At 40.2% G+C, this 144,179-nt stretch overlaps 4 protein-coding genes and 1 long non-coding RNA gene across 7 annotated transcripts in view; 3 read left to right on the plus strand and 2 right to left on the minus strand.

Annotated features, from left to right (window-relative positions):
• LOC104587906 (putative voltage-gated potassium channel subunit beta) overlaps positions 1-6,773 on the minus strand; it is an 8,027-nt gene extending 1,254 nt beyond the window's left edge. Inside the window, exons 1-3 of the mRNA XM_010245683.3 lie at positions 5,981-6,773; positions 4,775-4,918; positions 3,183-3,347 (exon numbers count right to left, since the gene is read on the minus strand). Of these exons, the coding sequence (XP_010243985.1) occupies positions 3,183-3,347; positions 4,775-4,918; positions 5,981-6,544 (873 nt within the window). The 5' untranslated portion in view covers positions 6,545-6,773. The remainder of the gene's footprint in view (positions 1-3,182; positions 3,348-4,774; positions 4,919-5,980) is intronic.
• Positions 6,774-29,097: 22,324 nt separating this feature from the next.
• LOC148804003 (uncharacterized) lies at positions 29,098-30,097 on the minus strand. The gene is made up of 2 exons (XR_016080419.1): positions 29,970-30,097; positions 29,098-29,899 (listed from the first exon to the last, which is right to left on the minus strand). It is a non-coding gene; the product is annotated as an uncharacterized LOC148804003 (long non-coding RNA).
• An 815-nt stretch (positions 30,098-30,912) lies between these two features.
• LOC104587908 (sterol 3-beta-glucosyltransferase UGT80A2-like) lies at positions 30,913-118,114 on the plus strand. 3 transcript variants are annotated; one of them, XM_088894747.1, is made up of 15 exons: positions 31,062-31,482; positions 33,984-34,150; positions 35,310-35,440; positions 54,180-54,419; positions 59,373-59,484; positions 77,677-77,847; positions 78,987-79,050; positions 79,231-79,288; positions 79,411-79,588; positions 98,978-99,108; positions 104,182-104,284; positions 104,386-104,495; positions 116,817-116,864; positions 116,951-117,100; positions 117,693-118,114. In XM_088894747.1, the coding sequence occupies exons 3-15, from the start codon at positions 35,402-35,404 to the stop codon at positions 117,873-117,875; spliced, it is 1,587 nt and encodes a 528-aa protein (XP_088750873.1). In that variant the 5' UTR covers positions 31,062-31,482; positions 33,984-34,150; positions 35,310-35,401; the 3' UTR covers positions 117,876-118,114. The 3 variants fall into 3 exon arrangements, with proteins under 3 accessions (XP_010243988.1, XP_010243987.1, XP_088750873.1); XM_010245686.3 differs by lacking the exon at positions 35,310-35,440 and having other exon boundaries at positions 30,913-31,482; positions 104,419-104,495; XM_010245685.3 differs by lacking the exon at positions 35,310-35,440 and having other exon boundaries at positions 30,920-31,482.
• Positions 49,007-49,948, plus strand: LOC148804004 (uncharacterized). Its single transcript, XM_088894748.1, has 2 exons — positions 49,007-49,471; positions 49,763-49,948. The coding sequence occupies exons 1-2, from the start codon at positions 49,144-49,146 to the stop codon at positions 49,798-49,800; spliced, it is 366 nt and encodes a 121-aa protein (XP_088750874.1). The 5' UTR covers positions 49,007-49,143; the 3' UTR covers positions 49,801-49,948.
• Positions 118,115-139,362: 21,248 nt separating the features above from the next.
• LOC148804005 (uncharacterized) lies at positions 139,363-140,642 on the plus strand. The gene is made up of 2 exons (XM_088894146.1): positions 139,363-139,531; positions 139,619-140,642. Exon 2 carries the CDS (start codon positions 139,621-139,623, stop codon positions 140,257-140,259), a length of 639 nt encoding a protein of 212 aa, XP_088750272.1. The 5' UTR covers positions 139,363-139,531; positions 139,619-139,620; the 3' UTR covers positions 140,260-140,642.
• Positions 140,643-144,179: the final 3,537 nt, after the last annotated feature.

Raw genomic sequence — 144,179 nt, forward strand, 5'->3', positions numbered from 1 at the left:
GAATTATAAATTTCTAATGGGTGAGACACAGGTGCTAGAAATTCAACTTTAAGAAGTCCTTTGAGACCAACTTACCAACTGGTCTAGGACTTCATCCAGTGGTGCAGGCTAGACTGCCAGAGTAATGTAAGTACTAATTAGTTAAAAGATGGTTTAAAACGTCCCTAATTTCCCTAATATTTCCATATCCATGGGTAGCGACACGAAATTTTACCAGAATCAGACATTCCCCAATGAACACTACCAACACCATGTGGAGTACAAGAGATAGCTTCAACAACATATTTCTATCTCCACTTCCATGGGTAGCAACATGAAATTTTACTGGAATCGCAATATACACCAGTGAACACTACTAACACTATGTTGCTGAGAATATTGTAGATATGTGGAGCAACAATGACATTGCCCGCCTAACTTACATGGTTACTACTTTGAGCTAGCTCAATATTCATTTCAAACATGAAACATAAAGTTAAATAATAGTTTTTGTTTGTGTAATAGATTATTTGATTGATCTATTACAACCATTTACATTTTCTGAGTTCAAATATTGCTTTAACTCATCCTATCGTGAAGCTTTGAATCTTGAGGTTTACAGGACAACTTTAGAATGTATTCTTTTGTCTATAACCTCAGTTTCTTAGCTTTGTTTAATGATTTGAAACAAGATAATAATTTAAAAAGGTGTGTCTTTGCTTCTTTTATCATTTTATAAAATATCATTCTATATTTTTGCATGTTTTACAATGTTTCCATGTCTATAATTTTTACAATATTTCCAACATTTTCAACGTGTTTCCTATATTTGGATGACAGACATTTCCACCAACACTGACATTTTAAACCTTGATTTCATGTGTGTAAAAGGGGGGGGGGGGGGGGGGGGGGGGTTAAGCAAGAGGATTAACAAATCAAATTCAATCTTCATAGCAAATTGAAAATTTATTACAATTAAAAAGAAAAAAGATACAAAAAAAGGTAGAAATCACCCGCAAGGAAGTGTATGTAAAACAATCAAAACCAAAAAACCTCATTAATATCTCCAACCAACCTGCCCATAGCCAATAATTATCCCAAGGAAAAAAACACATCCAATGAAACCCCCAAGATCCAAACTAAAAGCCCAAATCATACCCCCACATCCTAGGTGTGAAACTCTAGGGTTGGGCTTTTGTTAAAATTTGAATGGGCCCATCCCAAAGGCTTGAGTCCAAATCAGTGTAAAATGTTAACTCGGGCCAACCCAAGTTGCACCCCTACCACAATCTGAACCCCATCAACCAACCAACTTAAAGTCGTTCCTTTTCCAAAGCCACCCCAACCTTTAAACCAATTTTGTCATCAACAATACCTTTTCTCTTCTCCTTCTACAATAAATACTTTTCTTGAAAACTCCTCCCCACCGAAGAAAAAGACCCTTAGAGTTTCCCCTACTTGAATTTCCTTACCATTAATCTTTTCCAAGTCAAACTTTTTTCTCCACCTTTCTCACTTGGTCAAGAGTCTCATTATCACCTTCCTCTTGCAACACATAGCCCTCTCTTTCAACCTAACAATATCTCCCCAATGATTCTATACCTATCATTTTGGACTAAACCTCTTGGATATCGGAATTCAGACCCATCACCACCTTACCCGACGGTTTTTGCACCTGATCATATGAGTCACTCCTTCCAGTATACTTTTGTTTTCTAGTTTTGACTTTCACCCCCTTCCTATTATACATTCTCTTATACTTAATTATTTATTACAAGGACCTGCTCCAATAAGACCATCTTTCAAATGAGAAAAATATTTTAGTTGCATGAACTAAACAGTTATTTGTTCCCTTGGTCTTTTAGAAATCACCAAAATTGTCTCATTTTCTAGACTCTTCAGCAACTTCATCTTTGTTAGTTACAGACTGTTCCGTGCTTCCTACCCAAATCCTTGCCCAACTTTCCAACTAATACTTCAGAGTAAGTCTCTAGGTAAATCTCCAAACCAAAATTCGAATCATCGCTTCCACTAATATTTATAGAAACACTTCTACCGCTTTCCAGATCACTACAAGTATCTTTTGTCTCTCATGAACCGCCCTCACTTTCACTTTCCTGGACAGAGTCCTTGTAAAGATGATCCATACCCATATGAAACAGATTGTTGTCTGAATTTGTCGCTTCTGCAAGTTTCCCTTCTCATTTGATTGCTCCCTTTTAAATAACATGGATAAGGTTGTAATTTTCCCTTCTGATGAAACAATCCTTTCCACTGTCTCGACAGTAGTGGAACTCTATCTCTCCTCATCTCTTCCTTTGTCCTTTGATTATTCATTTTGTTCCGCATTTGTGCATGTGTGGAATAAGGTAAATAATTTAGTCATCTAGACTCCTTTTTCTAAGTGTCCCACCCTATTTCTGTCATGTGGTGGAAAGACAATCCAGTCCATGCAACAGATGGAGGAACCTCTGGATAGTCCATATGTTTGGTCCCCTAGTTGACTGCAGCCTTATATCTCACCTTCAATTGGAGCTTCCCCAAGCGATATTAGTTGTGCAAAGTTCCAACTTTTTTATCTAAAATAACTCACAAAAGAGGACTTATTTTAGAGAGGTGGGTTTTTGAACTGAAACTTGCCTCCATGTACAGAGAGTGGAGAGAACTAGGTTTAACTAACCTTTGGGCCCCCAACAATATAAACCAGTAGAAAATTCCTGCCTCCGTAGAGACTAACTTGACTACAAAAACCCCTTTCTCTAATTTGTGCTTGCTTAAAGCATTGTTACCATTACCAATACAAAAATAAGGAAAAAGAAGAAAAAACGGTCTTAGTACTTACTAGGTATGGTGAGCAGTCACCTACCAAGGATTACTCCTAACATTGGAACTCTCTTTAAGATCCTCCAAGCTTACTGGACCTGAACAGACTGAGACAACCTCAACTTCCCAACAACACTGATCCATCAACCCCACCCCGGTGAAACAAAAAGAGGAAAAATAAGGAACATAAAAGTCAATCTTACCACATTAACCCGATATAGTCTAGGTGGCAGACAAGCACATCAACTAGGCTACAAATTAAATACAAAAAGTACTTGAGTTGTTTCTCTTTTCTTAGTTAAAGGGGGGAAGACAGGCTCTCATCAGAATTGCACTGTTAGTGGAAGCATCAGAAACATGATATCATATATCAAACTTACTTGAGACTCCTTTGTAGCACCAGTAATAACTGAGGAGACATTTGGATTGGATGCACACCAAGCAATTGCAAGTTGAGCTAAAGGCACATGGAGCTCATCTGCAATGGGTTTTAATCCATTAACCTTTCTCAGCACATCATCAACCAGTGACCTGTTAGCAAGGTTCTACAAACAAAGAAAATCATAGTTTAAACACTGATCATAAGATTCAAAGATCATAAGCATCCTGTTCACTGTATACACTAGTCTGCTACACATTAATATTCACTAAAGAGTCCAAGAATTCCAGCTAGGATTAATTTGCAAAAGCAGATCATATAGAACTTCAAAAAAAAAAACAAAAACAAAATGTTACACATCCAGCAAAATAAATACAAAGTTTCATAAATAGAACCAGTTATTAAATTCATCAAGTAAACAAGCATGTCCAAGGGAGAGATTGAGGAAGATGTGGTCCATGGAATTAGAGCAGGATGGGCAAAATGGAGGGGTGCATCCAGTGTCTTATATGATAGAAGATTCTTAAGATGAGTGTTGGGCAAAGTGTTCGGCAGTCAAGAAACATGTCCAAAGAGATAAATGAGTGGGAAAACTAGAACGGATAGGATTAGTAATGAACTTATTCAAAAGAACCTAGGATAAGTTCCGATAGGTGATAAAATGACGGAAAGTAGACCATGATGGTTTGGTCACATGCAGGGAAAACCATTTACAGCACCAGTAAGAAGTGATCTGTTACAACTTACAAGTTGAAGGAGCTAAAAGAGCTAGAGAGAGACCAAAAAAGTCATGGGTTGAAGTAGTGAGAAATTATTTTTAAGGACCACAGTTTAATAATGGATATGGCACTGAAAAGAACAGAATGGTGGAACTTGATTCATGTAGCCAATCCCATATAGTTGTGACAAGGATCAGATGAAGATGATGATGATGAGGTAAACTACCGTATACTTTTCAGTTTCTGCATAAGCTCTATAAGGCAATTTTCCCCATGAGCCAAATCATCTAGGCTAATTGGTGGAGGTGCTAAGAGAATAGGTAACCTAAGAAAATAAGCAATTAGGAAACAAGAAAGAAAGCATATTTTGACAAGTTGAGAAACCAACTTCCTATTATCCAAGTACATGCATAAAAATATTCATTGATTTGGCACAAGGCACACCTACTCAAATAACAAAAATAGAAATTTCAGCAACAAGCAAGACACATAAAAGATCAATCAGGATTCAGGAGCACCCAAAAAAAAAAAAACAAATAGCTGAATTCAATACAACCACCGAGGATAGTGACTCAAAACAGTGAAAGAAAATAAGATTGATTGCAAGGTTGAGAAACAGGCCACGAGCAAAGTTGAAATTCAACACTGATGATTAACTATATTGTTCAGAAGAAATAGAATATATTATAGGAAGTACATCTGTATACGATATGTACACACGTATATAAAATGTACTATAGCATCCCCAGCCTTCAAAATAGAAAAGGAAACGAGTATAGAGTTGTCACTACAAAAAAGCCCTTACAACACTTGTTTGTAGGAAACCTAGAAATCAAGAATCAACATTTTGTAGATCTAGAATTGAACATTTTACCTTATAGTTCTCTAAGGCAAACCGACTATCAGGTGGTATAACTCCTTTGTTGTATTTTCCAGTGAGCACTCCTGAAGCAAGTGGGCTCCATGTGGTAAGACCTAGACCGTAGTTGCTGTAAAGAGGTAGATACTCAGATTCAACCTGAATCAATATACCAACCCTGAAGTCAAATCTAATGTGTAACAAAAGATGTTTATCAAGCAAAGTTTTTTTTGGTTTTCCCATGAAATGAAAAAGAAATTCAGGACTTTAAGAATCCAACAAGTCATGTTTATCAGTAAAATGTAAGAATAAGAACAAGCCAACCAAGAAAAAGTAGAACAAATTTAAGTCCAGTTTAGCTGTAGCAACATGACTAACTAATTCGCCAACATAGTCTGATCCGAATTAACACAGAACGAAAATCAGACCCAATTTTTCAGATCCGATAGAGGATATAACTTCATCCATTAGTTCTAGTCTAGCTTTTAGAACACCAACTAGTTCATTTCAGTTATCCAAACAATTTATCTATTATTTTCCCAACTTTTATTACCCATTACCTATTATTCCTTGAATGTATTTCTTCACAGTAAGCACAAACGAATTAATTAGGTACACTTAGAAAGAGGTTATATGGTGTATGTTGTTTGTTGATGGCTGATAGAATTCTACTGAACAACAAAAATTTGCGTGGCATGTGCATAAGACCATCCAAACGGCACCAAATGAGAAAAGTGATCTATTGCAAGTTGAAGGGTCTTAGAAGAGTTGGGGGCAGGCCGGCCAAAAAGGGCATAGACTTAAATGGTGAGAGACGATTTGAAGACCTTACACTGATGGTATAGTTTAATAAGGGACATGGTACTGAATGGAACATAATTAATGGTGGAGCAAGATTTATGTAGACGACCCCATATAGTTGGTATAATGTTGAGTTATGAATCACTTTTTTGCGGTAAAAGTGCAAGTCATAGTTCGTGCCAATTAGAGAAGCTAGATCTTAGGGTCGAGGCTGACAAACTCGTCCGAAGTCTTATCCCAAATCGGTTACAGAAACCCTATTTCACTATTCCCACCCTCAAAGTACAAAGGGTCATATTCATTACTAAACAATGAGCCTTCAAATCACTTCTCCCTCATATTGGGTAATCAGAACAGAGAATCAAGAACTTGAAAAAGAAATGAAGAAAAAAGAAGAAAGTCGTGGGCCAGTATCATCACCTTGTGCCGAGACAACAAATTGTACTCCGGCTGCTCGACGATAGGGCCAACGAGATCCAACCTTTCGGCCACAGCCCAAGCCTCGGTGATCTGCTGAGCCGACCATTCACTGGTCCCCCAGTAGAACGCCCACCCATGATCGATCACAAAATTCATAGCCCTCACAGTCTCCTCAATGGGAGTAGAAGCATCCGGGCGGTGACAATAGATGACATCAACGTAATCCATGTCAAGACGCTTGAGAGAGGCCTTAGTTCCCTCCACGATGTGCTTACGAGACAAGCCCTTATCGTTAGGACCAGGGCCGCCCCAGAAGATCTTGGTAGACACCACGATATCCGACCGCTTCCACCCCAACTCTCGGATGGCCTGGCCCATGATCTCCTCGGCACGGCCATTGGCGTAGACCTCGGCGTTGTCGAAGAAGTTGACGCCATGGTCTCGACAGCATTGAAGGAGCGACTTGGCCTCCTTGACATCAAGTTGGTTACCAAAGCTCACCCATGCTCCGTAGGAGAGCTGGCTCACCTTCAGACCAGATCGACCCAAGTTCTTGTAATGCATCTTTGTCTCTCTCGCGAATCAATTACAGAGAAAGACAGAGAGAGAGAGTGTGTGTTTTAATGGCCGGCAGCAAGTGGGATGATTGACCAGAGAACTTGAACTTGAGCCTTGAGTCTGAAGGCCGCTCAACCTCGGAGGACGAAAATGGCAGCAGCCGAAGGATGGATGGATGCACGAGACAGAAACACGTTCACGGTTAACCTTTTCATGTGGACGACGGTGCAAAAGTGGTAGCAGACGTGCTGTGGAGTTGGGAACTTTAAAGGTGGGCCCCATATGTTTTTTATTAGATTTCGTGAAGATCGAACGGGTGGGATGGAAGCCAGTTGGAGTAGCTTTCTTAGGAAAGGGTTATGCTTTTTACTCTTTTTTTCTATTAATGGGAAGCACTTTTTCAGTTTTTCAATTCCTTCTCTAATAAATTAGTCTAAGTACAAGTGGAGAACAACTGTTGTGCATGTGCAAACAGTTCAAACCATTCATGTGATTGATCCCATTTGACTCTTAGCATGTGGCTGCAAATGAAGAACTTTGGGTAAGCTCGCTCTGCCCGGTTAAGTTCCGCGATTTGAGATCTGATGCTAAGCAATCCGGGCACTCTTAACTGGTTGTTTACTGGTTCCTAGTTGGTAAGGGATGGCATCTGAGAAGAAGACGGTGAAGAATTCCCGGGGGATTTGTCCGATGGGAATACTCCGATGCTTAAGTTATAACGCTAGGGAAAATAGTAAAGAGTGTGAAGAGGCTAAGAGTGTAGGTCGTGCTAGATCACCAAGTGCTCCAGATTAGCTCGAAAGCAAGCTTGAGTAAGGTAAGATGATTCAAGATCCAAAATCAGATCCGGTCCCCTTTGACTAAGGGGCTCTTATATAGGCGTTCTTGTCAAATCGAGCGTAACCGCCACTAGGCTTCTACCGCAGCCGTTATCTGCTAGGGCTGAGCAGGTAACCGTTGCAAGGTACTACCCAATCGGGTGAGTGACACGTCCCGGGAGGACAGGCACGCCACCATCTGTCGAGAGATGTGGGTGCAGTCTGTTGAATTGGCAAGGACTGCACCGTCAGCCAAGAGACATGGCGCAGTCTGACGGGTACAATCTTGTCAGATAGAAGCTTCCTGAAAGCATCGCGTCCCTTAGTCGCGAGCTACCTTGTAGCGAGCTATCTTGTCGCAAGCTACTTTGTAGCGAGATCCTAGGGGTACTTCGAGGTGACCCTTCTCAAGATTGTCTTTGGGGCAGTTTTTCTGCCTAAGTGTTGGAGCGAGCTGGTTACCCTAGCTCGCGAGTTGGGATAGTCTTGGAGTATTCCCTTTTAGTAGCTCGGGGGACCTTGAGCTCGCGTTGTAGCGAGCTCCCCCTATAGCGAGCTATGACGTAGCGAGCTATCCTGCGGGCTCGTTACTCAGCCGCGGTCAGGCTGTGGTGCTGAGCTGTTGTTCGTGCTGAGTCATGTCCACGTGTCATCGTCTCAAGGGATCGGGTCAAATCACCCTCCATCAAGATCTTCTGCCAACAAAACGAGTTAGGATATCCTCCCAATAAAAACACATTCAAACAACCTGGCACTGCACATCTCACCTTCATATTGGAGTCCACCGTAAGAGTGGTGATGGTGCTCGTCGAGTGAGAGTAGTGAGTAGCCTGAACCCTGCAAAAGAGAAGATGTCAAAGAGCCTGTATTGTTAGCCTAGGTAAGAAGGCTCTGGCGGTAAAGTTAGTGCCAATCTGGACGAGTTGAAGAATAGTTTTGAGCAGAGAGAGCAAGAAGAGCTAGAATACCTTATTAGAGAGCGTACCCCATGAAAGTGAAGGCACCCCCTTTTATAGAGTTGGCCAGTTGGGGGATGATTAAGGTGCTCTTGAGATTCTCAGAAGTAATGGATCTTGGTGTACGGGATTCTTAGGGGTTCATGGGAGCGTTCTCCGGTTGAGTCACTTGCCGTTTCCGTCGGTTGCTTGACATGTTCCCAAAGATCTCGAAGATGTTAACTACATGGGAACACGTCCCCCATGCTGACGTGGCAGGTCGGGGTCATTCTACCAAAATGTCAATTTGTGCCTGGGTTGCCTAGTGGAACTGATGTCTTGGGCGGCTTTGATTGGACCATTATGGACGATCTACTGAGGTCACTTGAGGATACACGAACTCATCCTAATGGCAGATGCTTTCTGAGGTCGCTCATGCAAGTTATGTGGTATTTGAGGTGACATGGCGCCAGGTGGCCGTTGTGTCGGTTTCGCCCATCATCAATTGCCCCCCACTCCTGAGCCCGAGGTGGAAGAGATCGGGCGAAGGGAGTAGGTCAATGACAAGGGCTTCTGGTCACTTGCTTTCTTCAGGTCGGAGCCGTGGTCAAGCGAACCGTGGTTCAAAAAGTGTCTCTTGAGTGGAAGCTTCCGGAGGGTCACGTGCGTATACGTGTGGATGTGATGCCTCATTTGGCTTCTATGAACGCCAGCAATTTATTAGATTTGGTTTGGGTTCTCAAAAACTGAAATGCTGCGTCGATTTGAATTGTCAAATGAGGTTGATCACAGCCATTGAGGACTCGGGCCCTTCAGCTATAAATAGTTGCCCTTGGGGGGTCCATTCCTTTGTCTTTAAGCAAGAGCTGAGTGACGGAGAGCTCGGTTGTGTCGGTTTGGTATGTGTCATCTTGCGGAGTCAGTCATCGTTAGAAATTTTCGGTAAGTTCTTCCTCCTCTTGTCTTTTTCTTCATGTTTGGTAGTGAGTCCGAGGGGGGAGACCGCAGTGCCTCCTATGTCGAGGAGGGGTCCTCGGCCTAAGAGAGGCGAGGTTCCCATAAGAAGGCCTTCACCTTTCGACGTCCACCCAAAAAATCTGAGTTCAGCCCGACCGAACTCACTTTCGAGTGAAGGAAGGGGAAATCCATCATATGGATGGCCGAAACATGCTAGATGGTTGGGCGAAATTTCAAAAATTTTCTTTCACCCTTTTGGGAATCGTATTCCTAGTTGTAGAAAATTTGTTTTTTCTAGGATCGTTCTTGCACCGAAACCGGACCAAATTTGAAACCAACAGAAATGGTGAAGTATACCTAATACAGATTCTATAAATGTAGCTACCAAAGTGGTAGTTCACACCCAAAGAGAGTACCAAAACCAGCTTCCACTGAAGATGACGCAGCTTGAATTGAAGCTGGTTCAGCAACACAGTTTTCGGAAAATTTGTGATCCAACACCTTGGGACGAACAAGGGAGGTGAGTAGGAAATTATTCTGGTGTTTTCTTGCAAAAATAAAAAATCTAGACTAATCAAGATCAGCCGCAAGGTGGAGAATGAACTAGGGTTTTTGAGACGGTAAGAGCAAAGTTATTTGGAGCAGATTTCGATTTCTTCTTTTCTTAGCCTTAAGGATCACCACTCCTAATCGAATTAGGAGATTCCTAATCCAAATCTTTATTTAGATTTGGACTCTTAAAGTGGACAAGACTTATCCTCTTATCCTAATGGCTGATCCATACCCTTATCCAAACCCATATGCACCCAAGTCACGCGACTGCTTAAACTGTCCTGTGACCACTTGATTTATCCAATTAATCTTGGGCTTTACGCCCATTAAGCAAGTGGCTCACGTCCTTAGGTAGTTGCTGGCCCATTTGGTTCACTTTGTATGGTGTGGGACCCCAACAATGACCCTACGTAAGATCATATGGGTTTGACTCAACCACTCTAAAAAGGCATGGCCAAATTCACTATCAAATATAGTGGGTCCCTGAGTCTATCCGTATAGGCTCTTAATGGGCCCATGATTTACATTAAATGATCATTGAGTCCAGTCATCCTATGAAGGCCCAAGGATAATGGATTTAAGTAGGATATAGCCCATCAGGTAAATAGCCCTAAATGGTCTCATACACTTAACCTCTCAAACCATAATAATCAAACACTGCCCAACAAGGAAGGACCTCTCCCCTGACTGCAAGGTGTGGTGTTGCACTCTCTACTTGGATGGGTCTCGGGAATTAAAACCTTTTGCAAACATCTTCCTTAAAACATAATATATATTATCACATAAATATATTTTACAAAATAAATCTAAAACACGATTGAAATCGATTGCCGGCAGTTTTGGTTTCCATCAGAGAGAGTGCAGTCTCGATCATTCACTTTGTCTGACAAAGGAGTTGATCCTGTCACTTTGATCACCCACTCGAGTGGATTCTTACACTACCCCAACATACCCAGGTTTTGACCCTTAAATGATCTCATTGATTAGCATATCAAAGACAACCCAATCTGACACCCAGTGCAGTACCATAATCGAGTATAGGGGTCAGGTGTAAATTTTCAGTTTTGCCCATCAGTCTCCAAGGTCTAGGGCATAACTGAAAATTGATATGGATTCAGTATTTCAAACAAACACACACTACATGTGTTTCGGGTCCAACCTTGGCAGCTGAGGCAAACTACCCCAATCTTCTTGGCAGCACATCAGTGTCAGCCTTGGCAGGATAAAATTCCTCAAGTCTATCCAACGACTGAGAACGTTCTAAACTAACATGAGTCTCATAAGTGTCCAATTTAAGGGTAATTACATAGAAACACACCAATTATAACATGAAACAATTATGTACTTTTAATCATTTACAATAAATGCATTAGTACATCAATCTGATTGGAGTTAAAGGCATACACTATTTAACAACTCCCATTTGCACTTAGGTCCAATCGGATACAAGCCTAAATCCCATACTGTCCATGTGTTTCTCAAACACTTTCTGTGTCATTAGTTTAGTCAATGGGTCTACCACATTCTCCACTGATAGTACTTTCTGAATCTGGATGTCTCCTCTACCAACAATCTCTCGTAGATCTAAGTAATGAGGAAACGCATTAAATATGAATGCATGTGATAGGAAGATTCATATGATGAATTCTCTAAAGGCCTTCCATCATTAGCATGAAGATGGGTCATTCAAGTAATGAGGAAACGCACCATAAAATTGGGTTATCCATTTGTTGCTGGATCTGTTGGAATGTTTCATAAGATGATAGGGGCGTCATAGACTGATGTGGGAGGGGCCTATTCTAAAATTGAAGACTCTCTCACGGTACCTTGGCGTTCACGAATATGATGGGTGAGTATTCACTATATAGAAATGTTTAACCTAAAATGACAATGAACCTTGTCTGATAGAGGCCAAAGGGAAAGCTCATACAATGAGTGGATATGATTATTCACAAAAAGGTGGTGGGGTTATGCAGCTGAAACAGTTGGCTCCATGCACCATATGTGATTTCCCACATTTTCAGAGATATAATTGTAGTCTCCGTCATTGAGGTAAGAGGGAAATCTCAGAGATGAAAAAATGGGAATGAAACATAGATTAAAAGCCATATCTATATAGATAACATGAATCAGATTAGGTTGTGGACTAATGTTTGCTTTTTATCAGAAATGGAAAATGGATAATTCGCAAAGATGTTGAATGACAACAAACTAAAGGGACCTAACTATGCTCACTGGTACCGTAATCTTATGCTGGTCCTGACCTCTGAAAAACTAGATAAGGTAGCTAAAAACCTTGCCCCGGAGCGTCCGGGTGATAGGGCTTCTGAGGCCTGTAGAAGGGACTACCAAGAATGGGAAGAGAAAAATTCCCTAGCCCGATGCTACATCATTGCCTCCGATACAGAGGCAATTTGATCAGATCAAGCTGGCCAATGACATATTGGACAGTATAAAGACAATGTATGAGGAGCAGAACCGTTCTACTCGCCAAAAGGTCTTGAAACAGTTCATGATCGCACAAATGTCCAAGAACCAGTAGGTTCATGACCATTGTCTTCGGATGATGGGATATATCAATGAACTTGAGGCTCTTGGATCCGGGCTGGACCATATGACAAAGGTAGATGCCATCTTGAATTCTTTGCTTCATTTCAATCAGTTTTTCATGAACTACAACATGAATAAGCTAAATGTTAGCATCCAGAAACTCAACAATATGTTGTAGAGGGCCGATGAACTGATAAAGAATGATGAACCCATAGCCATGCTTGTTGAAGCAGGCAAGTCGGGCAAGAACAAGAGGAAGGCAAAGAGAAAGCCACAGAAGAAGGCTACCAAGTCTAAGAGGCAAAAGAAGGACTGAGCATCAGATGCTTATCACTTCTGCAAGCAGACCGGCCACTAGAAGAGGAATTGTCCTCAATACCTGGAATCCAAGAAACACGGTAATTTTGAATCCTGTGTCATAGAAACCAATTTATTGGTAACTTCTGCTTTCTGGTGTATTGATTCCGGGGCATCAACTCATGCGTGTAACTCACTGCAGGGGTTCATCATTCTATGACCCCCTAGAAGATCTACCCGGGTATCCAAAATAACGAATGCGGACAAATTGGAATCCAAATCCAGTCGTTGCCTATTCGTGGGCTACCCCAAAGGCTTTGTGGGTTACCTATTCTATGACCCGGGAGAACAAAAGGTGTTTTGTAGCCAAGATGCCCATTTCTTGGAGGATGACTACATCCTAAACAATCATCGTCAGGAGGTTGTTCTTGATGAGGAAAGCTCAGGGATAGTGGGAGATGTCTTACAAGTTCCAGGTAGTGACCAACCTAGAAGATCTACCCGGGTATCTAGGCCTCCAGTTCGTTTCGGCTATGACCAAGATAGTTACTTGGTGGAAGCTACGACCAGTGAGGAGAATCCCGTGACTTATACGGAAGCTATGTTGGACATAGATTCCTTGAAGTGGGTAGATGCCATGAGAGCTGAGATGGACTCGATGGAGACCAATGGAGTCTGGACTCTAGTAGATCTACCCCTTGGGGTAAAAGCAATTGGTTGCAAATGAATCTATAAGAGGAAGAAGAGCCCCGGTTGTAAGGTTGAAACCTACAAGGCTCGTCTGGTGGCGAAATGATATATACTCAGAAAGAGGGCATCAATTATGAGGAAACCTTTTCGCCGGTGGCCATGCTTAAATCCATTAGGATCCTGCTAGTTGTAGCAACATACAATGATTATGAGATTTGGCAAATGGATGTCAAAACTGTATTCCTGAATGGAGATCTTACTGAAGATATCTATATGCAGTAACCGCAAGGTTTCATAACTGCGGGTCATGAACACATGGTATGTAAATTAAATAGATCCATATATGGACTTAAGCAAGCTTCTAGGAGTTGGAACATCTGGTTTGACTCTACTGTCAAAAAGTTTGACTTTGAGCAGAACCCGGATGAGCCCTGTGTTTACAGGAAATTCAGTGGTGATAAGATTGCATTCCTGGTTCTGTATGTAGACGACATTTTACTCATTGGGAATGATGTAGGAATGTTGACTACGGTGAAAATGTGGCTTTCGCAGCACTTCTCCATGAAAGATTTTGAAGAAGCCTCCTATATACTGGGTCTTCGACTCTATAGAGATAGATGACTTGACCTAGGGACCACTTAGTGTAAGTGTTGGGCCCATTAAGAGCCCATCACCATGGGCTCAGGGGTTCACTGTTTCCTACAGTGAATTCGGCCATACCTTGTAACAGAGGCTGCGCTGAACCCATGTGGCTGATGTGTAGATCAATGTTTGAGTCCCACGCCATACAAGGAAATCCAATTGGGCAGTAGTTTGGAAGGTTAGTGAACACATGGACTTAATGGACCTAAAGCCCAAATCGAACTGGTTTAATTTGATTAATTAAAGAGGGGCGGTTCTGGGATTTGGATCAACAGATAGAATAGGGAGTTATCTATATCCACTCAGAGAGTCCAGATCCAAATAATGATTTGGATTAGGAAACTCCTAATTAGATTAGGAGGGCTGATCTTAACCTGTAGATTACCCTTATCTCTTAAAGAGAGTCCAGATTCAAATACAGATTTGGATTAGGAAACTCCTAATGAGATTAGGAGCTGCTCTCTTTAAGGCTATAAAAGGAGGAGGAGGGCGAACCTCCATTGACTCAATCTGATCTCAGATACAAGAGAGAAAAAATGCAACAGTAAGATTGTGCCATCTTCTGCTCTTGTCTTCTCCTCCTGCTGCCGCCATTGCCAATTCGTTCTCCACGTGTAGGAGCGATTAAGAAAGGTTCTTGATATCAGTTTTTGGTAAAAAACTGATCTGAAGTCATGCTCACATACCCTAAATCGAATTCTTGTTGAAGGATTCGGTTCTTGTGAAAAACCACCTACTGATTCTGCTCCATCCTGCACTGTGTCATATTTAGTGGGAGCAGTCTTTGGCCTCTCCTTAGGTGTGAACACCTTCATTGGGAGTTATTATTTCTCCGTATCAGGTATCTCCCTCTCCTACCTATTGGTTTCAGATCTGGTTCGTTTCTTGGTTTAAGATTGATCCTTAAAAAATGCAGTTTTTCTAAAACAGTGAATATGATTCCCACATGGAAGACAGAGAAATTTTTGAAATTTCGCCCTACCTTCATGTAGGGTTCGGCTATCTGTACGATGGATCTCTCATCCCTTCACCTTCATCATAGTCAACATTCCTACATTATTCACAATAAGCAGAATGTCGTCTACATACCGAACAAAGAACGTAATCTTATCTCCTACTGATTTCCTATAAACATAGGGTTCATTCGGATTTTGCACAAAGTCGAAGTGTTTGATCGTAGAGTCAAATTGGATGTTCCAACTTCTTGAAACTTGCTTGAATTCATAGATAGATCTGTTCAGTTTATACACCATGTGTTTATGTCTTACCACAATAAGGCCTTACAGATGCTGTATATAGATATCTTCAGTAAGATCTCCATTCAGAAACGTGGTTTTGATATGCATATGCCAAATATCGTAATCATAGTGTGTTGCTACAGCTACCAGGATCCGTATGGATTTAAGCATGGCCACGGGTGAAAATGTTTCCTCATAATTGACTCCCTCTTTCTGAGTGTACCATTTCGCTACAAGATGAGCTTTATAGATCTCAACATTTCTATCAGGGCCATTCTTCCTCTTGTAGATCCATTTGCAATCAATTGCTTTCAGTCCAAGGGATGGGTCTACGCCAAACTCCGTTGGTTTTCATTGAGTCCATCTTGACTTTCATGGTATCTACCCACTTCAAAGAATATATGTTCAATATAACTTCCGTATAAGTCACATGATCTTCCTCATTGATCGCGGCTTCCATTAAGTGACTTCTTTGTTCTTGGATTCCATATATTGAGGACAATTCATCTTCTAGTGTTCGGTCTGTTTGTAGAAGTGACACTCATCTGATGATTTGACTTTTTTTTTTTGCCTTTTTGGCTTGCCTTCTTTCTTCTGAGTCTTTTTGCTCTTCTTCTTTCTTTTGCCCAATTTGCCACCTTCAACAAGCATGGCTACCAGCTTATTCTTCTTGATCAGTTCTTCAACCCTTTGCAACATATTGCTGAGTTCCTGAAGACTAACTTTTAGCTTGTTCATGATAAACTAATTAAAGGAGGGAGGCATAGAGTTTAGGACGACATCGGTCTTTATGTCATCATTGAGCTAGGATCCAAGAGCCTCTAGTTCGTTAATATACCCCACCATCCGCATGACGTGGTCATTAATCAGCTGGCTCTCGGGCATCCTCGTAGTCATCAACAATTTGAGGACATTTTGTCTAACAAAATGATTCTACTCCTCATACATAGTCATTAGACTATTTAGAGTGTCTTTGCAAACATCGATCTTATCGAATTGTCTCTGGATTGTGTTGTCTAAAGATGCTACAACGTAACACCGGGCAAGATAATTCTTCTCCTTCTATTCCTGATATTCCCTCCTACATGCTTTAAAAGCCTTGTCATGCGGACGTTCCGAAGTTAGGTTCTCGGCAGCCTTGTCCAATTTCTCAGACGTGAGGACCAGATTAAGGTTATAGTACCAATCAACATAATTGGGTCCCTTAAGTTTGTTGTCGTCCAACAATTTGGCGAATTGTCCATGTGTCATTTATGATAAAAAGGCAACAGATGTTAGTCCACGACCTAAAATTGTTTCATGTTATCTTACATAAAATGATCTTTTATCTATATTCCATTTCCATTTATTCATCTCTGAGATTTCCCTCCTATCTCAGTGACGAGGACACGATACATGTCATTGGAAATGTGGGAAATCACATAGGTGCATGGAGCCAACTATTTCAACTGCATAACCCCATCACTTTCTGTGAATGATCATATCCACCCATCCAATGAGCTTTCCCTTTGGCCTCTATCAAACAAGGTTCATTGCCATTTTAGGTTAAACTTTAGTGTTTGGTAAGTGCTGACCTGTCATATTGTGGACCCCAAGGTACCGTGAAAGATTATTTCATTTTAGGATAGACCTCTCCCACCTTAGTCTATGATGTCCCTGTCATCTCATGAAACAATCCTACCGACTGGACCAGCAAAATGGATAACCCAATTTTATGGTGCATCTCTACCCACCGATTTAGCCCGTTTTCATGCTAATGACGGAAGGCCTTTAGAGAATTCATCATATGGTATTTCCTATCTCTTGCACTTGTATTAATTCAGAGGGAACAAGCAAAATAGTCCATATGTCTGATTTAGGTCATAACAAAGTGGCTCCCATTGGCTTTCATAAAGTCATATACAAATGGGCCCAAAATGGGCTAGGGTTTCGCAAGGTTCCTCTTGGGGAGGAAGCTAATCAGGGGCCCATCGAAAATGGAAGATCATCTAATGATCTATGGGCATCATGGCAATAATGTGCATTCGACCATGATGTTCGCAAAGAACCACATACGTCTAAACTTGGGTCAAACACTTATGGCCCATGAACGAATCACATTCAGCACATCACAAATACAACCACAATCACAAATTGATCCAATCAATCAAAAGACTTGTAAAACCCTAATTAATTTAAATTAACACACAATCAACCCATCAAAGGCCAAAACTTATCCAATAATTTCATCTTGGTATATGGGGCAGCTTAGCCCATATAGCAGTTATGCTGAAATGGGTTGATGTTGCTTTAACTTAACAAAATTGGGTTTTCAAGAGGAGGGCCGAATTGGTCAATGTGATGGGCCATCAAACCCTTGGCCCATAACCAATTTTGAGCCACCAAAAACGTGACTCATGGGGCTGTGATCAGACCCATCGAACCATTGGTTCAACCCAATTAATTTGGACCAAACTAGGTCAAATCGACCTAGGGTTTGGTGTTCAAAACATGCAACAATTCATTAGAGTCTGATATAAAATTTTAACAGCTGTGTGGCTACCTGACTCGGAGGGGGACGGACTTGGGTATGGAGTTCGGATTTGATGGAGTCGCCACCTAAATTTTTGAAATTGGGAATTTAGGAAAACTTGAGATTTTTCAAGAAAAACATTTTTTTTTCTTGGTGACTCGTTGCCCAATGGGGATGAGATTTTTAGGGTCCGAGGACCAAAGTACAGTGTGGGAAGGTGTTAGGCACCCTACACACGCCTGGTTAAACCGGCCTCTACTTCACCAATGTTCCAAGGAAATTTAATTTTTGTTAGGGCTTAAAAGGGATAAACATCACAATAGGTTAATCAAGAAAGAAAAAACTAACACTTATCTATCAATTAATATGAGAAGAAAATATTAAACCAAATTGGTCAACTAGAAAATGTAAGCTACGACTATCAAAATTGATGAGAAAAAAATTAAAGCATAAGGCTAAAAACTAGCTAAAAGAAGTTGGAAATTTAAGAAGCTCCTAATGATAAATTATATAAATGTGACATAAGATGTAATGCCATAAACGGTTAAAAATATTAAAGTAAAAAAAGACCAATATGATTAATAGAAATGAACATGAGGGTTTCTAACTAAACCTAATGGTAATGTGTGGAATGAAAGAAAAAATAGCTAGTGATTTTGACGGTGCATCCTAAGGTCTAACAAATGCCTATAGAAGACTAACTATGAGAGAGAGAGAGAGTAAATGGAGATTAAGAGAGTGAGCGAATGGAGATTAAAGGGCACTTTTTAAATGGGTAAAAGGATCATTGTCAAGAATGATATAATTCAAAAAACAATGCTTGAACTTATTTAAAAGGAAAACATGTCAAACCCCTAATCTAGTGAGTTATGGAATGATAGCTAACAGAATGCATGGGACTATAATCTAATTCAATAGGAAAAAAAAAGAATGAAAAGAAAACTTTATCTTTGGAACTATCTAGGTGATGACTATTCTAATGCACGAACTGAAAATTAAGGGCAGAAGAATGGGATGGTAAACAAAAAAAAAAAAGAGACACCATGTAACTACTAAACTAACCAAATAAATACTAATAAACTCCTCGAATGGCTTGCTAGCTGGCCAAAAACCTATTCAACTACTAAAAACCTATAGCAGAATTTATCTATAGAGATTAATAGAGACAAAACATAATGTTAGCGTTATTCAAAATAAAACTATAAAATTGCTAACCTATATAAAATACTAACCTAGAACATTCATGTGAAAACGACGGAGATAAGAGTGTGCAAATAATTAGCTAAACGGATTTAAGTGAAGAAAATTACCTGATATATAGCCTAGGAGAAAACGGTGAATGCACTATTTTCATATTCTACAATCATGAGACTCTTCAGTGAATCGAGGGGTTTGGATCTGATTGCTGCACTATTCAACATGCATGACCTCTTCCACTGATCACTCCAACAACATAGAAACATTTTCAGATGTTTTACATGCTGATCATGTCACCCAAAGATGAATAAACGCTGCTGTATGACTATAGTTCTTTTTTGTTACATAGTCGTCACTTCAAGAATGTTTCATACTTCTCTTGAATTGAGGTACGATGTAAGGGTGTTCTTTGGCTTCAAACTGGTATGGAGGGACTCTAGGGATGCTGGAGAGTGAGTGGGGAAGATTTGGGATGTGGGTAATGGCTGTGGGAGTTGAACTCTCTCCCTAAGCTAGCTTGTGTCTAGGATGTGAGAAAGGGGTGATATTTATAGATTTTTGGGGAGGATTCTATAAGAGAATGAAGGGCTAAGATTGGGAGACTAGGAAGATCAATGGTTGAGGTTTAAAGGGTTTCAGGAGGGAGATTGATTGAGAGAATGGGCTGTCAAGACAACTTTGAGAGAGATCCTCTCAATCAACCAAGACAAAGAATATAAGGTTTCATCAATTTACCTAAATTGGACATTCCACATTTAGGTGATTGGCTTGATTAATTGGAGGCTCTGACTGGTCAAATCTTAGATTTTTAAGATGTTTCTAGAGGCTAAGATGAAGTTTTGGTCGTGAAATGCCCTAGGAATTTCGAGCTTGGGTCTCAAGATGGAGGGGTTAACGGTGTCAAAATTGGATGATCTTGGTACCGTTGGACTCGGAATTTCGAGCTCTATCCATTTAAAGAGTTGGATTTCAGATTTAGTGTGGCATAGGATTTAGGATCAGAGATGATCTCGATTAGACGATTGGAAACGGTTCCAACTTCGGATCTTGAGATGAAGGGGTAAGCGGTGTCAGATTTGGGTGATCTTGGTGTTGTCGAACTTGGATTTTTGGGATTTAAGTACCTATGGTGTTGGATTTATGGTTTGATGTGAAATGAGGTTTAGGATCAAAATGACTCCAATTGGACGATCGAAATCGGTTCCAGTTTCAGGTCTTAGAATGATGGAGTAAACTGTGTCGGGCTTGAGTGATCTTGGTGTTGTTGAATTTATGTTTTTGGGATCTACGTACCTATGGTCTCAGATTTTGGATTTGATGTGAAATGAGGTTCATGATCAAAGTGACTTTGATCAGACGATCAGAATCGGTTTTGGCTTAGGGTCTTAGGATGAAGGGGTAAACGATATCAAATTTGGGTGACCTTGGTGTTATTGAGTTTGGGTTCTTAGGCTCTACGTACTTATGGTCTTGGATCCTTGAGGCCCCTACTTTTGTAAAATTCCAAAAATACCCCCAAGTTGGCTAAGAGGTTAGTTGAACCATGCTTGAAGCTCAAATTGCTGCAGAAAGACTAAGGAGCACAAAAACAGGGTGTTTACATCTCTACTTCATGTTAGGTGATAATACACATAAAGCCAAATGTATCATGCACCTCCGAGAGATGGAACAAATTCAAAAGATAAAAAATTGATTAGACAAACACATTTTAAGTATAATTAAGGCAGTTCCTCCAATAAACTCAACTCTCTCAAGCTCTCTTATGTTTCAGTCCTTGAAATTCTGGAAGCTAATGAAATATTTGAAAAGCCTTGCAAAATGTAGATGTATGAAACATCTCTCCATTGCAGAGGTTTGTAACGGGCCCTATAAAAGAGCTTGGATGATATGGCTGGGGAATGGTAGACTAAGCAAAATGGAGAAAACAGAGATGGTTAAAAGAAAAGAGAAGAGACATGGAGGTGGAAGATAATTTTTCCAACTCTGTTCAGAAAATAGCAAAATAGAGAAAACATAGAAGGTTAAGAGAAGTTAGGAGAAGAGACGTGGAAGTGGAATACAACTATTCCAGCCAATTTTATTCGTACACATCTGTGCTGAGTTGCCATTCATAATTCCCATTTTTCAAACAATTTTGAAATAAAAAAAATAAAAGCGGGAACAAAGATAAATATAGGGAGGTGCAATCAAAATTAAGAGATGATTTTAGAATAAGAGAATATATGGAGATATTTTAGGAATGATTTTAGGTGATAGTGGATTGGGGTAATATGATGGGTTCAAAGGAGATATATTATGAGAGAGAAAGATTCTAGGAATATTTTTAGGTAATTGGATTGAGATAGTGAGAAAATTTGTTGCGTTGGCTTAATAAAAGTGGTGGGAAGGGGAGATGAGAGAGAAACAAGGAGAATGAAGGGTGGGGGTAATGGAGCAAGGAGAGGCATGGTGACATGGACTATTTTGCTATATATATAGATAGATTTTTAATATTTATTACTTAGTGATAACATTATAGATTGACCCATTTGACCCGAAATGTTAGATCGTTGACGTACCATCTAAATATGAAAAATGGTTTCGTTGATACTTTGTTATCCATCACTAGTTTCATTGATACATCAGTGTGCCTGGTTCAAAGTAGCTTATTTATTACCTTCATGAATATATCAATGTGTTAGGATCAGGTGTAATGTTTGCCTCCTTTTCTATTATCGAAAGTTTTACCAACATTTGTAGAGATTTCTCCAAAAATTAATTAAGGTATTTTGGAAGTTCATGCATAGAATTCTCTAAGACAAAACTATTCAACTTACCATATCTGGTTCCAACACCCTAACATCTTGTAGAAAAAGCCAAGGTTTCTCTCACTGTCATTTCCCTTATATGAAGATCATTGCCTTTCCCTTTCCATTTGCCCCTACAATGTAGGGCCCCCTGTTAGTTTTATAGCATATAAATAATCATATTGGATTGATCTGGATTTGGTTTGACTAATGTATATTCAAATCCATCGTAAATGGATTGGATTAAAGACTAATCTATTTGTAGCATTTTGCATGCGAGATGTGACATACGTCCTCTATTGTTCATTACTTCATTATATAGAGGCCAGAGCACAGACAAAAAGCACCTATTCGACAACCATCAGGATTATGTTAACAGTTCACTTGTCTTTTATACGATATGTCTTTTAGGCACCTCTTTACTGAACTCTGAGCTTCTAAATCAGTTTCTTGGAACAAGTGATCTCTCTCTCTTCACTTCTGTCATTTCTAGAATTTGAATGACTTCAATTACAAATAGGTAGTATTCAGAAAGCCCTTGCATCTACGTTCAAAATCTCGAGGACGACACTCCATTCGGGGGCATTGTCGATGGGGAAGTTGTTTCCATCTAAGGTAGGGGAAGGAAGATTCTTGGTTCGTGGGCGAATGAGAATTTTGGCATCGATAAATTTTGTGTCGTGGATACAAAGATTATATAGGCCAAACAAAACTATACATGAATACATGGTGATCAAAATATTGAATGCATTTGATTCACCTCAAGCATGTTAATAGAGAAGTTGAAGATTGTTGGCAAAGCTCTGCTTCCCACATAAGCTTATGCGTCAACATTTAAATGCTCAAACCGGACTTCGATTTTGGGAATATCAAGTCCAACTCTGAGCACAACATAGGAGAAAGTAACTTGGTAAGTATATTCAAGGGAAAAAACTAAGTTCAACAAATAAAAGTAAAGGAAATGAAGAAAAAAGAGGAAGAGTCTCTAATACCTATCAATCTGGTTTTTGAGCTTCAACAAAAACTTCTCATTATCCTCCTTGATGGTGCACGATCTGGTAGCTCCCTGTTGGAGGACAACTTGGACGTCGGACTATGTAGGTTGCTTGGTCGAGCCGCAAAGAAAGAGAGAAGATTAGAGTGCCCAGGCTACTTTTACCTAGTGTAGGCACTCCGATGCTTAAGTCAGCAAGTTGGAGTTTTTGTGGGAGAGAGAGAGAGAGAGAAAGAGATTGAGTGCAATCGCACGTACCTCATGAGGTTGGAAGTGAGGCCCTTATATAGAAGAGCTGCCATGAGCCTCACGAAACGTGTCTGAGATCTTCGATACATCCAGTTCAAAGGTGGTTCCATGCCTGGAGGTGGACTCTGTGTAAGCAGGTAATGTCTATCCAATCCCGTCCGTAACGAGTGGGTGATAACCAGCTATTCCAACGTGGCATCGTGATCCTGGGGAATTCGGAGGCAATTGACCGCTTTAGGGGGAGGTCGCTCAGCACGTCAAGCAGGTTGCTAACTAGGACCAAGGCAGTTCGGTGGAAGTAGGCCGCCTCTTACACCGACTTGAGGTCCTGCCTAGTTGTTCACAATTCGGGCTACCATGGTGGTATTGAGGTCGCTGATGCAGTTGTTAAGTGTTCGAAGTGGCCTGCTTACGTGGTGTCGAGGTGTCACCCAGCTGTTGTGTGATGCCACGTGTCATGATGTCGTTGGAGGACCAAATTACCCCTTATCACTCCTCTATAACTCTCAACTACCTCTCTAATAGAATCCTCTTCTCCTATAAATCGGGTCTTTGAATATCGACTTCTTTGGTCTCACCCCCTAATGTAGAGTTGGTTTTAAAGAACCCATCATTCTTCTAACAAACAAAATTGGTTTTATGCAGGCACCCATCAAATCCGTCTCTCATATTTCAAATCCCAAGTGTAATGGTTTTAAGGCCGGAATCCCTGAACACACTCACAGATCGATGATGTATTGTTGTCACAAATACCATAAGGGCCACAATTCTTGTAGTTGTCACATTGGTCCTATTGAGCATACTAGAAAAGGATCCATAAACTTTTAACACCAAGCTCTCATGCATTCCCCGGGTAGACACTCCAGCGCTCAAGTCAGTGGAATGAAAGGTAAGTGGTCGGGCTAAGTAGATAAGAAAAATGCTGGTCTGAACAGGATAGGCAAGATAAAAGTTTGAAGATCCAAAAGTCCCTTACCATGAGCAGAGGTTACCTACTTATAGCTGAAGATCCGTGTCCAATTCGGATGAGGCTTCTGGGGTTGTCAAGATGAGGTTACCCGCCGAGCTCTTCGGGATGAATCTTCTTCCCCAACGGAGTTATCTTTCTTGTTCGTATGGGACTCTCCTTCCTGGTTGCACTTATCCATCCCACGTGGTGCCGATGTGGCTGAAGAGATAAGATGGCTGTGGAGGCTGCCACGTGGCATTAGTGGCCAACTCAACTACAACACAAGCACCACTCCCCCAATTCCAAAGTCGAGGAGTGTAGTTCTTGGCCGAGGTTTGGCATGGAAGAGTTATTGCAGTCCTCGGTTGAGGAACTTCAATTTTGGTTGATTACGTTTTTCCGAGTTGAGTGGCCGGGGTGAAACCGATTTGTTGGGTGAACTGATAGGTTTGACACCCATATCGTTTCTGAGACGGGTTGGCAAGTACATCATTTCGTTTCCCCGAGGTTATGTGCACGAAGAGAGCGGAGGCGTCATTTTGTCTTCCCGAGGTGTCAGAGGGCGGCGTTGAATTGACGTCGTTGATCTGACATGATCTGGGTCGTTGGCTGACATATTAAAGAGGAATGAAGAGCATTTTCACTTTGTCATTTGCGAAGAGTCTACTCCTTGGAGTTCGGCGAGAAATAGTCCTCGGCTGGTGCTTCCGTTTTCCACGGTGTAGTCTTCACTTCGTCTGGTAAGATGTCCTCCTCTTCTTCATCTCCTGGTTCTTCTTGTTGGTCTTCTTCCTTTACTTCATCGAGTAGTGAATCCAAGCATGGGTCTCTTGCCAAGGCCACCGCACTCATGGTCCGCTAGATGGCTAAGGGGCCAAGGTTGACAGATTCGAGGGTAAAGTTGAGGCGGTGGAGGAGGATGCAGTCTGGGGGACTGAGGTCGACGAAGTTGAGGTAGAGATCATGTCCGAGGAGGGGCCCAACACCCCTGTGCGGCTCGGGAGCCGCTTTGCATCTGTTCATACCCTGTCGTTGCGTCGACGAGCTTGTCGATCCTCGGCAGGGGGAAGCTATCTTTAGGATTGGCCCTGTTCAGGTTGGTGAAGTCAATGCAGATCCTCCACTTTCTATTTGACTTATTGACCATTACCACGTTTGCCAGGCAGTGCAGGTAGGTCACTTCTCAGATAAAACGGTACCGAACAGTTTTTGGACTTCCTCATTGATCACCTGTCACCGTTCTGAGGCAAAGCTCATCTTCTTTTGCCTGATAGGTTGGTAGCGCGGGTCGGCATTTAGGTGGTGGGTGATGACCTTGAGGTCAATTCTTGGCATATCTGCTGTCGATCACGCGAATACATTGGCATTGTCCTTCAATAGCTGCACTATGTCATCCCAAAGACAGTCTCCTAAGAGGGATCCAACCTAGACCATCCTCTTGGGGTCTTTATCAGAGAGTCACACTTAGATGAGGTTTTCTACAAGCTGGCCGCGTTGTGTCCATTGCTCGTCTCTTAAGTCCATGTTCTCTGTTCTGAGTGTCTCGATGATGTGGGGCCTTCCTCTATAGGCCGTCAGGTACCATTACCTTGCAGTCCTTTGGTTCTTGTAGGCCACACCCACTCTGTATGGGGTCGAGAACTTCATGGCTAAGTGGTACATGGAAACCGAAGTCCGTAGAGCATTCAAGGTCGGTCGACTGAGGATGGAGTTGTAGGGAGAGAGGACTCGAACGACAATGAAGTTGACCATTGCTGTGGTGCTGATGTCTCCGTCCCCTATCAGCAACGATAGGGTGATATTCCCCTACGGTAGTCTCTGGAGAAGCCCATTAGAAGAGTGTTGACTGGAGTGAGACGATCCCTGCTGATGCCGAGTTGTTCATAGGCTTCTTCAAAGAGGATGTCGGTCGAGCTTCCTATGTCCACCAAGATGCATCGGACTTCAAAGTTAGCTACTTCAGCGGTTATCACAAGGGCATCGTCATCTGGGGTCTGGACCCCTCTGAGATCATATTCAGTGAAGGTGATTGGATCATCTTGCTGTTGCTTTTTCTACTCCCTGTCTTTGATCTGGTGTAACCATGGATATGCCTTGTGGGCAGAGCTACTTTCCCCCAGAAGCCATTCCGCCTGAGATGACCGCAACGACTCCCACTAGGGGAGCTCGGGCTGGAGTTACGTCAGGCCGACGTGCTTCCTTCGGCTTATGCTCTTTAATGTCCATGAACCCACCAAGGTATCCGCACCTGACTAGGTCTTCGAGGTGGTAGTGCAGGTCGTGGTAGCTCTCCGTCTCATGGTCGTGGTCTCGATGGAAGTCGCAATATTTGTCTTGACTTCTTTTGTTATTCTTTGACTTCATCTTTACGAGCCATCTGACGAAGCTACGGCCGTGGATCTGCATTAGTATTTTGGACTGAGGTGTGTTCAGAGGAGTGAAGTTCCTGTACGTTGGAGGCGAGGTCATCGGTCTTTGATCAGATCGTCAGTTTTGTCTTTTGCTCTCTCAGTCCAACCTGCGCTTGTCATGGTCTCTTCTCTTTAGGTCTTGCTACTCTTCCTCGTTCCTCTACAGTGCTTGGGCTTCCTCGACGTTCATGTACTTTTGTGCATGCTTTATGAGCACCGTTAGGTTGGGAGGAGGGTTCTCCTGTAAAGAGATGTTGAATGCAGAGGATCGCAAGCCACTCATAATGATTGTCACCGCTACAGACTGGTCAATAACTTGAACTTGTAGGGCCTCGGCGTTAAACCTCGCCAAGTATTCTCTTAGAGTTTTCCCCTTCCTTTGCCCCACTTGCATGAGACTAGCCGAGGTCTTCTAATGTCTTTGGTTGGTCGTGAATTGCACCAATAATTGGGTCTTCAGCTGTTTCCAAGAAGATATGGACCGCGAATGAAGGGAGGCGTACCAGGTCTTGGCAATTTCGTGGAGGGTGGCGACGAAGGCCTTACACTTCAATCCTTTAGAAGAGCTGTACAACATCATCACTGCCCTGAACCCTTCGACGTGGTCATTGAGGTCCGAGGCTCCACCGTACTTCTCAATTCCTTGATCTCGGCATCTTTGTCGAATGGGACTGCGCCTAAGGACCTTTCTCCCTTTGGTATTCTAGGTCGATCTCGGATCGAACTAGACTCGGCTATTGAGATCGGCGGTTGTGGCAGACGCTGGCTGAGCCATTCTTTTGCTAGAACTCGGGTGGAATGGTGTGAGTTGCCGTGAACATCGCGTGCGCAAGACCGGACCGGAGAGTCTAGTCTTCTTGATGATTGCTATCTTTCTTGGTCGGACCGAACCTTTTGCTTGTCTGGGTAGTGCTTTTTGGGGTCCTTCGTGCGAGGATCGACCGTAGTAAGCATTTGTGCGGTAGGGTGAACAACCTGGGGGGCTTGCTGTCCCAGTGTCTCCATCACCGCAAATTTGGTCGACCTTTTGTTGCATCGCCTAGAACTATGCATTATCGACCATGGCTTGTTGTTGGGGCTCTGAGGTGGAGAGCTATGACGAGAACGAGATCCTCGAGATGGGGATCAGGCTCCAGAGCGGTCAGATGCATTTCTTGGCATGGTTTTCTTGATTGCGCGGAAAGGGATTTGGGAAATGGCTTTTTGTGCATTTCCCATAGACAACGTCAATCTAATGTTGTCTGATCCGAGGTGTCTCGAACCAAGATCGCAGTTAGATAATCCTGACAACTGGTGAAACCGAGGTGGAAGGAAGAAGCCGCGCACCAAGATTTGAAATCAAGAAAAAGATTAGAGGCCCAAGGAGTTGTTCCCCGAGTAGACACTCTGACGCTCAAGTCAATGGAATGAAAGGTAAGTAGCCGAGCTGAGTAGATGATAATAATGCTCGTTTGAGCAGGAGAGACAAGATAAAAGTCTGAAGATCCAAATGTCCCTTAACTTGAGTGAAGGTTACCTATTTATAGCCAAAAACCCATGTCCAATTCGGATGAGGCTTCTAGGGTTATCGGAATGAGGTTACTCGCTAAGGTTTTCGGGACAAATCTTCTTCCCTAGTGGAGTTATCTTTCTTGTCTGTACATGACTCTACTTCTTGGTCGCACTCATCAGTCCTGCGCGGTACCAACGTAGCTGAAGAGATAAAATGGCCATGGAGGCTGCCACGTGGTGTCCGTGCCTGCTCAACCACAACCCAAACACTCACATCCATCAACTTTGAAAACACCGAACTTTTCTTAACTATATATCTGTAATAAGCCCCTTCCTCATTGAATGTGAAGTCAAAAACTTGCTATGTCGTTAACTTCATTTCTGGAACTCCACTAAATTGGATTCCATTGGAAGGCCCGCTTCGGTAAATTAGATTCAATCTTTGGAAGAGAAATGCTCGTGAAAATCCACGAGGATGGACGGGTGTAACTTTCCAGTTACACCTCGGGTTAGTCCAAGCCACACTCCGGCACCTCGGGTTAGTCCGGACCACACTCCGACACCTCGGGTCAGTTCGGGCCACACTCCTATCCGAACTCAAGACCACCTCGTGCACCACTCTAGCACCTCGGCTCCAGGTCGCATGACTGAATGACTGTACCTGACAAAGAAGTCCGTACTCTGAGGCGGCGCGCCTGACTAATCAGGGATCTGACACATGACAACCGCACTCCAACGGCCACCTGCTACCGCCATCTTAGTCGTTGCAAAGACGGCCCTGACAAAGAAGACAGTGGCGGTTATGCCTGCCCCCCGCAGAGGCGGTTACACCTGATCTGGCAGAGGCTTGGGAGTGAGTGCACCAGGGTGGTTATAAAAGACCCTCTTCCCCCAGAGTAAAGGTAAGTGATACTTTTGCGTCTTCTAGTCTCAGAATCTCTCATCTTCTTTGCTTTTTCAAGAGTGCTAACTTGAGCATCGGAGCATTCCCACCGGGTTCCTTCCCCGGGGATCTCTTGTTTCCTCCCTGTTTCAGACATCTCCCGCTCCGTCAGAGGCAAGGTTACCGACAGATAGGACCGACCGGATCGTGCATCATCAACATACATGAATGCAGGCTTCCATGCCATCCATCTTTTAAATATTTTTGGTAGAACGGGGAAGGCTTCTGCTGCAGTGATCCTTTTAGGGAGCATTAGCAAAGAAAGAAGAAAAAACACCGCGCAAAACATCAGAAGCAAGCAAGCAAGAAGAAGAAGATAAACGTCACACTGCAACTGCAAGGCTGCAATCTCTTCAATCATCCCCTTCTTGTCTCCATTCTCTATCCATCTATGTTCCTCTGGCTCTACCCAATCCTACCCTTTTGCCTCTGCAACTGCAGTGCTAATACAACAAAGCTGTTCTTTACAATTACAAATCCCCCAAAACAGAGGGCGGCATACACAAACATTACAGAGGAAGAAGAATAGCACCATCTCCCCTCCAGTCGTTGTTTCTTTCTTTGGCCTCTACCTCTCAAAATGGGCATGGTTGGCGGAGAGCCTTCTGTACTTCCATCCCTCGAGACACAGAAAACACAGTTGCAGACAAGCAGCAACAAGCCCGCACTACCAGCCCCAGCCCCAGTCCCAGAAGCTGTACAAAGTTATACCTTTTTCTGTCTGGCGGTAGCAATCCCTCAACGCCGCGCTTGCAATCAGAACCAGTTTCAAGCCCCAGCTTGCGGTGCCGAACGACCGCAGCGTCTACTGTGCCACCACCATATTCATACGACAACAGTCCCAAGCTCCAATGCAAGACTACGGTGACAACAAAAAGCCCCCGACTATTTCAGGGCTCCAACCCATCGTCTCCCAGATCACCTTCGACATTTTCCCTCTTTAAAGGGGGTTGGTTTCGTACTGGGAATCTTGGTGCCGGTGCCGGAGAAGGAGACCGATTTCTCTGATATCTGAAAAACGAAAACAACAGAAAAAAAGAAGAAAAAATAAACAATGAGGTGAAAGGTGGGATGGAGAGTACCGTCGGTTGCCTGTAGGTGCTGGTGCCGAAGAAGGAGAAGATGACTCTGCCGCCGGTTTCTCTGATATCTGGAAAACGAAAATATCAGGAAAAAAAGAACAAATAAAAAATAAGGTGAAAAGATGAACCGGAGAGTACCGCGATTGTCGTTGTAGGTGCCGATGCCGGAGAAGGAGAAGATGCTCTGGCGAGGGAGAAGCAGTCAGGGTCAGGCGGGAGCTGTCGAATGAAGGGTTTGAACGAGTAAATGTGTTTTGAGGGATAACGGACGTTCCGTTAGCCCCGCACGCGCTGTTTAGCTTCTCTCGTGTGGAGGGACAGGTGGCGGATGGTGAAGGTGTGGGGCGTTTGTGGGGAAAAACTGGGTGGGGCACAAATTTGAACTCATTCAGATTTCACAAGTTTTTTGAGTCGAGACTAATGTGTGTGAGTTTGAAATGAGAAGGTGGCGTGCTCGAATTCCGTGATGGGATCTGCTCCTCACAAATGGGCGCCTCACATATACATCCATTGTGTATTCGGAACATCTTACGTGAAGAAGATATTTCCAATGCATGATAGGATGTACGCGCCTGTGAGCGCCAGGTGTGGGAAGCAGATCCGGTCTCGCGAGCTCCCTGGAGAGAAAGATCTCGTGATGCGCTTTTTTATTGCTATTCCAGATAGACTGTGTGAAGCGCTTTTATTGCTGGGATGTTCGGAAGGCCGCCAACATAACAGCAAATTCACCTTACATAAATGCTCACTATCGTCATCACTTATGATTGCGATTGAATTATTACAGTTGTCACTTAATAAAATAATTATTAGCCGTTTGATTCAGTCTGTCTATCTCGTTGAAAGTTAGAATTGAACCAACCAACATCTGCCACGTCACTAATGTCCCTCGTGTCTTCGTGAGGATGAAGGCAACCGACCCACTCCAGTCGTCAGCGCCAACGTGAACTATAGACGGTTTTTAGACTCAAGTCTCGACCTACTGGGTGCTTGGGCCCCACTTCATGATTTTAACGGCCAGAGATTTGATACCGGGAAAAGATTGCGGTAAGCCCACGCACCTTATTCGCACTTTTTTTAAAAATTTCGGTACGCTCTCTTTCGTTACAGAAAGAACGTGCCTACGTGAGGACCACCTGTCAACCGTCGCACTGGAATCCTCAAAAATCAAAATCAGCCCAAGAACTCTCTCTCTCTGGTCTCTAGACTCGCCACTCTCCACTCTCCAGCAACGGAGCAACCTACTCTATTTGGATTCGAGTTCAAACAATTTGCCATGTGAAACAGTTTCCTTTTCTTTTTCTTTCCTTTTGTTTTTTAAAATTCTAACTTCTAGGGTTTTAGTTTCTGTTTGTTTTTTACTGACAAAGAGGGAAAGGAGGAGAATCTGTGCTTTGCTTCTTTCAATCCGTCTGCCTAACGTCTTTCTGGGAGGTTCCTTAGATCTGGATCTGAAGTACAGTGACTGCACCAGCTAATCGGCGGTGGTCGGCGATGGCAGAGCCGGGGGAGCATCACCGGAGTTCTGATGATAGTTCCGGTGAGGACTCTGTTACTTTGGGCACGGAGATTGTGGGAGAAGGTGGCAGTGGTCGTGAATTGGGAAGCGGAGAGGCCGCGGGAAGTTCTGAATCAAACAGGGACAGCTCTTCAGGTTGGTGGGTTTTGTTTCTATGTGTTATGAATGATGGGGAGTAGTTCTCTTTTAGTGTTTCTTTATTATTAGTTATTGCCATTTTCATTAATTGCTGGACTTTGGGAGTGTAGTCGTCGGTTTAGTTAATTAGGTTGAGTGTTGACGGTCTTATAATTCGATTTTGGACTTTAGAGCTAGCGAACGTTGAATTGGTCTTGATTCTTGTTTGAGTTTACCATGACATGACATAACTCATAAGGCTGCTTGATGACCAGTAAATACTAAATAGTGTCTGCACTGTTTATTTATATTTGGAAAAGTTAGAGTATTTGCTCGGTAGGAGTGACTGGATTTTGGTGGCAATGCAATTATGCAGCGCTTGTTCGAAAATGTCTCAAGTAATTAACGTGGGCTTATTAAATTGCAAGGGGATTTTCTTTTAGTACTTCGGCATTAAAATGATACCCGGAATGTTGTCAGCTTATCTGAAATATAGATTAAAGATGGATTCAGTGAGTATCCTGTGCGGAAATGTGAGAAGTTTGCATAACCATCAAAGGGTCGCCTATGATTATTTATATAAAACGTCAGTATTGCTTACTGAACAGTTCCTTCTCTACTAGCATGAGACTAAAAGGAAATTTACACTACCAAGTGATCAGTTTGCTAAGGACATAGGGTATTACGATAAACAGAAAAGGAGATAGAAGATGGCATTACCAGTAGTCCTCATTTAGTGGGGAAAAGTCCTTAACCAATCCATTAGTAACAATAGAATAGTGGCATGAATGCAGGCATCCTCTTATCCAGTTTCTCCACTTGTCCCCAAAACCAATCTCACATAATCCAATAAAGCCCAATCCATGAAGCCATATACTTTTTCCAAATCCACTTTGCACAATGTCCTTTTCCACCAAATCTCTCCATTTCTAGAATACACTCATTTACAATGAGTATTTGTTCATTCATTCATCGTAATAAATCATCTTCTTAAATGGAAATTAAAATTATAAAATCATTTTCTTTTTGTGTGTAGGGATTAAGAATTTAAGAGCGTAACATGGACTTGTTTGGGTTTGCCTTAAGGGGCTTGGTACAAAGGCAGCTCATAGAATCAAGAGTGCAGAATGTTTTACATCACATTAGCTATTTGAAGTAATGTAATTGGAAAAAAAAAGAGATTGGGGGTTTTACATGCTTGAATATGTTTTATATGTTTGATTTATTTTTAAATTTTCATTTGAATATGTTTTACATGTTATGCTTATGCATTTTAATTTTAGATAATAGTATTTTTTAACATTTGTTTTAAAATTTATGTTTATATTTAATCTAATGTTTAATATTTTTATTTTATAATTTTATTTTGCATTTTTTTGTTTGCCTTGTGCCTTAGGCACAAATTGCCCCTTGCGCTTTTAAAACACTATTGCAACTACCTTAGAACACCATATAATACTTGCTGGCAATTGTGACAACTGATGCTTTCAACCCACCGTTGACTTGGTAAAAAACTGTTGACTTGGTAAGAACTGTTTGACTCGGTTAAACCATTAACCTATTCGACCTGATCACGGGGTCACGGGTTGCACACTAAATGTATATGCAAACTTTTAGATGCCATAACTTTGTGCTCGGTTGTTTGATTGGGGTGATCTTAATATCAATTTGGGGTAACATTTCGAGATCAATGCGTCCCAAGGAGCCGAAGGTGCCTTGCCCAACCATTTTTTGCCAAACCCCCCCTTTTTTGGCCTCAAATCCCAAATTTTAACTTTTTTTTTCACCCTTTCAAGCATCATGAGCAGCCGGAGACCAGAAAAAAACCCTTAGTGCGATGACCAAGGAAAATAGAAAAAGTAGAAGAAAAGAAACTTCAGAATTCAGATCAGTCGAAGCTGTACTGTCGCCCGAAACAAATCAAAGAAGGATTGAAGGAATATTTGATGCTGCAAGAGAGGAGAATGTCTGAATCTGATCAGTATTCCTGCTCTGATACCATTTGGTTGATTAGGGAATCAGAGGAGAAGCAGAAGAGAAGAAGGAGAAAGAGTAGACAAGAGAATGAGTGCCCCAATGTTTATTTATATTAGGGTGACGGGCATTACATCATAAGAAATAGTGTAGGGACAAAAATACCCTTGCACATTAAAAAGAACATAAACATTCACACGTGGCAACACTCACATTTTATTTTTAAGTGGTAAGAATCCACTAATCTTATTATGCTTTGTTTCTTGTGTTTTTTGAAGCTATCTTCATTTTGCTTTACAGTTCATGTATTTGTTTTCTGTCTGCCCAAGATTACATGCTCTTTAGGGCATCTTGTGGATGTTTTCTTTTTGATAGGTGGATGAAGTGAAAATTTTATATAGAATGTGTGTGTTTTGTAGTTGTACAAGTAGGCTGAATGAAATGTTGCTTGTTAGGAATGCATGGGTATTATTCGTTTCCGGATAACTTGCTTATACTAGAAGTCATCAAACATTTTATGCTATCTTCAAATCTTCTGTATCCAGAGGTTGTTGACAAGAATTTGAAGAGAGCAAATACTTTGCCTGGGGAGGCACCAAATGATAAACCAGAGCCAACTTCAAGTCGGCTCAAGTTGGAAAGATCAAAATCTGAGAGGCGCAGACAAGAGGCAGCACAATTTTTTGATAATAAAATTTCAGTTGAAAAGAAGGTAATATCTATTGTAGACATTTTTGAGTCATCTCTACTATTGGGGCCTCATTTTATTTAGCAAATCCCAAAATTCATAATATATATTTCTTTTTTTTTTTGATAAGTAAACAAAGTATTTATTAAATATCAAAGAGAATACACATTACAAGCATCACACAGAGAGGCATGAGATGTTACCTCTCACACAAACTTTAGGAAAGATAGAAACAAAATAATTACAACTGAGCCCAATACAAACTGTCTCTATTAACCCCTTGTTTAGCTAATCCATTTGCCGTAGCATTACTTGTTCTCCTAACCCAAGAGATTTTCAAGTTCATGTTTCTGATTATCCATTTAAACTTTTTCATCTCATCCCTAGAACACCATATTATAGACCATGGATCCTTCAGCCTATCACCAGTTTTGGATCTCCTTCAATCTCCACATTTGTTAGGCCCATCTCATTTGCAATTAGTAGGCCTCTCTAGCTGCAAGCAGTTTCACCTTGATGGAGTCCCCAACTACTACAAGACCAGAAAAAAGTGTAATGATAATCCCTTCTTTATTTCTCAGCATCCCCTGTGCCTGAATGGCCCGGGTTGCCTTGACTGCTCCCATCAAAATTTAGTTTAATGATGTCTGCAACTGGGGGGTTCCATAACATCTTTTTTTTTTTCCTTTTTTGGATGAGCTTCTGGCCACTACGCCCCAATTTCTCCAACTATTGTCAAAGGACCAAGACGAAAAAGAATCCAAGGTCCTAAGCCAATGTATCACCCTTACTGATATGCATTCTCTTACCACTTCTATGCATCTCTCCTTTCCTAAGAAAATTCTGTTATTTCTTTCTTCCTAGAGAGTGCATATTATTGCTGCTCTAGCACGTTCCCACAAAATCCTTCCCCTCCTTTTAGGCCAAACAAAGATTGAAAGAAAAGCTTATCTACCTCTGTTGGCAATGACCAACTGCAACCAAACAAAGAGAAAAGCCAATCCCATATATCTGTAGCAAAGGGGTAAGTTATTAGTAAGTGTTAACAATTTTTTTCACTGGATTTACATAGTGTTTACCAATTTGGGGATAAGCATAGGAACGATCTTCTTTTTTGTAGCATGTCCATAGTGTTGATCTTCCCATGGTACACCTCCTAACAAAAGGTTCCAATTTTTGGTAGGAATGGGCTGACACCACACTCTCCTGAGTAGGTAAAGGCTGAGGAGGAGAAGACAAACAAAGAGACTTGAAAAGCGAAGCACAAGAAAAAAGATGTTAGGACGAGGAGCCCAGATACGTCTATCCAGTTTGGTAGGACCCAAGCAAACAGATTCAAGAAGTTGCAATAACTCATTCAACTCTACCATTTCAGAATCCCTCAACCCTTTTTGGAAACCAAAATCCCAATTGTGATTCAAAGGAAGGATAGGAGGAACAATAAAATCCGAGACACACTCATTTTTGTAGAAAGAAACTGAGTAAAGGGAAGGGAACAAATCCTTAAGAGTTGAAACGCCAACCCAAAGATCTCCCCAAAACTTTACAACCTCCTTGGAACACACATCATACCTGATGAACCTGGAGAAACTGGTGAAGAAACCCATGAATAGCATTCCACGGTGAGGCCAAGGTAGCCCATCAATACACTCCTACATCCCAGCCAGAGTTTATCTTGCCATGAATGCTAGCAATAACCTCATGCCACAATCTGTCCCTCTCCAAAGGCCACCTCCAAACTCATTTTTTTTTGATAATTGAAAATGATTTCATTAAACAAATGAATAAGATTTTACAAGAATCCCTTGGAGAGGCACGAGATGCAGCTTCCCCTAAACATTACAAGAAATCAGAAATAAAATTGCAATGCTGCCCAGAATAAATGGTCCTAGTAGACCTCTGTTTAGAAAGATGATCAGCCAAGGCATTTTCCTCCCTACCCACCCACTGATATCTACATGTTATGTGCCTTGTTAAACATTTAACTTTTTTGATGAGATCCCTATAACTCCGAACAACTGAGTCTGGATTTGACAGCCAGCCCACAATCACCTTAGCCCCTTCAATCAATAGGTTCTCCACTCCTAGTTGATTAGCAATCTGAATTACCTGTATTGCAGCCAATATCTCAGCTCTTGTAGAGTCCCCTATCCCTATCGGGCCTGAGAATAAGGATATGTTGTTGCCATTCCCATTCCTCAATACTCCTCCAATGCCAGATGGTCTTGGGTTACCTTGGCAGCTTCTGTCAAAATTCAGTTTAAAAAATCCTTTTGGGGGAACTACCCAAATTGTAGTGGCTCTGGTTTTTCTAACTGAAGTGTGTGCAACTGTGGCCCAAGCTCACTTACCTAACAAAGCTGCGTTATTTTTGTTTACATTACCTAGACCCAAGCCTCCCTCCTTTAGGTCTTTAGTCACTATCATCTCAATAGGTGATCTTTCTCCTCCCTTGGTTGCTCTAGGAAATCTCTCATTACCTTCTCAATCTTCCTAGCCTCCTTCTGTGGAATACTGAACACTGGCAAATAATATAATGGCAGGTTTGCTAGAGTTGGTCTAATCAAAGTATTTCTCCCACCCAAAGAAATGTAATTCTTCTTCTACACTACTAGTGTTTTTGCATACCTTTGTAAAATTGGAAACCAGAAATTACTCTCCTTGGGATTTGCTCCTAAAGGAAGCTCCAAATAGGCCAAAGGCTAACTAGATATGGAACACTTAAGCCTCTTCGCAATAGCCTCTACTTCTCTATCCTCTAAATTAATCCTTGCAGTGCAACTCTTTTCAAAATTAACTTTGAGATTCAATACAACTTCAAATTTCTTCACCTAACTCTTCAAATGCCCTAACATCCCTTGTTCACTCCCTTCACAAAAGATTATGACATCGTCCACAAATTGAAGGTGTGTGACTACAATATTATTGCCACCAATCTTGCAACCCCTAATCTCCCCTTCCTTGTCTGCCTTGGAAATGAGTCTGCTAGAGACATCCACCACTAGATTAAAGACGAACAGGGATAAAGGATCCCTTTCCTTTGGCCTCTACTTGCCTAAAAAGAAATCCTTCACCACCCCATTAACCAACATGGAATAGTGACATGATTTCAAACATCTCCTTGCCCATTTGCACCATCTATCACCATATTGCCTTAAAAATTTATCACCACATCCACAATTTCTCATCACCTCAATCAAGAAATTCCATTCCAACAAATCATATGCTTTCTCCATAATATATATTCTGTGGCTTGACTTTCTTGTTATGCTTCAACATTCATTTTCTTAATTTTTGAGAGAAAGGTAAGATAAGGCATTTTTGGTTATAAAATTACTTTTTTTTATATCAATTTTGAATTTTAAACTATTAACTATGTAATTTTGTACCAGAAAACACAATGTAACTAACAAAAGAATATTTACTGTGCTGTAAATTGTAATTGTTTTTTTGTCATAGATGGAAAGAGAGATAACCATGAGCTGTTTGAGAGAATTGTGTGTGTGGTTGTGCCCTGTAAAGAGACTGGGCCAAATGGGCCCTAATAGCATCTCTTGTTATATCTTTTATTTTATGTTGATGAGCCACACTTAATGGGCCTGTTATTTATTCTTGTTTATTTTCTTTATGTAACTGCCAAGCTGGCCGCCCACTTAAGGGCATTCTTGTCATCATTAAATTTTAGATCTTAATAAAATAGGGTTAAAGGAGAATGCCTTCCTCTGTTTCAGCTTGATATAAAGAATGCCTTCCTCCATGGTGATCTTGTGGAGGAGGTATATATGGAGCAATCACCTGGGTTTGTTGCTCAGGGGGAGGATGGTAAGGTATGCAGATTGAAGAAGGCAATTTATGGGTTGAAACAATCGCCGCGTGCTTGGTTCGGGAAGTTCAGTGAAGTGGTGAAGAGTTTTGGAATGAAGCAATGCCAGGTTGATCACTCAGTGTTCAGCTATGACTCAGAAGCTGGGAAGATCCTATTAGTGGTCTATGTGGATGATATTGTCATTACTGGCAGTGATAAATTGGGGATTGACAACCTAAAGGTATTTCTGCAAAATCATTTCCAAACAAAAAATCTTGGAACATTAAAGTATTTCTTGGGAATAGAAGTTGTCAGGTCAAAACAAGGTGTAAATCTATGCCAAAGAAAATATGTTCTTGATCTATTGGAAGAAACATGACTGTTAGGTGCAAAACCAGCTGAGACCCCTATGGAACCAAATGTTAAGTTGAGCAGTGATATAGGAGAAGTATTTGAAGATCCTAGAAGGTATAGACGATTAGTGGGGAAGCTGAACTATCTGACTATCACGAGACCTGACATATCCTTTGCAGTCAGTGTGGTGAGTCAATTCATGCAAAACCCTCGTATACCTCATTGGGATGTAGTTCTTAGAATTGTAAGGTATCTGAAAGGAGCTCCAGGCCGTGAACTATTGTATAAACCAGGAGGAAAACTTGAAGTAGTGGGGTATACAGATGCAGACTGGGCAGGCTCAGTGAATGATAAAAGATCTACTACAGGCTATTGCACATTCCTTGGAGGAAATCTTGTGACGTGGAAGAGTAAAAAGCAGACAGTTGTGGCCAGAAGTAGTGCTGAAGCTGAGTATAGGGCCATGGCACATACTACCTGTGAGTTAGTGTGGTTGAGGAATCTTCTACAAGAAATTGGGTTTCACATGGATAAACCTATGAGACTGTATTGTGACAACCAAGCTGCACTCCATATCTCATCCAATTCTGTATTTCATGAGAGAACAAAGCACATAGAGGTTGATTGCCACTTTGTGAGGGAGAAAGTCCTTGCTGGAGAGATAAACACAGAACATGTGGGCTCGAATGATCAATGGGCAGATTTGTTTACAAAAGCTATAAGCTCAGGGAAAGTGAACTATCTATGTAACAAGCTGGGATTATATGACACACTCCAGCTTGAGGGGGAGTGTTAAAGTGAGCCGAATAGGGGTAGTTTAGTCATCTCATGTTTGTTAAGTACCTTGCTTATGTGGCAGTTTTATTAGAGATACTCTGCCCACACTTAAGTAAGGGCAGTTTAGTCTTTGTAAAAGTTATTAGAACCTAATAAACATTAGGGGGTCGGATGAACAGTGAATGAATTAGTTTTGACTAAACCCTCCTGTTCTCTCTTTCTCTTTTCTTCTTCTTCATCTTCTTCTTCCTTCTCTCCTGGTTCGGGTTACTGTAGCTGCATTCGAAATAACTTCCATAAATCCCTGAAGTAGTAGAATTCTCAGACGACATGGTCAACACAGAATTTTTGATCTAAAACCTCAACTTAGGATCCCTCCTTATATCAGGACAAAAAGCTCCACACACAATAAGTGATCAGTCCACAGACACACACTTCAGTTTTGGACTTAATCTGTGCACAAGACCAGTACCAATTTCTAGGAAAAAACAATATGATAAATCTGATTTTCAGATCTATACGGAGTAACAGTCCCAGCCTACTAGCTTTCCAGAAGGTTTACAAGTATTAATCACTAAGAGGGATCCTTACACACATGACATCAAGCCAACATGCAGAGAAAACAGGTCATACGTGATCTACAACCACCTTTCGCAGCTATAGGATCACATGATCCAAAGCAAACGTAGGTATAAACCTCACAAGGGTCTGCCGACATTCAGTGGTTCAGAACCATTCGTTTTCCTCTTGGCACACGACCAAGGGTATAAAAAAAAGGAAAGAAATAGGGCTGTACCAGTTGCAGATCTGATTTTATCAACCCCGATTTACTCCTCTGTTCCGCCTAGATTTAGCAGCTTGGAGAAGGCACTTGATCACCTAGATTCAATGGCCACGCTCTGATACCATCTTGATAGTAAATCCGATTGAAGATTAAAGAAGAGAAGAGAAGAAAAGAGAAGAGGAGGAATAAGAGGAGAAAGAAGGATTAGAGGCAATGGAATAGTGTTGGCGGCGCCAACTTCATTATAATATATAGGTTGAAAACAATAAGAAGGGAAATAACCCTTGTGCCCCTACTATAAGTAAAGTACAATAATCAGAAAAAGTAAAAACGCTTTGATCATCCAAACAGACCCTAACAAAATAAAATCAACTTTTTCAACAGGAATAAAGGAATCAAATTATTTCCTGTGAAAAGGAAAGAAGTAGAGATACCATCGTTGAAACCGTCACTATTAGTGTGGTTCATTGGGTGAAAGCTTTGGACTTATTTGAGGGTATATCTATAGATAATCTATTCAAGAAAAGTGGCTTTCAACCCCTTTCAAAACCATGAATTGTCTACTTTGGTCACCACCAGATGTTGGTTCACTAAGGGGTCGTTTGGCAAGTCTTTTTGGGAAGATCTTTTGGTAGCTCTGATAGTCAAAAGACGCATTGAGCTTTTCCATTAAGATTTGAGCATCTTGAAGCCCGTTTGGTTAAGGCGTGCCTTTCCGCGCGAAGATGAATAGAAAAAAAATATGCAAAAGTTCCATTTGGAGCTTCCCAAAAATCGCCCATTTTGGGTTTCTTGCGTCGGCTATTGGTGGCTAGATCTATCGCGAACCAAACGGGAAAAGACCAAATCACGGTCTACCGGGCTTGTAAATAGCTGACAGATTGCGCGAAAAGACGCGTCAAACAGGCCCTAAGTTGAATTTTGATGGAAGTAGTGAAGGTAACCCACGTCCTTCAGGTACATGAGTAATTTTTAGGGATGAAGAAGGGAAAGTTATTGCTTTATTTTCAGGCCTATTGGTCTAGGAAATTCACTTAAAGTTATGGTCTTGGCGGTAATGGAAGGGAGTAAAAGAGCAAAGGAGTTGAATATCAGAAAACTGATTATTGAAGGTGACTCAAAGCTGGTTATAGGCTGGCTACAAAAAAGAAGAGAGTGGAATCTGGAAATTTGCCAATGAAAGAAAGAAGTTTAAGTGGCTGACCCAAGACTTGGTGATAAAGCTACAATGGGTAAGGAGAACATCTAATTCTTTTGGGGATACACTTACATAATAAATGAAATGTGAGTTGTAAGACTTGAACCCTGGTCGCTTGTATAAAAAATAAGGAACTAACCATCTTGGTGCAACCCAACAAACATTCTGGTTCTATCATTCTGTGTTATGTGCCTTAGAGAACTCTGAAAGAATGGTAGGATCCATCGTATGGTCGCCAAAAAGGTTGCGGAATGGGTGGGCGAATTTCAAAAATTTCCTACCTTCTTCCAACTGGGAATCATATTCCCTAAATTTAGAATACAATATTCAAGGATCCTACTTGAACCAAAACCGAACCAGATCTGAACCAAAAGACAAGGGAGGAATTATACCTGATCCAGAGAAACAGTATCTCCCAAAGTTGGTGTTCACACCCAAAGAAGACACCAAGATCCGCTCCTACTGAAGATGACAAAGCAATCTGTAGAACGAAACCAGCAGAGTGCGTCCTACACACTGAATCCTTCACAAGAATTCTCTAGAAACACTGAGCACCGAATCTTTTCAGTTCCTTCTACAAAACTGATATCAAGAACTGATTTCATGATTTCTTTTCTTAAAGATCGAATCTTTTCAGAGAATGGCGACAGCTGGAGGAGAACTCTTGAGATGAAGATGGCGAATGGTGCTTCTCTTCTCTTTGGAGTGTATGAGATCCTATCTCAAGTCGCAAGAAGATTTTCTTGCTCAAAACCCTAGGTTCGAATTCTGTTAATTCTCTTTTGATTTCTCCTCTTTCTTCTTGATTAAGAAATCTCATAATCCTATTAGGAGTTATCCCAATCCAAATCAGCATCTGGATAGGGGTTGATCTTAATCCTATCTGCAGATTAGGTTAGCTTACTTCTGATCTTATCAGGAGATTACCATATTCAAATCTGATTTGAATTTGGTCTCCTAGAGTGGATTAGGTTAAAGACCCAATCCTTTTGCTAACCATAATCTCAGGTCTGCCCCATAAGTGGGTGATCATATCAGCTCAGTTCGAAATGGGCTTTTGGCCCATTAAGTAATCAGTGCTCAATTGGTTTCCAATCTGCTGCCTAGTTGGACTTCTTTGTATGGCGTGGGACCCAAGCATTGATCTACACACCAGCCACATGGGTTCGGCCAAGCCTTTGTTACAAGGCCTAGTCGAATTCACTGAGAAGCCCAGTGAACCCCTGAGCCCGTCACATGGACCCTATGGGTCCAATACTTACACTAAGTGGTCCCTGGGCCAAGCCATCTTATAAAAACCCAGGGACTGGGCAGGTGCAAGATTAGCCCATCAGGTATTATCCTAAATGGCCTTACACTTAACCTCTCAATCCATAATGATCAAGCACTGCCCGACAAAAGAGGACCTCTCCCTCGGCTGCAAGGAACAGTGCTGCACTCTCCACTCACATGGATCCCGAGAATTAAAACCATTTGCAAACAACTTGAAAACGAAAATACCTATATATCATATATATAAATTTTGCAAAACAAAATTCCAACGATTGAAATCAACTGCCGGCAGTTTAGTTTCCATCAGAGAGAGTGCATTCCCGATCATTACCTTTGTCCGACAAAGGGGCTGATCCTGTCACTATGATCACCCGCTCAGATGAATTCTCAAACTATCCCAACATACCCAGGTTTTGACCCCCGCTAAGGATCTCACTGATTGTCATATCAAAGACAGCCCAATCTGACACATAGTGAAGTATCATAATCGAGTCTAGGGGTCAGGTGTAACTTTCCAGTTTTGCCCATCTGTCTCTAAGGTCCTGGGCAATACTGGAAATCTGGTCCGTTTCAAAGATTCGAGTAATCCCATACTGCATGTGCCTTGGGTCTTACCCTGGTGGCCGAGACAGGCCATCCCAACACTTGGCGGCACACCAGTATCAGCCTTGGCAAGATAAATCTCCCCAGACTTATCCAATGGCTGTGAACATTTAAAACTAACACGAGTCTCATTAAGTGTCCAGTTTTAGGGTCTTACACAGAAACGTACAACATGAATCAAACATGCACTTTATTTATTTACACTAAATGTCAAAAGTACATCAAATCAGATTGAAGCTAAGGGCATACAAAACTGTCTAACAGCTCCCACTTGCACTTAGGTCCAATCTGGTACAAGCCGGAGTCCCATACTTTCCACGTGTTTCTCAAACTCCTTCTGTGTCAGTGGCTTAGTTAATGGGTCTGTCACATTATCCGCCGATGCTACCTTCTGAATCAGGATGTCCCCTCTACCAACGATCTCTCGCAATACGACGTACTTCCTCTCGATGTGCTTTGACTTGGAGTGGGCCCGAGGCTTTTAAGCCTGGGCGATCGCTCCATTGTTGTCACACAACAACGGGATGGTTGATGTGTTGGATGGAATCACTCCCAATTCGTGAACGAATTTCTTCATCCACACGGCTTCCTTGGCAGCTTCACTTGCGGCAATGTACTCGGCCTCGGTTGTGGAATCTGCAGTGGACCCCTGTTTGCTGCATTTCCAGCAAACAACACACGATCCTATCGTGAAAACATACCTAGATGTAGACTTTCTATCATCTGGATCCGACTGGAAATCGACATCAGTATACCCTAGAACTTGTAGTGAACTACCATCGAATACCAGACAAAACTCTTTTGTCCTTCGAAGGTATTTGAGTATGTTCTTCACAGTAGTCCAATGCTCCTGCCCAGGGTTGGCCTGGAATCTGCTTACCACACTCACCGCCTGAGCAATGTCCGGGCGAGTGCACAGCATGGCATACATGATGCTCCCTACGGCTGAGGCATAGGGAACGTCTTTCATGCCCTCAATCTCCTTAGACGTTTTGGGAGACATCTTCTTGGAGAGAGTGACTCCGTGCCCGAAAGGAACATTTCCTTTTTTGGAGTTCTCCATGCTGTATCTTTTGACAATTTTGTCAATGCAAACAGCCTGGGATAATCCAATTATCCGCTTCGATCTATCTCTATAGGGTCGAAGACCCAGTATATAGGAAGCTTCTCCAAGATCTTTCATGGAGAATTGCTGCGAAAGCCATACTTTGACCGAAGTCAACATTCCTACATCATTTCCCAATGAGTAGGATATCGTCCACGTACAACACCAAAAATGTGACCTTATCCCCATTGGTCTTCCTGTATACATAGGGTTCATCCGGGTTTTGCTCAAAGTCAAACGATTTGACGGCAGAGTCAAAACGGATGTTCCAACTCCTAGAAGCCTGCTTAAGTCCATATATGGATCTATTAAGTTTACATACCATGTGTTCCTGACCAGCAGCAATGAAGCCTTGCGGCTGCTGCTTGTAGATATCTTCACTAAGATCTCTATTCAGGAACGCGATTTTGACATCCATCTGCCAAATCTCGTAGTCATGGTATGCTGCTACAGGTAGCAGGATCCTAATGGATTTAAGGATGGCCATGGGCAAGAAGGTTTCCTCATAGTCGATGCCTTCTTTCTGAGTACACCCTTTCGCTACCAGACGAGCTTTATAGGTCTCAATTCTTCCATCGGGGCCCTTCTTCCTCTTTTAGATCCACTTGCAACCAATTGCTTTTACCCCGGAGGGCGGATCTACTAGAGTCTAGACTCCATTGGCCTCCATCGAGTCCATCTCAGCTCTCATTGTCTCCACCCACTTTTGGGAATCTATGTCCAACATAGCTTCCGCATAAGTCACGGGATCCTCCTCACTAGTCAAGGCTTCCACCAGGTAACTATCTTGGTCATAATCATATTGGACTGGTGGCCTGGATACCCGAGTGGATCTTCTAGGTTGGTTACTACCTGGAACTTGTGGGACATCTCCCACTGCTCCTGAGCTCTCCTCATCAAGAACTATTTCCTGACGATGGGTGTCCAGGATGTAATCAGTCTCTAAGAATTGGGCGTTTCGATTGCAGAACACTTTTTGCTCACTTGGGTCATAGAATAGATAACTCATCGACGCTTTTGGGTAGCCTATAAATAGGCAACGACTGGTATTGGATTCCAACTTGTCCGCACTCGTTCTTTTAACGTGCGTAGGACAACCCCAAATCTTCAAGTGTCTAACACTTGGCCTCCTTCCGGTCCAGAGTTCATATGGAGTTTTCGGAACCGATTTGGTTGGAACCCGATTTAGCACGTATATAGCAGTCTCTAATGCATATCCCCAAAAGGATGTGGGTAATTCCGAGCATACGAGAAGTGACTAGACCATGTCCAACAAGGTCCTATTCCTCCTCTCTGAAACACCGTTAAGTTGAGGTGTAGCAGGTGGAGCTAATTGTGACACTATCCCGTTGACCTTCAGGTAGTCCCTGTATTCGTCAGAGAGATACTCGCCACTTCGATCGGATCGAAGGGCCTTAATTTCTCTCCCTAACTGTTTCTTGACTTCCTGTCTGAACACTTTCAACCTTTCAAAGGATTCAGACTTATGTCTCATTAGGTACACATAACCATACCGAGAATAATCATCGGTAAATGTAATGAAATACACGTGTTGGTTACGAGTCCTAACACTCAGGGGGCCACATACATCAGTATGTATTAGGTCAAGTGTGCCTGTACATCTTTCAGGCTTACCGTTAAATAGCCGCTTAATCATCTTACCTTGGAGGCAAGGCTCACAAGTGGGAAGATTTTCTACTGTTAGAAAATCCAAAGGACCATCCTTTACCAGCCTTGTGATTTGGTCAACACCGATATGGCCAAGTTGGTAATGCCACAGACACGTGGGACTTAATGTATCACGAGTTCTTTTTTCTTGGGATTTTCGACCGACGTAGTTTCGGTTAAGTTAGTTTCTAGAGAAGGATGTAGAACATAGAGACCGTTCTCCAGTTCCCCGCATGCGATGAATTTACCATTCCGTTTAACAGTAATCACATTACTAAAATAAACAGTATATCCATCAGCACCTAGTTTAGAAATAGAAATTAAATTTCTCCTCAAGTTCTGTACATAAAGACAATGTTTAAGTACAAGTACTCATTCTCTAAAGACTAATTCTACGGTTCCTATTGCTGTAGCTGCAACACTTGCAGTCGTTCCCAAGAATAGTGTCACTTCTCCTTCACTCAGTCTTCTGCTAACTTTGAACCTTTGCAGTGAGTTACACGCATGAGTTGAAGCGTCAGAGTCAACACACCAGGACATAGAAGTCACTAACATATTAGTTTCTATGACACAAGTTTCGACGTTACCTTTCTTAGATTCCAGGTAGGCAGGACAGTTCCTCTTCCAGTGGCCGGTCTGTTTGCAGAAGTGATAGGCATCAGATGCCTTGTTCTTCTTTGCTTCTTGGGCTTGGCAGCTTTCTTCTGGGGCTTCTTTGGCTTTCTCTTTTTCTTGCCCGATTTGTTAGCTTCAATAAGCGTAACCACAGGCTCATCCTTCTTAAGTAAGTCCTCGGCCCTCTGCAACATATTGCCGAGTTCCTGGACGCTGACATTCAGCTTGTTCATATTATAGTTCATTATGAATGCATTGAAGGAAGAGGGCAAAGAATTCAGAATGGCATCTACTTGTGTGCCAAGATCTAGCCCGGATCCAAGGGCTTCGAGTTCGTTAATGTAGCCCATTGTCCGAAGACAATGGTCATGAACTTTCTGCCCTTTGGACATCTGCGCGGTCATGAACACTTTCAAGACCTTCTGTCGAGTAGAACGATTCTGCTCTTCATACATTGTCTTTAGACTGTCCAATATGTCCTTGGCTAGTTCGATCTGATCGAACTGCCTCTATATTGAGTTGTCCAGTGAGGCAATGACAAAGCAGCGGGCTAGGGAGTTCTTATCCTCCCAATCTTGGTACTCCCTCCTTTGGGCCTCAGAAGCCCTATCACTCGGACGCTCCGGGGCAGGATTTTTCACTACCTTATCTAACTTTTCAGAAGTTAGGACCAGCATAAGGTTTCTGTACCAATCGGCATAGTTTGGGCCCTTAAGCTTGTTATCGTTAGTCTACAACCTTAGTTTGATTCATGTTACCTACATAGATATGGCTTTTAATCTATGTTCCATTCCCATTTGTTCATCTCTGAGATTTCCCTCCTATCTTAGTGACGGAGACGGCGAAATGTCTCTGGAAATGTGGGAAATCACATAGGGTGCGTTAAGCCAACTGTTTCAGCTGCAAAACCCCACCACCTTTCTGTGATGGATCATATCCACTCATCGTATGAGTTTCCCTTTGGCCTTTGTCAGACAAGGTTCAGAGCCGTTTTCAGGTAAACCTTTCTGTCTAGTGAGTGCTTGTAGAGAAGATGGGCCGAATGGCCCATAGGCTGTTTATTATTTCTTGTTATTTATGTTTTTTTGTAATGGGCCTTATTCTGGGCCCATCCTGTCTATATTATGTTCTTTGTAAATTCTTGCCCAACTAAGGGCCTCCTTTAATTATTCAAATCTTTCTTAGTAAAATAGTGTTAGGGTGCTGAAAGAGGTTAGGTTCGAAACTCTCATTCTCAGACCCTCATTGCTAAACTCTCAAGCTCTCCTCTCTTCAGTTTTCTTCATGGTATCAGAGCAGGCCTGAACTTCAATATTCTAGGGTTGGAAGCTTAAGCTCGTGTTGTCTGATTCTTGGAGGTCATTGGAAGTGCCCAAGACTAGAATCTCTTGGAGAAGTGGTTCGGTGGCCAAGAAGAATCAGAGAAAGAAGGGAAGGGGAACAACTCGGTTTTGGTTTGAAGCTTGAAACTATAAGTTGTGCTCAGATTTCTGGGTTAGTTTCTAATGTCTTTGGACTGTTGAAGTGTCCGAAATTTCTGGTCGTTCTGTACTACTTTTGGCTGCCATTTAATCTGGTTTAACTCAGAAATTTCTGGGCTGTTTCTTGGACTGTCAAAACTGCCGAAACATCCTTGTAACAAGGCTGTGGATTGTTACTTCTATTTGGCTGTTTTTGGGGGCTGTACGGACTGCTCTTGAGACCTTATTTATTTTTTGACAGTGGGGTTGTCTCTATTGCCCACACTGTGTTTGTAAGAAGGCCTTTTCAGCAATACCAATTGGTATTTACTCTTCTTGGCTATTTCTTTGGTGATTACCTTGAAGCCCCAGATTTGTAAAGGAACTTCGGTTGAGTGCACAGTGCCTAGAAGTTTCTGATTACTTCTTGAAGGCTGAACCAAGCTGTTTTTGGTGCCTCGTGTAGAAGTTTCTGCTTGGGTTTTGGTTCTCACAACTTTCGGGTGTAGTTTGACCTTGTGTATTGCCTAATTGTGGTCGGCTGAACTCAGTGTATTGCCTTCTTGTGGTCGGCTGAACTCAGTTCTTGCTTGTCCTCATTCAGTATACTTGTAGAAGTCATCTGAAATCATATTTGAAGTGTTTACATGATGTACTCCTCAGAGTTTGAAAACAAGAGTGGTGCTGAATATGGACTGGTTCAGGGGACTCCAAGTGATTCCTTATTGACTGTGATCACAGTTAAACTAGATGGAACTAATTATCTGGCATGGTCACAATCAGTAAAGATTTATGTATGCAATAGAGGAAAGTGGAGGTTCGTTTCTGGGAGTAAGAAGGGCTCCCCCAGAAGATGATCCATCCTACGAGAAGTGGATGCAAGAAAATTATACTGTCATTGGGTGGCTTGTGAACTCAATGCAGCCACAAATTAGCCAACACTACCTATGGATCAATTCAGCAAAGGAAATTTGGGACAGTGTTGCAGAAACCTATTCCCAAAAACTCAATGTGGCTCGAGCATATAAATTGAGAAGTGATGTAAAGAATTTAAGGCAAGGGGAGAAACCTCTAGCTGTATATTTCTCAACCCTGAAGTCTCTATGGCAAGAGATTGACCTAATAGAAGCTGTAACTTGGGACACCACCAATGATGCAGAGACCTACAGAAAATTGGTTGAAAGGAACAGGGCGTTTGAGGTCTTAACTAGACTAAACCCTAAATATGATATCACAAAACAGAATATTCTTTCCAAGGTGTGTGTCTCATTGTCACAAGCTTATGCATTGGTGAGTAGTGAAGAGAGCAGAAGGGCTGTCCATGTTCAAGGGGCTGATATTAGTGATCACTTTGCGAATATGGGGATTAAACCTTAATGGAATGCTGGAACTTCTGGTGGCCAGGAAAGAAAGAAGTTATATGTGAGTACTGCAAGAAGCCGAAGCACACCAAAGACAAGTGCTGGAAATTACATCCTAATCTTGTTCCCATTTGGTTTCAGAAAAAACATGATAGTAAAAGATCAGGAAGTGCAAATGTAGTTGTCGGGCCAGATAGTGACAAGTACTATACTGAAGAGACGTCTGCTTCTACACAGTTGGCAACCATGAGAGCAGAATATGAAAAGTTTGGGAAGATGTCTGCTTCTTCTGCATTTGCTCATTCAGGTATAAGGGCTTTTGCCAATCATGCTACCACTTCAGGTAATCTCAAGATCCCTTGGATTATTGACTCAGGTGCTTCTGACCATATGACCAATCTTTCTACCTTGTTTGTTTCATATGACTTGCTTCCTAGACGTGATAAAATCACTTTAGCTGATGGTTCACTTGCCCCTATTTCTGGTAAGGGAACCATCAAGGCTACGGATTCCTTGTTCCTACCTTCTGCCCTTCTTGTACCTAAATTAATTACAAATTTGTTGTCTGTAAGTAGTTTAACCAAGTAACTAAACTGTTGTGTAACATTTTTTTCCTTCCTACTGTGTTTTTCAGGATCTGGAGTCTCAGAAGGTGATTGGGAGTGGCCATGAGGCGAACGGAATATACCTGCTTGATATTCTGGGACAATGCACTGATCATCTTGGGAGTGTTGCTCTCGGATCTGTTTCTGCAAAACTGATATCAAGAACTGATTTCTTGATTTCTTTTCTCAAAGATCGAATCTTTTCAGAGAATGGCGGCAGCTGGAGGAGAGCTCCTGAGATGAAGATGGCGAATGTTGCTTCTCTTCTATTTGGAGTGTATGAGATCCTATCTCAATTCGCAGGAAGATTTTCTTGCTCAAAACCCTAGGTTCGAATTCTGTTAATTCTCTTTTGATTTTTCCTTTTTCTTCTTGATTAAGAAATCTCCTAATCCTATTAGGAGTTATCCCAATCCAAATCAGCATCTGGATAGGGGATGATCTTAATCCTATATGCAGATTAGGTTAGCTTACTCCTGATCTTATCAGGAGATTACCATATTCAAATCTGATTCGAATTTGGTCTCCTAGAGTGGATTAGGTTAAAGACCCAATCCTTTTGCTAACCTTAATCTCAGGTCCGCCCCATAAGTGGGTGATCATATCAGCTCAATTCGAAATGGGCTTTTGGCCCATTAAGTAATCAGTGCTCAATTGGTTTCCAATCTACTGCCTAGTTGGGCTTTTTTGTATGGCGTGGGACTCAAGCATTGATCTACACACCAGCCACATGGGGTCGGCCCAACCTTTATACAAGGCCTAGCCGAATTCACTAAGAAGCCCAGTGAACCCCTGAGCCCATCACATGGACCCTATGGGCCCAACACTTACACTAAGTGGTCTCTAGGTCAAGCCATCTTATAAAAACTCAGGGACTGTGTGCAGGTGCAAGATTAGCCTATCAGGTATTATCCTAAATGGTCTTACACTTAACCTCTCAACCCATAATGATCAAGCACTACCCGACAAAAGAGGACCTCTCCCTCGGTTGCAAGGAACAGTGCTGCACTCTCTTCTCACATGGATCCCGGGATTTGAAACCATTTGCAAACAACCTGAAAACAAAAATACCTATTTATCATATATATAAATTTTGCAAAACAAAATTCCAACGATTGAAATCAACTGCCAGCAGTTTGGTTTCCATCAGAGAGAGTGCATTCCCGATCATTACCTTTGTCCGACAAAGGGGCTGATCCTGTCACTATGATCACCCACTCAGATGAATTCTCAGACTGTCCCAACATACCCAAGTTTTGACCCTCGCTAAGGATCTCATTGATCAGCATATCAAAGACAGCCCAATCCGACACCTAGTGAAGTATCATAATCGAGTCTAGGGGTCAGGTGTAACTTTCCAGTTTTTTCCATCTGTCTCTAAGGTTCAGGGCAATACTAGAAATCTGGTCCGGTTCAAGGATTCGAGTAATCCCATACTGCATGTGCCTTGGGTTTTACCCTGGTGACCGAGACAGGCCATCCCAACACTTGGCGGCACACCAGTATCAGCCTTGGCAAGATAAATCTCCCCAGACTTATCCAATGGCTGTGAACATTTAAAACTAACACGAGTGTCATTAAGTGTCCAGTTTTAGGGTCTTACACAGAAACATACAACATGAATCAAACATGCACTTTATTTATTTACACTAAATGTCAAAAATACATCAAATCAGATTGAAGCTAAGGGCATACCAAACTGTCTAACAAATTCACCCTCAAAAGCTAGCTGTTAAAGGGAGGGAACGCAAGCACATAAATACCCCACAACAACATCCCATACTACTGATGTGGGATACCTCACATTAGCATCCCATACTACCAACGTGGGACAAATGGATCGTAATATTTTGTGTTTGGTCTGAGTCTTACAACATTGTTCCTGATCCTATCCTTGCTTTTTTACTACTCATCCACCTAAGCACAATAACTTTTATGTAAAATATATAAATTTATAAAATTTTATTTTATCTTCAAAAAAATTTATTATATATATATTTATATATACATATATAAAATATGTTCAATATTTCATATTTATATAAATTATTATATATAAGTTAAAAAGCAATTTTATTTAGTTCCATTCTTTATTTTAAAGTAATATAAAAAAGGATCCAACCCTAGTTCAATAGGATTTGGCTTGAGATCTCTAGATTCCATTCAAATTGGGTTTCATTTTTCACTAATCGGATTTAATTTGGATGTTTCTGGATTCTACGGTATATGGCCCTATTACAGTCCTATAAGTGCGATTAATGGATGAAGGGTTTGTCTCTTCATCTCTTGATTCCTTGGAAAGACTTCATTGGTAGGGGTCACTAGTTGAAAGGCAATATGCATAGGTGGCTGGGTCCAATTTGATTGTTTGGAACCTTGGAGATTCTACTAACCACTACTGAAAGATAGGATGTTTGAGGAGGGGAAGGGAGCTTTTATATATATATATATATATACATCACCAGATGGGTGGTGATATGGTGTTGGATAGGGTCTACCGGTCCCACATAAATCAATTCTAAAGATGTGCATCTGCTTTAAAGATTGGCTAGATGCTTAAGATAGATTACAAGACAAAGGAGGGCATGACACTACACCTGATGTTTCACCTGAAGCAGATGATCAAAGTCAAGAACAATAGTTGTATAGCATTTTCTTTTCAAATTATTGTAAATTTTGTTTAATTTTATTTAATTTATTTGATATTTTTTTAATAACGTAATTTTTTATCTTCAATTTGTAACTATATTGTATTTTTATATTTTATTAATTTATTCCATTTTCCAATTTTCATATTTAATTCATCCAACCATTGTATGCTTTGTATCATTCAAATTTAAATGAAATAAAATTCCTATTTTCCTATTTTTCTTCCAATTTGTTATTCACTTTTAGTCTTTGCCTCTTTGACTTCTTACTTGGTTAAGTATTTTTTTTTCATTTTTTTGTTAGATTTCTTATTTTTTCAAATAGTTCCCAAAGGAAAGTTAAATATTTTAGTTTTACTTAGCAAAGAAATAAAAAAATAAAAAATGTAAAAAAACAAAAAAACAAAAAAAAACAAGTCTGGCCCAGTTCGGCTCACGCCCAAGGCCTGGCCTATGGCCCAGCCCAGCACGGCCCAGGCCCATGGAATGGCCTGTAGCCCACCCGGTCCAGGCCCGTGGCACGGCACGACATGGGCCTGCACGGGCTTGGGCTGTGCCGTGCCGACCCCCCAAATTATCCCTGGGGAGGGCAGCCCGGCACGACCCGTTTTACACTTCTGAAAATATGGACTGCCCTTTCTTATCCAGTAGAGCATGATCTTTAGTCTGATAGCCAGAAAATGAAACTCACGGCACGGCCCGTTTTATACCTCTAAAAATATGGACTGCCCTTTCTTATCCAGTAGAGCATGATCTTTAGTCTGATAGCCAGAAAATGAAACTCTCTTATGATATATCATGATCTATAAAGCTACTTTTGTGTGTTTGTGGAAGAAAGAAGTAATTTCATTAAAATGAAAGAACAAATACAGCAGCCCCTGTACACAGAGATACTGTACAATGGGATTATTCACAACCCAATCATACAACCCAGAAAAGAAAACATTGTGTTACTGTCAAAAAAATTTGTAGAAGGGACACAGAAAAACTCTTTATGAAGCTGCAGTCAAGAATTATCCCTTGACTCTCCCTACCATAGTTCCTACGTCAGATTCTTTTCTCTCAAAAATATGAGCATTCCTTTCTCTCGAAATACACCGAAAATTAGCAAAAGGAACCAAACCCCACAAAACTTTTCCTTTTGTGCTAAGGCCTGCAACTTCCCAGCTTGATAAAGTACCGATTCAGGAAAGAATCCTTTCCATCCAAAACTATCTAACACCACTGCCCAAATCTGAGAGGAAACAGGGCAAAGGAGAAAATCATGGTTAATAGATTCCCTCGTGTCTCTACACAAAGGACAGTGCAAATCTTCCACTATCATACCCCTTGCCACAAGCTTATCCTTTGTGACACACTTGACCAAAGCAGCAACCCGAACAAAAAAACACAATCTTAGAGGGCACTTTGGGTTTCCAGATCATATTGCTAGGAAATCCCATTGTAAACTTTCTTGCTGGGAAACCCCATTAATGAGCTAAGGAAAAAAGATTTACATGAGAAGCACCCAGATTTGTCCCACTCCCATTGTGATTTTTCTGATAGCTGTAGGGATTGAAAGAAGACAATATTGTAGAGATGTTAAAATCTCATCTCAAAGTCTGTTTTCAAGGAAAGAATTATTTTATGAATATTTTCTTCTTTATCACAAGTATACAGAATATGGCAGAAATATTTCTTTTTCTTTTCATATGGCGTGATTATTAAGATATGCAATTTTCTCTTGTTTGTTTTTGAAACTTAATCTGGTCTTTCTTTTGCGATTTGTCTTCCTACTAAAACCATTACAATTGTGCAGCTCAAATATTTGAACAGAATAGCTACTGTGAAACATGATGGAACTGTAGAAGTTAAAGTTCCAGTGGATGTGAAATCAGAGGATCTTGACCTTCAAACTAATGATGCATGTACTACTGTTCATGATGAACCTCTTGACTCAGCAGACTTTCAGTGTTTACCACCAATGCAAATAGTAATGCTTATTGTTGGTACACGGGGAGATGTTCAACCATTTATTGCCATTGGTAAACGCTTGCAGGTTGTCACCCTATTCTCATTTCCCCCAAGATTTATTGAGTTTACTTATAGGTTACCTATCTCTTTACTCTGGTGGTGTACATTTGTCACAATTGAAGTTTGGAAGTTTAAATTGCCTAAGGGGTGCAACATTTTTATTCCATAATTCTAACAATATGGTGAAGGCATGGTAAAATTGATACCCAATGTCAGTTTGTCAATCTTGAGGATGTTCAAATAACCCAACAACCTTTGGAGGCATGGTAAATCTGAAATTTTTAACATGTATTGCTACATCTAAGGTGGCAGTGCAGACAACTATATAATGAGTGAGTCTTACAGAAGAATAAAAAAAATTAAAGATAAAATTTCGTCAAAATAAAAAAGAAGGTACAATGAAGGTGATAAGAAGGTACAATGAGTCTTACAGAAGAATAAAAAAGAAGGTAAAATTTCTATCTATCTAACACTCCCCAAAATTCACCTGAATTCCATAGTACAAAAAAACCAACAAGACAACGACAACAAGAAACAAAATACTCCGATCATTGAGACAAGCAAAAACCAACCAACCCTAATTTGGGCAAAATAGACTTCAAATCACACTCTCACAACAAACTAACCCCCAAAAGAAAGGCCAAATGGAAACAATAATGCAAGTCCAAGATGGACTGAACAATTCAAAAACACCTTATTCTTTAGGGTTTTCTTGGATGTCATGACCTTCTTGGTCAAGAGCCTGGTCAATTGTTTTTACCATGTTCAGGTCCTGAAAAACACAATGAGAGGGAAAGAAGGCTGCAAAACAATTAGAAGATTTTGTAAGGGAGCTAACAGGTAACGGATTTTTATGCAATTGGGGAACATGAAAAAACAAAACTCAAGGAAAGATTAGGTGTAAGATTTACTTCACCCAACCCTGAAATTCGAGTCTGAGATCCATTTGCTACAGTAATCTTACCTTTCCCAAGAGTTTAACTAACGAGGTAAAGTGGGAAGGCATACTGGTCATATGTGCACTAGCTCCAGAATCAGCAATCCAAGAGCCAGAAGAGGAATGATGGCAAGCAAATGCAATACCTGTTTTAGCAAAAGAAGCGGAAGGATTGCTAGAACCAAAGAGGTAGTTGACCCACTCTTCTCTAGCTGAATCTAGAGGTTCCTGAGCTTGTCCATAACATCAAGGAGTCAGGTGGAGAAGGCTAGATACCAGTAGTTTGACTATCACCACCAACTGCAGCCAAATGAACATTGCCCTTCTTCCTTATTTTAAACTTTTCAGGTTTCAATTGTAGGTCCCACTTCTAACACTTGTCCTTGGTGTGTCTAGGTTTCTTGCAATATTCACACACCACTTCATTAGTCTTCTCACTTGCAACAGACTTGCTTGTACTCAACCTAGGTTTAGAAGACATAAAGGCAGAGTGTTCAATATTAGTGTTTTGCATCATAGCAACCCTCTTGTTCTCTTCTCCTTGCACCAAGGAATATGCCGTAGCTTGTAGCAAGTGAAACAATATCAACACTGAAGATGTGCTGCCTGGTGAAGTCAAACTTAGCATTTAACCCAACCAAGAAGTCGAACAACCTATTCTTTTCCACATATTTTCTATATTTCTCACCATCCTCAGGGTCCTTTCATTCTAGAGCTTCCAAATGATCAATTTCTTCCCAAAGAGATTGTGAAGAGGAGAAGTACATAGCCAAAGTCCTCTCCCCCTAGCGCATGAACTCCAGCACTGTTTTTAACTTGGCAATAGGTGGCTGTCACCCTATCTCAAATATCTTTGGCAGTAGAAAGATGCATGTAATTCCTGGCTATATGCAACTACATTGAGCATACCAACCATGGCATTACCAAAGATTTATCTTGTTCCCACTTGGCAAACTTCGGGTCTTCAGACTTTGGTCTAGTTTCCTTGCCTGTGAGAAATCCTAGCTTACCCTGTCCTCCAATAGTAAGTTTAGTTGATTGGGACCACTGAAGGGAGTTGGTTCCATCAAGTTTCACAATGGTTATCATCCCACTAGTCACATCAACACTTCTAGGAAGAACACTAGAGGTAATCTGAATATCTTTGGGAGGCTCCATAGATTACAGCTTTTGGGAACACCAATCCCCACTCCAAGAACTCTGTCACCACTTCCAGGCACCCTAGCCACAACTGGACCAAAAACAAATATCAACATTCAGGTACAATCACGATTTAGCATTTAAAAAGGGCAAAAAAGGAGCTGGTGGAAAAATAGAAGGAAAGAACAAATCCCCAAAAATTTTCTAGGGCTCAGAAAAATATGAGACCACTCCCCTGTCTTCAGAGAAATTAGAGGTGATCTGAATGGCATAGGTCTCACATATTCAAATAGTTGCAATTAGCCAAGCAAGTAGGAAAGCCCATTTTTGAATTTTTTGGTAATTTCTATTCAAAAAATATAGAAAATGTCCACAATATGCATATCAAAATTCTTCTAAAACAAGGGTGCATCAAACTCTACCAAAACCAAGTTTAGTTGGTGTTGGTTCTACAGACTGTTGATGTCATTTGGTGGCAATGTGACGTCAACAGGCTACCAAGATGATGAAGTTCCTCAGCAAAGAACCTTTAGACCTCCCTTCTCTGATACCAAGATATAAAACTTGAGCTCTGATACCAAGATGTTCGTATGTGTGGGGTGTGTTACTGTTCACTCTCATAAAGAAAAATTTATATTAGGTGTAGGGGTGGATTTGGGTTGAGCCGAGCTGAATATCTGACTATTCAACCTCAGCTCACCAAGATGAGGCCCGAGCTCGAGCTTGAGCTTGATTCGAGATAGAGACTTGAGCTCGAATTCAGCTCAGATCAGAAGCTCATATGTTCAAGTTCGGCTCAACTCGAGCTTGAACGTGAGCCAAGCTTCCTATAAAAAGTAAAAAATATACATATAAAAATTATTTTTTATTTTACATACACATATTTAAGAATTATAAAAATTATTTATTATCATGCATATAGTAAAAATGATTTATTAATATATATATATATATATATATATATATATATATATATATATATACGTGTAAAAAATTATATATTGGGCCTATATATGTATGTAGCTCGTAAAAAGCTCGAGTAATTTCCACCCTTAATTAGGTGAACAATTTATGTATATACCCTTAGCTATGGGTGCCCAAATACAAATAGATGAAAAAGGCAAATAAGCCCTTACAAACAAAACATATTCTCAACAATAAGGAACATCCTCAAAGAAAGTAACATATATAGTGACAAACCAAGATTTAGGTTAAGGATTATAGCAACAAAACCCTTTTGATTTTATACATAACTAAAAAAATATGCGTATGGTTGTGTTAGGATTAATTAAACTTAAAATGATAAGGTCCCAAATTCTGAACAAAACAAACACATCCAAAAACCTTAAAGAGGAATTGAAAGAAAATCTTTTTGAGGATACAAAAGTGAGAAAGGTCAAGATTGGAATTCTGTTAATCAAGTAACTAGCAACATCTAAAATATGCCTATTCTATCTGTCAGCTACTCCATTTGTTGAGGAGCATAAGAATAGGTACTTTGGCAAATGATCCCATAGTAAATTGAGTGAGGACCATCTAGTGAAAGTAACAAGTCAAAGTACGAACGTTATCCCAAGAGCACATAAGATAAATCCAAGAAAAATGGAATAATCATCAACATATAACAAGTAATACTTTATATCCCCCATAGCAATAGTTTGATAAGCCCCCAAATATTAGTATGCACAATGTCAAAAGGAGAAATACTTATTTTATTACTTAAAAATAACTTGTGACAATATAAGGCATGCGTAATGGAGGGTATTTTTGTCTTTTCATTTTGATTTTAAAATTCTGTATAGTGAGTTAGGAAACACAAGCCAACTCTACTATTTTATGGAATTCTCTTGCTTTTCCCCTCTTTTTTGTTATCTTTTCTTTTCATATTGCACAAACATTTACTTTAAGTAGTTTTGAAGGATTGGTATTATAGTTGTGTAAGCTTTAGAAAGTTATTAGAAGTTGGTTTTATGATTTATGTTGTATACCATTATTTTAAATTTCATATTGTCTTATTGGTAGGTTGTGTTTCCTAACATCTATAGGTTTGTACTTCTTGCAGTGGCTATTACATCCAAAGAAGGATTAGTAGTAGAAATCAGTGTTTAGAAAACCAGACTAGACCGGTTGGTTGAACCGTGACCTGGGCCCTGATCGGTTTGGTCATACCCCAATAACTGGATTTGCTCGAAACCCATTGGAAATCGGATGACCGGCCGGTTGAACTAGAAAACCGGTGAACTGGTCCCGGTTTCATGAAACCGCCCGAGTCCATACATAAGTGTAATTTTAAAATGTTGTTAACAAGATTTGAACTCAAGACCTCTTATTTTCCTGGATTACTTAATTACCACTTATTCACCTCTTTACTTATGCTAATTAATGACTATTTGTTATACATATTACATTATTATGCACGTATTCTAAAGAAAATGTAAGTTGAAAGGCTTGAACCCTAGTCATTTGTTTTAAAAATTAAGAAGCTTACCATCCATTCACCATATTTAAGTACATTAAAAGTTGTAAAATATATTATATATAGTATTTATATGACCCGTAGTATATGTATATATATGTATCTATGTATGTATATGCCATGTCATCACGGTTCAACCTTTGGTTTGACCCCAGTCGAACCTCTGACCTGTGAACCTCTCCCTTCTCCGGTTCTATGCACGGTCCGGTTCTCTGAACATTGGTAGAAATTGTTATGCTATGATATGTTGCATTATATCTTTGCTGGCATGTGATTGATACCACCTCTCTGTTTGTAGTACACGTATTTATTAAGAAGGATAGCTTGCTAATATATGTAATTAGATTACCATAAGAGTTATTGTTTATATCCTATTGAGGTTGTCCTTTTTTCCAGTTTTTGTTGACATGGAAATTAGCATGCAGGACTATGGTCATCGTGTTAGATTGGCAACTCATGCAAATTTTAAAGAGTTTGTTTTGACTTCTGGGTTGGAATTCTATCCTTTAGGTGGGGATCCAAAAGCTCTTGCTGGCTGTAAGTGTCCTTTACGGTGCCCTTTGGTTTATCTTTTGATTAGCATGGAGGAAATACATTTGATGTTTGTTTTAGTAGAGAAAAGAACTTTTTCTGCTGATTTAACAAAGAAGGCAAAAGAGAAATGAAAAAATTGGAGTAATAGAAAGTAAAAAAGATCATAACATATCGTTCGCACTTAATTTCCTAAAACATATGTGAAATTTATATGTGCTTCCTAAGCATACCTATGGATATCTTAATTTTCCATCTATGCGACCCCTCCCAAGACCGCAAATAGTTGAAATCAACATTGGATAATTGTCTTTTATCCTATGCATATCCCTTTATGTCTCTTGAAAGTGTCTGTAAACCCAATATCTCCGTTGATATATCTGACAATTTCAAAATTTCTTTAAATCATACCTATTTAATGGCTGATTTCCACATCCGAAGTTGGTTATTAAAGTTTGTCATGCTTGATGATGCATTAGGAAGGAAAGATGTTTAACATTGCATTAGCGATTTGGAATAATGCAATTTGGAAAGTGTTAGTGTCGACTGTATAGGGGTAGTTTTGTCAATTTGTTTATCTTTGGTGTGAGGTGTCATTTTTAAGTTAAGTGATGTGTCCCATACTTAAGTAGGGGCAGAACAGACCTTTTGTTTTTCATTAGAAAAGTATAAATACAATTTGGCCGACTAGGGAGAATAGAACTCTCTAGTACGAACCAGTTTTTCCTTCTCTCGACTCTTCTCTTCTCTCTCTATCCTTTTAAGTTTTCTGCTACTGTTATTTCTTACTGAATTGTAGTGCAGGTCTGAACTTTATCATGGTATCAGAGCAATTGTGACAAATTCAGATCTGCCCAGAATTCTCTTTACTGCCATTCAGCCTAGGTTTTTCCAGATTTTTGCATCATCAGTTGGAGATAAGGAAAAGGGCTGAAATGGAGTGATCGTCCTTTCCCTTTGGAGGTTTTCATGCCTTCAGTTGGTGGTTTAGTGGGTGTTTGTGGTGGCTTGTAGGGGACCCTCTAATTGATGGTACGAAGAGGGTTGTTTCGGGTGGTCCCGTGGACAGTCGAGTGCAGGTTGTTTTTGCTGATCTAATAGGTGGGGATTTGTATGGGTGTTTCAGTATGAATCGAGTGGTTGGTGAGTTGCTATGTTGAGATAGTTTTGTGGTGCTGAGAACGAAGAGTATCAACAACTGTTGTTGCTGAAAACCATCACTATAGGTGTTTCCACTAGTGTGTGGTGAGAAGTGAATTAGAAGTGTGATATACAGGTGAAAAAAAGGAGGAAGAAAAAAAATCAGATATGGGAGACAGTAGTGAATACAAATCTAGTGTCATGGTTCCCATTGATTACCTGAATGCTCAGATGACCTCTATCATATTGAATGGGGAAAATTATGTACCTTGGGCGAAATCTGTAGAGATCTTCCTTAGGGCCAAGAAGAAAGTGAAGCATGTAAGAGAAGAAAAACCTCCCACTGATTCTCAGGAGTATAGTGATTGGGAACAAGAAGATGCACAGATTATGACCTGGTTGTGGAATAGTATGGAACCCAAGATCAGTGTGAATTTTATGTTTTTAGATATAACCAAGGAGATTTGGGACCATGCCAAGAAGTTGTTCTCGGGACCATGGTTCAAAGTATTGATACACCTCTACGTATTGGCAGAGACGTATCAGTACTTTGAACCATGCAGAAATATGATTTTTTATTTTTTTTGGGGAGTTTAATACCTATATTTTTCATTAGAAAATAGTGGGGTCCCGGAACACCTGTAAACAGGCGTATTGTGACCCAAAAGATACGATTTAAGCCTTGCTCGGGACAAGACAACACTACTAGAGTGTACCAGCTTTATCAGGAATACTTTAATTTGCAACAAGGTAGCCAAAGTCTCGAGGAATACTATGCTAGCATGAGGAACTTTCATAATGAGTTGAATGTGTACCATCCCCTCACTTCCGATGTTAAGATTCAACAACAACAGAGAAAACAACTAAATGTAACCAGATTTTTAGTAGGGCTGAAACCTGAGTATGAACCAGTGAGAGCATAGATACTAGGTGGGTCAGCTCTTTCCTCTCTAGAAGAGGTGTTTGCCCGACTTCGGAGGATTTCTATTGGACCTACAGAGACTTCTAATATCTCGGACAAGTCTACCTTTGCAGTGACGTGAGGGGGATGTTGTGGAGTTAGTGGAGCTCGGGGAGCTCAGCTCAGTCATAGTGGTGGTGGTGGACGTATTGGAGGTCGAGATTCAGGGGGAGTTCGTGGTAGAGGACAAAGTAATGGTTTGAGGAGGTGTACACATTGTGGTATGGAAGGGCACACCATCAATTTTTGTTATGATTTGCGTGACCCTCCTTCAACTTGGGCAAATCATGCAGTGGCCAATGATGGTAGTTCTAAATAGGAGAGTCAACAAGCTGATCAAATGCCTTCTACATCTACGGATGTTTCTGGGAAGGAGATGATGAGTGTCCCACATAATGAGTATGAGCGGTTTATTTAGGCCACGTCTCAACAGAATACAGCTACCCTCGCACACTCAGGTTTGCCGTGTCTAGCATCCAAACCCAACCCTTGGATTATTGACTTTGGAGCTTCCGATCACATGACTAGGACTCCAAGTGTGTTTTCCTCCCTTTCTCAATGCTCCACATCACACTCTGCTACCCTTGCTAATTGTTCCACATCTTCCATTTGTGGTGTTGGAAATGTTCACATAAATTCTTTATCCCTATCCTCAATTTTGTATGTTCCCAAATTTCCTTTTAACCTTATGTCTGTTAGTAAGTTGACCAAGTCTCTTAATTGCTCTATCACTTTTTACCCTTGTGTTTTTCAGGATCTCAAGATGGGGATGAAGATTGGTGGAGGACATGAAGCTGCTGGACTATATTATCTTGACGGTGGTGGTGGTTTGTCAACATCTCTTCATACTAAAAGAATGATAGGATCCATCGTATGGACGCCAAAAAGGTTGCGGAATGGGTGGGCGAATTTCAAAAATTTTCCTACCTTCTTCCAACTAGGAACCATATTCCCTAAATTTAGAATACAGTATTCAAGGATCCTACTTGAACCATAATCGAACCAGATCTAAATCAAAGACAAGGGGGGGATTATACCTGATCCAGAGAAGTAGTATCTCCCAAAGTTGGTGTTCACGCCCAAAGAGGACACCAAGATCTGCTCCTGCTGAAGATGACACAGCAATAGCTGGAACGGAACCAACAAAGTGCGTCCTACACACTGAATCCTTCGCAAGAACCCTCTGGAAACTCTGAGCACCAAATCTTTTCAGTCTTTTCTGCAAAACTGATGTCAAGAACTGATTTCTTGATTTCTTTCTTCAAAGATTGAATCTTGTCAGAAAGAATGGCGACGGCTGGAGGAGAACTCCTGAAGTGAAGATGGCTGAAATTGCTTCTCTTCTCTCTGGAGTGTGTATGAGTACCAATATCAATTCACAGGATGTTTTCTTGCACAAAACCCTAGGTTCGAAATCTGATGATATTCTCTCTTAGGGTTTCTCCTCTTTTCTTCTTGATTAAGAAACCTCCTAATCCAAATTAGGAGTTATCCCAATCCAAATCAGTATCTGGATAGGGGATGATCTTAATCCTATCTGCAGATTAGGTTAGCTTACTCCTGATGTTATCAGGAGGTTACCAAATTCAAATTTGATTTGAATTTGGTCTCCTAGAGTGGATAAAGTTAAAGGCCCAATCCTTTTGCTAACTTTAATCCCAGATCCGCACTATAGATGGGTGATCATATCAGCCCAACTCGAAATGGGCTTTTGGCCCATTAAATGTTCAGTGCTTAACTAGTTTCCAATCTGCTGCCCAGTTGGGCTTCTTTGTATGGCATGGGACCCAAGCATTAATCTACACACCAGCCACATGGGTTCGGCCCAACCTTTATTATAAGGCCTAGCCGAATTCACTGAAAAACTCAGTGAACCCCTGAGCCCATCACATGGACCCTATGGGCCCAACACTTACATTAAGTGGTCCCTGGGCCAAGCCATCTTATAAAAACCCAGGGACTGTGGGCAGGTGCAAGATTAGCCCATCAGGTAATATCCTAAATAGCCTTACACTTGACCTCTCAGCCCATAATGATCAAGCACTGCCCGACAAGAGAGGACCTCTCCCTCGGCTGCAAGGAACAGTGCTGCACTCTCCACTCACATGGATCCTGGGAATTAAAACCATTTGCAAACATTTTAAAACCGCACATATATATATATATATATTAATTTTGCAAAACAAAATTCCAACGATTGAAGACAACTGCCGGCAGTTTGGTTTCCATCAGAGAGAGTGCATTCCCGATCATTACCTTTGTCCGACAAAGGGGCTGATCCTGTCACTATGATCACCCACTCAGATGAATTCTCAGACTGCCCCAACATGCCTAGGTTTTGACCCCTCCTAATGATCTCACTGATTGGCATATCAAAGACAGCCCGATCCGACACCTAGTGAAGTATTACAATCGAGTCTAGGGGTCAGGTGTAACTTTCCAGTTTTGCCCATCTGTCTCCAAGGTCCAAGGCAATACTGAAAATCTGGTCCGGTTCAATGATTCGAGTAATCCCATACTGCATGTGCCTTGGGTCTTACCCCGGTGGCTGAGACAGGCCATCCCAACACTTGGTGGCACACCAGTATCAGCCTTGGCAGGATAAATCTCCCCAGACTTATCCAATGGTTGTGAACATTTAAAACTAACACGAGTCTCAATAAGCGTCCAATTTTAGGGTTTTACACAGAATTATACCAAACGACATGAATCAAACATGCACTTTATTTATTTACACTAAATATCAAAAGTACATCAAGTCAGATTGAAGCTAAGGGCATACAAAACTATACAACAGCTCCCACTTGCACTTAGGTCCAATCTGGTACAAGCCGAAATCCCATACTTTCCACGTGTTTCTCAAACACCTTTTGTGTTAGTGACTTAGTCGATGGGTCTACCACATTATCCGCTGATGCTACTTTCTGAATTAGGACGTCCCCTCTACCAACGATCTCTCGTAGTACGTGGTACATCCTCTCGATGTGCTTTGACTTCGAGTGGGCCCGAGGCTCTTTAGCCTGAGCGATTGCTCCATTGTTGTCACACAACAACGAGATGGATGATGTGCTGGACGGAATCACTCCCAATTCGTGTATGAATTTCTTCATCCACACGGCTTCCTTGGCAGCTTCACTTGCGGCAATGTACTCGGCCTCGGTTGTGGAATCTGCAGTGGACCCCTATTTGATGCTTTTCCAGCAAACAACACACGATCCTATAGTGAAAACATACCCAAATGTAGACTTTCTATCATTTGGATCCGACTGGAAATCGGCATCAGTATACCTTAAAACTTGTAGTGAACTACCATCGAATACCAGACAAAACTCTTTTGTCCTTCGAAGGTATTTAAGTATGTTCTTCACAGCAGTCCAATGCTCCTGCCCTGCGTTGGTCTGGAATCTGCTTACCACACTCACCGCCTGAGCAATGTCCGGGCGAGTGCACAGCATGGCATACATGATGCTCCCTACGGCTGAGGCATAGGGAACGTCTCTCATGCCCTCAATCTCCTCAGAAGTCTTGGGAGACATCTTCTTGGAGAGAGTGAATCCGTGCCTGAAAGGAACGTTTCTTTTCGTGGAGTTCTCCATGCTGTATCTTTTGACAATTTTGTCTATGTAAGCAGCCTGGGATAATCCAATTATCCGTTTTGATCTATCTCTATAGAGTCGAAGACTCAGTATATATGAAACTTCTCCAAGATCTTTCATGGAGAACTACTGTGATAGCCATACCTTGACCGAAGTCAACATTCCTTCATCATTCCCAATGAGTAGGATATCGTCCACGTACAACACCAAGAAGGTGATCTTATCCCTACTGGACTTCCTGTAAACACAGGGCTCATCTGGATTCTACTCAAAGTTAAACGTTTTGACGGTAGAATCAAAACGGATGTTCCAACTCCTAGAAGCCTGCTTAAGTCCATATATGGATCAATTAAGTTTACATACCATGTGTTCCTGACTAGCAGCAATGAAGCCTTGCGGCTGCCGCATGTACATATCTTCACTAAGATCTCCATTCAGGAACGCGGTTTTGACATCCATCTGCCAAATCTTGTAGTCATGGTATGCTGCTACAGCTAGCAGGATCCTAATGGATTTAAGCATGGCCACGGGTGAGAAGGTTTCCTCATTATCGATGCTTTCTTTCTGAGTATAACCTTTTGCCACCAAACGAGCTTTGTAGGTCTCAATCCTGCCATCGGGGCCCTTCTTCCTCTTGTAGATCCATTTGCAACCAATTGCTTTTACCCCGGAGGGCGGATCTACTAGAGTCCAGACTCCATTGGTTTCCATCGAGTCCATTTCAGCTCCCATGGCCTCCACCCACTTCTGGGAATCTATGTCTAGCATAGCTTCCGCATAAGTTACGGGATCCTCCTCACTAGTCAAGGCTTCCACCAGGTAACTATCTTGGTCATAACCATATCGGACTGGTAGCCTGGATACCCGAGTGGATTTTTAGGTTGGTCACTACCTGGAACTTGTGGGACATCTCCCACTGTTCCCGAGCTCTCCTCATCAAGAACTATTTCTTGACAATGAGTGTCCAAGATGTATTCGGTTTCTAATAATTGGGCGTTTCGACTGCAGAACCCTTTTTGCTCACTTGGGTCATAGAATAGATAAGCCACCGAATCTTTTGGGTAGCCTATAAATAGGCAACGACTGGTTTTGGATTCCAACTTGTCTGCACTCGTTCTTTTAATGTGTGTAGGACAACCCCAAATCTTCAAGTGTTTTACACTTGGCTTCCTTCCGGTCCAGAGTTCATACGGAGTTTTCGAAACCGATTTTGCACGTAGATAGCAGTCTCTAATGGATATCCCCAAAAGCATGTGGGTAATTCTGAGCGTACGAGAAGTGATCGGACCATGTCCAACAAGGTCCTATTCCTCCTCTCTGAAACACCGTTGAGTTGAGGTGTAGCAGGATGAGTTAATTGTGACAGTATCCCGTTAACCTTCAAGTAGTCCCTGAATTCGTCAGAGAGATACTCGCCACCTCGATCCGATCGAAGGGCCTTAATTTGTCTCCTTAACTGTTTCTCAACTTCCTGTCTGAACTCTTTGAACTTTTCAAAGGATTCAGACTTGTGTCTCATTAGGTACACGTAACCATATCGCGAAAAATCATATGTAAAGGTGATGGAATACACGTGTTGATTTCGTGTCCTAACACTCAGGGGACCACATACATCCGTATGTATTAGGTCAAGTGTGCCTACACATCTTTCAGGCTTACCGTCAAATGGCCCCTTTGTCATCTTACTTTGAAGGCAAGGCTCACAAGTGGGTAGATTTTCTACGGTTAGAAAATCGAAAGGACCACCCTTTACTAGCCTTGTGATTCGTTTAACACCGATATGGCCAAGTTGGTAATGCCAGAGGCACATGGGATTTACTGTATCACGAGTTCTTTTCTTGGGATTTTCGACCGACGTAGTTTCGGTTTAGTTTCGGTTAAGTTAGTTTCTAAAGAAGGACGTAGAACATAGAGACCGTTCTCCAGTTTCCCGCATGCGATGAATTTGTTATTCCGTTTAACAGTAATCATATTACTAAAATAAACAGTATATCCATCTACACACAGTTTAGAAACAGAAATTAAATTTCTTCTCAAGTTCTGTGTACATAAAGACAATTTTTAAGTACAAGCACTCCTTTTCTAAGTACTAATTCTACGGTTCTTATTGCCGCAGTTGCAACACTTGCAGTCGTTCCCAAGAATAATGTCAATTCTCCTTCACTCAATCTTCTGCTAACTTTGAACCCCTGCAGTGAGTTACACGCATGAGTTGAAGCCCCGGAGTCAACACACTTGGACACAGAAGTAACTAACATATTAGTTTCTATGACACAAGTTTCGACGTTACCTTTCTTAGATTCCAGGTAGGCAGGACAGTTCCTCTTCCAGTGGCCGGTCTGGTTACAGAAGTGACAGACATCAGATGCCTTGTTCTTCTTCTGCTTCTTAGGCTTGGTAGCTTTCTTCTGGGGCTTCTTTGCCTTTCTCTTTTTCTTGCCCGATTTTTTAGATTCAGGAAGCATAACCACAAGCTCCATCATTCTTAAGTAAATCCTCGGCCCTCTGCAACATATTGCTGAGTTCCTGGACGCTGACATTCAACTTGTTCTTGTTGTAGTTCATCGTGAACGCATTGAAGGAAGAGGGCAAAGAATTCAGGATGGCATCCACTTGCGTGCCAAGATCTAGCCTGGATCCAAGGGTTTCGAGTTTGTTAATGTAGCCCATCATCTGAAGACAATGGTCCTGAACTTTCTGCCCTTTGGACATCTGCGCGGTCATGAACAGTTTCAGGACCTTCTGTCGAGTAGAACGATTCTGCTCTTGGCTAGTTCAATTTGATCGAACTGCCTCTGTATTGAGTTGTCAAGTGAGGCAATGACAAAGCAACAGGCTAGGGAGTTCTTATCCTCCCAATCTTGGTACTCCGTCCTACGGGCCTCAGAAGCCCTATCACCCTAACGCTTTGGGGCAGGATTTTTCACTACCTTATCTAACTTTTCGGAAGTTAGGACCAACATAAGACTTCTGTACCAATCGGCATAGTTTGGGCCCTTAAGCTTATCGTCTAGAAGCTTTGCGAATTGATCGTTTGCCATTTTCTGATAAAACAGCAAAAACGTTAGTCCGCAACCTTAGTTTGATTCATGTTACCCACATAGATATGGTTTTTAATCTATGTTCCATTCCCATAGATATGGTTTTTAATCTAGGTATATGGGCTGAATCGCAGTTAGCAGTTCAGCCCATACAGCTTTCCTCACAAGAGTGGGCTTTAGCAGTTTTAACCTTTTAAAACTGGGCTTTACAGGTGGGCCGAATTAATCCCTGCAATTGAACATCAGATTTGGAACTGCAAGAGGGAGAAAAATTGGACGGAAAACAGTCCCTTTCGAACCCTAGATTCGGTTCAATTCAAGAATTAATTCATGAAAGATCTGAAATTAATAATTTTGATTTTAAACAATCACAAAACAAATATGGACTGTTTGCACCACCTGCAAAACAGAGGTTAATCACTAGGGTTGCAGTTTCACAAACTGCAAATCGCAGAAAGCGTTCTCTCCATCTGCAAATCTCCAGCGCTGCCTTCTTCTTCCTTCTTCTTCAATCAACAAAATAAAAAATTACAGAAATCCTATTTCTATTAATTAATTACATTCTTGATCAAATCCTTTACATTTAGTCTAGAAAATAAAAAAAATTATTTACAGACCGAATTGTGTGTAGACCATCTGTGCCAAATCTGCACTGCAATCTCCAGGTTCGAACAATCCATTAAATCAAAATAAATAAAGAACAATTCTTAATAAATTTTGGATTTAACAAAAATTAATTTCAGATCAATCGCCCTTAACAAGAAACAGTTTCTTGAAATAAAGAAAATAAACCGCGCAAATCTTTGGCAGAACATCTTCTGTCCATCTTCGCAGGTTCAGATCTGATTTTCTTTTGGTTCAAGATTCGAACCTGTGGCTCTGAAACCACTGAAAGAATGGTAGGATCCATTGTATGGACGCCAAAAAGGTTTTGGAATGGGTGGGCGAATTTCAAAAATTTTCCTACCTTCTTCCAACTGGGAATCATATTCCCTAAATTTAGAATACAGTATTCAAGGATCCTACTTGAACCATAATCGAACCAGATCTAAACCAAAGACAGGGGGGGATTATACCTGATCCAGAGAAGCAGTATCTCCCAAAGTTGGTGTTCACGCCCAAACAGGACACCAAGATCCGCTCCTGCTGAAGATGACAGCAATAGCTAGAACGGAACCAGTAGAGTGCATCCTACACACTGAATCCTTCGCAAGAACCCTCTGGAAACTCTGAGCACCAAATCTTTTCAGTCTTTTCTGCAAAACTGATGTCAAGAATTGATTTCTTGATTTCTTTCTTCATCAAAGATCGAATCTTGTCAAAAAGAATGGCGGCGACTGGAGGAGAACTCCTGAAGTGAAGATGGCTGAAATTGCTTCTCTCTGGAGTGTGTATGAGATCCAATCTCAATTCGTAGGAAGTTTTCTTGCACAAAACCCTAGGTTCGAAATCTGATGATATTCTCTCTTAGGGTTTCTCCTCTTTTCTTCTTGATTAAGAAACCTCCTAATTCAAATTAGGAGTTATCCCAATCCAAATCAGTATCTGGATAGGGGATGATCTTAATCCTATCTGCAGATTAGGTTAGCTTACTCCTGATATTATCAGGAGGTTACCAACTTCAAATCAGATTTGAATTTGGTCTCCCAGAGTGGATAAGGTTAAAGGCCCAATCCTTTTGCTAACTTTAATCCCAGATCCGCCCCATAGATGGGTGATCATATCAGCCCAGCTCGAAATGGACTTTTGGCCCATTAAGTGTTCAGTGCTTAACTAGTTTCCAATCTGCTGCCCAGTTGGGCTTCTTTGTATGGCATGGGACCCAAGCATTGATCTACACACTAGCCACATGGGTTTGGCCCAGCCGAATTCACTGAAAAGCTCAGTGAACTCTTGAACCCATCACATGGACCCTATGGGCCCAACACTTACATTAAGTGATCCTTGGGCCAAGCCATCTTATAAAAACCCAGGGACTGTGGGCTGGTGCAAGATTAGCCCATCAGGTACTATCCTAAATGGCCTTGCACTTAACCTCTCAGCCCATAATGATCAAGCACTGCCCGACAAGAGAGGACCTCTCCCTCGGCTACAAGGAACAGTGTTGCACTCTCCACTCACATGGATTCCGAGAATTAAAACCATTTGCAAACATTTTGAAATCGCACATATGTTAATTTTGCAAAACAAAATTCCAACGATTGAAATCAACTGCCGGCAGTTTGGTTTCCATCAGAGAGAGTGCATTCCCAATCATTACCTTTGTTCGACAAAGGGGCTGATCCTATCACTATGATCACCCACTCAGATGAATTCTCAGACTGCCCAACATGCGTAGGTTTTGACCCCCGCTAATGATCTCACTGATTGGCATATCAAAGACAGCCCGATCCGACACCTAGTGAAGTATGATAATCGAGTTTAGGGGTCAGGTGTAACTTTCTAATTTTGCCCATCTGTCTCCAAGGTCCAAGGCAATACTGGAAATCTGGTCCGGTTCAAGGATTCGAGTAATCCCATACTGCATGTGCCTTGGGTCTTATCCTGGTGGCTGAGACAGGCCATCCCAACACTTGGTGGCACACCAGTATCAGGTTTGGTAGGATAAATCTCCCCAGATTTATCCAATGGCTGTGAACATTTAAAACTAACACGAATCTCGATAAGCGTCCAGTTTTAGGGTCTTACACAGAATTATACCAAACAACATGAATCAAACATGCACTTTATTTATTTACACTAAATATGAAAAGTACATCAAATCAGATTGAAGGTAAGGGCATACAAAACTGTCCAACACATACATCTCTTTCTCCTCTTTAGTGGCACTATAGACTTGGTCATCCATCGCTTAAAGCACTGAAATCACTTGTTCCATCTTTGAGTTGTCTTTTTGTTTTGGATTGTGAGTCGTGTTAGTTGGGGAAACATCATTATGTTCCCTTTAGTCCTAGGGTTGATAATCGTATGGCGATTCTTTTTTCTTTAGTTCATTCAGATATTTGGGGTTCATATAAAAGTGTCATACAACGGTTACAAATACTTTGTTATTTTTGTTGATGATTATTTCAGGATGACATGGCTTTACCTTATGAAGGAAAGGAGTGAATTGTTTTCCATTTTCCAAAAATTTTATGCTGAAATTCACAATCAATTTGGTGTACACATTAAGATTCTTCGTTCTGATAATGGTCGAGAATACTTTTATATACCGTTTCAGGAGTATTTGGAACATGGCATTATCTTTTTTTGATGAATGATAATAAATTTATTAATTCAGAAGCAGATTTAGAGTGAGTTCATACAACATCCTAGGGAGAGGCGCGAGCTGCAGCCCCTCCTTGAATCTTACAAGTAAACTAGGAAAGAAAAGCAAGAATCACAACTGAGCCCAAAACAATTCTTCCCTATTTACCCCTTGCTTAGCTAACACATCTGACAAAGTATTTGCTGATCTCCCCACCCCCTGTACAGTGACCAACATATTCCTTGTCAACCAACTAAATTTCTTCATTTCATTCTTGTAACGCCACATAGCCTCTTCAGGATTTTTCAACCAACCCACCACCAGTTTGGAATCCCCCTCGATTGTTAGGTGTTATTCCCCCAGCTGGTTTGCAAATTGCACCCCTTGTACAACAGCTAAAAGTTCTGCCCTGATGGAGTCCCCAATACCCAAGGGACCTGAGTAGAGCAACAAAATCTCTCCCTTCTCATTTCTCAAAGCACCCCCCATTTTGGATAATTCTGGATTACCCATGCTACTTCCATCAAAGTTCAACTTTAGTGAGCCTTCGGATGGAGGAGACTAGCTTGTAATTGATTTGTCCTTTAGAGATGAACACCTCGCTACTACTGACCAATTTCTCCAAAGGTCATTAAAGGAGAATTGATGAAAGATTTCCAAGGTCTTCAGCCAAGGTATTGCCCTATTTAACACAGTCTTTCAAATCCTGACTGCTCATTTTCTTTTCTTGAAAAATTCTAATATTCCTTTCTTCCCAAAGAGTCCAAATCAAGGCAGCACGAGCACATCTCCACATAATTCTCCCTATTGTTGTAGGCCAATAAAAGGTAGAATGGTTGAAGAGCATGTGAACTTCTACTGGTAGACTGCAACTACTCCCAAACAACGAAAGTAGCCAAGCCCAAAGGTTTGCAGAAAAGGGACAAGATATTAATAGGTGGTAACAATCCTCACCATGAGCTCTACAGAGGATACACCAATTAGGAGAAATACAGAGGAAAGGTCTTCTCTTTTGTAGGTTATGTAGAGTGTTTACTTTCCCATGGAATACTTCCCAACAAAACGCCATAATTTTTTAGGGAACTGTCCTGCACCAGATTTCTTTTGACGGAAAGGGTTGGTGAGTAGAAAGTCGAGAAATGGACTTGAAGAAAGAAGCACAAGTGAAGGTTCCATTGGGTCTAGGAGTCCATACCCTCTTATCTGGCTTGGAGGGATCCAAACAAACCTGATTAAGACAACCAAGCAAAATAGAAAGAGATTCAATTTCATCATCCCTAAGTCCTCTACGAAACCCAAAATCCCAAGTAGGATCTAAGGGTGTTCCCAAAGGTGAGACAAATTTTGAGACCACCTCTTTTTTGTACAAAGAAGCAGAAAATAGCGAAGGGAACAAATCCTTTAAAGGTGTGTCTCCTACCCAAATATCCTCCAAAAAATGGATAAGAGTTGCTAGAACAAACTTCATACTTGATAAAATTGAGGAATTGAGGAAGGGTGTTGTGAATGGCCTTCCAAGGTGCTGCTAGGTTAGCTTTCCTTGATACACCAGCATCCCATCCATTCTTTGACCTCCCATGAATGCTTCCCACCACCTCATGCCACAATCTCTCTCTTTCCAATGGCCATCGCCACAACCATTTCCCTAATAGAGCTTGATTTTTTCTAGTTACCCTCCTAAGTCCCAAACCCCCCTCTTCTTTACTTCTGCACACAATTTCCCAATTAACTAAGTGATCCTTTTTTTCTTGTCCCGGCTCCCATAAGAAATCTCTCATCAACTTCTTTCTCTTGTTGCGACATACTCTTGGCCCCTGTTTCAACTTGATATGAAGAATGCTTTCCTAAATGGAGATTTGCAAGAAGAAGTGTATATGGATCTTTCTGTTGGTTTCTACAGTGATGCTGAAAAGGGAAAGGTATGCAGACTTAAGAAGTCACTTTATGGCTTAAAGCTGTCTCCCAAAGCATGGCTTGACAGGTTCAGGAAAGCCTTGGTTGCTTTTGGCTACACTCAGACTCAATCTGACCATACCTTGTTTGTCAAGCGAAGGGGATCCTTGGTGTCAGTCTAATTGTTTATGTGGATGATATTGTTGTCACAGGGAATGACCTAAGTGAGATTGATTGTCTGAAGAAGAATCTACATAGAGAATTTGAAATTAAGGATCTTGGAGAACTCAGATATTTCTTAGGCATTGAAATTACAAGATCAAAACATGGAATTTTTTATCTCTCAGAGGAAGTATGTCTTGGATCTTCTACAAGAAACAGGGAAGCTTGGAACAAAGGCAATCAGTATTCCTATTGATCAAAATCACAGTAATGCATCAGAAGGTGAGCCAGTAAAGGACATTGGGAGATATCAAAGACTTGTGGGGCGACTGCTATACTTGTGTATGACAAGACTAGACATTTCCTATGCAGTGTGGCAAGTCAATATATGCATGCTCCACGAGTCCAACATTGGGAGGCTATTGACAGGATTCTTGCTTATCTGAAGGGACACCCGGGCAGAGGCATATTGTTTGCTGATCATGGATAGTTGAAACTAGAGGCTTATGTAGATGCAGATTGGGCAGGATGCCTTGATGATTGGAGATCTACTTCAGGAGTATGCACCCTTGTTGGGGGTAACCTTGTCTCGTGGAAGAGTAAGAAACAAACAATGGTGGCAAGATCAAGTGCTGTAGCTGAATACAGGGCCATGGCACATGGAGTTTCAAAACTTCTCTGGATCCGTTCCCTATTAGGAGAGATTGGTGTACATTTAAAAGAACCTATGATGCTGTACTGTGATAACCAGGCAGCAATCAACATTGCCCATAACCTAATTCAGCATGACCGGACAAAGCACATTGAAGTGGACAGACATTTCATCAGAGAAAGGGCGACTTCTGGGGAAGTTTGTCTCCCATACATTGCTTCTTATCTGCAGTTTGCTGATGTTATCACAAAAGGTGTTGCAAGGAACAAGCTGGAGCATGATCTACGCAAATTGGGAATGTGACACATTTACTCCCAACTTGAGGGGGAGTGTTGAGTTGGGCCGATTTCTAGTTATTGGGCCCAGTTATTTAGCTCTTATATTTTTAAGTTGTTAAGTTAGGAAGTTGTTGGGCTTTAGGCCCATTAGCTTATGTTTTTAAGTTATGACTGTTCAGCTACTTTAGTAGCTGCCCTACTAAGGGCATTCTTGTAATGTCTTATTCTTTTAAGTTAAGTATGAAATATAATGAGGGGTCGGCAGCCAAAACTAATTCAATTCTGGTTGACATCCTACTCTTTCTTTCTTCTCTTTTCTTCTCTATTGTTGAAACTCTTCTTCTTCTTTCTCTTCACAAAGAATTCATCTAGATTTCCAAACAATGATTTCTACTGGATCGATTGTTGGTATGGATATGGGTATGGAGTGTCCATTCTCTTAAGAAGAGAATGTGCTTATTCAATATGGATTAAGTCCTAATCCAAATTTAATTTGGATTAGCTCCTAATAGGATTAGAAGAGTGCTATATATAAGGGGGTAAGGGGGAGGGGGTGAGCCATCCTTTTCTCTCCACTCTCTTACTTCTTTCTCTTCTCCCTTTTTATCCAAAAAAACCCTTGTTCGAACCAGTTGTTGTAGGGGCTGATTTTCATCAGCCCTTTGCTGTGTTTTTGAAGAAAAATATCAGAGGATACCAGGTTCACATACTTACATCGATCCAAGCAAGTTGGGGTTCGGTTTTGCTAAAACGGTGTTGCTGAATCAGCTTTGCACATACAACTGCGCCATTTTCAGTTGGAGGCCGATTTGGGTCTGATATTAGGCATGAATCAATGGGAGTTGCGTTCTATGGACTCTGTATCAGGTAGGATCAGTTTTAAATTTGGGTTTTAAATATGGTCTAGTTTAGTGCAAGATCGACCCAGAAATTCAGATTTCAAAATACTAAGAAACCAGTTATTAGGTTGGGCTGGATTTTTTTTTTTTAAATTTCGGCCAGCAATTGTAACAAGTTCGGCCATGTTTAATCAAGTTTCCGAAAACCTTATATTTTTTAATTTTTCTAATTCATTCATCCTAATAAAAAGATATTTTTAAAAGGCACTTAAAGTTATAAAACCTTTTTTTATAGGGACTAAGAATTTAAGACCTTGATATGGACTTGTTTGGGTTTGTCTTGAGGGGCTTAGTACAAAGGCGGTTCATAGAATTAGGAATGCATAATGTTTAACATCACATTAGCTATATGAAGTAATGAAATTGAGAAAAAAAATGAAGAGATTAAGGCTCCGTTTGGTTTGTGGGAAGATTTGGGTGGGATGGGATGGGATGGGAAAGTGTAAAAATTGGACTTTCCAGTGTTTGGTTTTATACATGGGAAAATAATAGGAAAAACATGTCAGTAGCTGGTTCTTCGCCGGAAGAAGAAGGTGAGGGAGGAAGACGGGATGAACAAAAAGAAGAAGAAGGTGAGGGAGAAGAGAGAAAAGGGAAAATAGTCGCCTCTTCAGATCGCCGCCGCTGCCTGGTTCTCTTGCCACCGCCGCTTCCTCTGCCGCCGCCTCTTCAGATCACCGTTGCCTAGTTCATCGTTCCTTCATCCAAGGAATCCAGTGACGAGGGAAAATAGTCGGCCAAATAATCGTCAAACCCAGAAAAAATTCTAGAATCCGACACACTATCTTCGGATCCCACTGGGAACATGTCGAAGGACCAGTTGATGGAAACATTGCTATCCGCAGGGACTAGTCCATCAGAGACCAATGAAGGCAAGGGATATTCTAGCGTGGTCTCCATCGGTAAATGATCGGAACACTCCTTATTCCGTTGGTAGCAGGGTAGCAAATCGTTGCTACTTGGTTCTTTTGCCACCGCTACCTCTTCAGATCTCCACTGTTTGGTTCGTCGTTTCTTCCCGCTGCCTGGTTCTCTTGCCACCACCGCCTCCTCTGTTCGAACGAGGAAGGCAACGAATAGTGGTTCCCAGTATCTGATGAAGAAAACAGTGGAGAATAGATCGGGTCGCACTGTTCGTGTCGCTGTTCGTTGTTGTTTGTCGTTATCGCTATTCGTCGACGTTTGTCTTCGTCGCTGGAAGGCAATGAACACTGGTTTCTCAGTTTTTCCACCGAGGTCGCACTGTTTTGATGTGACCCCGATTCCACGTTTTTGGGATCTCTCATCCCACCTCTTTCTCATCCCATCCCTCTATTTCCCTCAAACCAAATGAGAGAAATATTCCCTTTTTCTCATCCCCATCCCACAAACCAAACGGAGCCTAAGAGTTTACATGCTTGAATATGATTTATATGTTATGCTTGGTTTTATTTTAGATATGTTTTACATGTTATGTCTATGTATTTTAATTTGAGATAATAGGTTTTTTAAAAAACATTTATTTTAAAATTTAGGTTTATATTTTTAATTAATATTGTGTTTAATATTTTTAATATTTTGCATTTTTTAAAATTTTTGCCTTTTTGTTTTGCATTTTTGCACCTTGCTTCCAAAAGGCACATGCCTTGCACCTTGGGTGCAAAATGGCCCTTGCACTTTTAAAACACTAGGTCAATAGATTCCAGAGTGATCCAGGATAGGAGCATTGGACTAGAGTTGAGAATATTCTCAAGTGTTTGAGGATAAAACATTATATGCTGGTTTATCATGGAGATGATCTCATACCTCCAGGATACATTGACTCAGATTTCCAGTTAGGTCCAGATAACAGAAAATCCAACTCAGAGTATATCTTCACGTTGGGTGGTGGGGCAGTCAGTTGGAGGAGCGGGGGAGTAGCAATACATTGTAGACTTCACCACTGAAACCGAATGTGGCGGCTTAGGCAGCCAAAGAAGGCATCTGGATGAGGAGTTTCATATGGGGACTCAGTGTGGTGTCTTCCAACCTAGGTCCATTGACCATCTACTGTGACAACAATTGAGCAGTTGCAAATTGCAAGGAACCCCAAAAACAGAAAATTACAAATAAACCTAAATTCTATATTAATCAAAATAAATCCTAAGCTAATGTTGTTTGTGCCTAATGTCAGTGTAAAACATGCATGGCACATCAGTCTCAATGTGGTTTCTATCACTGATACTGCAAATTAAGACAGTTTTCTTGGAATTCTCTGTTATATTCTTGATGAGCTTTAGTTAGATAAGTTACCAGAACACATAACATGAATTTTCTTGTTTACTTTATAACAACTAGCTTGTGCATGCAGACATGGTCAAGAATAAAGGCTTCTTACCATCTGGACCTTCAGAAATACCTATTCAACGGAGACAAATAAAGGAAATCATTTTCTCCTTACTTGATGCATGCAAAAACCCCGATGTTGATTCCAGTATTCCTTTTAAAGCTGATGCCATAATTGCAAATCCCCCAGCATATGGTTAGTTTTTGTTACTTATTTTACCGTTTTTTTTTTTGGACAATCTTGCATCTTTTCCATTTGCTTCTGGACATTTTTAGTTCCTATTCTTGGTTTGCTATGATTGTCTAGTATTTTGAACTGTTTTTGTTTAAACCATCTTTTGTTTATCTGAAAAATCAGGGAATTTGTATTAATATATCCGAAGGATGACAATATGCCCCTATACAACAAGTTACCTCCTATCAGTCCAAAAGAAATCCAAATCAGTCTTCTTTCTTCAGTCCCACAAAGAAGAGATAAAAGGAAGAAAAAAGAGCAAGGAAGGTGATTCAATCTGATCTCCTGCTCTGATACCATGATAACAACCTTGAAATCATAAGAAAAGAGAAGAATAGAAGAGAAACAACCAGAGGAATGAGAGGCAAGGTGTGGTAGCACCCACTCCTCATTTTATAAGAGTGAACATAACACAAGATAAAAGGATGATAATGCCCCTGCATCACTAGAAGTACATATTTCAGTAGTAACCACCAATTATCAATTAGCAGACTTCCTGACAAAGGGGATTGTAAAATTGAAGTTGTCGACTGAAAGTCTCAGCAAGTTGAGCATGTATTGTTCCTGCTTCCACTTGAATTACAGCAATGAAAGGAAAATGCTCAAGTGGTTAACATAGGATTTTGAAGTTAAAGTGGTTCGGGCCAAAAGAAGTGCCAATTCCATAGCTGATGGGCTAGCAAAGCAAGGGGTGAATAGGGATGCAATGTTTTGGCCTCAAATGTAATTGCTAATTTTCTTGTTTTTTGGTCTGCTTGTACCTTTATGGGAGAGCTAAGAGAGTTTACCTCTCCCTGTTCCATTCATGGCTTTGTTTCTTAATAAAGTTATTGTAATTGATAAAAAAAAATCATGCTCCACTTGAAGGGGAGTGTAGTGAGAGAAGCATGTAATGGGCATAAGAACATTATTGTAAATTAAAACTTTCTCTGCTTCAAAATCTGTCTCTCTCTGTCCTTCTCCTCTTCAAACATTATAATGCTTTAGATTACTTTTCTTCATGCATCATTATGTATCAATTAAAATTTCTATATATTACTCATAAAAATGGTTAGTTGAAATGTTGAATGTACTTCTGACCTGTATGATTTTTTTTTCAGGGCATACACATGTAGCTGAAGCACTAAAAGTACCACTCCATATATTTTTCACAATGCCATGGACGTAAGTCCTATTTGAGTAAATGAGTAATAGATCCTCTATGTTGCTAATAATTTTCTTTTGTGATCATTATTCTTTCATTTTCCCTTTTGGAGTTCTTTTCTGCTCTATACTTTGTATTATTCAGATTATAGGTTTCAATTGTGCAATATGTGCTTTGTCAATCTTCTATTATGATGACAGGCCAACAAGTGAGTTTCCACACCCTTTGTCCCGTGTCAAACAGCAAGCTGGATATAGAGTGAGCTCATATGAATACTTCCATATTATTGATTTTCTAGTTTTGGAGCAATTTCTCATGTTCTGTAGGCATTGGTTTGTCTGATTATTCTCAATCTTTTCTAACCTGGACACATTTTGCAGCTGTCATATCAAATTGTTGATTCTTTGATTTGGCTTGGAATACGAGACATGATAAATGATTTCAGGAAAAAAAAACTGAAGCTAAGACCTGTCACATATTTAAGTGGTTCCCAAGGATCTGCTTCTGATGTGCCTTATGGATATATTTGGAGCCCTCACCTTGTTCCAAAACCAAAAGGTCCTTACTTCAAACTTTCTTTCATGTTATAATGATAGTGACAGGAGAAAATTATATTTAATTAGCCTTCGTAGAATAAACATGAAAGTAATTTTTAAATTTACAACAAATGCATAAAAGAGCGGTATGTATTATTTAATGGACTGAAATTATTAGCCTTCGATGACATTAAATTTTTTTTTGTCAAAAAGCTTGTATGATCTTGTGCACTGAAATTATAAGCCTTTGTTTTAATCCTTATTAAAAAATTAATTAAATTATTGCACTAGTATATTCTCGAGAGGTTCTTTGAGAAGTAATTCATATCTTACTGCTTTTCATTGTCTTTTGATACTTTCTTCCTTTTCCTCAAGTTTGATAGTGACCTATGCAAGCTGGGCATGCATGATTATCTATGCTCAGCTTGAGGGAGAGTGTTGAAAGACTGCCTTGTTAATAATGGGGGCATCTCTGTCTTTTCCTTTACTTATTCTAATCTATTGACTAATCAGTTGGGCTGCAAACAGATTGAATTGAATTCAGATAGGGCTATATCCAAATTTGATTTGAATATGACAGATATATAAATTCATATTTTGAAATTCAATTCATTTAAATAATTGGATATCCGATTCAAATTCGATTCGATTTGATTTTCAAAAACATGCCTTGGAACAAATAGAAAAAACCTAATCAGTGAAAGCAGAGTTGAATTGGATATAATCAGGGGATAGAGCAAAATCTTGAAAACCAAATGAGGAAGACAAAGTAGATTCTACAGGAATTAACCCACTGCATATTATCTAAAATAGAAAAAAAAAACTAAAGGTTAAATTGTGGGTTTTATTGGGGCAGATCATTGATGTAGAATACATAGCATATGATTCATAAAACAATAATATTGGAAAATCTTGAAAAAAAGGTTGTATATTTTCTCCCCTTAAAAAATAAAATAAAGGAAATCATAAATAACTAGATTTTTTTTTTCTTTCTTAATTGACTACAATGGAAAAAATACTGGTAATATATAAAGATTTGGGCTTGGAGCCCTGAATATCATGCCGTGCAATGAGCAATGGTTGTTCCAGGTTTTCAATGGTAATGTGAAGAACATGTGATGTGAGTATTCTTCTCTTGTAGCCCTATCAGTTGGTCCAGTGCCAACAACATCACAAAGATGGAGAGCTTAGGGTTTTGCTATGAACCATAACACCAAATAGCTTAAAAGGGTTAAAAACGAAGAAGGCTGAATAAGTGCCTTTCTCCTAATATTTGCTTTCTTTGCAAAGCAAGCGGTGAGACTATTTTCCCAATTGCTATTATCCTGCTCTTTTGTGAATTGTGCTTGGAGGAAGGTTTAATCTCTATTTGGTTGCAAGTGGGAAGCACCCCAGAATGCAGCTAGCTTGTTTTGTCTGAACTTCTTAAGGCAGCCTAAAAAAAGAGGTAGATTAATGTGGAGGGCAGAAAGAGCAGCACTGCTATGGGTTGTGTGGGAAGCAAGGAACAGAATAATTATCAAAAGAATGCAACTCTGTGGAGGAGATAGTGGAAAATATAAAGAAAGGTTGCACATTGGGTAAAAACTTCAGAAGACTTCAAGGACATCTTAGTTGATGATGTGATGAGAGCTTGGGGTGATGTGGCACATTCTTACAAAAAAAAAGGATAAGGATACAATGGAGTTGAAACTGCTGGTAGATCCACAGGTGAAGCTGAACTTTGATGGATGCTCCATAGGCAACTTGGGACTGGCTGGAATAGGAGTATTTAGGGATGTAAATGGTGTTGTCAAGGTACTGTATTCAGGCCCTATTGAAATTTGCAATTCTGTTAAAGCTGAGATAATGGCACTGTTGCAGAGGCTGAGGACAGCTAAACAATTGGAAGTGGAAGGAGACTCAAAGTTAGTCATTTCTTAGATAAGAAACAATACATTAGGAGCCTGGCCTTATAGACAAACTCTAAGGGAGATTGGTATGTTAGCTTGGGAAGTGGGAAGAACTTTGGCCAAGCAAGGGGTTAATAGGGATAAACTTTTTTTGGGCTGAATTGTAATTGTGAAGGCAATGTCAAAAAGAGTTCTTGGGAACCTCCCAGCTCCTTTGTACTTTTTCTTCTCTTAGTTATTAATTTATTGCTAATAACTTAACATTCTTCAATCTCTATCCTCCATCTTCTAACATTCTTTAACATTCTTCTAAATCAGTGGTGAGTGGCAGTAGGCGGTGATGGATTGAAAAGAAAATAGCCTTCATTTTTTTCTGAAAATTTACACATGTATGTTTATAGAGAACATTGGGTACATTTGTCTATTAATAGGTACATAATTATATATAATTGAATTGAATTGATATGGGATTGAATCAGGGTCAATCCCAATTTGACTTGATAAGTAAATGAACTCTATAGTTAGATTTGAATTCGATTGGTTTAAGATAAGCAGATATTCAAATCCGTTATAAACGAATCGGATTCAAATTGAATCGGATCAAAATCCAATTCATTTGCAGCCTTGCTAATAAAGGGTATGCATGTAATTTTTCCATATCTTTATGAACTAATATGTGTAGCCTCATTATGCTACTTTAAACTCTCTCTAATCTTTCTATCATATCTACATCTTCTTCTTCATTTTTTTTTTCATTCTGATTTTCCAAGTATAAGAAAGAAAAATAGGATAGAGACTATGCTAACTGAGCAACACTAAGGATCATGCACACTTGAGTATATCGGGTTATACTGATGCAAACTGGTCTAGTTTTCTTTCAAATTATTGATATACTACAGGTTACTAGACATTCTTGTCAGGAGTCTTTTCACATGGAAGAGTAAGAAGTAGAGCATAGTTGCTAACTGCTAAGTACAATGCCAAGGTTGAATACCAAGAAGTGAGTTATACCACAGGAAAACTTAAGTGGTTCAAAGTTTACTTCAAAAGATGGGATTTCTGGTATCACTCACCATGCACCTCCATTATGACAACCAAGCTACTATACATATTGCTTCAAACCAAGTATTTCATAAGGGGATGAAACATACTGACATTTATTGTCATTTTATCCAGGACAAGTTACAGAATCATGATGTGGATCTCCCATTTGTCAAATCTGACTTTCATATATGTTCACCAAAAGCATTGCATAGACCCAAGGTTGACTCTATTATTTCCAAGCTGGGTCTATAGAATATATACTCACCAGCTTGGGGGAGTGTTGAGAGTATTATCTTTACTGTTCATGCCCGGTTCAGTTCTAGGTCAGAAACAAGAGAGAAAGAGTAGAGAAGAAGGAGAAAAAGAGGAGATGAGAATAGAGAGAAACGGCTGGAGAGAAAAATCACACTCTCCCAGCTGACCACCTTCTTATTTATATGTTTTGGACTTTAATGTACAGTCTCTTATGCCCCTAATTAAGTATGGGGCGTGTAACTTAAAATGAGACAAAAGAGACAAAGCAACTATTAATAACAGAATATAAAGACTAAAATACCTTCTTGACTGCTGACTCTAACACCTTAGTTAGGGGTACAATAGTCCACTCACTTTCAATACTTGAATAGGGCATTTTAGTAAATGTTGTTTTATTATTAAACTAGGATATGATGTAATTTCATTGTTTATTGAATAAATGATATAAATAGAAGCCTGGTTTATTTGAATAGTAATTTTTCTCTCGAAATGGCTGCTCCTTTCTCTCTATTCTTTCTCTTTTCTTCTGTACACTAATGGACAAATTATGTTCTTGAATGTTTGGCATGGACACATTTTTTCGATGAATAATGAGTGAATTTATTAATAGATTAAGAGCATAAAAGATGCACAGAGAAAGTTCCCAAGTTGAGGCAGATTAAAGCAAGAATTACAGTTTAGCCCAAAACATCTGATTCCTATGCACCCATTGTTTAGCTAGTAAATCTGCTAACCCATTTTCTGATCTTCTTTCCCATTGCAATTGGACTGACATGTTTGTAGTTAGCCATTTGAATCTTCATAAAGCCCCTTTATAGGATCAGACTGCTGTTTCTGGTTCTTTTAACCACTGGATCACCAACTTGGAATCACCTTCAATTAACAACTGTTAACAATTCGGTTCCTTGGCAAATTCAGCTTCTTGTGACACTGCTTGAATTTCTGTGTTGATTGAATCCCCTACTCCTATAGGGCCAGAATATAAAGCAATGATTAGCCCCTCTATATTTGTAAACACTCCCTCAACACCAGAAGGACCCGGATTACCTAAACTGCTGCCATCAAAGTTGAGCTTGAAAAAATAGTTGGTTAGCCACGAGTTTGGGGTTCCATACCCGCACTCAGGCTCTAGTATGTGTGGTTTCATACCCACACCTAGTTGTTTCTAATTTCTTTTATTAGTAGTTTCTAATTTCTTTTATTAGTAGTTTCTAATTTCTTTTATTAGAAGTTTCTAATTTCTTTTAAGCTGGGCCGGCTGGCCTTATTGTTTCTAATTTGTGTTTATTTCTATTCTTGTAAGGAACCTAAAGCTATAAATAAAGAAGCGTATGGGGCGGCAGATTATTAACCACCGAACCCCTTCTTTCTTTTCTCCTCTCTTCACTCTTCTCTCTCTCTCTCTCTCTCTCTCTCTCTCTCTCTCTCTTTCTCTCTTTTCTTCTCTTCGAACCTGTATTACTTCTCTAATACAGTAAACAGTTCTTCTTCTTCTTTCAAGTTGGTATCAGAGCCTTAGATCTAGGGTTTCTCATGTGTATTTAATTCAGCCGACCACATGAGAATTGTTTAGGGCTGAAAGTTCAAAAAGATTCTTACTTCAGCTGATTCTTGGAGGTTGCAAGAAGGCTTTAGCAGCTGTCCTAAGATTGGAGAGAGCTTCTTCATAAAGTAAGTACCTTTTCTTGAGATTGATACTCAAAAGGACTTTGTTATTCACTCGGAGAGGTACGGATAGAAAATCTCAGGACTGATATCAATCCCAAGACAGTAGTTGACTGTTATCTAACTGCAAAATCATTGTCATAGGTCGGCTGTTATTAGCCTTGAAATACAGTTTTTTCTTGTCACAGTAGTTTAAAGCCTCTTCTTAACTTAGAATGGAGTACAAGAACCAAGGGGAAGGTGCTTTTGGGACTGGTGGTTCAGGTAACACGACTGAAAACACTTTTCAGATTACAACTATTGAAGTTTGATGGATCAAACTACTTGGAATGGGCCCAATCAGCCATGATGGCTATTGGGGGTAGAGGAAAATTGCTAGGGGATGTGAAGGAACCCTCCAAGGAGGACCCTACTTATGCTAGGTGGGTCCAAGAAAATTTTTTGGTGATGACATGACTGTGCAACTCTATGCAGCCACACCTCAGCCGAAACTACTTGTGGGTCAAAATAGCTTAGGAAATATGGGATGTTATGAAGGAAATATACTCTCAGCCTCTTAATGTTGCTAGGGCTTATGAGCTAAAATGTGAGGTTTGTTGCACTAGAAGAGAGAAAGGGAGAGAGGAGACGAGAGACAAGAGGACTGAGAGTCCAAAGAGATACTGTAGGCAGCGCAGTATGTTATATTTATACTAGGGTGACAACAACTAAACATAAAGAAAAGGAAAAGTACAATAGTACCCCTGCGGTACTATACATATATAAAATAACATCTGTTAATACTCCCCCTCAAGTTGGAGCATAGATATCAATCATACCCAACTTGTCACATATCATGATGTCTTGAGTGGTGTAGTCCTTTTGTAAAGATGTCTGCAAGTTGGTCCTCAGAGCTAACATAGGGAGTACACACTTCGCCTGTGATGACTTTCTCTTTGATAAAATGCTTGTCGACTTCGATATGTTTTGTTTTATCATGTAGCACTGGGTTAGCAGCAATGTTTATGGCTGCTTTGTTATCACAGAATAGGGTCATAGGCTTGTCCACTGGAAAACCCAACTCACTCAACAGATTCTTTATCCACATACTTTCAGCCACTCCATGAGCCATTGCTCAATATTCAGCTTCAGCACTGGATCTAGCCACCACACTTTGCTTTTTACTTCTCCAGGTAACTAGGTTTCCTCCTATGAAGGTGCAGTAGCCACTAGTAGACTTTCTGTCATTTTGAGATCCAGCCCAATCTGCATCAGTATGCACTTCAACTTTCAAATGCCCGTGACTTTGAAACAACAAGCCAGCACCTGGAAACCTTTTAAGATATCGGAGGATTCTTTCTGCTGCTTCAAGATGAGTGGACATAGGTGCATGCATAAACTGGCTAAGGACACCAACAGCATAAGCAATGTCTGGGCGGGTCATAGAAAGATATAACAATCTCCCTACAAGTCTTTGAAATTGTTTCACATCCTTGATAGGTTCACCTTGGCTGTCACCTAATTTATGGTTGGGATCAATGGGAGAGTCAACTGGCTTCACTCCCATTTTTCCAGTATCCTGGAGTAAATCTAGGACATACTTCCTTTGGGAAATAAAGATACCCCTTTTTGAGCGGGCAACTTCAATTCCAAGGAAGTATCTTGGAGGCCCTAGATCCTTTACTTCAAACTGTGTGGCAAGAAAACTCTTCAACCTCTGGATTTCATCCTTCCAGTCACTAGTGACAATTATATCATCAACATATACTATCAAAGCAGCAATTTTACCTTCTCCCCTTTTCACAAACAGTGTGTGATCAGATTGACATAGCTTGTATCCTTTCTGCTGAACTGCAACATGGAATCTGCTGAACCAAGTTCTTGGTGATTGTTCCATCCCGTATAAAGACTTCTTCAACTTGCACACCTTCTGTTCATTGCCTTGAGCCTGAAAACCAGGAGGTTGTATCATGTAAACTTCCTCTTCATGGTCACCATTCAAGAATGCATTCTTGATATCAAGCTGATGTAGATCCCAGTCAATGTTAGCAACAAGAGAGAATAGAACTCTAATGGAGTTCATCTTGGCAACAGGAGCAAAGGTCTCTACATAATCAACTCCGTACACCTGAGTAAACCCCTTTTCCACTAAACGAGCTTTATATCCAACTTCCTTTCCCTTAGGAAGATCTACAGGTTCCTTATGTTTGACTATGAACACCCTTTTCCACTCCGTACACCCATTTGACTAAACGAGCACGGTCTCCACCGTGCCATCAGCCTTATGTTTGACTATGAACACCCACTTACATCCAACTTCCTTTCCCTTAGGAAGATCTACAAGTTCCCATGTGCCATTTTTATGAAGGGCATTAATTTCTTCCTTCATAGCATCTATCCATTCAGGTACTGAAAGAGCTTTTGCCACATTGTTAGGGATAGGGACACTGTCAATGGAAGTAAGAAATGCACGAAAAGAGGGAGAAATGTTCTCATAGGAAACAAAGTGGGGAATGGGGTGTTTAGTGGTGCACGATCTAACACCTTTCTTGTGAGCAATAGGAAGGTCAAGGTCATTAGCAATAGAGGTATCAATTGTAATGGGGTCAGGGACATCATTGGGAACCAAGGTACCTGAGTGAGTATGATCCACCCCCGAGGAGTTTGATGGCAATGGAGGTACAACTTCTAGATTCTCCATAGCTCTTGAATTTGGTTGGCCTTTGCGACGACGGAAGAAGACACGAAAAGGCAGAGGATCAGGAAGAGGAGGGAGCTGAACCAGGTTCTCCTCATTCCTACACTCCCCCTAAGGAGAAACAGGGAAAAAAGGCTCATTCTCAAAGAAAGAGACATCCATGGAAACATAAAATTTCCGAGAAACAGGATCAAAACAACGGTATCCCTTCTAAGTGAAGGAGTACCCCAGGAATATGCAAGGAATAGCACGATAATCCAATTTCCCACAAGTGGGAGACAGATTTTGGACAAAGCATCGACAACCAAATACGCAAGGAGGAATGGGAAGAAGGGGGGCCTTAGGGAAGAGAAGCTGATGTGGGACTTTGCGCTCTAACCAACGAGAGGGCATATGGTTAATGAGGTAGGTAGAACAAAGGATAGCCTCAAGCCAAAAACGTTTGGGGACATTCATATAGAGTAATAAACCCCGTGCCACTTCAAGGAGATGGCGGTTCTTTTGTTCAGCAACACCATTTTGTTGTGGTGTTCGGGCACAAGAGCTACGGTGAAGTGAACCACGCGAAGCAAAGAATTCCGTGAGATCACTATGAAAATACTCTTTCGCATTATCTGACTAAAAATTTGGATTTCAGTTTGGAATTGAGTGAAGACCATCCGCTGAAAATTTTGGATAATTTTTTGTACTTCCTCCCTGGTTCGCATGGGATATACCCAAGTATATCTAGAATAATCATCAATGATGGTGATAAAATACTTGTAACCACTCTCAGATGGTAAAGTAACAGGGCCCCACACATCAGAATGAACAATGTGAAAAGGAAATTCAGATTTACTATTTTTTGGAAGAAAATGAGTTCTACAATGTTTACTCAATTGACACGTTTGACAAAGTTGAAAACAACCCTTTGAAGTATGGGACTATGTAAGATTAGATGAAAACCGGAAAAACAAACAAATGAGAAGATAAGAAATTACAAAAAACATAGCATAGAAGAGTATGAGCCCAGAATAAGGCCTATTACAGAGAAGAACATAAATATAACATAGAATGACAGCCTATGGGCCATTCGGCCCATCTTCTCTACAGACAAGAGAAATCTGAAACAGACACTGACTTAAACAGATCTGGAAACACCACTTTCAAAGACTCAAAAGAAAAATGACCAAGGCGACAATGCCATAAATAAACTTGACTCTTACAGGACTGACTCTTAGACTCTGTAACATGAAGACCAGCCTTATTCTTCAGCATGTAAAGTTCATCAACCATACGTCCTGGATCACACAGTAAGAAGGGAAAAAGGTCACTGAGCAGTTTAAGGAATTAGTAACACTACTAACAGAGAACAAATTAATGGGAAATTTTGGAACATGTAAAACATCAGAGAGGGTAAGGCCAAGGGGAAGAGAGACGGTTCCTTGACCAGCTATGGAAGCATATGATCCATCAGCTAGTCTCACCTTGTCTCTTCCAGAAAGAAGGTGATAGGTTTGAAAGTAAGAGGACGTACCAGTCATGTGTTTTGATGCTCCAGAATCAATGATCCATGGAGAGTCAAGGGTATGAGAAGCAACATGGAAAGCTGTGGTAGAGTTACCTGATGTAGACGCAAATGAGGTTGAGGGAGGAGCATCCATTTGACGAATTGCTCTACCATAGATCCCTAAATGGTCACGGAAGGAATTCATAATATCCTCCCTTGGGTCAGATCCAGATGAATGTGTCTGAATCACAGTATGGATGGGGGGTTGATTCTCTCGAGTAGCCATGTTGGCCATAGTGTGTTTCTTTGTACCTTGCTGTCCTGGCCTTTTATTCACATCTGAACTTTGCTTCTTATTCAGATCTTGAGCCCATTTCGGCTTTCCGTGGAGATCCCAGCATGTATCCCGGGTGTGTCGGGGCTTCTGGCAATGAGTACACCACAATTTATCTTTGCCATCCATTTTTTTCTGAAGTTCTCCTTTCCTAGAAGAATTTCCTCCACAATCTTTGCCAACACAACTGCATCTCCACCAGAACTGTTCATCAGATTCCTTCTGCTTTCTTCAGATTGTACAAGAGCATAAACTTTCTGGACTGATGGAAGATCCTTAGAACCGAGGATCTGGACCCTGATAGACTCATATGTAGGGTTCAAACCATGTAAGAAAGCAAACACTCTCTGCTGGGAGACGAGTTTTTGGTACAGTTTTGCATCTTCATCACACTTCCATTCCACACTCTGATAATGATCCAACTCCTTCCAGACAGAAGTCAAGTCAGAGTAATATACAGATAGACACCTCTCCCCCTGTTTACAAGTAGACGATTCTGCCTGTAGTTGGTAGATTTTTGCATAGTGTCGCGGTTCCGAATATGTTGATTTTGCTTGTTCCCAGATTTCATTTTCCATTTCAGCACACATGAAATTCCTCCTTATTTGAGGTTGCATAGAGACTAAAAGCCAAGACATAACCATGCTGTTTTCAAGATTCCATCTATCATATTCAGCACTCCCAGAATGTGGTATTTCTATTCTCCCATTAATATAACCTATCTTCCCCCTTGCAGTGATGTACAGCTTGATCTTTCTTGACCACTAAATAATTTAAACCATCAAGAGGGACAACAGCCATGGGAAAAGATAGCTCCCCACCCCCATTCATTCCATTCAGCGTTGAGGAAACTCCGGATGTAGAAGAATCTTCACCACTCATGATTTTAGATTCAAAAAAGTAGAAGATCAAGACTGTAATCAGTCTTGAATCCTAATAGGTTTTAGGTTTACAAAACAGAAGAAAAGTGAGAGAAAAGAGAGAGAATAGAAGAGAAACAGGAGAACACAAGTGGTTGAAAGGAGGGACAGATTCTCACAGATCTGCCGCCGCCACTTTCTTATTATTTATAGGTTATGTTTAGTACATAATGGAAAGGACACATCTGCCCTTAGTACTTACATAATAAATAAAGTAAATAAAAGCTGAAATAAATAACAACTGAATTAACAAACTGAATCAAACTGACACTACTATAACTGAAACAAATAACTATACATGCTGTCCTACGAACACAGTGGGGACCACTGCAGTGTTCTCTACACTCCCCCTCAAGTTGGGAGTAGATATCTATCATTCCCAACTTGGATAGGTCTGTCTCTAACTTCTTCCTTGGTACAGCCTTGGTGAGGATATCCGCGAGCTGCATATTAGATGTGATGTACGGAAGACACACTTCTTGTGATGTGACCCTTTCTCGCACAAAATGTCGATCAACTTCGATATGTTTAGTTTTGTCATGCTGCACTGGGTTGTGGGCTATATTAATAGCTGCTTGATTATCACAATACAACATTAAGGGCTTTTCATAGTCAATACCCAACTCTTCAAGTAGTGACCTCAGCTATAAGATTTCAGCCACTCCATTAGCCATTGACCTGTATTCCAACTTCAGCACTGGAGCGGGAAACAACACTTTGCTTCTTACTCCTCCAAGAGACAAGGTTACCTCCCACAAGGGCACAATATCCAGAGGTCGACCTTCTGTCATCAACACTCCCAGCCCAATCGGCATCTGTATAGACTTCCACCCTCATGTGATTATTGTTCTGAGCAGTATACCTCTACCCTGGCATCTCTTCAAGTATGCTAATATTCTCTTTGCCGCAAGAAGATGAGAAGTTCTAGGGGAGTGCATGTACTGGCTAACAACACTAACTGCATAGCTGATATCCGGCCGAGTGAGGCAGAGATATAGGAGCTTTCCAACCAACCGTTGGAACATAACTTTGTCTTCAAGAGGCTCCCCGCCCTTTGCACTAATCTTGTGATTTTGTTCGATGGGTGTATCAGTCGGCTTAACACCCAACTTTCCAGTTTCCGCCAACAGATCTAGAACATATTTTCTCTGAGAGATAAAAATCCCCTGCTTGGATCTAGCAACCTCAATACCCAAAAAGTACCGTAGTGCACCAAGATCTTTCACCTCAAACTCTTGATGAAGGAGCTGTTTGAGGGACTCAATCTCACGACTGTCATTTCCTGTCACCACAATATCATCAACATATACTGCAAGTAGTGTCAGAGAGGACTCCACCCTCTTGATGAATAGTGTATGATCTGACTGGGCCTGTACATAACCAAACTTTCCAAGGGCTAATCTAAACCTATCAAACCAGGCTCTGGGTGACCGTTTCAAACCATACAATGCCTTGTTCAGTCGGCAAACCTTCTTACCTGTCTCTGTATCATAGAATCCAGGAGGCAACTGCATGTAAACCTCTTCCTGTAAGTCTCCATTCAGAAAGGCATTTTTAACATCCATCTGAAACAGGGGTCAAGAATGATTTGCTGCAAGGGATAACAGAACTCGGATGGTGGTCATCTTGGCTACTGGGGCAAAGGTCTCCAAGTAGTCTATACCATAAGTCTGAGTGAACCCCTTTGCAACCAGCCGGGCTTTGTACCTTTCAATAGAGCCATCAGCATTATGCTTCACAGTGAACACCCATCTGCATCCCACCGGTTTGGGCCCATAACCCATAGGTCCTAGGATCGGAACCTGGCTCTGATACCAAGTAGAAGATCAAGACTGTAATCAGTCTTGAATCCTAATAGGTTTTAGGTTTACAAAACAGAAGAAAAGTGAGAGAAAGGAGAGAGAATAGAAGAGAAACATGAGAACACAAGTGGTTGAAAGGAGGGACAGATTCTCACAGATCTGTCGCCGCCACTTTCTTATTATTTATAGGTTATGTTTAGTACATAATGAAAAGGACACATCTGCCCTTAGTACTTACATAATAAATAAAGTAAATAAAAGCTGAAATAAATAACAATTGAATTAACAAACTGACTCAAACTGACACTACTATAATTGAAACAAATAACTACACATGCTGTCCTACGAACAGTGGGGCCCACTGCAGTGGGGCCCACATCAGTGTTCTCTACAAAAAACAACACCCAAAAGAATAACACAGCCTTAAAAAATTTGTTATAGAAGGTACCAGCCACTTCCAGACCTTCAGTCCACCAAAAAACTGCTGTTGCAGCACATAAACAAGGTCCTTACGACCTACGGTTTCAACTTCCAGACCTTCATTCCACCAAAAAGCTGCTGTTGCAGCACATAAACAAGGTCCTTACGGCCTACAGTTTCACAGGGATCAAACGACCCCACAAAAAAGGAAAAGAAAGAGGTGCAGCTCACCTCACATCCAATCGGCAGACCTAGAACAGGTCAAGCACAGGCACACGACCAGAAAGGAGAAGAGAGTAAACAAAAGGTACTTCAGTCGAACATCAGGACAGCCGAACAACAGATGAGAACAAAGTAAAAGAAAGGTACTTCAATCGAACATCAGGGCAGTCGAATAACAGATGAACAGCAGATGATAACTTCTGAAAGTGTCACCCTCGAAACAAAGTCTTTTACATGCTGGAAGAGGAAAAGACAGACTGCTCGACTTCACCCTTCAGACCTGGACGTCCTGCTCTGGTACCATGTTGCACAGGAGGAAGAGAGAAAGGGAGAGAGGAGAGGAGAGACAAGAGGACTGAGAGTCCAAAGAGATACTGCAGGCGGCGTAGTATCTTATATTTATACTAGGGCAACAACAACTAAACATAAAGAAAAGGAAAAGTATAGTAGTACCCCTGCGGTACTATACATATATAAAATAGCATCTGTTAACAAGGTTAAAAATCTGAGGCAAGGAGAGAAGCAGGTCTTTGTTTACTTTTCAACCTTAAAATCCTTGTGGCATGAAATTGACCATCTTGAAACAATTGAGTGGGAGAGTCGAAAGATGCACAAATATATAGAAAGCAGGTTGAAACTAATAGAGTTTTTGAGTTCCTAGCTGGTCTGAACTCTGAATATGACATTGTGAGACAACAGTTGTTGACAAGAGATAGTGTGACTTTATCACAAGCCTATTCCCTAGTGCATAGTGAAGAAACTAGGAGAAAGGTTATGTTGCAGCAACAACCCTTCGAATCAGCCTTGGTAGCAGTTAGACCTAAATCTGGGGGGGGATAAGGAGAAGAAGGAAGCTAAAAAGGACTTAGTATGTGAACACCGCAAGAAACCTAAACATATTAAGGACACCTATTGGAAGTTGCACCCTCATCTAGTTCCAGCAAAGCTCAGAAATAAGAAAGGGAATGCTAATATGGTTGTCAACACTGATAGTGCAACTTCATCAGGCACAAGAGGCACTCCTCTAGATACCCTAGTTGCAGTCCGAGTTGCTTTGACTCAGCTAGAAAATGAATTTAGTAATTCAACTCAGCCTACATCAGCTCAACAGCGTACTTCAGCCCTTGCTCATACAGGTAAAGAGCTATTGCTTGTCATGCTTCTGTCCCAGGTAATAATAGACCTTCCTGGATAATAGATTCAGGTGCTTCAGATCATATGACCAGCATATCTACTCTATTTAGCAGCTATTGTTTATCCACTAGGAGAGACAAAGTTTCTATTGTCGATGGCTCTCTCTTGTACCAATTTCTAGCAGGGGAGACATTAGATTATTAGATACCATCACCCTATCCTCAGCTTTGCATGTTCCCAAGCTTAGTGCTAACTTACTTTCAATTAGTAGTATTACTAAAAATCAAAACTGTTCGGTAACTTTTTTCCCTGATCAATGTATTTTTTAGGATTTGGAAACGAAGAAGGTGATTGGGATTGGCCATGAGATGAATGGAGTCTACCTGCTGGAACATTCACATGGGGAGCAGAGTGAAGCAGGGAAATTGTTTGTTTCTCAGTCTTGTAGTAAGATTATGCTTTGGCCCAATCGCTTAGGTCATTTATCCGTTGGGTCTTTAAAGAGTCTTTTTCCAAACTTGTTTGAGTCAGTAGAAGTGTTTGGTTAAAATGTGAAAGTTGTGAACTTGTAAAACATAGTAGATCATCTTATCCTTTAAGTAATAAAAGAAGCAACCTTCCTTTTGAAATTGTGCATACCAATGTTTGGGGCCCTACCATACTCCCACCATGGGGGGGGTATAGATATTTCTTATTATTTGTTGATGACTATACCCGTTTTTCATGGGTCTATCTTATGCACTCTCGAGATGAGGTCCCCTTTCTGACCCAAGCTTTCCATCAGATGATCCTAACTCAATTTGAAACCAAGATCAAGATTCTTAGATACGATAATGCCAAGGAATACTTTGCAAAACCCTTGGCATCCTATCTCCTTGATTATGGGATCATTCATCAGAGCACCTGTCCTCGCACACCTCAGCAAAACGGGGTTGTTGAGAGAAAAAGTAGGCATATTTTAGAGGTAGCCAGAAGCATCATGCTCAACTCCAATGTTCCCATGCGCTTTTGGGGAGATGCAATCCATACAACCATATACCTCATTAATAGGGTTCCTTCACAGGTCCTAAACACGCAAACCCCGTTCAATCTTCTATATCCAGATAAGGACCTATTCACTATTCCCCTCAAACTTTTGGGTGTACTTGTTTTGTTCAAATCCTTGGACCTCGTCGCTCCAAGTTGATCCCAAAGCCACTAACTGTATTTTCCTTGGGTATGCACAAAGTCAAAAAGGATATTGTTGTTATGAGCCAGTTTCAGGGAAGCGCTTTGTGTCCATGGATGTCACCTTCTTTGAGGATATGCCCTACTATCATAAGGCTTCTCCTTAGGGGGAGAGTAGTGAGGAAGGGATTTCAGTTTCAGCTCCAAGAGTTCCTTTACCTGTCCCGGTTACTGAGGGAGGGAGTTGCGAAGAAGGTTGTCAAAAATACAAGGAGTTGAGAGTGTATCACAGAAAGTGGTGGAGGTAGGTTGGTTCTCGTACTCAACAGCAATCCAGACCAGTTCCAACATCTTCTGCATCTCCAGATCCAAACACCACTACTGCTCCCACTGTTGATCCCACTGTTACAGATGTTTAGACTTCACTGACAGATGACCTTGATCTTCCAATTGCTATTCGTAAAGGGAAGCGTTGTTGCACCTCATCCACTGCCCATTACATCTCCAAGTTCCTTTCCTATAATTGTCTCTCAGAATCCTATAGATCTTACTTGGCATCTATTTTTGCTATTCCTATACCCAGAAAAGTGCAAGAAGCTCTTTTGATACCTGAATGGAAGGAAGCAGTGCAAGCAGAGATGGATGCTCTTGTCAAGAACAACACATGGGAACTAGTTAACTAGCCTGAAGGAAAGAAACCTGTTGGATGCAGATGGGTGTTACTGTGAAATATAATGCTGATGGTATTGTAGAGAGGTATAAGGCCAGATTGGTTGCAAAGGGTTTCACACAAACTTATGGAATAGACTATATAGAAACCTTTGCACATGTTGCAAAAATGAACACTATTTCAGCTGGATGTTAAGAATTCCTTCCTCAATGGAGACTTGCAAGAGGAAGTATACATTGAGTTACCCCCTGGGTTTTATAGTACAGAAGTACGAAAGAAAGTTTGCCTTTTGAAGAAGGCCTTGAACAAGCTGAAACAATCCCTGAGAGCTTGGTTTGATAGGTTTAGACTCTGGCTTTGGACAAATTCGGATACATACAAGCTCAATTAGATCACACTCTCTTCTTTAAGAAGATAGGTATTCCTTGACTCTACTTGTAGTCTATGTAGATGACATTGTGATAACAGGAAGTGACACTAGTGAAATTGAAACCCTTAAACAGCACCTTCACAAGGAATTTGAAGTAAAAGACCTAGGAAAGTTACACTATTTCCTAGGAATTGAGGTAGCTCGATCTAAGCATGACATTTTCATCTCCCAAAGGAAGTATGTTCTGGACTTATTGGAAGAAACTGACAAGTTAGAAGTGAAGCCTGCTGATACTCCCATTGAGCCTAACCATAAGATAAGTGTAGAAAGTGGAGAACTCCTTGAGGACAGGGCTATGTGCCAAAGGCTGGTTGAGATACTTCTTTATCTCTGTCTAACCCGACCAGATATTTCTTATGCCGTCAGTGTTGTCAGTCAATACATGCAGAATAATGGTCGGGGAGAGGTATACTCTTCAAGAATAATGGTCATATGAAAATAGAAGTGTATATAGATGTGGATTGGGCTGGATGTGTTGATGATATGAGGTCCACCTCTGGATATTGTGCATTTGTGGGGGCAAATCTTGTTTCGTAGAGAAGCAAGAAACAAAATGTTGTTGCTCGCTCCAGTGCAGAAGCAAAATACAGATCCATGGCTAATGGTGTTGTAGAAGTGTTATGACTGAGATCCTTGCTTAATGAGTTGGAGGTTGATTATGAGAAGCCTTTGATGTTGTATTGTGATAATCAAGCTGCAATTAATATTGCCCACAACCCAATACAACATGATAGGACTAAGCATATGGAGGTTGACAAACATTTTATCCGAGAGCGAGTCGCATCTCAAGAAGTATGCCTTCCTTACATTGCCTCAGACATGCAGTTAGCTGATCTCTTCACCAAAGCAGTCACAAAAGGCAAATTGGAGACAGATCTACGCAAATTGGGCATGACAAATATCTACTCCCAACTTGAGGGGGAGTGAAGAAATAGTTGGTTAGCCACGAGTGTGGGGTTCTATACCCACACTCAGGCTCTAGTATGTGTGGTTTCATACCCACACCTAGTTGTTTCTAATTTCTTTTAGTAGTAGTTTCTAATTTCTTTTATTAGAAGTTTTTAATTTCTTTTAAGTTGGGCTGGCTGGCCTTATTGTTTCTAATTTTTGTTTATTTCCTATTCTTGTAAGGAACCTAAAGCTATAAATAAAGAAGTGTATGGGGCGGCAGATTATTAACCACCGAACCCCTTCTTTCTTTTCTCCTCTCTTCACTCTTCTCTCTCTCTCTCTCTTTTCTTCTCTTCGAACCTGTATTACTTCTCTAATACAGTAAACAGTTCTTCTTCTTCTTCTTTCAAGTGAGCTTAATGATACCCTCTTAAGGAGGTTTCCATTCGATTGACAGTTTAGGTCTTATACTAGAACTTTTGGCAACTGCTTCCCAATTTCTCCATAAATCATCAAAGGAGAATGGAGAAAATAGTTCCAAGGTCTTTACCCAATTAATGGCTCTATTAATTAAGCAATCCCATACAATGATATCGTTCCTTTCCTTTCCATCAAAGATCTTGGCATTTCTTTCTTCCCAAATAGTCCATACCCCATTGCATCCTAGAGACCTACAACAAAGGGACAAGATATTAGTAAATTGTAACAACTTTCTCCACTTGCTTTGCAAAGGACACACCAGTTGGGGGAAAATTGAGACAAGGCCTTCTTCTTTGTAGGTTGTCCAAGGTGTTTAGTTTTTCAAGTGAGGCCTCCCAACAAGGGGCTTCCACTTCAGGGGGAACAGGTTTAGGCCAGACCTCTTTACAAGGGAAAGGCTGAGAGCTAGGGATAGAGCATAAAGAAGAGAAAAAGGAAGCGCAAGAGAATGTACTCGAAGGATTAGGGGACCAAATACGAGCTTCCGATTTAGAAGGGTCCAGACAGATAGGATCAAGCAAACATAGTAACTGTGCTGTTTGGTTAAGCTCAGAATCTCTTAAATCTCTCTTGAGACCCAAATCCCAACTTAAACTAGAAGATAAGGAGGAGACAAATCGTTAAACTGGTTCATTTTTAAAGCGAGAGAGGGAATACAAAGGAGGAAAAAGGTCCTTGAGGGTTGAATTTAAGTCCTCCCAGAAAAGAACCCTATCTCTAGTTACCTGATTAAGTTTAAGAATTGTGGAAGAAGGCCATAGATTTCCTTCCAAGGAGAGTTCAATGTAGCCCATTGAGAAATGCTAGTATCCCAGCCATTGCCTTCTGCTCTGAGAAATTCGACCCCCCCCCTGAGTCACATAATTTCTCTTCCAGGCCACCAGTTTCTTAACTCACCTTTCAACCACGGGATTCCACAAGCTTCCCTCCCTAGGATTGGCTCCTAATGGTAAGCCCAAGTATCTCAAAGGCCAACTAGATGTCAGACAACCTAACGCCTCAGCTACCTCATCCAATTCCTCCTCCTCTAAATTGAGCCCCACTTCACAACTCTTTTTGAAATTGATTTTTAGCTTTGATACAACCTCAAACAGCTTTATCACCCCTTTCAAATTCCTTGCTATCCGAGGGTCCCCAGTCTCACAAAAGAGGATAGTGTCGTCTGCAAACTGTAGGTGTGTAACAATAACGCCCTCTCTTCCAACCCTCCATCCTCTAATCAGATTCAGCCTGTCCGCTCTCAAAATAAGTCTACTAAAAACATCTGCTAACAAGGTAAAGAGGAAGGGAGAGAGGGGATCCCCTTGTCTCAGTCCTGTAGTAGCTGGAAAGAAATCTCTAACCACTCCATTAACCAACACAGAATAATGAGCAGTTGTCAAACAGCCTTCAATCCAGCCACGCCACCTATCTCCAAAACCAAAATTCCTCAAAACTTCCATCAAGAATGACCAATCTACTAGAATGAGATTAACCTTGACTATAAATGTTTTATTTTTTTGATAATTGAATGGTGGTTTTATTAACAAGATGAGAAAACTGTTACAAGCATCCCAAGGAGAGGCACGAGGTGCAACCTTGCATATAAATGTTCATATAACAATTCTAAAATTTTCATTTCATATAAAGATATTGGCATGGATATGGCACTGAAGATTGAACAAAACAGAATGGTGAAGCAGGATTCATGTAGCTGACCCCATATAGTTGGGACAAGGCTTATATGATGATAATGATGATTATATCCTATTAATGAGAAAATAAAGAATATAAAGTTGTAGCTGAATACATGTCATTACATCTCATTCTTTTTGGTGCTGCCATCCTCAACTTCATGCTTTATTTGTGTCATACTGCTTCTTGGTAGGATTTTCTTTTTGCCTTTTATTTAAGTTGTAGTTTTGATTCCTTGTTTGCAGATTGGGGACCTAAGATTGATGTGGTTGGTTTTTGCTTTCTTGACCTTGCATCAAATTATGAGCCTCCAAAAGATCTTGTAGAATGGCTTGAAAGAGGTTCAGAACCTATCTACATTGGGTTTGGTAGCCTTGTAAGTTTTTATTTTGGTTCTTTCTTTGATTCTGCGTACCTCTCTGTTTTGATTGTAACCAGAAATTATTGGCAAAGAACCAAATCAAAAAGGAATATGCAATAATAGGCAAAGGCTCTTAAGAGCTATGGCCAAAAACAACAAAAGATGAAATGAAAAATCCCACAAATGGAGCACAAAACACTAGAGGTCACATCAAACTTCTCCTCCAGGGAAAAAGTTAAATTTCATATCAACTTTCCTGCAGATGACAAACTAAAAAAAAAAAAAATACTACCAAAAAGGTTTCCAGAAATGTAAACTTCCATATCCCTGTTTTATGTTGGTGAAGACTCTAGCGCTCTTTCCTGTTGAATTGTCATACAGGATTTTTTTTTTCTTGAAACTTTCTCATTATTAGTAATAATGAAGATCAGAGTATCGCATAATAACTTTTTGATTCTCTTCTTCATGTTTCTTTTTTCCTTCCCTCTCCTCTCCTTCCTCCTCTCTTTCTCTTTAATCTTGCTTTTCTTCTCTTGATTTATCAACTTCAGCTTGGTAATAAATCATCCTAGAAGATCCACCTCCTGATCAAACTCTTGATGATGTCCTATTCATGTCATATGGAATACATATGACATCATCTGGTCAGGTGTATAGCTTACTTACAGGACAAAACTTGGAAACACTAGATTTTGGTAAAGGATGATTTTAGGGTAACTTTGGTACTAGTTTGAGATCCTTTTGATGTTATTTTAATTACATTTTTGAAGGCTTTATGGTGAGAAGTATGCGAAAAATCCAACCTGTATTTTTTGATTGATATGTCCGAATATGGTTCAGACTTGAGAAGAATAGAGGAGAAAGAGGAGAAGAATAATAAGCTGTAGGTAGAAGAGGAGAAAACCTCACACTCCTGTTTGGTGAAGAGTACTTATCAATATGTTCCACTTATTAGGCATGTTGTGATATCATAGGTTGTCAAGAAACACCTAGGCAACAAGGCGCCCTTTGGAGGCTTGCCTCACCTAATCGCCAAGCAGTTTCATACATTGTGTTATAAAATATTTTTATATTCTTTATTTTTTAGATTATAATTATAAAATAGACATTGCTAAACTAAAATATTCATTTTGTGCATTTATATACACTTTTTTTATTATTTTCTTATTTGTTAGGTTTTAATCAAAACAGACATTTCTAAATGCTTTATTGAACCCTCAAAGACTTCAAAACCTGAACCAATAAGCAAGGAAGAACTTAACATGAATATGTTGATTTTTTTAATTTTCTTTTCTATCTTCCTTTTGCTTCTCATGAATATGTCGATTTTCTATACTTTAACATGAAGTTTATACTTTTCTTATAAAAACTATGGATAATTATTAAGGAAATGTAGTTATGGAACCTAGGGATATGCTTTTTACTTTAACAAATCCATCGTCTAAGTGATGCTTAGGAACCCACCTAGGCAACTAGGCGACAAGGCGCCCTTCTGTTGCCTAGCCTCGCCTTTGTGCCTTGAAAACTATGTCTGATATATAAAGAGAAGTGTAATCACATGTCTAACTCTGTTAAATTATAAAAGAGGACAGACGAGTGCCCTTACTTGTTTAATACATAAACTCTAATGCTCCCCCCAAGCTGGAGAATATATATCTGTAAACAGAGCCGTTATGGTCAAAACAGCAAGAGAAAGAGAGAAAGAATGAGGAAGAAAAGAGAAGGGCACTGATCTGCTAAGATGAGAAAAAAACAAAATCTCTCATCTAGTAGTTGGCCCATATTTATACTCCACTAATAAAGAGATATTTACATAGTTAACCCTGTTTAATGAAAAATTAGGATTGGAGCGTCCTTGCTTAATGATGGGAAATATCTAATTACGTTACATATCTCTTAATACTCCCCCTCAAACTGGTATGTATATATCATATAGACCTAACTTGCCAGAGATGAAATCAATCCAAGGTTGATGCATGGCTTTGGTCAACAAATCTGCTAGTTGATTATCAGTTTTCAGCCGGGGGGGGGGGGGGGGGGGGGGGCATCTGCTAGTCAGCCATTTAAAGGAGTGTAAATCTTTCATGTGGAAATATAGTTGTTGTCGTCTCTGAAGGGACCTACATTTTGCTGCACTAATGCCCTTGATCCATTAGGCAAATTTCAGCTTAGATACCTTTTCAATGCAGCAAAAGAAAAAAAAAAAAAAGAAAATGCTCTCATTAGGGCATCTTTTAATTAAATATTGACTTGTATAAACTCAGGGAAAACTCAAATACAAAATGGGGGTGTAGGGCTAATGTAGATTGAGGTCTAGGGTCTAGGGTCCAAAGCAGTGAATGGTTTTCTCTGCCACAGGATTCCTAAATGCAGTCATGAATCTAAACAGTATTGCCACTTAATTAATATTTAAGGAATTGAACTTATATTCTGTGCTACTTATGCCAATTAAATGACATAAAATGCAGCTCTGAAATTCAAAGTTGTCACTTTTTAAACTTAGCTTAACCAAAAGCTATGTAGAAAGGACCTTGCTCATACAGTCTGGCCATGTCAGAAACATTGTTGTATTAGCATGTAAGGAAATCCAGGTACCTCTTTCCAGAGTCCAGGCAATATTTAATTTACCGTATATCTCTTGTTTCCCACTATTGGCTGTATTCCATCTTTAATACACTTCCATGCATATGCAGAATAATGAAAACAGTGATATCTAAGAAGAAGAGGAAATAGAAAAAGAGAACACAAGAGAGGAGAGGAATAGTCCAAATCTGAGCTACCCACTTTTCAGTATACTAGTAAATGTGCATGTGTTGCATGTGGCAATTTCCAATGATAATGATAATGATAAAAGAATTTTAACGTTCTTATTAGAGCTCCTGCAACAAAGATAAGTGATCAAATCAGTGTAATTGATATCATAAAAATTAGGTGGTTATCATCATCATGTAAGAGCTTTGTCCAAATTATATGGGATCAACTACATGAATCCCCTTTCACCATTCAATGCTATATCCATCGTTAAATTATGGGCACTTATATTTTTTATTACTTTCACCTAAGTCCTCAATTTATCCTTGGCTTTCTAGTCCCTCCAACATTAAATTGAACACCTTTTTAAACAAATTTATATATGGTTTTACATGCAACTGACCAAACCAATACCTTCTCTCATTTTTCTCCTTTTGGAGCTACTCCTAGGTTCGTTCTTCATATGCTGCCAATCAAGTGGCATTCATTAAAATTCCTTAGTGGGGTATGCTTGGTTAAAATTCTTTTGGTATCATAGCTTTTGGCATAATATATATATATGTAATATTAAAGACATGTTCAAAATTTTTATAAGTTTTATAATTTTTTATATTTTGTATTTTCATTATTTATTTTATGACATTACAATCGTACTTGTTTAATTGGGAGGGAAATGCAAATTGCAATTGACTTTTAGAACATTGGTTATTTGGTTTTATCTTATGGTCAAATCAACTGGTCAAATGGATAAATCCATCACTTAACAATTATTCTGAGTCCATTTACAACCAAACCACTTACTTGCAAAAGACCATTTACTTGGTTATCAACATCGTGGCCTAATTGAACCATTTAACCTAGTTAGTGAAATCACAAATTAGACATTAATTTTTCTAAATTTTATATTCCACTTCTATCATTAATAAAAACAATTTTTATTTATCACATTTAGTTTTTAATATGCCAAATATTAAATATTAGACATGTACCCAAAATTGTTTTATTTTTTTTCATAATTTTTGTATTTCTTTATTTTTATGTTTTTTAATCATGAAACTATGGGTTGACCAATTTGACCCAAATGGTTGAACCATTAACCTACCACCCAAATAGAAAATGGTTACGACTTTGTTTGATTTTAAATTCTATATTCTATTTTCGTCATTGATAAATACTTCATATTTATCATATTTATTTGTTGGGTTGCCCTTGTGTGGCTTGGGCTTTTGCATACTCCATTTGGGCATTTCTATTGTATATATCCTTTTTTTCTCTTTCAATAAAGTTTTAGTTTACAAAAAAATATCATACTTATGTTTAATATGACGATATATAATAATAGTGATGTGTCCAAAATTTTCTACAGATTTTCTTTGTTTTATATGTTTTTATATATTTATGTATTTTTAATTTTTATTATTTAATTATGGCATTTTGGATTGATCCATTTAGCCTAGATGGTTGAACTACTTACCCACCACCTGGATGAAAAAAAAATGGTTTCATTTCTGAGTTGATTTTAAAAATATAGGTTTTTATATTATGAAAATCATTATTTATGGACTTAATTAATAGAATTTAAAAATTAAAAGAAAAAACAAAAATACTTCAAATATAGTATTCAATGATAGAGAATAGGAGTTAATACCTTAAATATGGGATTTAATGTGAGGGAATTGAATAAAATGAATAGTGGATATTGAAATTACATTTTTTGCCCCCAAAATGAAAATTGTCCAAATTCAAAATGAAGGGTATTTTAGCCAAGAAAAATTCTAGAAATCAATAGGAGTTAATACCATAAATATGGGATTTAATGAAAGGGAATTGAATGAATTGAATAGTGGTATTGAAATTACATTTTTACCCCCAAATTAAAGAGTGTCTAAATTCAAAATGTGGGGTATTTTAGTCGAGTAAAATTCCAGAAATCTTTGGCCTCATTTGTGCTTTTTATAGTAGTATAGATATACTTGTGCAAATAATATAGAAGATTGCATATTTGCCCCTACAAGTGAAAAGTAAATGACACTATTACCCCTTTTCTCTAAAATATTACTAGATTCTGCCAAGATCCATGTACATACCTGTTTTATATCATTGCATGAACTAATTATGCATTTATTCTAGGAGGATATATGATTGTATATTAAATTAACCATATAGATGCATTATAGTTTTCTAAATTGATGTTGCAGACACTGAAAATTTCCATATCCTCATATCACCCCTAGGATGTTTTCCCTGATCCTGCGTTGTTTCTTTATTTTTTACCTTTATAAATTGATATGATCCTATTGTAGATTGTATATTTTACCTTTTATGAATTCAACACAGCCTGTTCAAGAGCCTGAGAAGATGACACAAATAATTGTGGAGGCACTGGAAAAAACTGGACAGAGAGGCATCATTGGCAAAGGGTGGGGTGGCCTTGGGAACTGTAAGTCTTATTCCAATATTTGGTCCACTATGTTTCTTATGTAACCTTGTTTTGGTAACTATTTCATATATTTTATTGAGCTTACACTCTGCTTGTAGGAGTGTCATATTTGTTTACCTGGATTTTTTCCCCAGTGGCAGAAGAAAAGGAATTTGTATATTCTCTGGATAACTGCCCTCATGACTGGCTATTCTTACGGTGCAAGGCTGTGGTAAGTCTCATTTCTTTTTGAAGGAAACACAAAAGGGCCAAAGTGGTAGCCCATCCCTTAACCCACGAGCCCCCAACCCTGGTGCTGAGAGTGAAAAGAGAATAATCTGATGAACTTGTTGAAAACCAACATCTACCACCAGTCTGGAACCTCTCATACCAAGCTTGATGTGCTTGTATGAGACCATACATTGATTTCTTGGCGGAGGCCTCATATAAACTGTTCCACACAAATATCCATGTAGAAAGGCATTTTTGACATCCATTTGGTAAACAATCCATTGCTTAATAGCAATGATAGCAAGGATAAGTCTGAAGTAGTCATCTTGGCAATTTGCTTAAATGTCTCTTTGTAGTCAATGCCATGCTCTTCTTCATAACCTTGGGCAACAAGTCAAGCCTTATATCTATCCAAGCTCCCATCAGAATTTAGTTTAATAAATTATACCCAACGACTCCCAATGACGGAAGCATCTGGAAAAGGAACAAGCTCCTAGGCATCATTTTCTAGTGGAGCTTGAATCTCAATGTTGATGGCATCTTTCCAATGCTTAATTACCATAGCCTAGTGGTAAGATCTAGGAATCTCTATGGAGGACAACACAATAGAAAAGGAACTACGTGTAGAAAAAAACCCATAGTGGTTAGGAAGACGGGGAATTTTGGAAGAATGGCGTAAAGGAACAAGAAAGGGAGGTAAAGTGTTGATGAAAGAACAAACTTTGATGAGGAAGGAGGAGAAAGCACTAGTGGTGATGGAAGAAGAGATATAGAAATTGGAATAGCTAGATTCTTCTTGTAGTAAACTTGAAGAGACAGTAAATGAGGCTTAGAGTTACCTACAGAGTCAAAACTATGCATAACAGTGAAGGGTGGTGAAGGTAATTTAACAATGTGTATAATGAAATATAAATTCTCAAGAAAGACAACATTTTGATATATGTAAAGATGTCAGACTTTAGGATCGTAACAAAGAAAACCCTTGTGTCTAAGTTGTACCCATGAAAGCACACAGTTGATTGAGAAGTTTAGCTTAGTGTGCTTATGAGGAGGGAGATGCATAAAAGAAACACAACCAAAAACATGACACATAGAGTAGGGTATACAATGTAAAAGAGAATAAAAAGGAGAGAGATTACCAAAAGCAGAAGGATAAATATTGATGAGATGCACAACTATGCTAGTCGCCTCCACCCGAAAGGTAATATGGACACGGAAATCAAGTAAAGGGAACTCACTACACTAATGTGTCTATTCTTGCATTTAGCAACCCCATTTTGTTGAAGGGTTTTGGGCAAAACATTTGTGACAAAATACCATGATGCTTCATATAGGTTTGCAACTTCCTAATTTCTCCGTCAAAATATTCTCACCTTAATCCGAACGTAAGATACGAATAGTAGCATTATGTTGAATCATTAACATAGTGTGAACATTCTTGGAAGTGATAAAAACTTTTGTTTTCTTTTGGAGAAAATAAACCAAAGTATATTTAGTGCAATCATCAATAAACAATACAAAGTATCTATTACCAAGTTTTGAAATAATTGGAGACGACCAAGCATCACTATGTATTATTTGAAAGGAAATTGTAGCATGCTCAAAAGAAGTGGGAAAAGGCAGAAATATGACTCTAATTGTAACCATAAGTCATACAAGATTTATCAATATTCTTAGAAATTGAAGCAACAGAAGGTAAACAACCAAAAGGAAACAGATGATCCAAATTCTCAGCATGTGTGTGGATTAAACGCCTATGCCATAAATGCCACACATTATTACAATAAGAAAACAGAACATTATTAATAGTCGAGAGCAAACGGCCTCTCAAGTCTACGCCCCTTCCCCTCCACCTCCCTAGTGCATTGGTCTTGTATAATACAACCATCATGAGAAAATAGAGCAAGGCTACCATCATCAACAAGTTGACCAACGGATATGAGATTAGTTGTTAACTAAGGAATAAAGAAAGTTTTGGGAAGATGAAAAAGAGATGCCTGTGAAATAGAGAGCAACAAATCATCACAACCAGCTATTTTTAGAGACTCACCACTAACAGTGATTATTTGGTCATTAGAAGAGTAAAGTTTAGGTGACCGACCAAATGAGGCCCTAGTCATATGTTTTGAGGCAGTTGAATCAATAATCCACATATGGCTGGGACATTGGCTGAGGAATAGATGGTAGAAGACTTACCAGACAGATCGATGGCAAAAAAAAGTAGAGGAAATAACTGAAGACATAAGTTGTCGTATCCTATCCTTCATTATTGTGCCAGGAGATTCCCTCTTTGAAGCTGAAGTGGAGGGAAGAATCCTTTCAAATTATTCTGCAATTGTCTAAATAGGGGGTTGAGTGGGGCATTCAGTGATAATATGTGCCTATTGTTTGAAGTATGTGCAAAAATTTTTCTTCTTATAGTGAGAGGCCACATGTCCAAACTCTTTACATTCATAACGTTGAATCTTGGAGAAATCCTTCTTCCCCTTGGGTTTAGTAGTTAAAAACAGTGTCAAAATCATGTTCTCTCTTGCTATCAAGAGAGAACTGAGTGAACAATCTGGTCTTCTTCCGTAGAAACTCACCAAGAATGGTATTTAGATCAGGCGCATTTTCCCTATTGAGAATACTAGACCTTATCACTTCATAACCTGGCTGGAGATGCATAAGAAAATGCATACAAAGGGCAAAAACTCTGTACATCAGTAAGCTTAGTGTTGAGGGAGATTCTAAACTGGTGATTAACTGGTTACAGGATGAGGGAATGAAAATGTGGATGCATAATAATGACAGGAAGAAATTCAGGTGGTTAACTAGAGATATGGAGGTAAGGACAGGGTGGGTTAAAGGAGTGCAAATGCCTTAGCTGATACATTAGCTAAGCAAGGGGTGGAGACTCATTGTTTTGGGCACAATTGTAAGGGGATTGGGGCTTCTTGGGGGAGAGATAAGAGGTTTTATCTCTCATGAACTTTAACTGTTCTTGAACTTTCTGTACTTACCACATTCTACTCAGATTAATAAAATTTGATGTTATTGATAAAAAAATGCATTATTTTCCTCTGATCAAAATGTTTCTTCATAACCTTCACGCAACAGCCAATACAGACATCTCCAAAATGAAGCAATTAATATTCTATCCAGAGATTAATAAATCCATCATAGTATTCCTGGATTTTCTTCTCCCCCTAAGTGTATGAGAATATGTCCATTTCAATTTGATATTGTCTGGACATATTGGATTGTTGATAGACCTTATCAAGATAGCCATACGTCTGCTTTGCAGTTTTCAGACCCCTCATAGCTATAGCCACATCAATTGTAATCGAACTCAGTATCCAGGAAACAATCTGGGTGTTATTGATTTTCCACTGCATCAATCCCTTAGCATTAGTAGCATCAGAGATGGTTGTGGTGCCATCCAGATAATCCCACATTCCTTTTCCTTCAATAAATAATTGAAAATGAAACTTCTAGAGAGGTAGTTTGTTCCATCAGAGATAGTTTGTTCCATCAAACCTCACAGATATGATACCACTCTTTTCAGACCCCATATTCAGTCAAGAATAGATGTAAACAGCAAACCAAAGGATAATAATCACTGGAGAACAGGTAAAAGGGCTTATGGAAGGAGCAAAAATCCACAGAACACAAAAATAAAAAGTCCCAGAATAATCAAAAGAAATACAAAGCCTGATCAGAGAGCAATATGCTTTGATACCATGTTAACAAATTGCAAGATGTAACCGGGGGAGGGGAGGGGAGAGCCAAGACTGTAGGGTGTGTCTAATGATGGCAGCCCCCAGACAAAGAGTATTTATATTATTGTGTGAAGGACATTTCTGTCCTTACAAGGATGAGATAAATACAACAATATAAAAGGTACAAGAAAACTAGAGTACAAGGAAAGATAAAATTACGTATTAACCCTCATTATCTCTACATTAGAAACATCCACTTCTAGTAGTTACTGCCATGGCAGTATATGGATAGGAGACCCAAAAGAAATTTAAGCAGGAACCTAAGAACATTGTGAAAAGTTTATGTGAAAAGGAAGTGGTAGTAACATTATGTCTTACCATTTTGTTTTCATATGTTGAATCAGAATGATATCTACTTGTACCTTTTATTTAGTTCTTGAATTTATACACTGCAGAATCCATGGTCATGTCATCTATGCCAAATCTAGAACTTTCTATTTCCATGTCTCTACTTAAACCATTGATCAGTGTGGTCAAGGTGCTTAGTAGTCTTGACATGCCTTGCTTAGGAATGACTAGGCATTACCTGGTTAGCCAGAATTAGAAGTATATTTGTTTTGATTTTTCAAAAATATAAAGTTATTGAGTTACTGAAAATTGGATGTGTACATTTATGATAGAAACAACTTTTATAACTTTATTGTTGTATACAAAATATCTGATAACTTGTAATATTTTTGCAATTATCAAAAACTATTTTAAGGTTTAGTACAATATCTTCATGTGCAAATAATATGTTTAAGATTACTATAGGTGGTGTGGATGCATGGAAAATTTTGTGGAGGTGATATTCTTTTATAGCAAAATGCTAATATTCTAATTAATGTTCTGCAATCCTTCCTACTCTGATACTAGTCAATTGCCTATATGCATCTGTTTGTTCAAATTCAAATTCGAATTTGACTTCTCCTATACTAGTCAATCTAAACAGGGTGTTTAGATTGAATTGACCCCCACCCCAAAACGGCCAATATATATTACTGAATATAATATTATGTATAATTACATAAATGCCCTTATAGGGCAGCAATAAAAAATATGAAGAGAACATGATAAGATTCAACAAGAGACTCTGATAATATAATCAACATGCATACTTTACTCCCAAATTCTCTACACCCCCTCAAAATGATAGGATATAAGCATCAGTTTGTCAACAATAAGTGTGCAACTTGGGCAGGCCCAACCCAAGCCCGGACCGACCCTGCCCACAATTTTACATGGGATGGGCTTGGACCCAAAAGCTTGAGCTTTTAATTTTTTGGGCTGGGCTTGGGTTTAGCCTTTAGGTAGCCCAAGCTCAACCCGAGCTCAACTCAATTATATACATGTATATATGCATATATAGACACATTTTGCATGCATACATGCATGTATACACATACATGTATATCAATTTTTAGTGTGGGCTGATTGACCAACCTGAGCCCGAGCCCAACCTGAGTGCATCAAATTTGAGTGTGGGCCTGGGCTTGGTTGGGCTTGAGCTTTAGGCCTAATTCTTAGGGTTGGGCCTGGGTTGACCTAAAACTCGGGCCGTTCCACCCAATTTGCACCCCTAGTCAACAAGAAAGATGTGTCTGGATTGATTCATAGCCTTGGTGAAGATGTTTGTAATCTACATGTTAGAGGTTATATGTGGAAGAACTACCAAGAAACAAATTTGATAAAACAAATTTGATAAAATGTCTAGATTGATTCATAGCCTTTAGTAGGGCTGTTCACAGAGTGTCAAAAACCGACCAAACTGACCAGACTGACCCAACTCGATCCGATGTGGTCGGTTTTTAACTTAATTTGGTCAGTTTTGGTTTAGAAAAATGCATAACCCGACTGATCGGTTTGGTTGCGGGTTATAACTTTGTAAACCAAAGTAAACCGACCATATGAATGATGCTTTCATGTCCTAGTTCAATCTTTTCAAAAAGAAAAGCAAAAAAGACAAAAGTCTTATTATGAGATAACATGCAAGAGGGTGGAAATGTGAAGTCTAATCTGAGTCTTCGGCCTAGCTCTTAGGTATAGTACAACAAGTCTGAAGTTTTAAGTGCTAATAGGACAATAATAAGACTCTACATCTATTATGTATTATTTTATTACTTTTTCTTTTTCTATATGTATTATATTCAATTACTTTTTCTTATTTTCCTGTGTTTTGAATTAAGTTGATTTGTATATGGAATGATAGAAAAGAATAAAATTTCTTGGGTTGTGGGCTTTAAGTCCTATCAATAAAGAGGAGGAAGGAGGTCTTGGTTGAAACCGAACAAATCGACCAACCGATAGTTTTTATTGCAAGTCGGGTTTTTATTTCTTTGGGTCGGTTTTGATTGATTTAGTAGTCAACCCGATATAGTCGATTCAGTTGACAAAACTATGTATAACCGAACCAAACCGACCCATGTACAACCCTAGTTTTTAGTTCTCTCATGAAATACAGGATCATAAGCAATCTTGGTTGCACTAATTGTCATCATAGAGAGGATTAGATGAAGGAAGATCAACACCAAATTTAGTAAAGAGAGATTGTAGTCAAATGATCTCACTACATGCAGATGACGTAGCCCTATACTCCGCTTTAGTAGATGATTAGAGATTATTTGTTGCTTCTTGCACTCTGCAACTCCATCTGCTAAGGTGTACTCTTAACAAATTTGTTAATATTGAAATTCTCCTTCGAATTTGTCTCCCTTTGAGTCTGAGTAGAGGGTACTCACTTGAATGTTGGAAACACTTCTAACTTTCGTCTAAGAAAAATATATCCAAGTATACGTGATACAGTCATCAATAAACAATACAAAGCACTTGTATGATTTTATCACCACTTGGAGTTACTCCTAAGTTCCTATGAATGGCTTCATTTTTTATCCTATCCTTTCTAGTTTTTCCAGTCACCCATCTCAGAATACACATTTCTGCCACACTCTATTTGGACATGTTGCTTCTTGATTGCCCAACACTTTGCTCCATATAGCATAGCTGGCCTTTAACTGTTTTATAGAATTTTTCTTTTAATCTAAGTGGTATTCTCCTATCACGTAAAACTCCAAATGCACTCCTCAATTTTTCCCATCTTGCTCTAATTCTATGGGTGACACCATCCTTAATCTCTCCTTGGTTATGAATTATAAAACTGAGGTATCTAGACAGCTCACATTGAGTTATCTCTTGGTCTCCCTAAGTATTTGATTTGCACTTCTAATATTATTAAATTTACCTATCATATTTTCTGTTTTAGTCCTACTTATTTTAAAACCTCTTGTTTCTAATGCATTTACCTAGGGGTGGATTCGAGCCGAGCTGAGCCGAATAGCGCCACCAGTATCTTTATCATATATACTAGGGCGAACGTACAACTTAAAAGAGGAAGAAAAAGACCAAAATGCCCCTTGCAGCATACACTAAATATTACATTACTCCCCCTCAAGTTGGGGCATAGATGTCAATCATCCCTAACTTGTCACATAGATCATAATGGCGCAAGGAATCCAATCCCTTAGTAAAGAGTTCTGCAAGTTGTTCTTCTGAGCTGATATAAGGGGTGCAAACTTCTCCTTTCTCAAGCTTCTCTCTGATAAAATGCTTATCAACCTCAATATGTTTGGTTCTATCATACAGAACTAGATTTGCAGCAATGTTGATAGCTGCTTTGTTGTCACAATAGAGTGATATAGGGTTTTTAGCTTGGAAACCCAATTCACTTAAAAGGTTCTTGATCCACAGTAGCTCTGCAACTCCATATGACATGGCCCTATATTCCGCCTTTGCATTGGATCGAGCAACCACACTTTGTTTCTTACTCCTCCAAGTAACAAGGTTTCCCCCTACAAAAGTACAGTAACTACGTGGATTTCTTGTCATCTACCGAGTCGGCCCAGTTAGCATCAGTGTAAATCTCAACTCTCATATGCCCATGTTTCCTGAACAATAGGCCTGTCCCTGGGAATTTCTTCAGATATCTCAGTACCTTGTCTGCCGCTTCCATATGTGCTACCTTAGGAGCATGCATAAACTGGCTGAGAATCCCCACAACATATGCTATGTCAGGCCTAGTCATGGATAAATAGAGTAGTCTCCCCATAAGTCTTTGGTACTGCTTTGAATCCTCCAAAACTTCACCACCACAGTCCCCAAGTTTATGATTCACATCTATAGGAGTTTCGGCAGGTTTGACCCCCAAGCTTTCTTGCATCTTTCAAGAGATCTAGGGTGTACTTCCTTTGAGAGACGAAGATGCCCTGTTGGGAGCGGGCCACTTCAATTCCAAGGAAGTAACGCAATGGACCTAGATCCTTCACCTCAAACTGTGTAGCTAAGATCTTTTTAACCTTTGTATCTCTGAGGCCAAGTCACCGATAATGAAAATATCACCCACATAAACAATCAGAGCTGCTGTTTTCCCTTGTTCCTTCTTCACAGAGAGTGTGTGATCAGATTAGCATTACCTGAACCCCATTTGTTGAATTGCTTGATGAAATCTGCTAAACCAAGCCCTTGGTGATTGTTTTAGGCCGTATAAGGACTTCTTTAATTTGCACACTTTCTACTCTTTACCTTTAGCACAAAAACCAGGAGGTTGAGTCATGTATACTTCCTCTTCCAAATCCCCATTCAAGAAGGCATTTTTAATGTCTAGTTGATGAAGCTCCCAATCAAGGTTTGCCACCAAAGAGATAAGAACCCGGATAGAATTCATTTTTGCCACAGGGACAAAAGTCTCAGCATAGTCAACACCATACACTTGTGTAAAACCCTTTGCAACCAATCTAGCCTTGTATCTCTCAACTGTGTCATCTACCTTGTGTTTCATAGAGAACATCCATTTGCACCCTACAGGTTCTTTCCCTCGAGAAGATCCACAAGCTCCCATTTGCCGTTTTTGTGTAGGGCATTGATTTCTTCCTTCATAGCCTTTGTCCACTCAGGAGAAAGGAGAGCATCCGTAACACTTTTAGGAACTGGGACATTATCAATTTTAGATAGAAAAGCACGAAATGAAGGTGAGCCATTTTCATAGGATAAGAATTGAGCCATGGGATGGTGTGTGGTGCATGATCTAACCCCCTTCCTTTTTGCAATAGGAAGGTCTAGATCACAATTTGAAGTGTCAATGTCAATGGGTTTAGGAGTTTCAACAGGAACAATAGTACCTGGGTGAGGGCATTGATTCAGCTCCTGACAGTCCGATGGCATTGATTGCGTAGTCTCAGGTTGTCCCTTGGCTATTGAACTCTGTTGGCCTTGACTTCCATAACGTTGTGTTATGGGCCCGCGAATAGGATCTCGTCACAGGTCGGTCCACGGGGGAAACCCTCTGTTTTCCCTTGTTCCTCCCTGCTCTTGATGAACCTATCTAGGCGCCCTAATGGTGATTTGTTCAAGAGATCACCTAACTCTCCTTTACTCTTTCTTGACTGAATATTCGATATCCTCATTCAATAATGGTGTCTCCTTAAATAGGAGATTACAAGAGTCCTAGTCTTAGGGAGTCTCCTTGCTGAATAGGGAGACTTCCAATTCTATCTTGCTAAGGATAAGATAAGCTAATCCTAATCTGATAATAAGATAAACTAATCCTAATCTGATAACAAGATAAACTAATCCTAATCTGATAATAAGATAAACTAATCCTAATCTGATAACTTACTAACAAGATAAGATAAGAGCAATAGAATAAGATAAGAACAAGCAAGATGATCTAATCTAATCTGGCGGTGGGTCAGGTTCCTGTTGCTGCCAACGGCGATGGTACGTCTTTCCAAGGAATGCGTCCATAACACGTTGAGACTGGATCAAAACAATATTTTGATCCGAGGAATGCGTCCATAGAGACAATATTTTCTTGAGACTGGATCAAAACAACGATAACCCTTTTGAGAAAGGGGATATCCAAGAAAAACACACATAACTGCCTTAGGATCAAGTTTACCCCGGGTAGGAGAGAGATCAAAAGGTAAAAATATAGATCCTCGACCAGCAATGGAGGAGAAGGATCCATCAGCAAGCCTCACTTTATCTTTTCCAAATAGAAGGGTATATGATTGCAACAAAGTTGACTTACCAGCCATATGGTTGGAGGCACCAGAGTCAACAATCCACGGAGACTCCGGGGGATCAGTAGTCACATGAAAAGCAGAGGTTAAGTTACATGAGGAAGAAGCAAATGAGGTGGAAGGTGCAGGTCTAGAATTTGTTTGTCTGATGGCCCTACCATACTGCTCCAAATGGTCATAGAAGGAGCTGATAATATCTTCCTTGGGATCAGAACTAAAGGGACAATCCGGAGACTCATGTGAGGAAAGATTGGCAGAGGTGAACTTCTTTTGAGTTGGCTTCTTGTTCTGTTCTGTTGCTGATTTCTTGTTGAGTTCATGTGCCCATTTCGGTTTTCCATGCAGTTTCCAACATGTCTCACAGGTGTGTCTAGACTTTTGGCAGTGAGTGCACCACAATTTATCCTTATCATCCACCTTTTTCTGATTTTCCCCCTTCCTAGCTGAATTGGTGTTACTTCTTACAGCTAAAGCTATGGTCTCCCCCTCAGGAGGATTCATAGCAGACCTCCTACTCTCCTCAGACTGAACTAAAGCATACACCTCTTAGACAGACGGGAGATCCTTGCTGCCCAAAATCTGTACCCAGATAGGCTAATACATGGGGCTAAGGCCAAGAAGGAAAGCAAACACCCGTTGTTGGAAGACCAACTGTTTGTAGGCCTAGGCATCTTTCTCACTCTCCCATTCAATGGTTTGGTAGTAGTCTAATTCCTTCCAGACAGATGTGAGAGCAGAGTAGTAGGCTGATAAACTCCTCTCACCTTGCTTGCATGTTGATGATTCAGCCTGCAGCTGATAAATCCGTGTAAAGTGTCTCTGTTCTGAGTATGTTGCCTTGGCTTGATCCCAAATTTCTTTTGCTGTCTCAGCCCACATGAAATTTTGCTTGACAGAAGGCAGCATTGAGGTCAAGAGCCAAAACATTATCATGCAATTTTCCTGGTCCCACTTATCATACTCAGCAGTACCAGCTTTAGGTTCCTTTGTCTTCCCAGTTATATATCCAGTCTTACCCCTGACAGTGATGTACAGTCGCATCTCCTTGGACCAAGCTCAATAGTTTCTGCCGTCCAAGGGAGTAATGGTCATAGGAAAGTGCAGGGTCTCATAACCACCAGACATCCCTCCTTGATGTGAGGTAGCTTCTGAAGTTGCAGACTCTTCAGAATTCATTTGAACCAAGTGAAGGCAGCAGACACAAACTGATTACAGTCCTTACCCAACTAGGCAAATACAAAAAAACTGCTCAAAACAGAGCACAGTTCTTTCTGTCTCGGATTTTCACAGACCTGAGAGGTATCTTCTTAATGCAATACGAACTACAGAAATCATTTAAAGAGGCTGCTGCCTTCTATCAATCGAACCAGGTCACTTATGACCTACCAGATTCTTCAAACATGAAGATTATTGGGTCTTCACACCCACGAAGAGGGATGAACTCCCTTTATATCATTCGGTCAAGCACAATAACTTAATCAGTTCTTGGTTTCAACACCAAGAACTAAAAAAAAGGTGGTGAAAGCTTCTGTTCGTATTCAGTCCAGGGTCTCTGTAGTTTCTAGCCCAGGAACAACAAAAAACACAGGAAGAAAAAAAAATGATCTCTTAGGGAGATTCGGTCAGTCATCCACTGGCCTCTGGGTATCGTATGAATCAGTTGCAGTCCAAGAAAACAGGCAAGAACGAACAGTCTTCAAATGGAGTTCATGTGTCTCTTCCACTTCGCAGTCCAGAGGAACAGGAAAGAGTTTCGACTTGCAGGAGATGATTTATAGAGCACTGTCCTGCTCTGATACCATGTTGCAATCAATAGAGCAGAGGGCGGCGAGGAGAGGAGGAGAAGAGAAGGGAGAAGAGAGAAGACTCAAACTCATACTGGCAGCACCAGTATTTTTATCATATATGCTAGGGCGAACGTACAACTTAAAAGAGGAAGAAAAAGACCAAAATGCCCCTTGCAGCATACACTAAATATTACATCATTCCTAATATTGTAAAGGCTCAGTTTGGGAAGAGTCAAATACAAATCTGTACAGTACAAAACCTTTTATACTGTATTTCTAAACTTTGTATTTGCACCATACATATTTGTATTTGTACTCACTGAGCAAAAAATTCCCAGCTACCAATCAGGAAAAAAACTACATACAAAGAAAACCAGCAATTGAACAAAAAAAAAAAAAATCAAATGGTTCCATGGAACTGTAAATAATGTGTAACAAAGGTCAGTGGCTTTTCTGAATAAATTCTTAATGTGAGAGTGAGTGGTGAATGAGTATTTTCTAAAAGTACTTGTATGCATAGATCCTTCCGGTGATGTTTATGATGTTTTCAGCATTCTAGAACTACATTATTAAAAGAAATTTATAGGCTTCAGCCTCAGCTCAAATTAATTATTTCTGACATTGATTGTTTTCAATTTGCATTTTTACTTTAATTCTATTTTTCTAACTTATCTCTCAGTATTAATCTAGAAGTGGCATTCATTTTCAACTTTGTTTCCAGGTACATCATGGGGGTGCCGGAACAACAGCTGCTGGCCTTAAAGCTGCGGTATCTGTGATCACATGTTTTCTTGTCTTGGTTTCTATTCAATGTTTGTTCTACTGGCTAATAACACATTTTTTACATATATCCAGTGTCCAACAACTATTGTCCCTTTCTTCGGAGACCAACCTTTCTGGGGAGAACAAGTGCATGCTAGAGGAGTAGGTCCTGCCCCTATCCCGGTTGATGAGTTCTCACTTCCAAGGCTGGTTGATGCGATTATGTTCATGTTAGATTCTGAGGTAATAGTCAACAATTTTGTAGAATATATTTCCCTTGTTGGGTGTTCTCAAGTGCATTGTTTCCAATCCAAGGATGGATGTCATGGGCCTGCTTCCATGAGATGAAGTCTCATTCAGTTCTGCAAACACTAGGTAGAAGGTAGTTATATGACAGTTACTGCCACCCTGTAATGACTACAAATCAAAAAAGATGTACAAAACCATTATAAACCGTGTTTGGAGAAACTGATCAGATCAGTGATGCATAATTATCTCTCATCTACCAGTAAGAAAAAAGGAAAAATCTTTCTCATGTGAAAGCAAGAAGGTATGAAGAGAGAATTCCAAAACTGTAAATCCAACTTCCCCTCCCCCAGCCCCCACCCCACCCAGAAAAAAAAAAAAAAAAAAAAAAAAATCTAAAAACTTGTTTATGGGTGCAAGCATCCCCACAAAAGAAAGGTTTTGAGAATTGGGAATTGGTTTTGGTAGTTCAAAGCTAAGGGTATCCGATCTACTGTCCATAGTTCTCAAATCCTTCAAATTTATTAAAGCATTTTAGATTTTCATGGACAGCAAGCAAAATTTATGGACCTATTAACAATCATTGCAGGTGAAGGAGCGGGCAATGAAACTAGCCAAAGCTATCAAATCTGAGGATGGAGTAGAAGGAGCAGTAAGAGCTTTCTTTAAGCATCTTTCTTCCAAAAAGCCCGAGTCTCAACCATCACCAGTGCCATCAGGTTTCTACGAACAATGCTTTGGTTCTGTAAGAAGATGTTTTGGTTGCTCATAATTCCCAGATCCATTTTGTTGCCCCTTCTCCTTTTCCTTTGTACCTCATTTTCATTTTTCTTCTTTGTTTTCATTTCCAATGTTCTTGTATTCAATTATTACAGTTTTCTTGTGAAAATTATCTTATTTTCACATTATACCTTCCCCCATATATAAGGTGAGTTTCAGTGTATTACTAATCAAACTTTGTAGCATGATCCTTCACTTATTTTCTATGGAAATCCTTTTTGTTTTCTCCCATGGAATTAGAATTGACGAATTTTACTGAACTTTGTAATGTATGTCCATGATCCATTCTCCATCCTGTGGTATTGTAGCATGTAGGTGATGTATATGCTATTTAACATGTTGATGGTGGATAAATGGCCTATAGAACATAATTTGATCAATAACCTGCTTGAGATTATTTAATGAAATAGCATGATTTTGGTGTAGAGTATTAAAGTCCAATAGGCAAGGTTTCAAATTTCGAAATGATGGGTGTATCGTATATTTAAAAGTCTGATATGGGATAGTGGAAAATGGGTGGTATCGTCTTTTTTCCAAAAACTGGAAAAAAAAAACTGGAATAAGGGGGGTATTGTCTTATTTGGGGTGTATTGAAAAAGATATGCCAAAAACTGGAAAAAAAAAATTAAAGGGGGGTAAGGGGGTGGGGGGAAGCAAGTTTCTTTCCCCTGAAAGGTTGAAATAAGCTCTCTTTTTACCCTTAAATGACTTTAAAACTCTAAACCTCATTCCTAGAGTGCTAGATGTTCAAAAATTTGCAAGAAACAAGCATGAATTGTTATTTTTTTAAGATTTTTTAAATTTTGAAAAAATATGACAAAAATAAGTAAGCTTTTTTTTTCATTTTTTATAATATATTTCTTTTTTTTTCCTTAAATGTTTAAATCTATGTTGATTTACATTTGTTACGTTCAAAATCATAATTTTTTGTGTTGAGTAGATCTATGGAAATTTTATGAAGATATTTAGGGAAAATACATGCCCATAAAGACGTAATATGTTTTAGATCAATAGATTTATCTATTATATCTATAGAGCAATTGAAATTTCTTTTTTAATATTTTTTATTTGTTATATTTTTAAAATTAAAATTAAATTATAATTAATTATATTTTACCATTTGATCACAATGATTGAATATATTATAATTCTATGGATGATCTATAATATCCATAGAGAAATTGAAATTTCTTCTTTAATAATTATTTTATTTTATATTTTTAGAATTGAAAATAAATATTGACTAATTATATTTTATCATTTTATCACAATGGCTGAATATATTATAATTCTATGGATGATTTATCATATCCAGAAAGCAATTGAAATTTCTTCTTTAATAACTACTTTTTGAATATATTGTATAATGTTTATTTATTTTTATAATTTTTGAAAATAAAATAATAAATAGTTATTATTTATATTTTCACTTAGAAGTTGTCTAATTGCATGTTTTATGGTTGGATAGGAGAGTTGGGTTTTTCCCATCCCATAAACTTAAGAATTATAATTTATAAATTATAGTTAAGCGTAGATTTTTTAATGAAATTATAATTAACTATTTTGTATTTCTTCATAAAATCAGTAAAATATATAAATTTATATATTCTTTATTGAGGTCTTATATTTAGCGTTATTGATGTATTTTTATAATTTATTGAAGTATTTATAATGTTTCCATGAGTATCTATGCCTATCTTCTCTAATACGCATGCGTATCCAAAGTGTATTTTGATGTCTCTTAAAATTGCCTTTCCAATACTTTGAACCTTGCAATAGATGTGACGTGTTCTGAATCACGGGAATTTATTATGGTGTGATTAGAATCACATGTTCTTAACTACTACACACTCCAAAGTAGAATTTTGTAGGTTATGGTATGTGTGTTCTATAGCAGGTTTAACTTTTAAGGTGTATAAACAATTTAGGTGAAAGATATATTTGATCAAATATTGCAAAACGTAAGCCAAAATGCCATTGGTGTGGTTGAGAACACGAGATTTACGTATGTTCCATCAACTACAAGATTATTTATTTTCAAACTGGTATGGTTGTGTCTTGAATTCTTTATTTTGACCCGCTTCATGAATCTGCTCTAAATTAAGTGGAGAAAAAACTCAAAGGAAAATCATTGGGGGTGCTGGGGTGGAGCATCCTGCAAGAGTACAGACCCGATTCATATTCAGCTTATAGGATCCAAACCGAATATGAAGAGTTATGCATTTTGGGGTTTTTCTCTCTTGTATATTTAGGTCTTTGTCTTGTAAGAAAAGTTGAGAGACTGGGTGTATTTGGGATTTGGGATCCAAACCTATTCATATTCAGCTCTGTATTCTTCTCCATTGCTGATTTTATAGTGGATTTATACTCCTTTTTCGCCTATGGATATAAGCAATAAGCCGAATCACGTAAATTCGTATGTCCTCTCTGTTTACTTCTCTTTATTTTTGTTTTTTCCTTTCGTTTTTGGGTGTCATTCAAATCTGCATTTGCAAAACAAACTATCATGGTGTGTTCCACAACCTATTAGTTTTTTTAGTCCCAAAATTTACTCCAGGTGCCACCTTAAAATGTTCCACAACCTATTAAAAAACAAAACTTCCATGATATTGAATTACCTCTATTGTGATTTCGCCTATAGGTTTAGCTGAAGCTGACGATCTAAAGTGATGCCATTCTTTGACAACAGGAAATGATTTAAAAATAAATAAATTTATGTTTAGGATTTTAAGGAAACAAACACATATCTGATTTCTTCTTGACAATTGGGAATAGGGGGGCATTGATAACAATGGCTGAACTGCTTTGTCTTATAGAGAATAAGTTATTAAAGAGGTTATGAGGTCCTTCACAATTGAGGCTGAAGTTGGGTTGATTACAAACACTTGAATATTTTGTTATTTGACCATTCTATCCATTAAAACAAGGTTTAAAGCAAATCGCATTGTTTTGTGCGTATTGTATCAGTATCGAGGCAATATGGCACGATAAATACTGAGAGTTTGGGTATTCTAATGGATTCAAATGTTAATGCCCATCCTTGTCTACTTGTCTAATATATTATGCTGAAAAAATAAATAAAAATGTTATTGTATCTTTTGAAATAAATGCTCGATACCCAACTTTTGTGTACCTAGAAGCTTACTGGGTGGAAGAAAAATACCCTTTCTCTTGCAGGCCGAATCACCATGATTAATGCTACCACGAGCATGATGCCTCAATTCATTATGAGGTTTTTCAAAATCCCAAGAAACACTATAAATGATATAAATAAGATGTAGAGAAGCTTCCTTTAGGAAAAGAATATGACAGAAAGCCAATTCATCTAATAAATTGGGAGAGTGTGCACCCCTAAGAGATGGGGCGGGCTTGGGTGGAAAGTTCTAAACGATCAAAACAAATTATGGGTAAGTTGTCTAAAGTAAGTACCTTAGAAGAGAATTTTTTTAGAAAGCCAAGACTGCCAAAGGCATTTCTTGGGTGTGAAGGGGTCCACCAATCGAGACATCTCCTAAAAAAAGTATTGGTTGGATGATAGGGAATGGTAATTCAGTAAATTTCTGGGAAGACAATTGGGCTGATAAAAAGAAATCACTAACCAAGCAATCGACCCAAATGATAATCTCTGCTAAGTTGATTGATTTTGAGAGAATGGTGTGGAAAGAAGGTAGTATTCGGGAATTAGTTCCCTTGGAAGTGTGGCAAAAAATCAAAACAATCCTTCTCCGCTCAAGCCCCGTTTGTTGATGGAATGTTTTGAAGGTTTGATCCTAAGGCTCCGTTTGGTTTGTGGGATGGGGATGAGAAAAAAGGAACATCACTGTCACCGAACCAGCTCCCCTTTTCTCTCATTTGTTTTGAGGGAAAGAGAGGGATGGGATGAGAAATATGTGGGATGTCAGATCGCAAAATCATGGATTTGAGGTCGCACTATGACCGCAGTGGAAAATTTTGAGAAAGAGGAGGGAGTGAGGAACGGTTTGTGTGGAAAATACAAAAGGGGAGCTGGTTCGGTGACAGTGATGTTCGAACCCAGAAGCAGGAGCTGGAGGGGTCACACCAAAACCATCAGCGACCTGCTACCTCCCCTTCTTTGAGGACAGTCGCCAGGTGACGTTCTCTGCTGACGCCCCTCGAAGTGAGAATCTTTCATTTCAGCAGAGAAGCGATGCTGAAGCTGAAATCCAGAGTGATAATAACTAGTCGAGGCTGAGATTAACAGTCAAGGCTGAAGCTGAGATTAACAGGTCCAGCGATACTGAAGCTGAGATTAACCAGCTGAAATCCAGCTATACTAAACACTGAAGCTAAGATTAACCAGCGATACTGAAGCTGACAGTAACCCTCCTTCCAAGGCAACCACATTCCAAATGGCAGTGAACTGTCATCTGCGAATTGAACCCAACAGTCGCTTATGCTGGGGAGATGCTTTTGAGGGATCTGCAGGCGTGCACGTTTCTATTGCACGGAAATGTAATCGCGTACAACGGTGCGGTAGTGTGGTGGGTAGTGGAAGACTAGGAGAGCATTATTCATCATCTCCGATGGCACTATCCGAAGGTAGGAGATGATGAATAGTGTTTTTCCCATTATTTTCTCCATATAAAACCAAACAAGGGAAATATGAATTTTTACACTTTCCCATCCCATCCCACCTAAATCTTTCCACGAAGCAAACGGAGCCTAAAGGAAAGTTTACGGTTAGGTCGACATATAATGAGGCCAGCCTTACCACAAGAGTTTTAAGAGAGCCAAACATGATGCTAAGCAAAATCTAGGGGCTCTTGTTGCCCCAAAAAATTAAAACTTTCTTGTTTCTCCTTCTTTGTGGTCGTCTCTCCACAAAAGCCCTTCTTCTTAAGAAAGGTTTTCCCATTGATGGCTTTTGTGGGAAAGAGGAAGATACAAATCATGTTTTCAAGAGTTGCACCTATGCAAATCAAGTTTGGATGGCTTCTAGCTAGAACTTATCCTATCCAAATATCGACCATCAAAACATTGCTGACTGGTGGTGCTCTCTTGACTCAGAGTGTAAAGATCCCATGGGCATACATAAGGAGAAATGTGCTATTATGCATCCTATGGCTCCTCTAGAAAAACATGAACGAAAAGAGCTTAATGATAAATCTATCCCCCCCCCCCCCCCCAGCAAGCAAGATAAAACATTTACTTGGAGACAAATTGGGTGGATACCACCTAAAGGGAGGGGATCAAGAAAAATTTCAATGCCTCTCGAATCAGAGATGGTTCTTGTGCTATTGCCTTTCAAGAAAATGTGTCAATCCAGTACCCACCGTTAATTAGCTATTAACCAACCTTTAAGTGGCATTTTAAAAAGACACAAATGCCCTTTAAGTATCATCTAATTTTCTTTATCAACCATCTAAGCATTGACAAAATTTAACAATTCCAAATCCTTGCCTTTTCTATTCAAGAAAGTTGACAAAAAAATTAACCCCAATTTTCTTGATGAGAAGAGGCAAGGATTTGGGACTGTTAATTTTTTGCCAACGTTTGGATGGTTGATAAAAAAATTAGATGACACTTGAAGGGCATTTGTGTCTTTTTAAAATGCCACTTAAAGGTTGATTAACAACTGATTAACGACAGGTACTAGATTGACACATTTTGAAAGCTTAGGACCAAAATGGCACTATACCTAAAGTATAAGGTACTAATAAGGAATTTTCCCAAAAAAAAAGATTGTAGATATTCTAAACATTGCATCAAAGTACATGATTAAGCCATTTAGTTAAGAAACTTCATCTGTCCTTGAAACTATTTTAGATGAGACTTTATTAGGAAAACATAGAAAGCTTAAGGAGGAAAAAAAAACATTTATTTTAGATGATATATATGGTGATTGTTTGTAGTGCTAGTTCTTTAGAAAAACCACAAATTACACTGGTAATAGGTGATGAAGGGAAATTTGGCCCGACCTCGCAGTTACCCAACAAGTGGTAGAAACAAGCAACTCGGGACAGTAGAGCGCCCGAAGCAAGCACCGAAAGCAAAGTCCAAGCTCGCTACTGATCCCGAACTACAGACCGCCCTACTAGGAGCCCGAACTCCCCACCAAGGGCCCGAGCTCCCTGAAAAGAGCCCGAGCTCCCTACCAAGAGTCCGAGCTCCCTATTAAGAACTCGGAGCTCCCTACTGAGAACCCGAGATCCCTACAAGGAGCACACGGGCCCCAAGCCTCGCAAAGCTGTGACCCGAGCTGGCCCGTGGCAGCTCGGAACACTCCAAACTGAACTCAAGACACCTCGCTCGCACTCCAACACTTCGCTTGGCTAACACCAGGCTGACCAAACGTACCCAAAACCAAGGACGTCCGTATCCAAGGGCGACGCACCTGACTGATTTGGGATCTGACACCTGACAGCCGCACTTCAAACGGCTTCCTGCTATCGCCACCTGCAACCGTCGTCACTAGCCGCAGAGACGGCTCCGACAAAAGAAACAGTGGCGGTTCTGTCCGGCCAGAGGAAATGACATCCGAACTGGCAGGAGTTCAGAAGTAATCATGCCCGATCTGACGGAAGCCTGGAAGTGAGTGCACGAGGTGGTTATAAAAGGCTCCTACCCCCCAGGAGCGAGGTATGCTAACTTTTGCGCTATCTGGTTTATCTTGCCTTTGAAGGATTCTAACTTGAGCTTCGGAGCCCTTACGCCGGGTTCTCCCCGGAGCTTCTCTTCTCCTTCCATTTCAGGTCCCTGTTACTCAGTTCAGAGGCAAGATCATTGACAACTAAGACCAGCCAGATTGTGCATCATCAATTGGCGCCGTCTGTGGGATCGCTTCAAAAGGCCTCCCTCCAAAACTTTCATACCCTTTTCTTCTTCTTTGAAAAATTCAACTCATGGCCTCATCCAGCAACGCCGGACGCGGCACAGAGACAAACACCACCGGGGAACAGCCCCAAGTTCCCATGGTGTGTGTTGGGCAGTTCACCATCCCCCTCTCGGTGGATGGAATCCCCAATATGACTACGCCACAAGCAGTGGCGCCTGTGAGCCTACCGGCCGCAAACATCCCCTTCCCTCTTCCCATCGAGACTACCTTCACTGAACCAACCGCCGTCCCCCTGGCAGCTAGCCAAAATCGGTTGGACGACCTAATGCAGTGCATGCGGGCAATGCAAGCCCAGATGCAACAGTTCCAGCAACACCAGCTTCACCAGCACCAAGTGTTGCACAACCTCTCCCAGTACCACTATCAACAGCAGTTCCCCCAACTGACACCGAACCAACCGCTACTTCCACCTCGCCACCCTGCCCCGAAGCCAGTCAAGGCCTCTCCGCAGGATGGGCGCCTCCACCAAGGAAAGGCCTCCAGGCCCCAGAATCCCTCAAACAGCCAGGCCTCGTCCCCAGGCCGGAGAGAAAGAAAAGTCATCCCCGCCTCCCGGCTCGCAGGCGGATCGGGAACCTCGCCCGCGAGATCGGCACCTCGGGGCTCCAAACCGGAGTCCCCACTAGTGGAAAACCGATTCGGCGCACTAGCAGCAGCGGACTACCAGCACTCCGGGCCCATCGAGCTCGGCAACACGAAGGCCAGCAGCGCCAGTACAAGGCCCACTCAGCAGCGAAGGCGCTGTCGAGGTCGACGAACCGCCACCCGGGTCCTGTCAGAGCTCAGAGGCAAAGGCGAGACGAGCTCGGACGAGGTAGGAGTTGCCCCGATTCTCTCAGTTCCTTCCCCCCTCGCATCAGAACTCCTGGCAGTCCCCCTGCCCAGAGATTTCAAGCTCCCGCCCCTAGACAAGTATGACGGGTCCTTCGACCCCAACGACCACGTGGACGCTTTCCAGTCCCAAATGCACCTCACCAGAGCCAGCGAATCAAGCATGTGCGTGGCTTTCACCACCACCCTCAAGGGGGTAGCCTGCACTTGGTACAGGAACCTGGCCCCCGGATCGATAAAGTGTTGGGCTCAGTTCGTGTAGGTCTTCACTACACACTTTGTCACCAGCAAACGGTGCCCCAGAACAGAGGAAAGCATTTTCGGGGTAGTCCAAAGGGAAGGAGAACCCATACGGGGCTACATCAAACGATTCAATGAGGCATGCTTACAGATACCTCGGTTAGACCCCGCGGTGCAGCTCGCCGCAGCAAAAAGAGGGGTGACGCACAAGGAATTCAAGTGGCACATGGTAGCTAACCAGCCAGCGACCGTGGCCGAGTTCCTCAAGCTCGCGGACAAGTTCATGAGGACTGAGGAGGAAATCAACCAAAGAACCGAGGGCGGAAACGAGAAAAGAAAGAGGGACGGCGAGCCCTCTAGTTCGGCAGACCGAAAAAACTCGGCCCAGGACCCAAAACCGAACCAGTCGTTCCGAGCTCCCCTGCCAGTTCGGACGGATTACACGCCGCTGAACACGAGACGGACCGAGATCCTAATGACGATCAAGGACGCCCCCTACGTGAAATGGCCACCTCGCCTAAAGGGAAATCCGAACGAAAGAAACAAGAATTTGTATTGTAGTTTCCATAGGGACCATGGTCACAGTACCGAGTAGTGCAATAACCTCTGAGACGAGATAGAGGGGCTCATCCGTCGCGGATACTTAAGAAACTTTGTACAGCACAACAATAATAGCAATAAAGCAGATCAGCCAGGCGAGCACTTAAAGGATGCCCCCAAAACTAGCGGTAGGCCTGCCGAACAGATGCAGCGACAGCCTCCGGCAGAAAGGTCAGTTTGGGGAACCATCCATGTAATTGTGGGAGGTTCGGTGGTAGCGGGATGCACATCGGCGGCAGCCCGGACTTCAGTTCGCGAAGCGGTCCTCGAGGAGCGGAACCCTCCGAAAAGGCCAAAGACCGAGGAGCCAATCCTTTTCACAGAAGACGACGCGCGAGGAGTTCGCTACCCTCACGATGACGCGCTTGTCATTAAACTAAGGATCAGCGACTTCGAGGTTAGGCGCGTACTTGTAGATTCAGGCAGCTCGGTGGACATCCTCTTCAAATCGGCATTTGATCGGCTACAGCTGCCGAGGAGCGAACTAAGGCCCGCAAGCACTCCCCTGGTGGGCTTCAGCGGAGAGGAAGTCAAGCCCCTTGGAAAATAACGGTGCCTGTGGAAGTCGGCACGTGGCCTTGTGCAGTCAGACTCAACCACGACTTCCTGGTGGTCGCGACCCCCTCCCCATACAATGCCATAATAGGGCGGCCAATCACGCATATCCTGCGGGCGGTGGTCTCCACCTACTATTTGGCCATGAAATTCCCTACAGACTTCGGTGTGGGGGTAGTGCGGGGCGACCAGCTCGAGTCCCGCAAGTGCTACGTTGCCGCCCTAAAGGGAAAGACCAAGGCGGCCGGCAACCTCGATCTGGAGCGGCCCGCGGAGCAAGGCGAAGAACGAGCCTCGCCCACAGAAGAAACAGTCGTGATCCCGACCTCGCCTACGGACCCAGCTCGCGCACTCCAGATTGGTGCTTCTGTCAAAGATGAACCCTTGAGTCCATCAGTATGGGCTCTTAATGGACCTAACATTTACAATAAATGATCCTTGAGTCCAGCCATCCTATGAAGGCCCAAGGATAATGGAGTTAAGTATGATATAGCCCATCAGGTAAATATCCCTAAATGGTCTCTTACACTTAACCTCTCAGCTCATAATGATCAAACATTGCCCGACAGGGAAGGACCTCTCCCCTTGCTGTAAAGTGCAGTGTTGCACTCTCTGTTCAGATGGGTCCCAGGAATTAAAACCTTTTGCAAACCTTTTTTTCTTAAAAAAGTAATATATATATTATCATATAAGTATATTTTGTAAAATAAATCTCAAACACGGTTGAAATCGACTACCGTAGTTTTGGTTTCCATTAGAGAGAGTGCAGTCCCGATCATTCACTTTGTCCGAAAAATGGGCTGATCCTATCACTATGATCACCCACTTGAGTGAATTCTCAGACTGCCCCAACATACCTAGGTTTTGACCCACAAAGGATCACACTGATTGGCATATCAAAGGCAGCTTGATCTGACAGCCAGTGCAGTACCATACTCGATTCTAGGGGTTATGTGTAACTTTTTAGTTTTTCCCATCAATCTCCAAGGTCCAGGGCATAACTGAAAATTGGTCCAAGTTTAGTATTTTAAACAAACACACACTACATGTGCTTCAGGTCCAACCTTGCAGCTGAGACAAGCTGCCCCAACTCCTTTGGCAGCACATTAGTGTCAACCTTGACAGGATAAACTCCCCAAGTTTATTCAACAGCTAAGAACATTCTAAACTAACATGAGTTTCATTCGTGTCCAGTTTAAGGGGTAATTACACAAAAACACACCAATCATAACATGAAACAATTATGAACTTGTACTCATTTACAATAAATGTATCAATACATCAATTTGATTGGAGCTAAGGGCATACATTGTTTAATAGTGTTTTTATAGTTTAGTTTCTTTTTAACTCACATGTCCCACACTTAAGTAGGGACATATTGGACATTGTACCCTGATTTAGTAAACATATAAATATTTGGTTGACTGTGAGAGATGGGACTCCTCAATTTGACAGTTTCTCTTCTCCTCTTCTTCTTCTCCTTATTCTTCTCTTCTTCCTCTCTCCTTTTCTGAATTGGAATAGTCTAAACCATTAAAACATGGTATTAGAGCATTAAATAAAAGGAAACATGGCTATGATTTCAAGTTCTTGGTGTTGTGATTTTTTTCTTTTCTTCTTTTTCTTTTCTAGGTTGTGGTCTAGGTTACAGAGGATAGAAGACTGCAATAACCTATTTTGGTGCTCCTGGCCTGCTGTGATCTAGGTTACAGGTAGGAGAAAGGTGCGACATCCCTATTCAGCTATTCTAGTGCTCTTGGGCTGTTGCAATTTGGATTACAAGCAAGAGAAAGGTGTAGCAGCCCTAGTTTGGTGTCACTGGACTGCTATCACCATGTGTGATAGACGTAATAATCATGAGGTGATATATATGGTGGTCTAAACCCTCTACTAAGCAGTTTCAAGGGGGTTTTCTCTAGTTTGTTGATAGTGTTTGGTGCTAGAAGTCATGACCCATTGTTTTGTTGCAAGAAGAAGTTGTGATGTTTTCTCTATGATAGAGAAGGTGGCTGAATGTATTTGAGTGGTATCCCATATGTATTGTCATGGTGATTGGATGAGAAAGTACTATAAGGTGGTGAATGGACTACTATAGTGTTTAGAGAACAATAGTGATTGTTTTTGGGTTGATATTTGAATATTAGGAATGTAGTGACAATTTCTTGAGTTGAGAACATGATGGCAGCAACTAGGGATGTTTGTAGTGATCATAAATCTAGTGTGATGATTCCCTTGGATTTTCTAAATGTGTAGATGACATCAATTAAACTCAAGGGTTAAAATTATGTGCTATGGGCCAAGTCAGTGGAGGTTTTTCTTAGGACCAAGAAGAAAGTAAAACATGTGAGGGAAGAGAAACTTTCTATTGATTCCCTAGGATTTAGCGATTAGGACCAGGAGGATGCTCAAATTATGACATGATTGTGCAATAGTATGGAACCAAAGATAAGTGTAAACTTTATGTTCTTAGATACAACCAAGAAAATATGGGATTATGCTAAGAAACCATACTCTAGACAAGACAATACTACAAGGGTATATTAACTCTATCAAGAGTACTTTAGTTTGCAACAAGGAAATCAGACCCTTAAAGAGTATTATGCCAGTATGAGAAATCTCAGGAATGAACTTAACGTCTATCATCCCTTAACCTCACAAGTCAAAATTCAGTAACAACAGAGGAAGCAACTTGATGTAACTAAGTTTTTGGTGGGGCTGAAGTCGGAATATGAACTAGTTAAAGCAAAGATATTGGGTGAATTTACCATTCCTACTCTTGAAGAGGTGTTTGCTTGTCTCCGTAGGATCTCTCTAGGACCCATAGAAAGTACCACAACTTTGGACAGGTCAATGTTTATTGTCGTAAGGAGAGGAGGTAATGGAAATAGAGGTGGAGGTCGTTTGATTTGGAGAGATCGTGGTACCCTTGTGTTTGGTCATGGTGGTGGTCATGACTCTGGGGGAACACGTGGTCGAGGAAGAGATAGTACTACTAGAAAGTGTATACATTGTGGACTAGAGGGACACACAATTAACTTCTGTTATGATCTACATAGCCCATCTTCCACTTGGGCTAATCAAGCAGTTGGTGGTGGTGAAGTGGATGATAATCAATCGACTAATCAAACACCACCCACATCTACAGTTGTTTCTAGGAAGGAGATGATGAATGCCCCATGTGATGAGTATGAGAGGTTCCTTCAAGCTACTTCACAATAAAATATTGTCATGCACATTCAGGTATGGCTTGTCTAGCATCAAAACCTTCTCATTGGACTATTGACTTTAGAGCCTCTGATCACATGATTGGGACTTCAGGTGTGTTCTCTTCACTCTCTCAAACCTCCACATCACAAACGGTTACCCTAGCCAATGGTTCCACTTCCCCCATTTATGATGTTGATAATGTTCATACCACATCTCTTCCTTTATCTTTTGTTTTATATGTGCCAAAGTTTCTATTCAATCTTATGTCTATTAATAGATTAATCAAGTCCCTTAATTGTTCTATTACATTTTACCATTTATCTTGCATTTTTCAGGATCTCAAGACAGGGAAGAAGATTGGTGGAGGGCAGAAAGTCGGTGGATTGTATTACCTTGACGGTGGTGGATCTACAGTTGCACTTCAAACTTCCTTGATTCCTCTCCAGTGGCATTGCGGGCGTGATCATCCATTTCTCAAGGCTCTCAAGTTACTAGTTCCTTCATTAAGTCGTCTTTCTTCTTTGTAGTGTGAGTCGTGTTAGTATGGGAAACACCATCGGGTTTCCTTTAGTCCTATAGTTGATAGTCGTATGTTGAGTCATTTTTCTTTAGTTCATTTAGATGTTTGGGGTCCGATTAAAATTGAGTCCTATAATGTTTACAAATATTTTTTTTTTATTTTTGTTGATGACTACTCAAGAATGACATGGATTTATTTAACGAAAGAAATGAATGACTTATTCACTATTTTTCAAAAATTTCATGCTGAAATGCGCTCGCAATTTGGTGTTTCAATAAAAGTTCTTCATTTAAACAATGGCAAAGAATATTTTCTCACTTCATTTCAATAGTATTTGGAGCAACATGGCATTATTCATTGGACTTCTTGTATATTCACCCCTCAACAAAATGGGGCTATTGAAAGGAAGAATCGACACTTACTTGAGACTACTAGATCCCTCATTCACCATATGAATGTTCCTAAATGGTTTTGGAGTGATTTAGTGCTTACGGCTTATTTTCTCATTAATCAGATGCCCTCATTCACTCTCAGTAGTCGATCTCCTTTTCTATTTTGTTTCCCACTCTATCTCCATATCCCTTTAACTCCTAGAATATTTGGGTGTGTGCTTTGTTCATCTTGGTTTAGACAAGTTGGATGCACATTTTACTAAATGTATTTTCCTTGGCTATTCTAAGATCCAAAAAAGGTATAAGTGCTATAATCCTATCACTCGAGAGTCATTTATTTGTCCTGATGTCATATTTTTTGAATAAGTGTCATTCTTCTCGGGTCTTGATGTGTCTTCCTCCTCTCCTGTGGTCCCTCTTCCTTTTCCTCTTCTAGTTGATGATCCCATTCTAGTAGTTCCTATTGTGACTTGCCTTCAGTTCCTCCAATATAGAATTATACTGAACAACCATCGATCTAACAAGTGTATACTCATCAACAGACACCGACACTTCCTCTGTCTTCTACTTCGTCAGCGGATCATGTAGTTGCTTCTGCCCCAGTGTTGCCTCTTTGTGAACTTGATTTTCCCATTGCCTTGTAGAAAGCTAAACGTAGTTGTACTTTGCACCCCATCTCTAATTATGTTTTTGTCTCATCTTTCCACTTCACATCGCTAGTTTGTTTCTTTGTAGTCATCTATATCTCTACTTAAGGATGTCCAAGAAGCTCTTATCTCACGAAAGTGGCATCAAGCTATGGAAGAACTCTTTGCTGTTAAATACAATCACACATGGGAACTCACTAATCTTCATCCAGGTAACCATGTTGTTGGTTGTAAATGGTTATATATTGTTCAATACTTACCGGATGGTACAGTGAAAGTACTGAAAGTCCTATTGGTTGCTAAGGGATATTCTCAATTATATAGGGTGGATTATGTGAAAATCTTCTCTCTTGTTGCTAAGATTGGTTCAGTTCATGTCTTGATTTCATTAGTAGTTATGTATGATTGGCAACTACTTTAGCTTGACATTAAAAATATTTTTTTCCATAGTGATCTTTTGGAGGAAATGTACATAAAGCAACCACCAGGGTTTATTGCTCAGGGGGAGGATGATAAAATGCATAAACTCAATAAGGCAATTTATGGATTGAAGCAATATCCTTGTGTTTGGTTTGGTAAGTTCAGTAAAGTAGTAAAATGTTTTGGAATGAGACAATGTCAAGTTGACCACTTAGTGTTCAACTATCATTCTAAATCCAAAAAGATTTTACTAGTGGTTTATGTGGATGACATAGTCATAATTGGAAGTGATAGATTGGGGATTGGCAGGCTAAAGGCTTTCCTACATGATCACTTCTAGACAAAGGATCTTAGGAGGTTGAAGTATTTATTGAGTATAGAAGTTGTCAAGTCAAAGCAGGGTATAAATTTATGCCAAAGGAAATATGTTCTTGATCCATTAGAAGAAACAAGACTGTTAGGTGTTAGACCAATTGAGACACCAATGGAACCAAATGTTAAGTTGAGCAGTGTTGTAGGTGAATTGTTTGATGATCTTGGGAGATATAGGTGGTTACAGGGAAAGTTGAACTACTTAACTATTACTAGACTAGATATCTCCTTTGTTGTTAGTGTAGTAAGCCAATTTATGCAAAATCCTCGAGTCCCTTATTAGGATGCAGTTCTTAGAATTGTGTGGCATTTGAAGGGAGTTCCAAGTCGTGGGTTGTTGTACAAGCCAAGAGGAAGTCTTGAAATAGTTGGCTACACTAATGCAGATTGGGCAGGCTTGGTGTCTGATAGGAGATCCACCACAAGTTATTGCACATTTCTTGGAGGAAATTTGGTGACATGGAAAAGTAAGAAGCAAACTGTTGTGGCAAGGAATAGTGCTGAAGCAGAATACGAGGCTATGGCACACACTACATGTGAGTTAGTATGGTTGAAATATCTTCTACAGGAAATTGAATTCTTAATGAATAAACCTATGAGACTGTACTGTGACAACCAAGATACAATCCACATCCCATCAAATCCAATTTTTCATGAGAAAACAAAACACATAGAGGTTGATTGTCATTTTGTAAGGGAGAAAGTCCTCACTAGAGTGATAAGCACAAAGCATGTGAATTCAAGCGATTAATGGGTAAACTTGTTTACAAAAGGATTGAGTTCAGGAAGAGTAAATTATATATGTAACTAGTTGGGACTATATAACATATACTCTCCCGTTTGAGGGGGAGTATTAAAGTTGGTTGAGTAAGGATAATTTTGTCTTTTCATTATATGTTATGGTGTGTTTTGACAATTTAGTTTCTTTTTAAGTCACATGTCTCACACTTAAATAAGGGCATATTGGACATTGTACCCTGATTTAGTACTGTGAGAGATGGGACTTCCTCCTTCTCTCTTCTTTTTTGAACTGGAATAGTCTGAACCATTAAAATAGAAGCAATGTGGGTAAAAGATAAATATTTAAATGATGTCTTCAACTTCAAGCAGTGGCTTGGAGCGTGAATAGTCAAAGTTCATTTGTGGAAAAAGGAAAAGCAACCGAAGTAGAATTGGATAGATGGGGACAGAAGAGATTGTTAGACTAATCGCGTAGTTGGTCATATTGTTGGAGATTAAATACATTTATTGGACTGTTGGAGAATTGAAGTATTTTTGAAACGTTTAGAGAAATCAAGGTCCTTAATGGGTGGACCTTTTGATTGCGTCAAGAGCACGTATAAATAAAGACAGTCACCACTCGGGGAGGCGTCCATCTCAATCTGTTTCCCATCTCCTTAGGGGTTTGGAGTTGAGTGAAGAGTCGTCTGTGAAACTAGCACGGGCTGAGGCAGAGTTTGCAAGATCAGAACAGAAGAAATGGAAAGTATGGCTCCATTTTAATATATGCTTGCATTTTCTTTTGTTTAGTAATGCTTATTCAGCCGATTTCTGGTGAAAATACTTGAGAGATATGGTAATCTCTCCACCAAGATTAAAGATATTAAAAGCATATTGAAGCAGCCTGCAACAGGAAGGAATTACCAATCCCAACCAACCGAAGAGCTGTATCGGAGACAAAGGGCCTGAGGAGCTTGGATACGTGACGGTGACAATAATACAATCTTTTTGTTTTGTTTGAATCTCAAAAAGAAGACACAGGAATCTTAGAAGTGTAGATGGTGAATGGTCAGATAATCAAGAGAAGATTACTGATTCTCTATTTTAGTATTTTTAAGAGCATCTTTAGAAGTATAAGCTACAGATTCCTAATTTAGAAGAGTTCTTTAAACTGCTTGACATCACTCAATAAGAGAATAAATCTATTTTAAAATTGTCTGAAAAAGAATAGATTATTAAGGGGGTTATTTTTGAGACCTCCTTATTTTATTGCTGGTCACGTTGCGTTGCAAAACAACTTGCCAACAAATTGAATCTATCACTTAAAGAAGCACATGTTTCATCATTCATTCATGCAAGCTAGCTAATAAATCTTTGATAACTCTCGTAAGGTCGGCAGGTTTGGCCAAGACAGCGGTGTTGATAGAACAACTCTGAGGGAGATTTCAAAGAAAGAAAAATGGGGTGAGAGAGAGAGAGAATCTGGGTCTAGGGTCACACATTCGGGTATGTCCCCCCTATTTATATATATTATTCCTCCTTTCATTAATATTTTATAATGTTCTGGATGTTAGGTTGGTGCAAATGGTTCTGATCAGCTGACTTGGCTTGCTATCTCAGGTTGGATCGGGCCGACTTGATTTGAGTTCAAGTCGGGTCAACTGGGTCTATGGCATTTTGCAAGTTTATGCTTTTACAACTCTATAATGGCAAAGAGATTCACGCGAATATGAAAAGTAAGAAGGGGAGAAAAGGTCTATTTTTATTGAAAAATGGATTTTATCCAAAGCTCTTTTTTTTTTATAATTTTTTTGCTTCAAGTAAAGGAATTTTAATGAAGATAAACAATCAGGTGGGTCAATAGATAGACCATTCCAAACAAACATCTGAAAAAAGAAAACTACGTAGTAGCTAGCTTATGAGCTACTATGTTTAATTCTCTGGGAGTGGAGATAACCTTAGTTGATATTAGGTTGTCTAGAATATATATGACCATGGAACATCTGGCTTGCTGTTGTTGACCTTCTTGATGAGTGAGAGACAATCTCCCTTAATCACTCACTGTAACTTGGGTCAGCATTCCTCTTAACATATTCTACGCATTTCAGTAGCACCAGTGCTTCACTCAAAGGCAAAGCACATGGCTTGGCTTCGCCTTAACACTAAGAATGGAGGATACCCAAATAACCCTAAAAGATTGGCTGCTAAAATGGTAAAATGCCCTAGACTTTTAAAAGGGAGAAGAAGAATTTGTATTATTTGAAAATTAATGTCCTTATGCTATGGCATATATATGTGGAATCAAAATAATTCAACAATTTTTGAGGAAAAAAAAAGCTCCAGATCCTGTTAGAACCATTCAACAAGTTAATTAATGGTCATCTAGGTGAACCTAGCTAGAGGCATGGCTGTTGTGGATGGCAGGGGTTTTACATCAACAAACGATGCGTCAACTCTTCCTGAGGAAGCTAAATGGATTCATCCACCTGAAAGTTTCTTGAAGATTAATGTAGATGGTGCGACTGGATTCTCTCAAGCAACTCTACAAGTTGATGTGAAGGTCATCTATTGCAAACTGGCTTCAGATTTTGAGAAGCACTAAAATGGCGGTTAGTCATGTTTCTTGAAGATTCAATAAAGCTAATGACAAACTTGCCAAAAGTGCAGTTGAGAGTGGAGAAAATTAGACCTGGTTATTGTGGATGCTGTAAATGCTAAAAAGGATCATCCTGTGTTTATTTTGATCTGATGAATGGAACTAGCATTTTGGTTTTACCCAAAACAAAAAAAAAAAAAGATTTTATTTCAATTTCTTTTGAATTTTGAATTCCAGAAAAAGAAGCATAGAGAATGTGCCCAAAGCCCAAAACTGAAGAGTTCACATTATAATTGCAACACTTTCTTGTAATCCCAACAAAGCACTAGGGGTGCAAGTTGGCGGGTTGGGCTGGGTTTATGATCAACCCGGGCCCGGCCTTAAAATTTGGAGTTAAGGCCCGAGCCTGGACCGGGCCTGAGGTTAAGCTCGATTTTTCCAACCCAAGCCCAACCCGCACTGTAATTTGATGAAATCAGATTGGGTTCGGGTTGGTCAATGAACCCACTCTAAAATTATACATATATATGTATTTATGCAAATATGTATGTGTATATATAGGGCCAGGTTCGGGCTACCTAAGGGCTAGGCCCGGGCCCGGCCCGAAAAATAAAAAAGTGATTTCTTGGGCCCGAGTCCAGTCCGAGGACCGAAAATCCAAGCCCAGCCCATGTAAAATTTGGGGCTGGGCCAGTTCGGGCTTAGGTTCGGCCTGTCCAAGTTGCACCCCTACAAAGCACGGATACAATGCCCTTTGTTTAAAACCAAAGCATTACAGCATCAACGTGATCAGTTTTTTTTTTTTTTGTCTATTTGATCTGTCTATATTTTATTGGTCACTTTCAAGGTTAAGGCAGAAACTTGGAATTCCGAATCTCCTGCCCACAAGAACTCTGCCCACATCTACCCACAACACCTACCTCCTTGGATTGGGAACATCTCCCCGTGCATAATCTTATGTAGGAGGATGAGATGTTCCCCATGTGTGGCTGCAATATTATGTGGGTAGACATGGGTGGAGTTCTTGTGGGCAGGAGATCCGGAATCGAAACTTGGGCGGATTGGGTAGAGCATCTGTTAAATTTTGAATGGGCCCAAACCCTAACTCAAGTTGGATAGTTGCACCCATGGTCACAGCAAGTGTATACTTTTTTCAAATCATTGTTGATCCAAACGGTCAAACTGTTCAGCCCCAAAATCATTCAGGCAACCGGTTCTATTTCACCCCTAAACCGTTCAAACTAGATGGTTGAACCGCTGACCCAGAAACCAGTGGCCAACCAGTTTTGGGTTGGTTTTTAAAACATTGAATGTGCATGTGCCAAACTGAGACTGAAATATTTATCAATTGAAAGAAAAGTTAAAAATAAAAATGGAACCACCTTTCTAAGAAGCATTGAACGTCTTTGTGAACCTCTTGCCAATCCACTTGGGAATCATAATTGAATTGGTCATAAGGTCATAAGGCACCCTCGCAATGGAGTTGGGATTTTCTCCTAACATAGTGACACATGTCAAATATGTTTTGTATTCATTGATGGGATAAATGGATAATACGAAACATGTTTGAAATTTATGGCTAAAGTCGTATTGAAAGCGTATTAGAACAAGTTTTGTTGGGAGTGTCCACAGTCCATATTTCTCACAATGTATCTGGGGCCTTTTGTGTGCAAAAAAAAAAAAATTGTACACTTTGAAAACATAGACAATCAACTGCACATTGGGAATGTCTCCTTATGAATTTAACATATATGTAGGAGAAACATTCTCCATGTATTATTAGATGTATGCGCAGCAATGTTTTAAAAATCAACCCAGAACTATAACTACTTTGGTCATAGGTTTTTGGGTCAGTGGTTTGACCATCTAGTTCAAACAGACAGCCCATTCCAATTTAAAAAATAAAAAATGTCAATCATTGTTCAGGTTGAATGGGTCAATGATTCAACCACCCAGGTCAACGGATCACTGACCAAGTCAACAGTTTTTTGTCAAGAAACAGGTTAAGGGTAAAATGGAACTAATTGCCTGGACGGTTCTTGGGCCGAATGGTCCGACCTTCCAGACCAATCAAGATTTGAAAAACACTGATGCGCAGAGTTTTTGCTTATGAGATCTGGTCTTCTCACAATTACATTTAGGAGGAACCCCATCTCAATAGTGGAGTGATGTTGATCGTGTAGAGGATCTTGGTTTTAAGCGTTGCAACAAGGATTTATCCATAATCTAAATCGTTTCATAGTGTTTGATGAAGCAAACTGAGGGAAACATAATCAGATTGAACGTCAAGGGTTCGACTATGATATGGGTCTGAAAATTTTTTGACCAATTACAAAAAACTTAATTCAAGGATAAATTTTTTTTCATGGGAAATGGTTGATGGAAACATGACTACTTAAATTAATAAATGTGAGGCCCGAAAGGCAAAAGATCTCTTTGGTTGGAAAAGTTGTTTACGTGTATCAACCTCATTTGTCCTGGGGCACAGTGCAGCGCCTATAAAAACATTGGAGAAAAGGTCAAAGAGAGGGCGACAAATGGTATCCGTTTGCCCGAATCTCAATTTGAATCCAAAGGCTCGGTATGGAATTGAAAGAGTATAAATACAAATTTGTAGAGCCCAAAATCTTATATTTTATATAAGATTTGGATGATTCACCCCAAATCCGACTGTGACACCAGTAAAAGGTATGAGCTATGGTACCTAAAAAAACTGATAACCAATCAACCATTTAAATTATTTTCAAATATAATTGAATTCATCCATATATATCCAATATTGAGTCTAATCTGAATCCAAGAGATTGGACCCGATTCAAAACTGATCGTTTGGGAGCTTAGAAAGAGAAAGAAAGAAAGTATGTTTAAGCTTTTCCATAAATGGTTTTTCAGTTTATTTATAAGGCATGAAGTTCAGTGCATGCAACGAATGAATGAAAAATGACAAATTATATCGATTGGAGGTGGAGAGGGCAGAGTACAGAGTGGCAGATAAACACTAACTAATGACCCAAGAAGCCCCATAACTCTTTTAACAGGTTAGGCACAGCCGTTGCATGCACAGAGAGTATATATATATGAGAGAGAGAGAGAGAGAGAGAGAGAGAGAGAGGGTATCAATCAACAAGGCTTCAAAGCCAACTACTCAGTGCAGAAGTGGGGACTTGTTTTGTTGTTTTAGCTTTTTAAGTCATCCAATCCAATCGTCCACACTGGCCATTGAGACGGGGGAACCCTGATCATCTCAGACTGCAGTAGTTTAGTCTGACTGTCACCCATTCTCAATTCTCAACAACTCTAAATAAGTCATAATAACTGTTACTTAATTACTCATACCCTAATTTAAATCTCATTAGTCAAAGAGAGAGAGAGAGAGAGGAAAGAGAAAGAACGTCTGTAAAAGGAAACCCAAGTGCCCATAAAACCGATAAAATGTCAGAAAGAGAAAGAGGGAGGGAGTGACGGAGAGATGCCATTTTCAATACCCACCAATCACTCCTCTCTCCTTCGCATGCAAAACGTCTGCCAACAAACTTCCTCTCTCTCTCTCTCTCTCTCTTTTTATTTCTCTCCTTTCTTTCTCCTCTTTATCTCCTGTTCCTACTTCCAAGTTCCAACCCGGTGCAAACTCTCTCCTTTTCTTGTTTTTCTTCCCTTTGGTCAGATCGAACATCCATTGCAGACCACACACAGTTAAGCTCCATTCCTTTTTCTTCTTCTGATCTGCTTGGTGTTATTCTCATGTTAAGCCTGTTTTATTGTTTCTTGCCTGATTACAGACATGGGAGATGAAGATAAAACAAGCCCAGAAGTTGCAGGAGACATGGCTATGCAAGGCAGTGGTGGTAATGAAGAGGAGACAGCATCAAGAATGTTCCCTTGCCTCTTCTGTTCAAGAAAGTTCTACAGTTCCCAAGCATTGGGGGGTCATCAGAATGCCCACAAAAAGGAAAGAACAGCGGCGAAGAAAGCCCAGAGGGCTTCAGAGTACAGACTATGCAGCCTGGCTTCATGCCCTCCTGCACCAACACCACCACTTCCACCAACCTACGTTTTGTCTCCAAGCTATCAACTCGGCCTTCTGAATCCCTCCGTATGCATTAATGCACACTCGTCCAGCGTTGGATACTTTCCTGGCCATCACTTCTGTGATGGGTTCGCATCCAACGGTGCACCCAGGTTCGAAAATGGGTCCTACAATTGCTTTGGTGTGGGTTCTTCATCTGCTTCATATCGGTTTGGCAAGGAAGAGCAGAGCAGCTTGAATTGGCAGAACTTCAGATGCGGCGATTGTGGTGGAGAATCGTCGCGTTCGTTAATGTTAAGGTCCACGTCTTCGGAGAATAAAAACCAAAACCAGAGCATTGAAACTGGTGAGGGGGATAAAGAGCAAAAGCTTGATCTGTCTCTGCATTTATAGTTTTCAGATCAAACACACAGGTTGTCTCTGATGGTGACGGTGATGGACCGGGTAACAGAAAACTGGTATCTTCTACAGTAGATTTGACCCTTTTTCCTTTTTTTTTTTCCTTTTGTTTTGCTTTTCTCCTCACATTTTGATAATCATGTGAAATTCCGAATTAGATTTGCGATGTTTTTGTAATAAATAGATTACTCACTACTCACTATTCACCTAATAGTGGGTGTCAGTATTCATTAGGGTCTTTTTTTTATTTTTGTTTAAATGATTGACTCTTTTTTTTTTTTTTAATTTTACTTAGAATTTTACCAGAAGAAATGTATGAGGTAAGTGAATGATGGACAGTAGACCATATTTCCTTGATTAATCAGTCTGAAATATTAACATTGGGCAACCTTTTAGGTTTTTCTTTTTTGGGTCTCAATAAAAGGATCAACTGATTTTTATAGGCCTTTTTCAAAGAACTAGCCTTTATTCATTTTCTTCATTGTGGGGATGGTGGGTTTATTTTTGTGAACTTATAAAATATACTAAAAACGGAATTTTTAAAGCCAGTTTGCTTTGAACATTTTTTGTCAGAAAAATGAAAATCTGATCCATGCATCATTTTCAGAACTTTCAAAGAGTAAATAGAACTATTTATTCAAATATTTTGTATTAGAATTCAAGTTAATTTTTCATCTCCAATCATAATTGTCAAGGTGTTAAGGCCAAATTAGGTGACATGCAATGGATCTATAACTCCCCATGTAGTTAAAACCAGCAATCAGCTAGCACTCTTATACAATGAAAATTAGAAATATTCATCACTAAATGACAATGAAATTCATATGAAAATACAGAAAAAAAAAAGATTAATCAAATAGAAATTCCAAATGATTGAGGCCATTCCCATTCCAGTATATATATATATATATACTTGCCACCAATAACATAAACTTCAAGAATAATCCAATTAATAAATCAGAGCAATGGATCGATTATTTGCTGCTGAAGCTTCAGCACCATGATTGGATATGCAAGCATTTGTGTGGGGGCATGTGGGCCAATACATGTACTGATCTAAATAGCCAATCTATGTTTTGCTGACAAAGCTTCAGCAACAAATCCACACTCACTAAAACACATAAATAATGTTTCACCATCATGACATGGGGATGCCGGTCGTTGTCCTGTGGGTTCCCCTCCTTGTTTTCTCTATAAATGGAGTCACCACTTAAAGTGACATCTTTTCTCTATAAATGGAGAGTCACCAATCTTTGCTTCCTAGACTCCAATCTATTCTATATACTTAGAAAATGCAGTTGTCCACGTCAGCTTATTCTCTCTCATCCTCATATTGCTTTCCAACCCCTTAAACTTTTATTCTCGGGAAACTCGCACTGCTGTGTGTAAGTGGTTATGCGATCACACCACGCCCGTGTGTATGGAACATTGCAATATTCACTTATATAGCCACCTACACATAGCAATGTGAGCAGTAGATTCAAGCTTAAAATTTTGTGTTTTTATTTAAATCATGGGTTTTTTGTTACATAAATATATGGGGTTATTTAAAATTAATGCAGAAAATTTTTATAAGGGGGACCAAAAAAGAGATAATATATAAGGTTATGTTTGGTTTGAAGGAAAAGGTAGGGGAAGGAAAGAAAAGGCAAGGCAAGGAAACCTGTGCAGACTTTGTATGGGTTTCCCTATCTTTTCCTTCCTTTTTCTATTTTTTCTTTCAAACCAAACATAGCTTAAGAGAATAAAGTAGGTGAAAATACTAAATATATAAGTAATAAAAAATGTAAGAGGGCACATGCAATCCCTTGCAACCTTCCAATGAAACATGGAAATAAATTCATAATATCATCTTAACTGTTTTTCTTTTTTTTTTTTAATTTCTATTGGTGGCAATGCCTATATGTGGTTGTGTCACAAGGGAGTTCTCTAATCGAACTTGAATCTCCCAAAAGCAAAAACCTTGAGAATATAGAATTTAGCCACACATCGGGTATATTTCATGTGTGTGTGTGCATATACATCTTAAATTCATGAGATGTTTCCAATGTAAAACTGGATGCCCACACTTGAAGAGTATTCATAGGGTTTATGCTTTCAAGAGTCTCAAATGAATTGAATTCACAATTGCTGCGACCATTTTTGTGACCACCCAATAAATTACAGTCATCCAGTTCATCTATTCACTAGAGTGGGGGTCCATGGGAGATGTGGTCCCATCTCAAATGAGGCACCTACTCTCTCTAGTCTTAAAATGCCGATTTCAGATCTGCACGCTCTTCACACAGACCTCACAACATGTTCCAATGGCACATTAGGAACATCTTCCGTATTTGCATGTCATCATTTCATGGAAAATATTTCCAATACACTGTGGAATGTGGCTGTGAGATCCATGTGATGAACACTTTATGAGATCCCAATTCTAAAATGCCTACCCTCTTTTTCCAAGTAAGGCAAGTGTCATGTTTAGGGTGTGTTGTTAGTGCTCCAACTTGGACAGGGTCAGGCTGAGCACATTTGTTAAAATTTGAATGAGCTAGGCTCAGAGAGCCAAGTCTGAAATTGTGTAAATTCTTCAAATTGGATACTTAATACATAGAGTTCAGATCTACACCCCACAACGTCTCACAGCACATCCCCGCCATGTATTTTAAACATCTTCCGATAATAGACTAAAATCGATGATATCATCATCGAGAGATGTTCCTAATACACGGCCGGAATGTTCTGTGAGACGTTGTGGAGCACAATGTAAACTCCAATATACATCCTTAACATAGCCCGAAATTTTATCATCCATTCTCTACCAAAGAATTGATCTGGAATTTGGGAACATCGGATTCAAAGATGGGTCAAGGCTTGTTGTGCATAACCATCTCTTTCTATCAAAATTAGAAGAAAAAAGAAACTCCCTTTTATCAAAATTTATTGATAGAATAAAAAAATGGCCATACTGATAATGTTATACTTGGGAGTTAGGACCCACCTGGGTTAATACCCGTTTTAGAAGAACCCAAGTAGGAGGAAGTGGGACCCAAATGGGTATTTAACACGAAAGCATTCAATTCAAATTCAACAGTCCGACCGAACCAGGTAGATACTGACCCGATTTGGATGATGAAAAATGAGAATGAGATGGTTGCAATAACAAGTGTAATTAATTGTCACATCCACACGCTAAAAGACAAGAAAGTGATGATAGCCGAGTCCATTGCGGGTGGGAGTCAGAATGGGTAGATCATAGATGGCAGACCAGACCCCAATCTCCAAACCAAACCGAGTCAGGGATGGCCTGCAGCCCAACTGCGTAATTGGAGATGTGTAGGTGGAGTACTGTGTAGATTCATAGCCACATATAAATTGCGACGTTCGATAACCCTCCACTTGCAGTGAGAAGAAGAGGCGACAAGCTTCCCCATGTATTACATATTTCGCCCTGTCATTTCAATGGCGGATCAAAATGCATATGGTGGACGAGGAGCGGACGACCTTCTGCGCATACAGAGAGGCTGGAAGTTGTTGGCTGCTATTGCCTGCATTGCATGTTTATACATGGATATGGCCTCTCACCTCTGCACAGTTATCAAAGTAATGCATGCCTGCACAACAAAAATCAACAACAGATAGCATCAACCATCTATAGTTGGCATCGCAATATGAGAGAGAGATCTAGAGAGAGAGAGAGGTGAGTAGATGTTGAAATATGACCTCACTACTTGAGCCTCGTTCTCTCTTCCTCGGGTAACTAGACATTTGGTAACTTTGGTTCCCAAGGTTTGCACGGGGATTCATGTTAGCCCATAACTCCACGTTGCTCAAAAGGGTTTGCTGGATGGTTCCCCCTTTAGGAAGCACCAGACCCATCGAGTTCATGGTCTGATCTGACCCCATCTCTTGGCAAAATGTGGGTT

Source organism: Nelumbo nucifera, chromosome 1 (genome assembly GCF_055504915.1).
Source record: "Nelumbo nucifera cultivar China Antique chromosome 1, China Antique-T2T, whole genome shotgun sequence".
NCBI classification, from domain to species: Eukaryota; Viridiplantae; Streptophyta; class Magnoliopsida; order Proteales; family Nelumbonaceae; genus Nelumbo; species Nelumbo nucifera.

Excerpts from the sequence above, each read along its gene's own strand:
- LOC104587908 (XM_010245685.3), top strand. The coding sequence starts at position 31,323 with ATGGCAGAGCCGGGGGAGCATCACCGGAGTTCTGATGATAGTTCCGGT. Across the intron at positions 79,589-98,977 it reads CCTTGTTCCAAAACCAAAAG|ATTGGGGACCTAAGATTGAT; the intron begins GTCCTTACTTCA and ends CCTTGTTTGCAG. Across the intron at positions 116,865-116,950 it reads CTGCTGGCCTTAAAGCTGCG|TGTCCAACAACTATTGTCCC; the intron begins GTATCTGTGATC and ends ACATATATCCAG.
- LOC148804004 (XM_088894748.1), top strand. The coding sequence starts at position 49,144 with ATGGAATGCTGGAACTTCTGGTGGCCAGGAAAGAAAGAAGTTATATGT. Across the intron at positions 49,472-49,762 it reads CAATCATGCTACCACTTCAG|GATCTGGAGTCTCAGAAGGT; the intron begins GTAATCTCAAGA and ends TGTGTTTTTCAG.
- LOC148804005 (XM_088894146.1), top strand. The coding sequence starts at position 139,621 with ATGGGAGATGAAGATAAAACAAGCCCAGAAGTTGCAGGAGACATGGCT.